Source organism: Crassostrea angulata, chromosome 6, assembly GCF_025612915.1.
Source record: "Crassostrea angulata isolate pt1a10 chromosome 6, ASM2561291v2, whole genome shotgun sequence".
NCBI lineage: Eukaryota > Metazoa > Mollusca > Bivalvia > Ostreida > Ostreidae > Magallana > Magallana angulata.
The window spans coordinates 50,257,686-50,379,581 of NC_069116.1; the positions used below are offsets into that span (position 1 = coordinate 50,257,686).

Consider the following 121,896-nt stretch of genomic DNA (forward strand, 5'->3'; position numbering starts at 1 on the left):
TCCAGGACATTGCAAAACATCTTTTCAGAGCTGGTTATCAAGAAAATAGTCACATCTTTAATATTTAAAATTTGAGGTTTTATTCAACACACACCATATTTCCGTTGAAACATCTGTGCTTATGATTGACTTGATTTGTAAGTGACTTACAAAGGACACCTGAATCTGATCTTATCTAGATGAAAAGTATATGATGAGGATGAGATTGGCCATTGGATAACAGTCTTATTTGAAAGTATGACTCTATGAAATGCGTCTTATTAGTATTTCTGCTCTTGCGCATTTTTTGCCCGTTATTGCTATGGAATCTGTAAAAAAAAAAACACATTAAAACTTCTGTATCTGGTATTCAGCTTGATAACATTTACGATTGTTACGAAAGCACTGCGCTTCGAGTGTACACTTTTATTTCATGGAAGTTTCATTCTAGAGTAGGCCTAACTGAAAGTTGTCATCCATAACATCCAAGGTTGGCGGTTGTTTATAGAAGCAACTAAAAAGTATATCATTAAGGCGCTACTTAACTGTTATTACTTCCGAGTCTCTAAGATTGTGTCGATACCGGTTAAGTCTATGTATGGAAGTTATACAATTGCAAAAAGGATTATGAATGCATTTGAAAGAACATGTCAGCTCGTTGAAACATCTGTGCTTATGATTGACTTGATTTGTAAGTGACTTACAAAGGACACCTGAATCTGATTTTATCTAGATGAAAAGTATATGATGAGGATGAGCTTGGCCATTGGATAACAGTCTTATTTGAAAGTATGGCTCTATGAAATGCGTCTTATTAGTATTTCTGCTCTTGCGCATTTTTTGCCCGTTATTGCTATGGAATCTGTAAAAAAAAAACACATTAAAACTTCTGTATCTGGTTTCAGCTTGATAACAACGATTGTTTCGAAAGCACTGCGCTTCGAGTGTACACTTTTATTTCATGGAAGTTTCATTCTAGAGTAGGCCTAACTGAAAGTTGTCATGCATAGCATCCAAGGCGCTACTGTGTGGGAAATTTGTTTGCCTGTGGCATTTACATAGCGATATGGCCTCAACAAGTAAAACAGCCTGCAAGTCCTGGATTCTTCCTACTTCAGACGCCTGCAAAACAGTGAAAAAACACACTTTACAACATGGTATAAAATATTAATAAAAACGTGTCGCATTAATTTTATCCTACTGTCAGCTGACATGTTCTTTCAAATGCATTCATAATCCTTTTTGCAATTGTATAACTTCCATACATAGACTCAACCGGTATCGACACAATCTTAGAGACTCGGAAGTAATAACAGTTTGAGTTATGTATGATGACTCTCCGCTCAGGTGGAAACTATCTTATTCTCATATTTTTAACTCTAAAATGGATCGATAGAAATTAGTGTCTTCGATAGGGATACGAATTCCAGGACATTGCAAAACATCTTTTCAGAGCTGGTTATCAAGAAAATAGTCACATCTTTAATATTTAAAATTTGAGGTTTTATTCAACACACACCATATTTCCGTTGAAACATCTGTGCTTATGATTGACTTGATTTGTAAGTGACTTACAAAGGACACCTGAATCTGATCTTATCTAGATGAAAAGTATATGATGAGGATGAGATTGGCCATTGGATAACAGTCTTATTTGAAAGTATGACTCTATGAAATGCGTCTTATTAGTATTTCTGCTCTTGCGCATTTTTTGCCCGTTATTGCTATGGAATCTGTAAAAAAAAAAACACATTAAAACTTCTGTATCTGGTATTCAGCTTGATAACATTTACGATTGTTACGAAAGCACTGCGCTTCGAGTGTACACTTTTATTTCATGGAAGTTTCATTCTAGAGTAGGCCTAACTGAAAGTTGTCATCCATAACATCCAAGGTTGGCGGTTGTTTATAGAAGCAACTAAAAAGTATATCATTAAGGCGCTACTTAACTGTTATTACTTCCGAGTCTCTAAGATTGTGTCGATACCGGTTAAGTCTATGTATGGAAGTTATACAATTGCAAAAAGGATTATGAATGCATTTGAAAGAACATGTCAGCTCGTTGAAACATCTGTGCTTATGATTGACTTGATTTGTAAGTGACTTACAAAGGACACCTGAATCTGATTTTATCTAGATGAAAAGTATATGATGAGGATGAGATTGGCCATTGGATAACAGTCTTATTTGAAAGTATGGCTCTATGAAATGCGTCTTATTAGTATTTCTGCTCTTGCGCATTTTTTGCCCGTTATTGCTATGGAATCTGTAAAAAAAAAACACATTAAAACTTCTGTATCTGGTTTCAGCTTGATAACAACGATTGTTTCGAAAGCACTGCGCTTCGAGTGTACACTTTTATTTCATGGAAGTTTCATTCTAGAGTAGGCCTAACTGAAAGTTGTCATGCATAGCATCCAAGGCGCTACTGTGTGGGAAATTTGTTTGCCTGTGGCATTTACATAGCGATATGGCCTCAACAAGTAAAACAGCCTGCAAGTCCTGGATTCTTCCTACTTCAGACGCCTGCAAAACAGTGAAAAAACACACTTTACAACATGGTATAAAATATTGTTAAAAACGTGTCGCATTAATTTTATCCTACTGTCAGCTGACATGTTCTTTCAAATGCATTCATAATCCTTTTTGCAATTGTATAACTTCCATACATAGACTCAACCGGTATCGACACAATCTTAGAGACTCGGAAGTAATAACAGTTTGAGTTATGTATGATGACTCTCCGCTCAGGTGGAAACTATCTTATTCTCATATTTTTAACTCTAAAATGGATCGATAGAAATTAGTGTCTTCGATAGGGATACGAATTCCAGGACATTGCAAAACATCTTTTCAGAGCTGGTTATCAAGAAAATAGTCACATCTTTAATATTTAAAATTTGAGGTTTTATTCAACACACACCATATTTCCGTTGAAACATCTGTGCTTATGATTGACTTGATTTGTAAGTGACTTACAAAGGACACCTGAATCTGATCTTATCTAGATGAAAAGTATATGATGAGGATGAGATTGGCCATTGGATAACAGTCTTATTTGAAAGTATGACTCTATGAAATGCGTCTTATTAGTATTTCTGCTCTTGCGCATTTTTTGCCCGTTATTGCTATGGAATCTGTAAAAAAAAAAACACATTAAAACTTCTGTATCTGGTATTCAGCTTGATAACATTTACGATTGTTACGAAAGCACTGCGCTTCGAGTGTACACTTTTATTTCATGGAAGTTTCATTCTAGAGTAGGCCTAACTGAAAGTTGTCATCCATAACATCCAAGGTTGGCGGTTGTTTATAGAAGCAACTAAAAAGTATATCATTAAGGCGCTACTTAACTGTTATTACTTCCGAGTCTCTAAGATTGTGTCGATACCGGTTAAGTCTATGTATGGAAGTTATACAATTGCAAAAAGGATTATGAATGCATTTGAAAGAACATGTCAGCTCGTTGAAACATCTGTGCTTATGATTGACTTGATTTGTAAGTGACTTACAAAGGACACCTGAATCTGATTTTATCTAGATGAAAAGTATATGATGAGGATGAGCTTGGCCATTGGATAACAGTCTTATTTGAAAGTATGGCTCTATGAAATGCGTCTTATTAGTATTTCTGCTCTTGCGCATTTTTTGCCCGTTATTGCTATGGAATCTGTAAAAAAAAAACACATTAAAACTTCTGTATCTGGTTTCAGCTTGATAACAACGATTGTTTCGAAAGCACTGCGCTTCGAGTGTACACTTTTATTTCATGGAAGTTTCATTCTAGAGTAGGCCTAACTGAAAGTTGTCATGCATAGCATCCAAGGCGCTACTGTGTGGGAAATTTGTTTGCCTGTGGCATTTACATAGCGATATGGCCTCAACAAGTAAAACAGCCTGCAAGTCCTGGATTCTTCCTACTTCAGACGCCTGCAAAACAGTGAAAAAACACACTTTACAACATGGTATAAAATATTGTTAAAAACGTGTCGCATTAATTTTATCCTACTGTCAGCTGACATGTTCTTTCAAATGCATTCATAATCCTTTTTGCAATTGTATAACTTCCATACATAGACTCAACCGGTATCGACACAATCTTAGAGACTCGGAAGTAATAACAGTTTGAGTTATGTATGATGACTCTCCGCTCAGGTGGAAACTATCTTATTCTCATATTTTTAACTCTAAAATGGATCGATAGAAATTAGTGTCTTCGATAGGGATACGAATTCCAGGACATTGCAAAACATCTTTTCAGAGCTGGTTATCAAGAAAATAGTCACATCTTTAATATTTAAAATTTGAGGTTTTATTCAACACACACCATATTTCCGTTGAAACATCTGTGCTTATGATTGACTTGATTTGTAAGTGACTTACAAAGGACACCTGAATCTGATCTTATCTAGATGAAAAGTATATGATGAGGATGAGATTGGCCATTGGATAACAGTCTTATTTGAAAGTATGACTCTATGAAATGCGTCTTATTAGTATTTCTGCTCTTGCGCATTTTTTGCCCGTTATTGCTATGGAATCTGTAAAAAAAAAAACACATTAAAACTTCTGTATCTGGTATTCAGCTTGATAACATTTACGATTGTTACGAAAGCACTGCGCTTCGAGTGTACACTTTTATTTCATGGAAGTTTCATTCTAGAGTAGGCCTAACTGAAAGTTGTCATCCATAACATCCAAGGTTGGCGGTTGTTTATAGAAGCAACTAAAAAGTATATCATTAAGGCGCTACTTAACTGTTATTACTTCCGAGTCTCTAAGATTGTGTCGATACCGGTTAAGTCTATGTATGGAAGTTATACAATTGCAAAAAGGATTATGAATGCATTTGAAAGAACATGTCAGCTCGTTGAAACATCTGTGCTTATGATTGACTTGATTTGTAAGTGACTTACAAAGGACACCTGAATCTGATTTTATCTAGATGAAAAGTATATGATGAGGATGAGCTTGGCCATTGGATAACAGTCTTATTTGAAAGTATGGCTCTATGAAATGCGTCTTATTAGTATTTCTGCTCTTGCGCATTTTTTGCCCGTTATTGCTATGGAATCTGTAAAAAAAAAACACATTAAAACTTCTGTATCTGGTTTCAGCTTGATAACAACGATTGTTTCGAAAGCACTGCGCTTCGAGTGTACACTTTTATTTCATGGAAGTTTCATTCTAGAGTAGGCCTAACTGAAAGTTGTCATGCATAGCATCCAAGGCGCTACTGTGTGGGAAATTTGTTTGCCTGTGGCATTTACATAGCGATATGGCCTCAACAAGTAAAACAGCCTGCAAGTCCTGGATTCTTCCTACTTCAGACGCCTGCAAAACAGTGAAAAAACACACTTTACAACATGGTATAAAATATTAATAAAAACGTGTCGCATTAATTTTATCCTACTGTCAGCTGACATGTTCTTTCAAATGCATTCATAATCCTTTTTGCAATTGTATAACTTCCATACATAGACTCAACCGGTATCGACACAATCTTAGAGACTCGGAAGTAATAACAGTTTGAGTTATGTATGATGACTCTCCGCTCAGGTGGAAACTATCTTATTCTCATATTTTTAACTCTAAAATGGATCGATAGAAATTAGTGTCTTCGATAGGGATACGAATTCCAGGACATTGCAAAACATCTTTTCAGAGCTGGTTATCAAGAAAATAGTCACATCTTTAATATTTAAAATTTGAGGTTTTATTCAACACACACCATATTTCCGTTGAAACATCTGTGCTTATGATTGACTTGATTTGTAAGTGACTTACAAAGGACACCTGAATCTGATCTTATCTAGATGAAAAGTATATGATGAGGATGAGATTGGCCATTGGATAACAGTCTTATTTGAAAGTATGACTCTATGAAATGCGTCTTATTAGTATTTCTGCTCTTGCGCATTTTTTGCCCGTTATTGCTATGGAATCTGTAAAAAAAAAAACACATTAAAACTTCTGTATCTGGTATTCAGCTTGATAACATTTACGATTGTTACGAAAGCACTGCGCTTCGAGTGTACACTTTTATTTCATGGAAGTTTCATTCTAGAGTAGGCCTAACTGAAAGTTGTCATCCATAACATCCAAGGTTGGCGGTTGTTTATAGAAGCAACTAAAAAGTATATCATTAAGGCGCTACTTAACTGTTATTACTTCCGAGTCTCTAAGATTGTGTCGATACCGGTTAAGTCTATGTATGGAAGTTATACAATTGCAAAAAGGATTATGAATGCATTTGAAAGAACATGTCAGCTCGTTGAAACATCTGTGCTTATGATTGACTTGATTTGTAAGTGACTTACAAAGGACACCTGAATCTGATTTTATCTAGATGAAAAGTATATGATGAGGATGAGCTTGGCCATTGGATAACAGTCTTATTTGAAAGTATGGCTCTATGAAATGCGTCTTATTAGTATTTCTGCTCTTGCGCATTTTTTGCCCGTTATTGCTATGGAATCTGTAAAAAAAAAACACATTAAAACTTCTGTATCTGGTTTCAGCTTGATAACAACGATTGTTTCGAAAGCACTGCGCTTCGAGTGTACACTTTTATTTCATGGAAGTTTCATTCTAGAGTAGGCCTAACTGAAAGTTGTCATGCATAGCATCCAAGGCGCTACTGTGTGGGAAATTTGTTTGCCTGTGGCATTTACATAGCGATATGGCCTCAACAAGTAAAACAGCCTGCAAGTCCTGGATTCTTCCTACTTCAGACGCCTGCAAAACAGTGAAAAAACACACTTTACAACATGGTATAAAATATTAATAAAAACGTGTCGCATTAATTTTATCCTACTGTCAGCTGACATGTTCTTTCAAATGCATTCATAATCCTTTTTGCAATTGTATAACTTCCATACATAGACTCAACCGGTATCGACACAATCTTAGAGACTCGGAAGTAATAACAGTTTGAGTTATGTATGATGACTCTCCGCTCAGGTGGAAACTATCTTATTCTCATATTTTTAACTCTAAAATGGATCGATAGAAATTAGTGTCTTCGATAGGGATACGAATTCCAGGACATTGCAAAACATCTTTTCAGAGCTGGTTATCAAGAAAATAGTCACATCTTTAATATTTAAAATTTGAGGTTTTATTCAACACACACCATATTTCCGTTGAAACATCTGTGCTTATGATTGACTTGATTTGTAAGTGACTTACAAAGGACACCTGAATCTGATCTTATCTAGATGAAAAGTATATGATGAGGATGAGATTGGCCATTGGATAACAGTCTTATTTGAAAGTATGACTCTATGAAATGCGTCTTATTAGTATTTCTGCTCTTGCGCATTTTTTGCCCGTTATTGCTATGGAATCTGTAAAAAAAAAAACACATTAAAACTTCTGTATCTGGTATTCAGCTTGATAACATTTACGATTGTTACGAAAGCACTGCGCTTCGAGTGTACACTTTTATTTCATGGAAGTTTCATTCTAGAGTAGGCCTAACTGAAAGTTGTCATCCATAACATCCAAGGTTGGCGGTTGTTTATAGAAGCAACTAAAAAGTATATCATTAAGGCGCTACTTAACTGTTATTACTTCCGAGTCTCTAAGATTGTGTCGATACCGGTTAAGTCTATGTATGGAAGTTATACAATTGCAAAAAGGATTATGAATGCATTTGAAAGAACATGTCAGCTCGTTGAAACATCTGTGCTTATGATTGACTTGATTTGTAAGTGACTTACAAAGGACACCTGAATCTGATTTTATCTAGATGAAAAGTATATGATGAGGATGAGCTTGGCCATTGGATAACAGTCTTATTTGAAAGTATGGCTCTATGAAATGCGTCTTATTAGTATTTCTGCTCTTGCGCATTTTTTGCCCGTTATTGCTATGGAATCTGTAAAAAAAACACATTAAAACTTCTGTATCTGGTTTCAGCTTGATAACAACGATTGTTTCGAAAGCACTGCGCTTCGAGTGTACACTTTTATTTCATGGAAGTTTCATTCTAGAGTAGGCCTAACTGAAAGTTGTCATGCATAGCATCCAAGGCGCTACTGTGTGGGAAATTTGTTTGCCTGTGGCATTTACATAGCGATATGGCCTCAACAAGTAAAACAGCCTGCAAGTCCTGGATTCTTCCTACTTCAGACGCCTGCAAAACAGTGAAAAAACACACTTTACAACATGGTATAAAATATTAATAAAAACGTGTCGCATTAATTTTATCCTACTGTCAGCTGACATGTTCTTTCAAATGCATTCATAATCCTTTTTGCAATTGTATAACTTCCATACATAGACTCAACCGGTATCGACACAATCTTAGAGACTCGGAAGTAATAACAGTTTGAGTTATGTATGATGACTCTCCGCTCAGGTGGAAACTATCTTATTCTCATATTTTTAACTCTAAAATGGATCGATAGAAATTAGTGTCTTCGATAGGGATACGAATTCCAGGACATTGCAAAACATCTTTTCAGAGCTGGTTATCAAGAAAATAGTCACATCTTTAATATTTAAAATTTGAGGTTTTATTCAACACACACCATATTTCCGTTGAAACATCTGTGCTTATGATTGACTTGATTTGTAAGTGACTTACAAAGGACACCTGAATCTGATCTTATCTAGATGAAAAGTATATGATGAGGATGAGATTGGCCATTGGATAACAGTCTTATTTGAAAGTATGACTCTATGAAATGCGTCTTATTAGTATTTCTGCTCTTGCGCATTTTTTGCCCGTTATTGCTATGGAATCTGTAAAAAAAAAAACACATTAAAACTTCTAAATCTGGATTCAGCTTGATAACAACGATTGTTACGAAAGCACTGCGCTTCGAGTGTACACTTTTATTTCATGGAAGTTTCATTCTAGAGTAGGCCTAACTGAAAGTTGTCATCCATAACATCCAAGGTTGGCGGTTGTTTATAGAAGCAACTAAAAAGTATATCATTAAGGCGCTACTTAACTGTTATTACTTCCGAGTCTCTAAGATTGTGTCGATACCGGTTGAGTCTATGTATGGAAGTTATATATACAATTGCAAAAAGGATTATGAATGCATTTGAAAGAACATGTCAGCTCGTTGAAACATCTGTGCTTATGATTGACTTGATTTGTAAGTGACTTACAAAGGACACCTGAATCTGATTTTATCTAGATGAAAAGTATATGATGAGGATGAGCTTGGCCATTGGATAACAGTCTTATTTGAAAGTATGGCTCTATGAAATGCGTCTTATTAGTATTTCTGCTCTTGCGCATTTTTTGCCCGTTATTGCAATGGAATCTGTAAAAAAAAAACACATTAAAACTTCTGTATCTGGTTTCAGCTTGATAACAACGATTGTTTCGAAAGCACTGCGCTTCGAGTGTACACTTTTATTTCATGGAAGTTTCATTCTAGAGTAGGCCTAACTGAAAGTTGTCATGCATAGCATCCAAGGCGCTACTGTGTGGGAAATTTGTTTGCCTGTGGCATTTACATAGCGATATGGCCTCAACAAGTAAAACAGCCTGCAAGTCCTGGATTCTTCCTACTTCAGACGCCTGCAAAACAGTGAAAAAACACACTTTACAACATGGTATAAAATATTGTTAAAAACGTGTCGCATTAATTTTATCCTACTGTCAGCTGACATGTTCTTTCAAATGCATTCATAATCCTTTTTGCAATTGTATAACTTCCATACATAGACTCAACCGGTATCGACACAATCTTAGAGACTCGGAAGTAATAACAGTTTGAGTTATGTATGATGACTCTCCGCTCAGGTGGAAACTATCTTATTCTCATATTTTTAACTCTAAAATGGATCGATAGAAATTAGTGTCTTCGATAGGGATACGAATTCCAGGACATTGCAAAACATCTTTTCAGAGCTGGTTATCAAGAAAATAGTCACATCTTTAATATTTAAAATTTGAGGTTTTATTCAACACACACCATATTTCCGTTGAAACATCTGTGCTTATGATTGACTTGATTTGTAAGTGACTTACAAAGGACACCTGAATCTGATCTTATCTAGATGAAAAGTATATGATGAGGATGAGATTGGCCATTGGATAACAGTCTTATTTGAAAGTATGACTCTATGAAATGCGTCTTATTAGTATTTCTGCTCTTGCGCATTTTTTGCCCGTTATTGCTATGGAATCTGTAAAAAAAAAACACATTAAAACTTCTGTATCTGGATTCAGCTTGATAACAACGATTGTTACGAAAGCACTGCGCTTCGAGTGTACACTTTTATTTCATGGAAGTTTCATTCTAGAGTAGGCCTAACTGAAAGTTGTCATCCATAACATCCAAGGTTGGCGGTTGTTTATAGAAGCAACTAAAAAGTATATCATTAAGGCGCTACTTAACTGTTATTACTTCCGAGTCTCTAAGATTGTGTCGATACCGGTTGAGTCTATGTATGGAAGTTATACAATTGCAAAAAGGATTATGAATGCATTTGAAAGAACATGTCAGCTCGTTGAAACATCTGTGCTTATGATTGACTTGATTTGTAAGTGACTTACAAAGGACACCTGAATCTGATCTTATCTAGATGAAAAGTATATGATGAGGATGAGAATGGCCATTGGATAAGAGTCTTATTTGAAAGTATGACTCTATGAAATGCGTCTTATTAGTATTTCTGCTCTTGCGCATTTTTTGCCCGTTATTGCTATGGAATCTGTAAAAAAAAAAAACACATTAAAACTTCTGTATCTGGTATTCAGCTTGATAACATTTACGATTGTTACGAAAGCACTGCGCTTCGAGTGTACACTTTTATTTCATGGAAGTTTCATTCTAGAGTAGGCCTAACTGAAAGTTGTCATCCATAACATCCAAGGTTGGCGGTTGTTTATAGAAGCAACTAAAAAGTATATCATTAAGGCGCTACTTAACTGTTATTACTTCCGAGTCTCTAAGATTGTGTCGATACCGGTTAAGTCTATGTATGGAAGTTATACAATTGCAAAAAGGATTATGAATGCATTTGAAAGAACATGTCAGCTCGTTGAAACATCTGTGCTTATGATTGACTTGATTTGTAAGTGACTTACAAAGGACACCTGAATCTGATTTTATCTAGATGAAAAGTATATGATGAGGATGAGATTGGCCATTGGATAACAGTCTTATTTGAAAGTATGGCTCTATGAAATGCGTCTTATTAGTATTTCTGCTCTTGCGCATTTTTTGCCCGTTATTGCTATGGAATCTGTAAAAAAAAACACATTAAAACTTCTGTATCTGGTTTCAGCTTGATAACAACGATTGTTTCGAAAGCACTGCGCTTCGAGTGTACACTTTTATTTCATGGAAGTTTCATTCTAGAGTAGGCCTAACTGAAAGTTGTCATGCATAGCATCCAAGGCGCTACTGTGTGGGAAATTTGTTTGCCTGTGGCATTTACATAGCGATATGGCCTCAACAAGTAAAACAGCCTGCAAGTCCTGGATTCTTCCTACTTCAGACGCCTGCAAAACAGTGAAAAAACACACTTTACAACATGGTATAAAATATTGTTAAAAACGTGTCGCATTAATTTTATCCTACTGTCAGCTGACATGTTCTTTCAAATGCATTCATAATCCTTTTTGCAATTGTATAACTTCCATACATAGACTCAACCGGTATCGACACAATCTTAGAGACTCGGAAGTAATAACAGTTTGAGTTATGTATGATGACTCTCCGCTCAGGTGGAAACTATCTTATTCTCATATTTTTAACTCTAAAATGGATCGATAGAAATTAGTGTCTTCGATAGGGATACGAATTCCAGGACATTGCAAAACATCTTTTCAGAGCTGGTTATCAAGAAAATAGTCACATCTTTAATATTTAAAATTTGAGGTTTTATTCAACACACACCATATTTCCGTTGAAACATCTGTGCTTATGATTGACTTGATTTGTAAGTGACTTACAAAGGACACCTGAATCTGATCTTATCTAGATGAAAAGTATATGATGAGGATGAGATTGGCCATTGGATAACAGTCTTATTTGAAAGTATGACTCTATGAAATGCGTCTTATTAGTATTTCTGCTCTTGCGCATTTTTTGCCCGTTATTGCTATGGAATCTGTAAAAAACAAAAACACATTAAAACTTCTGTATCTGGATTCAGCTTGATAACAACGATTGTTACGAAAGCACTGCGCTTCGAGTGTAAACTTTTATTTCATGGAAGTTTCATTCTATAATAGGCCTAACTGAAAGTTGTCATCCATAACATCCAAGGTTGGCGGTTGTTTATAGAAGCAACTAAAAAGTATATCATTAAGGCGCTAATTAAGTGTTATTACTTCCGAGTCTCTAAGATTGTGTCGATACCGGTTGAGTCTATGTATGGAAGTTATATATACAATTGCAAAAAGGATTATGAATGCATTTGAAAGAACATGTCAGCTCGTTGAAACATCTGTGCTTATGATTGACTTGATTTGTAAGTGACTTACAAAGGACACCTGAATCTGATTTTATCTAGATGAAAAGTATATGATGAGGATGAGCTTGGCCATTGGATAACAGTCTTATTTGAAAGTATGGCTCTATGAAATGCGTCTTATTAGTATTTCTGCTCTTGCGCATTTTTTGCCCGTTATTGCTATGGAATCTGTAAAAAAAAACACATTAAAACTTCTGTATCTGGTTTCAGCTTGATAACAACGATTGTTTCGAAAGCACTGCGCTTCGAGTGTACACTTTTATTTCATGGAAGTTTCATTCTAGAGTAGGCCTAACTGAAAGTTGTCATGCATAGCATCCAAGGCGCTACTGTGTGGGAAATTTGTTTGCCTGTGGCATTTACATAGCGATATGGCCTCAACAAGTAAAACAGCCTGCAAGTCCTGGATTCTTCCTACTTCAGACGCCTGCAAAACAGTGAAAAAACACACTTTACAACATGGTATAAAATATTAATAAAAACGTGTCGCATTAATTTTATCCTACTGTCAGCTGACATGTTCTTTCAAATGCATTCATAATCCTTTTTGCAATTGTATAACTTCCATACATAGACTCAACCGGTATCTACACAATCTTAGAGACTCGGAAGTAATAACAGTTTGAGTTATGTATGATGACTCTCCGCTCAGGTGGAAACTATCTTATTCTCATATTTTTAACTCTAAAATGGATCGATAGAAATTAGTGTCTTCGATAGGGATACGAATTCCAGGACATTGCAAAACATCTTTTCAGAGCTGGTTATCAAGAAAATGGTCACATCTTTAATATTTAAAATTTGAGGTTTTATTCAACACACACCATATTTCCGTTGAAACATCTGTGCTTATGATTGACTTGATTTGTAAGTGACTTACAAAGGACACCTGAATCTGATCTTATCTAGATGAAAAGTATATGATGAGGATGAGATTGGCCATTGGATAAGAGTCTTATTTGAAAGTATGACTCTATGAAATGCGTCTTATTAGTATTTCTGCTCTTTCGCATTTTTTGCCCGTTATTGCTATGGAATCTGTAAAAAAAAAAAACACATTAAAACTTCTGTATCTGGATTCAGCTTGATAACAACGATTGTTACGAAAGCACTGCGCTTCGAGTGTACACTTTTATTTCATGAAAGTTTCATTCTAGAGTAGGCCTAACTGAAAGTTGTCATCCATAACATCCAAGGTTGGCGGTTGTTTATAGAAGCAACTAAAAAGTATATCATTAAGGCGCTACTTAACTGTTATTACTTCCGAGTCTCTAAGATTGTGTCGATACCGGTTGAGTCTATGTATGGAAGTTATATATACAATTGCAAAAAGGATTATGAATGCATTTGAAAGAACATGTCAGCTCGTTGAAACATCTGTGCTTATGATTGACTTGATTTGTAAGTGACTTACAAAGGACACCTGAATCTGATTTTATCTAGATGAAAAGTATATGATGAGGATGAGCTTGGCCATTGGATAACAGTCTTATTTGAAAGTATGGCTCTATGAAATGCGTCTTATTAGTATTTCTGCTCTTGCGCATTTTTTGCCCGTTATTGCTATGGAATCTGTAAAAAAAAAACACATTAAAACTTCTGTATCTGGTTTCAGCTTGATAACAACGATTGTTTCGAAAGCACTGCGCTTCGAGTGTACACTTTTATTTCATGGAAGTTTCATTCTAGAGTAGGCCTAACTGAAAGTTGTCATGCATAGCATCCAAGGCGCTACTGTGTGGGAAATTTGTTTGCCTGTGGCATTTACATAGCGATATGGCCTCAACAAGTAAAACAGCCTGCAAGTCCTGGATTCTTCCTACTTCAGACGCCTGCAAAACAGTGAAAAAACACACTTTACAACATGGTATAAAATATTGTTAAAAACGTGTCGCATTAATTTTATCCTACTGTCAGCTGACATGTTCTTTCAAATGCATTCATAATCCTTTTTGCAATTGTATAACTTCCATACATAGACTCAACCGGTATCGACACAATCTTAGAGACTCGGAAGTAATAACAGTTTGAGTTATGTATGATGACTCTCCGCTCAGGTGGAAACTATCTTATTCTCATATTTTTAACTCTAAAATGGATCGATAGAAATTAGTGTCTTCGATAGGGATACGAATTCCAGGACATTGCAAAACATCTTTTCAGAGCTGGTTATCAAGAAAATAGTCACATTTTTAATATTTAAAATTTGAGGTTTTATTCAACACACACCATATTTCCGTTGAAACATCTGTGCTTATGATTGACTTGATTTGTAAGTGACTTACAAAGGACACCTGAATCTGATCTTATCTAGATGAAAAGTATATGATGAGGATGAGATTGGCCATTGGATAACAGTCTTATTTGAAAGTATGGCTCTATGAAATGCGTCTTATTAGTATTTCTGCTCTTGCGCATTTTTTGCCCGTTATTGCTATGGAATCTGTAAAAAAAAAACACATTAAAACTTCTGTATCTGGATTCAGCTTGATAACAACGATTGTTACGAAAGCACTGCGCTTCGAGTGTACACTTTTATTTCATGGAAGTTTCATTCTAGAGTAGGCCTAACTGAAAGTTGTCATCCATAACATCCAAGGTTGGCGGTTGTTTATAGAAGCAACTAAAAAGTATATCATTAAGGCGCTACTCAACTGTTATTACTTCCGAGTCTCTAAGATTGTGTCGATACCGGTTGAGTCTATGTATGGAAGTTATATATACAATTGCAAAAAGGATTATGAATGCATTTGAAAGAACATGTCAGCTCGTTGAAACATCTGTGCTTATGATTGACTTGATTTGTAAGTGACTTACAAAGGACACCTGAATCTGATTTTATCTAGATGAAAAGTATATGATGAGGATGAGATTGGCCATTGGATAACAGTCTTATTTGAAAGTATGGCTCTATGAAATGCGTCTTATTAGTATTTCTGCTCTTGCGCATTTTTTGCCCGTTATTGCTATGGAATCTGTAAAAAAAAAACACATTAAAACTTCTGTATCTGGTTTCAGCTTGATAACAACGATTGTTTCGAAAGCACTGCGCTTCGAGTGTACACTTTTATTTCATGGAAGTTTCATTCTAGAGTAGGCCTAACTGAAAGTTGTCATGCATAGCATCCAAGGCGCTACTGTGTGGGAAATTTGTTTGCCTGTGGCATTTACATAGCGATATGGCCTCAACAAGTAAAACAGCCTGCAAGTCCTGGATTCTTCCTACTTCAGACGCCTGCAAAACAGTGAAAAAACACACTTTACAACATGGTATAAAATATTGTTAAAAACGTGTCGCATTAATTTTATCCTACTGTCAGCTGACATGTTCTTTCAAATGCATTCATAATCCTTTTTGCAATTGTATAACTTCCATACATAGACTCAACCGGTATCGACACAATCTTAGAGACTCGGAAGTAATAACAGTTTGAGTTATGTATGATGACTCTCCGCTCAGGTGGAAACTATCTTATTCTCATATTTTTAACTCTAAAATGGATCGATAGAAATTAGTGTCTTCGATAGGGATACGAATTCCAGGACATTGCAAAACATCTTTTCAGAGCTGGTTATCAAGAAAATAGTCTCATCTTTAATATTTAAAATTTGAGGTTTTATTCAACACACACCATATTTCCGTTGAAACATCAGTGCTTATGATTGACTTGATTTGTAAGTGACTTACAAAGGACACCTGAATCTGATCTTATCTAGATGAAAAGTATATGATGAGGATGAGATTGGCCATTGGATAACAGTCTTATTTGAAAGTATGACTCTATGAAATGCGTCTTATTAGTATTTCTGCTCTTGCGCATTTTTTGCCCGTTATTGCTATGGAATCTGTAAAAAAAAAAACACATTAAAACTTCTGTATCTGGATTCAGCTTGATAACAACGATTGTTACGAAAGCACTGCGCTTCGAGTGTACACTTTTATTTCATGGAAGTTTCATTCTAGAGTAGGCCTAACTGAAAGTTGTCATCCATAACATCCAAGGTTGGCGGTTGTTTATAGAAGCAACTAAAAAGTATATCATTAAGGCGCTACTTAACTGTTATTACTTCCGAGTCTCTAAGATTGTGTCGATACCGGTTGAGTCTATGTATGGAAGTTATATATACAATTGCAAAAAGGATTATGAATGCATTTGAAAGAACATGTCAGCTCGTTGAAACATCTGTGCTTATGATTGACTTGATTTGTAAGTGACTTACAAAGGACACCTGAATCTGATTTTATCTAGATGAAAAGTATATGATGAGGATGAGCTTGGCCATTGGATAACAGTCTTATTTGAAAGTATGGCTCTATGAAATGCGTCTTATTAGTATTTCTGCTCTTGCGCATTTTTTGCCCGTTATTGCTATGGAATCTGTAAAAAAAAAACACATTAAAACTTCTGTATCTGGTTTCAGCTTGATAACAACGATTGTTTCGAAAGCACTGCGCTTCGAGTGTACACTTTTATTTCATGGAAGTTTCATTCTAGAGTAGGCCTAACTGAAAGTTGTCATGCATAGCATCCAAGGCGCTACTGTGTGGGAAATTTGTTTGCCTGTGGCATTTACATAGCGATATGGCCTCAACAAGTAAAACAGCCTGCAAGTCCTGGATTCTTCCTACTTCAGACGCCTGCAAAACAGTGAAAAAACACACTTTACAACATGGTATAAAATATTGTTAAAAACGTGTCGCATTAATTTTATCCTACTGTCAGCTGACATGTTCTTTCAAATGCATTCATAATCCTTTTTGCAATTGTATAACTTCCATACATAGACTCAACCGGTATCGACACAATTTTAGAGACTCGGAAGTAATAACAGTTTGAGTTATGTATGATGACTCTCCGCTCAGGTGGAAACTATCTTATTCTCATATTTTTAACTCTAAAATGGATCGATAGAAATTAGTGTCTTCGATAGGGATACGAATTCCAGGACATTGCAAAACATCTTTTCAGAGCTGGTTATCAAGAAAATAGTCACCATTTCTATAACAATTGTTGTTATCTAGCCTTATATTTTTGTGTAGGATTAAACTATTATTTCTCCCGTATTGCATCAAATCTAGGCTATTGTTTATGGAACCAACATAAAGTATATCATAAGAGCGCTACCCCGTTGGAAATTTTTTTGCATGTGGCATTTTATAGCGATTTGGCCTCAACGAGGAAAACAGCCTGCAAGACCGGGATTGTACATACTTCAGACGCCTGCAAGACGGTGAATAAACATACTTTACAACATGATATGAAATATTGCTAAAAACATGTTGCAATAAGGGTAACCTACTGTCAGCTGACGTGTTTGTTAAACTTTGTTCGTAATTCGTGGTTCGATTGTATAATATCCACAAATAGACTCAACCAGTATCAAAAACATCTCTGATCTAGTTTCAGCTAGATAACAACAATTGTTATAAAAATGCTGAAACTCGATTGTACACCGTTATTCCGAATTACTTATATTCTAGTATAGGATTAAACTTATACTTGTCCCGTATTGCATCAAATCTGGGCTATTGTTGATTGAACCAACATAAAGTATATCATAAGAGCGCTAGTGCGGTGGAAATTTGTTTGCATGTGGCATTTTATAGCGATTTGGCCTCAACGAGAAAAACAGCCTGCAAGACCGGGATTGTACATACTACAGACGCCTGCAAGAAGGTGAATAAACACACTTTATAATATGATATGAAATATTGTTAAAAACATATTGCATTAATTTTATCCTACTGTCAGCTGACATGTTTGTTAAACTATGTTCATAAGTTGTGGGTCAATTGTATAATATCCATAAGTAGACTCAACCAGTATCAAAATAAATCATCTCTGAACTGGTGTCATCTAGATAACAACAATTGTTACAAACATGCTTAACCTCGATTGTACACCGTTATTCCGAATTACGTATATGGGTATATCCCTCTAACTATTTTTAGAATCGGTAGGACAACAAAATAGTGCCTTTAAGCAAAATAGTCCCTATACTTGCAGAGTGTATATACATTTACTGGGACATTTTAAATCAGAATGCTTGACACATGTCTGAAAAGAGGATTTGCAATTTTAAAAATAAGTGTCAAAATTGAATTATCATTTGAAGAAAAGAAATGAAATTGTTTGATGTACACCCTCTCCAAAACTGAGAAATTCCCTACTTTTACTTTCATTTTCAGAGTTTTTCAATACAGACGCATTTTGCCGGAAAACGAATCTGACCTCAAACCACGAAATTTTAACAGGAAAGAGACAATTTGATGAGCTTTCATTCAAGAGGTCCCTCGTTGCTGAACGAAAATTAAGCCCGGTGCTATGAACCATAACGTTAACATTACCGCCTATGGAAAATGCATTAGTGGACTATACCCATATATAGTGTAGGATTAAACTAATAATTGTCCCGTATTGCATCAAATCTGGGCTATTGTTTATGGAACCAACATAAAGTATACCATAAGAGCGCTATTGTGTTGGAAATTTGTTTGCATGTGGCATTTAATAGCGATTTGGCCTCAAGGAGAAAAACAGCCTGTAAGTCCGGGATTGTACATACTACAGACGCCTGCAAGACGGTGAATAAACACACTTTACAACATGATAAAGCGATTTTAACTGCGATTTGGCCTCAACGAAGAAAACAGCCTGCAAGTCCGGGATTGTACATACTACAGACCCCTGCATGACGGTGAATAAACACACTTTACAACATGATAAAGCAATTTTTTTAGCGATTTGACCTCAACGAGGAAAACAGCCTGCAAGTCCGGGATTGTACATACTACAGACGCCTGCAAGACGGCGAATAAACACACTTTACAACATGATATGAAATATTGTTAAAAACATGTTGTATTAAGTTTATTCTACTGTCAGCGAACGTGTTTGTTAAACTATGTTCATAAGTGGTGGTTCAATTGTATAATATCCACATATAGACTCAACCAGTATCAAAAACATTTTTGATCTGGTGTCAGCTAGATAACAACAATTGTTATAGAAATGCTGAACCTCGATTGTACACCGTTATTCCGAATTTCTTATATTTTTGTGTAGGATTAAACTATTATTTCTCCCGTATTGCATCAAATCTAGGCTATTGTTTATAGAACCAACATAAAGTATATCATAAGAGCGCTACCCCGTTGGAAATTTTTTTGCATGTGACATTTTATAGCGATTTGGCCTCAACGAGGAAAACAGCCTGCAAGACCGGGATTGTACATACTTCAGACGCCTGCAAGACGGTGAATAAACATACTTTACAACATGATATGAAATATTGCTAAAAACATGTTGCAATAATGTTATCCTACTGTCAGCTGACGTGTTTGTTAAACTTTGTTCGTAATTCGTGGTTCGATTGTATAATATCCACAAATAGACTCAACCAGTATCAAAAACATCTCTGATCTAGTTTCAGCTAGATAACAACAATTGTTATAAAAATGCTGAAACTCGATTGTACACCGTTATTCCGAATTACTTATATTCTAGTATAGGATTAAACTTATACTTGTCCCGTATTGCATCAAATCTGGGCTATTGTTGATTGAACCAACATAAAGTATATCATAAGAGCGCTAGTGCGGTGGAAATTTGTTTGCATGTGGCATTTTATAGCGATTTGGCCTCAACGAGAAAAACAGCCTGCAAGACCGGGATTGTACATACTTCAGACGCCTGCAAGACGGTGAATAAACATACTTGACATCATGATATGAAATATTGTTAAAAACATGTTGTATTAATTTTATCCTACTGTCAGCTGACGTGTTTGTTAAACTATGTTCATATTTGGTGGAACAATTGTATAATATCCACATATAGACTCAACCAGTATCAAACACTTTGAGTTATGATGACTCTCCACTCGCTCAGGTTTAAACTATTTTATTTTTTTAAATTTGGAATTATTAAAATGATTGATAAAAATTAGTGCCTCCTTTACAGTTGGGAAGTTAAAAAAAGGCTTTTAAAAGCAAGTCAACGGTTACATCATCAAATATTTAAAATTTGAGGTTGTATTCAACAAACAACATACGTCCGCTGAATATTAATGTGTTAACGTAATTGACATGATTTGTAAGTGACTTAAAAAGGACACATGAATTTGACTGTACTAAGATTAGAAAATATTGTAAGGATGCGCTTGGCCATTGGATAACAGTATTAGTTGAAGGAAGACACTTAATGAAATGCTTCTAATAAGTGTTTTTGCTTTTGTGCATGTTTTGCCCTTTAATGCATGAAATCTGTAAACAGAACACATTGAAAGTTCTGATCTGGCTTCAGCTAGATAACAACAATTATTACAAAAACGCTGAACCTCGATTGTACTCCGTTGTTCCGAATTCCTTATATATTTGTGTAGGATTAAACTAATACATGTACTTGTCCTCTATTGCATCAAATCTGGGCTATTGTTTATGGAACCAATATAAAGTATGCCATAAGAGCGCTACTGCGTTGGAAATTTGTTTGCATGTGGCATTTTATAGCGATTTGGCCAAAACGAGAAAAACAGCTTGCAAGACCGGGATTGTACATACTTCAGACGCCTGCAAGACGGTGAATAAACATACTTTACAACATGATATGAAATATTGCTAAAAACATGTTGCAATAATTTTATCCTACTGTCAGCTGACGTGTTTGTTAAACTTTGTTCGTAATTCGTGGTTCGATTGTATAATATCCACATATAGACTCAACCAGTATTGGAAACATCTCTGATCTGGTGTCAGCTAGAAACAACAATTGTTTTAAAAATGCTGAAACTCGATTGTACACCGTTATTCCGAATTACTTATATTTTAGTGTAGGATTAAAGTAATAATTGTCCTGTATTGCATCAAATCTGGGCCATTGTTTATGGAACCAACATAAAGTATATCATAAGAGCGCTACTGCGTTGGAAATTTGTTTGCATGTGGCATTTTATAGCGATTTGGCCTCAACGAGAAAAACAGCCTGCAGGACCGGGATTGTACATACTACAGACGCCTGCAAGAAGGTGAATAAACACACTTTATAATATGATATGAAATATTGTTAAAAACATATTGCATTAATTTTATCCTACTGTCAGCTGACATGTTTGTTAAACTATGTTCATAAGTTGTGGGTCAATTGTATAATATCCATAAGTAGACTCAACCAGTATCAAAATAAATCATCTCTGAACTGGTGTCATCTAGATAACAACAATTGTTACAAACATGCTTAACCTCGATTGTACACCGTTATTCCGAATTACGTATATGGGTATATCCCTCTAACTATTTTTAGAATCGGTAGGACAACGAAGTAGTGCCTTTAAGCAAAATAGTCCCTGTACTTGCAGAGTGTATATACATTTACTGGGACATTTTAAATCAGAATGCTTGACACATGTCTGAAAAGAGGATTTGCAATTTTAAAAATAAGTGTCAAAATTGAATTATCATTTGAAGAAAAGAAATGAAATTGTTTGATGTACACCCTCTCCAAAACTGAGAAATTCCCTACTTTTACTTTCATTTTCAGAGTTTTTCAATACAGACGCATTTTGCCGGAAAACGAATCTGACCTCAAACCACGAAATTTTAACAGGAAAGAGACAATTTGATGAGCTTTCATTCAAGAGGTCCCTCGTTGCTGAACGAAAATTAAGCCCGGTGCTATGAACCATAACGTTAACATTACCGCCTATGGAAAATGCATTAGTGGACTATACCCATATATAGTGTAGGATTAAACTAATAATTGTCCCGTATTGCATCAAATCTGGGCTATTGTTTATGGAACCAACATAAAGTATACCATAAGAGCGCTATTGTGTTGGAAATTTGTTTGCATGTGGCATTTAATAGCGATTTGGCCTCAAGGAGAAAAACAGCCTGTAAGTCCGGGATTGTACATACTACAGACGCCTGCAAGACGGTGAATAAACACACTTTACAACATGATAAAGCGATTTTAACTGCGATTTGGCCTCAACGAAGAAAACAGCCTGCAAGTCCGGGATTGTACATACTACAGACCCCTGCATGACGGTGAATAAACACACTTTACAACATGATAAAGCAATTTTTTTAGCGATTTGACCTCAACGAGGAAAACAGCCTGCAAGTCCGGGATTGTACATACTACAGACGCCTGCAAGACGGCGAATAAACACACTTTACAACATGATATGAAATATTGTTAAAAACATGTTGTATTAAGTTTATTCTACTGTCAGCGAACGTGTTTGTTAAACTATGTTCATAAGTGGTGGTTCAATTGTATAATATCCACATATAGACTCAACCAGTATCAAAAACATTTTTGATCTGGTGTCAGCTAGATAACAACAATTGTTATAGAAATGCTGAACCTCGATTGTACACCGTTATTCCGAATTTCTTATATTTTTGTGTAGGATTAAACTATTATTTCTCCCGTATTGCATCAAATCTAGGCTATTGTTTATAGAACCAACATAAAGTATATCATAAGAGCGCTACCCCGTTGGAAATTTTTTTGCATGTGACATTTTATAGCGATTTGGCCTCAACGAGGAAAACAGCCTGCAAGACCGGGATTGTACATACTTCAGACGCCTGCAAGACGGTGAATAAACATACTTTACAACATGATATGAAATATTGCTAAAAACATGTTGCAATAATGTTATCCTACTGTCAGCTGACGTGTTTGTTAAACTTTGTTCGTAATTCGTGGTTCGATTGTATAATATCCACAAATAGACTCAACCAGTATCAAAAACATCTCTGATCTAGTTTCAGCTAGATAACAACAATTGTTATAAAAATGCTGAAACTCGATTGTACACCGTTATTCCGAATTACTTATATTCTAGTATAGGATTAAACTTATACTTGTCCCGTATTGCATCAAATCTGGGCTATTGTTGATTGAACCAACATAAAGTATATCATAAGAGCGCTAGTGCGGTGGAAATTTGTTTGCATGTGGCATTTTATAGCGATTTGGCCTCAACGAGAAAAACAGCCTGCAAGACCGGGATTGTACATACTTCAGACGCCTGCAAGACGGTGAATAAACATACTTGACATCATGATATGAAATATTGTTAAAAACATGTTGTATTAATTTCATCCTACTGTCAGCTGACGTGTTTGTTAAACTATGTTCATATTTGGTGGAACAATTGTATAATATCCACATATAGACTCAACCAGTATCAAACACTTTGAGTTATGATGACTCTCCACTCGCTCAGGTTTAAACTATTTTATTTTTTTAAATTTGGAATTATTAAAATGATTGATAAAAATTAGTGCCTCCTTTACAGTTGGGAAGTTAAAAAAAGGCTTTTAAAAGCAAGTCAACGGTTACATCATCAAATATTTAAAATTTGAGGTTGTATTCAACAAACAACATACGTCCGCTGAATATTAATGTGTTAACGTAATTGACATGATTTGTAAGTGACTTAAAAAGGACACATGAATTTGACTGTACTAAGATTAGAAAATATTGTAAGGATGCGCTTGGCCATTGGATAACAGTATTAGTTGAAGGAAGGCACTTAATGAAATGCTTCTAATAAGTGTTTTTGCTTTTGTGCATGTTTTGCCCTTTAATGCATGAAATCTGTAAACAGAACACATTGAAAGTTCTGATCTGGCTTCAGCTAGATAACAACAATTATTACAAAAACGCTGAACCTCGATTGTACTCCGTTGTTCCGAATTCCTTATATATTTGTGTAGGATTAAACTAATACATGTACTTGTCCTCTATTGCATCAAATCTGGGCTATTGTTTATGGAACCAATATAAAGTATGCCATAAGAGCGCTACTGCGTTGGAAATTTGTTTGCATGTGGCATTTTATAGCGATTTGGCCAAAACGAGAAAAACAGCTTGCAAGACCGGGATTGTACATACTTCAGACGCCTGCAAGACGGTGAATAAACATACTTTACAACATGATATGAAATATTGCTAAAAACATGTTGCAATAATTTTATCCTACTGTCAGCTGACGTGTTTGTTAAACTTTGTTCGTAATTCGTGGTTCGATTGTATAATATCCACATATAGACTCAACCAGTATTGGAAACATCTCTGATCTGGTGTCAGCTAGAAACAACAATTGTTTTAAAAATGCTGAAACTCGATTGTACACCGTTATTCCGAATTACTTATATTTTAGTGTAGGATTAAAGTAATAATTGTCCTGTATTGCATCAAATCTGGGCCATTGTTTATGGAACCAACATAAAGTATATCATAAGAGCGCTACTGCGTTGGAAATTTGTTTGCATGTGGCATTTTATAGCGATTTGGCCTCAACGAGAAAAACAGCCTGCAAGACCGGGATTGTACATACTACAGACGCCTGCAAGAAGGTGAATAAACACACTTTATAATATGATATGATATATTGTTAAAAACATATTGCATTAATTTTATCCTACTGTCAGCTGACATGTTTGTTAAACTATGTTCATAAGTTGTGGGTCAATTGTATAATATCCATAAGTAGACTCAACCAGTATCAAAATAAATCATCTCTGAACTGGTGTCATCTAGATAACAACAATTGTTACAAACATGCTTAACCTCGATTGTACACCGTTATTCCGAATTACGTATATGGGTATATCCCTCTAACTATTTTTAGAATCGGTAGGACAACAAAGTAGTGCCTTTAAGCAAAATAGTCCCTGTACTTGCAGAGTGTATATACATTTACTGGGACATTTTAAATCAGAATGCTTGACACATGTCTGAAAAGAGGATTTGCAATTTTAAAAATAAGTGTCAAAATTGAATTATCATTTGAAGAAAAGAAATGAAATTGTTTGATGTACACCCTCTCCAAAACTGAGAAATTCCCTACTTTTACTTTCATTTTCAGAGTTTTTCAATACAGACGCATTTTGCCGGAAAACGAATCTGACCTCAAACCACGAAATTTTAACAGGAAAGAGACAATTTGATGAGCTTTCATTCAAGAGGTCCCTCGTTGCTGAACGAAAATTAAGCCCGGTGCTATGAACCATAACGTTAACATTACCGCCTATGGAAAATGCATTAGTGGACTATACCCATATATAGTGTAGGATTAAACTAATAATTGTCCCGTATTGCATCAAATCTGGGCTATTGTTTATGGAACCAACATAAAGTATACCATAAGAGCGCTATTGTGTTGGAAATTTGTTTGCATGTGGCATTTAATAGCGATTTGGCCTCAAGGAGAAAAACAGCCTGTAAGTCCGGGATTGTACATACTACAGACGCCTGCAAGACGGTGAATAAACACACTTTACAACATGATAAAGCGATTTTAACTGCGATTTGGCCTCAACGAAGAAAACAGCCTGCAAGTCCGGGATTGTACATACTACAGACCCCTGCATGACGGTGAATAAACACACTTTACAACATGATAAAGCAATTTTTTTAGCGATTTGACCTCAACGAGGAAAACAGCCTGCAAGTCCGGGATTGTACATACTACAGACGCCTGCAAGACGGCGAATAAACACACTTTACAACATGATATGAAATATTGTTAAAAACATGTTGTATTAAGTTTATTCTACTGTCAGCGAACGTGTTTGTTAAACTATGTTCATAAGTGGTGGTTCAATTGTATAATATCCACATATAGACTCAACCAGTATCAAAAACATTTTTGATCTGGTGTCAGCTAGATAACAACAATTGTTATAGAAATGCTGAACCTCGATTGTACACCGTTATTCCGAATTTCTTATATTTTTGTGTAGGATTAAACTATTATTTCTCCCGTATTGCATCAAATCTAGGCTATTGTTTATAGAACCAACATAAAGTATATCATAAGAGCGCTACCCCGTTGGAAATTTTTTTGCATGTGACATTTTATAGCGATTTGGCCTCAACGAGGAAAACAGCCTGCAAGACCGGGATTGTACATACTTCAGACGCCTGCAAGACGGTGAATAAACATACTTTACAACATGATATGAAATATTGCTAAAAACATGTTGCAATAATGTTATCCTACTGTCAGCTGACGTGTTTGTTAAACTTTGTTCGTAATTCGTGGTTCGATTGTATAATATCCACAAATAGACTCAACCAGTATCAAAAACATCTCTGATCTAGTTTCAGCTAGATAACAACAATTGTTATAAAAATGCTGAAACTCGATTGTACACCGTTATTCCGAATTACTTATATTCTAGTATAGGATTAAACTTATACTTGTCCCGTATTGCATCAAATCTGGGCTATTGTTGATTGAACCAACATAAAGTATATCATAAGAGCGCTAGTGCGGTGGAAATTTGTTTGCATGTGGCATTTTATAGCGATTTGGCCTCAACGAGAAAAACAGCCTGCAAGACCGGGATTGTACATACTTCAGACGCCTGCAAGACGGTGAATAAACATACTTGACATCATGATATGAAATATTGTTAAAAACATGTTGTATTAATTTCATCCTACTGTCAGCTGACGTGTTTGTTAAACTATGTTCATATTTGGTGGAACAATTGTATAATATCCACATATAGACTCAACCAGTATCAAACACTTTGAGTTATGATGACTCTCCACTCGCTCAGGTTTAAACTATTTTATTTTTTTAAATTTGGAATTATTAAAATGATTGATAAAAATTAGTGCCTCCTTTACAGTTGGGAAGTTAAAAAAAGGCTTTTAAAAGCAAGTCAACGGTTACATCATCAAATATTTAAAATTTGAGGTTGTATTCAACAAACAACATACGTCCGCTGAATATTAATGTGTTAACGTAATTGACATGATTTGTAAGTGACTTAAAAAGGACACATGAATTTGACTGTACTAAGATTAGAAAATATTGTAAGGATGCGCTTGGCCATTGGATAACAGTATTAGTTGAAGGAAGACACTTAATGAAATGCTTCTAATAAGTGTTTTTGCTTTTGTGCATGTTTTGCCCTTTAATGCATGAAATCTGTAAACAGAACACATTGAAAGTTCTGATCTGGCTTCAGCTAGATAACAACAATTATTACAAAAACGCTGAACCTCGATTGTACTCCGTTGTTCCGAATTCCTTATATATTTGTGTAGGATTAAACTAATACATGTACTTGTCCTCTATTGCATCAAATCTGGGCTAATGTTTTATGGAACCAATATAAAGTATGCCATAAGAGCGCTACTGCGTTGGAAATTTGTTTGCATGTGGCATTTTATAGCGATTTGGCCAAAACGAGAAAAACAGCTTGCAAGACCGGGATTGTACATACTTCAGACGCCTGCAAGACGGTGAATAAACATACTTTACAACATGATATGAAATATTGCTAAAAACATGTTGCAATAATTTTATCCTACTGTCAGCTGACGTGTTTGTTAAACTTTGTTCGTAATTCGTGGTTCGATTGTATAATATCCACATATAGACTCAACCAGTATTGGAAACATCTCTGATCTGGTGTCAGCTAGAAACAACAATTGTTTTAAAAATGCTGAAACTCGATTGTACACCGTTATTCCGAATTACTTATATTTTAGTGTAGGATTAAAGTAATAATTGTCCTGTATTGCATCAAATCTGGGCCATTGTTTATGGAACCAACATAAAGTATATCATAAGAGCGCTACTGCGTTGGAAATTTGTTTGCATGTGGCATTTTATAGCGATTTGGCCTCAACGAGAAAAACAGCCTGCAAGACCGGGATTGTACATACTACAGACGCCTGCAAGAAGGTGAATAAACACACTTTATAATATGATATGATATATTGTTAAAAACATATTGCATTAATTTTATCCTACTGTCAGCTGACATGTTTGTTAAACTATGTTCATAAGTTGTGGGTCAATTGTATAATATCCATAAGTAGACTCAACCAGTATCAAAATAAATCATCTCTGAACTGGTGTCATCTAGATAACAACAATTGTTACAAACATGCTTAACCTCGATTGTACACCGTTATTCCGAATTACGTATATGGGTATATCCCTCTAACTATTTTTAGAATCGGTAGGACAACAAAGTAGTGCCTTTAAGCAAAATAGTCCCTGTACTTGCAGAGTGTATATACATTTACTGGGACATTTTAAATCAGAATGCTTGACACATGTCTGAAAAGAGGATTTGCAATTTTAAAAATAAGTGTCAAAATTGAATTATCATTTGAAGAAAAGAAATGAAATTGTTTGATGTACACCCTCTCCAAAACTGAGAAATTCCCTACTTTTACTTTCATTTTCAGAGTTTTTCAATACAGACGCATTTTGCCGGAAAACGAATCTGACCTCAAACCACGAAATTTTAACAGGAAAGAGACAATTTGATGAGCTTTCATTCAAGAGGTCCCTCGTTGCTGAACGAAAATTAAGCCCGGTGCTATGAACCATAACGTTAACATTACCGCCTATGGAAAATGCATTAGTGGACTATACCCATATATAGTGTAGGATTAAACTAATAATTGTCCCGTATTGCATCAAATCTGGGCTATTGTTTATGGAACCAACATAAAGTATACCATAAGAGCGCTATTGTGTTGGAAATTTGTTTGCATGTGGCATTTAATAGCGATTTGGCCTCAAGGAGAAAAACAGCCTGTAAGTCCGGGATTGTACATACTACAGACGCCTGCAAGACGGTGAATAAACACACTTTACAACATGATAAAGCGATTTTAACTGCGATTTGGCCTCAACGAAGAAAACAGCCTGCAAGTCCGGGATTGTACATACTACAGACCCCTGCATGACGGTGAATAAACACACTTTACAACATGATAAAGCAATTTTTTTTTTAGCGATTTGACCTCAACGAGGAAAATAGCCTGCAAGTCCGGGATTGTACATACTACAGACGCCTGCAAGACGGCGAATAAACACACTTTACAACATGATATGAAATATTGTTAAAAACATGTTGTATTAAGTTTATTCTACTGTCAGCGAACGTGTTTGTTAAACTATGTTCATAAGTGGTGGTTCAATTGTATAATATCCACATATAGACTCAACCAGTATCAAAAACATTTTTGATCTGGTGTCAGCTAGATAACAACAATTGTTATAGAAATGCTGAACCTCGATTGTACACCGTTATTCCGAATTCCTTATATTTTTGTGTAGGATTAAACTATTATTTCTCCCGTATTGCATCAAATCTAGGCTATTGTTTATAGAACCAACATAAAGTATATCATAAGAGCGCTACCCCGTTGGAAATTTGTTTGCATGTGACATTTTATAGCGATTTGGCCTCAACGAGGAAAACAGCCTGCAAGACCGGGATTGTACATACTTCAGACGCCTGCAAGACGGTGAATAAACATACTTTACAACATGATATGAAATATTGCTAAAAACATGTTGCAATAATGTTATGCTACTGTCAGCTGACGTGTTTGTTAAACTTTGTTCGTAATTCGTGGTTCGATTGTATAATATCTACAAATAGACTCAACCAGTATCAAAAACATCTCTGATCTAGTTTCAGCTAGATAACAACAATTGTTATAAAAATGCTGAAACTCGATTGTACACCGTTATTCCGAATTACTTATATTCTAGTATAGGATTAAACTTATACTTGTCCCGTATTGCATCAAATCTGGGCTATTGTTGATTGAACCAACATAAAGTATATCATAAGAGCGCTAGTGCGGTGGAAATTTGTTTGCATGTGGCATTTTATAGCGATTTGGCCTCAACGAGAAAAACAGCCTGCAAGACCGGGATTGTACATACTACAGACGCCTGCAAGAAGGTGAATAAACACACTTTATAATATGATATGAAATATTGTTAAAAACATATTGCATTAATTTTATCCTACTGTCAGCTGACATGTTTGTTAAACTATGTTCATAAGTTGTGGGTCAATTGTATAATATCCATAAGTAGACTCAACCAGTATCAAAATAAATCATCTCTGAACTGGTGTCATCTAGATAACAACAATTGTTACAAACATGCTTAACCTCGATTGTACACCGTTATTCCGAATTACGTATATGGGTATATCCCTCTAACTATTTTTAGAATCGGTAGGACAACAAAGTAGTGCCTTTAAGCAAAATAGTCCCTGTACTTGCAGAGTGTATATACATTTACTGGGACATTTTAAATCAGAATGCTTGACACATGTCTGAAAAGAGGATTATAAGTGTCAAAATTGAATTATCATTTGAAGAAAAGAAATGAAATTGTTTGATGTACACCCTCTCCAAAACTGAGAAATTCCCTACTTTTACTTTCATTTTCAGAGTTTTTCAATACAGACGCATTTTGCCGGAAAACGAATCTGACCTCGAACCACGAAATTTTAACAGGAAAGAGACAATTTGATGAGCTTTCATTCAAGAGGTCCCTCGTTGCTGAACGAAAATTAAGACCGGTGCTATGAACCATAACGTTAACATTACCGCCTATGGAAAATGCATTAGTGGACTATACCCATATATAGTGTAGGATTAAACTAATAATTGTCCCGTATTGCATCAAATCTGGGCTATTGTTTATGGAACCAACATAAAGTATACCATAAGAGCGCTATTGTGTTGGAAATTTGTTTGCATGTGGCATTTAATAGCGATTTGGCCTCAAGGAGAAAAACAGCCTGTAAGTCCGGGATTGTACATACTACAGACGCCTGCAAGACGGTGAATAAACACACTTTACAACATGATAAAGCGATTTTAACTGCGATTTGGCCTCAACGAAGAAAACAGCCTGTAAGTCCGGGATTGTACATACTACAGACCCCTGCATGACGGTGAATAAACACACTTTACAACATGATAAAGCAATTTTTTTTAGCGATTTGACCTCAACGAGGAAAACAGCCTGCAAGTCCGGGATTGTACATACTACAGACGCCTGCAAGACGGCGAATAAACACACTTTACAACATGATATGAAATATTGTTAAAAACATGTTGTATTTAGTTTATTCTACTGTCAGCGAACGTGTTTGTTAAACTATGTTCATAAGTGGTGGTTCAATTGTATAATATCCACATATAGACTCAACCAGTATCACAAAAACATTTTTGATCTGGTGTCAGCTGATAACAACAATTGTTATAGAAATGCTGAACCTCGATTGTACACCGTTATTCCGAATTTCTTACATTTTTGTGTAGGATTAAACTATTAATTCTCCCGTATTGCATCAAATCTAGGCTATTGTTTATGGAACCAACATAAAGTATATCATAAGAGCGCTACCGCGTTGGAAATTTTTTTGCATGTGGCATTTTATAGCGATTTGGCCTCAACGAGGAAAACAGCCTGCAATTCCGGGATTGTACATACTTCAGACGCCTGCAAGACGGTGAATAAACATACTTTACAACATAATATGAAATATTGCTAAAAACATGTTGCAATAATGTTATCCTACTGTCAGCTGACGTGTTTGTTAAACTTTGTTCGTAATTCGTGGTTCGATTGTATAATATCCACAAATAGACTCAACCAGTATCAAAAACATCTCTGATCTAGTTTCAGCTAGAAAACAACAATTGTTATAAAAATGCTGAAACTCGATTGTACACTGTTATTTCGAATTACTTATATTCTAGTGTAGGATTAAACTTATACTTGTCCCGTATTGCATCAAATCTGGGCTATTGTTGATTGAACCAACATAAAGTATATCATAAGAGCGCTAGTGCGGTGGAAATTTGTTTGCATGTGGCATTTTATAGCGATTTGGCCTCAACGAGAAAAACAGCCTGCAAGATCGGGATTGTACATACTACAGACGCCCGCAAGACGGTGAATAAACATAATGTACAACATGATATGAAATATTGTTAAAAACATATTGCATTAATTTTATCCTACTGTCAGCTGACGTGTTTGTTAAACTATGTTTATAATTGGTGGTTCAATTGTATACTATCCATAAATAGACTCAACCAGTATCAAAATCATCTCTGATCTTGTGTCAGCTAGATAACAATAATTGTTACAAACACGCTGAACGTCGATTGTACACCGTTATTTCGAATTACGTCTATATAGTGTAGGATTAAACTAATAATTGTCCCTTATTGCATCAAATCTGGGCGATTGTTTATGGAACCAACATAAAGTATACCATAAGAGCGCTACTGTGTTGGAAATTTGTTTGCATGTGGCATTTTATAGCGATTTGGCATCAACGAGAAAAACAGCTTGGAAGTCCGGGATTGTACATACTACAGGCGCCTGCAAGACGGTGAATAAACATACTTTACAACATGATATGTAATATTGCTAAAAACATGTTGTACTGATTTTTTCCTACTGTCAGCTGACGTGTTTGTTAAACTTTGTTCGTAATTCGTGGTTCGATTGTGTAATATCCACATATAGACCCAACCAGTATCAAAATTATCTCTGATCTGGTTTCGGTTAGATAACAACAATTGTTATAAAAATGCTGAACCTTGATTGTACACCGTTATTCCGAATTATTTATATTCTAGTGTAGGATTAAAGTAATTATTGTCCCGTATTGCATCAAATCTGGGCGATTGTTTATGGAACCAACATAAAGTATATCATAAGAGCGCTACTGCGTTGGAAATTTGTTTGCATGTGGCATTTTATAGCGATTTGGCCTCAACGAGAAAAACAGCCTGGAAGTCCGGGATTGTTCATACTACAGACGCCTGCAAGGCGGTGAATAAACACACTTTAGAACATGATATGAAATATTGCTCAAAACATGTTTCATTAATATATCCTACTGTCAGCTGACGTGTTTGTTAAACTATGTTCATAATTGGTGGTTCGATTGTATAATATCCACATATTAGACTCAACCAGAATCAAAAACATCTTAGAGACTCGGAAGCGTTAAAAGTTTGAGTTATGATGACTCCGCTCGTGCAGGTTCAAACTGTTCTATTTTTTTAGTTGGAAGTATAAAAATGATTGATAAAAATTAGTGCTTCGTTTTCGGTTGGGAAGTTAAAAGGTTTTTGAAAACAAGTAAACGGTCACATCATCAAATATTTAAAATTTGAGGTTGTATTCAACATACAGCATACGTCCGTTGAATATCAATGTGTTCACATAATTGACATGATTTGTTAGTGACTTAAAAAGGGCACATGGATTTGACTTTACTAAGATTGGAAAATATTGTAAGAATGGGTTTGGTCATTGGATAACAGTATTTGTTGAAGGTAAGATACTTAATGAAATGCTTTTAATAAGTGTTCCTGTTATTGTGCATGTTTTGCCCTTTTATGCACGGAATCTGTGAAGGGAATACATTAAAATTTCTGATCTGGTTTCAGCTAGAAAAATATCAATTGTTACAATAATGCAAAACCTCGATTGTACACTGTTATTCCGAATCACTTACATTTTAGTTTAGGATTAAAGTAAAAATTGTCCTGTGTTGCATCAAATCTGGGTTATTGTTTATGGAACCAATATAAAGTATACCATAAGAGCGCTACTGTGTTGGTAATTTGTTTGCATGTGGCATTTTATAGCGATTTGGCCTCAAGGAGAAAAACAGCCTGTAAGTCCGGGATTGTACATACTACAGACGCCTGCAAGACGGTGAATAAACACACTTTACAACATGATATGAAATATTGCTAAAACATATTGCATTAATTTTTTCCTACTGTCAGCTGACGTGTTTGTTAAACTATGTTCATAAATGTTGGTTTAATTGTATAATATCCACATATAGACTCAACCAGTATCAAAAACATCTCTGATCTGGTTTCAGCTAGATAACAACAATTGTTACAAAAACGCTTAACCTCGATTGTACACCGTTATTCCGAATTCCTTAATTTTATCCTACTTTTAGCTGACGAGTGTTTTTTTTTAACTATGTTTATAATCCGTGGTTTAATTGAATAATATCCACATATAGTCGCAAAAAGAATCATAAAACTCTTAGAGTTTCGGAAGAATTATCAGTTTGATCTATGGTGACTCTGCGCCCATGCAGGTTTAAACTATCTTATTATCTTAGGTGAAACTATAAAAATGATTTTTAGAAATTAGTGTCTCCTTTACTGTGAGGAAGTGAAAGACTTTTGAAAACCTATTTGAAGAGCTTGTTATCAAAACAACGGTCACATCATTAAATATTTAAAGTTGAGGTTGTATTCAACATACAGCATACGTTTTTTGAATTTTACATGTGTCCTTATGATTGACATGATTTGTGTGTGACTTTAAAAGGGCACATGAATTTTACATAGACCGAAAAATATCGTGACGATGCGCTTGGCCATTGCATAACAGTTTTTTTGATGGTGAGACACTCAATGAAATGCGTCTAATAAATGTTCCTCCTCTTGTGCAATTTTTCCCCATGAACGCATGGAATCTGTAAAGGGAACACATTAAAAGTTCTGATCTGATTTCAGCTAGATAACAACAATTGTTACGAAAGCACTGCGCTTCCATCGACACCGTAATTTCGAATTACTTATTTTTTAGTGTATGCTTATACTGAAAATTGTCCTGTATTACATCAAATCTTGGCTATTGTTTAAAGAACCAACATGAAGTATTCCATAAGAGCGCTACCATGTTGGAAATTTGAGTTTGAGTTATGATGATCTCCGCTTATGCAGGTTCAAACTATCTTATTTTCTTGGTTGAAGGTATAAAAATGATTAATTGAAATTAGTGTCTCTTTTACAGTTGGAAAGTGAAAGACTTTTGAAAACATATTTGTAGAGCTTGTTATGAAGACAACAGTCAGATCATAAAATATTTAAATTTGTTGGTTGTATTCAACATACAATATATACATTTACTTTCTTTCCCCCTTTCAAATTGCATTTATTTATTTGAGTGATGTTTACGCATAACACAGAAGACCCAATCACCAAATCTGGTGCGTATGCTTTAGAATTTCACGAAAAACAATACTGACTCTCCACGAGACTTCACGCCAGATCACGACCCGGTATTAACCTACGCTGAATACTATTTCATTGATGTAAATACATTTTATTAGTAAGACGAATTCAATTGATTAATTTCTTAGTAAACCAAAAGTATATTCATCAAACTACAGAATGTAAAATAAAATTCTTTTATGTGTTATCAAATCGCTGTGCACTTTTTTTGTCAGCATGATTCGGCTGTTCCAATTGCTCTTCCGTTAATTGCACATCACTCGTTGAATAAAGCAGATTTAAAAAAATGAATTATATTTTCGGAAAGATAATGTTAAAAAACGTAATCCGTGGTTTAATTGTATAATTTCCACATAGAGACTCAACCAATATCAACAAAAGTTTAGAGACTCAGACGTCATAACAGTTTGAGTTATTATGCCTCTACAGTCAGGTTCAAACTATCTTGTTTTCTTAGTTCGAACTATAAAGATGATGTTTAGAAAATAATGTCTCGTATACGGATACGAAGTCAAAGACTTTTGAAAACATTTGTAGAGCTTGTTATCAAGTCAACGGTCACATTAACAAATATATTAAATTTGAGGTTGTATTCAACATACAACATACTTCCGTTGAGTGTTACATATGTCCTTATTATTGACTTCATTTTTGAGTGACTTTAAAAGGGCACCTGAATCTGACTTAACCTGGATGGAAAAATATCATGGAGATGCGCTTGGCCATTGGATAACAGTTATATTTGAAAGTAAGTCTCTCTATGAAATGCTTGTAATAAGTGTTCCTGCTATCGTGCTTTTTTGTCTATTAATGCGATGAAATATGTCAAGGAAACACATTAAAATTCTGATCTGGGGTCAGCCAGGTAACACCAACTGTTACAAAAGCGCTGCCTTTCTACTGTACACCCTTATTCCCAATTACTTTTATTTTAGTGTAGGCTTAAACCGATAATTGTCATTTATTGCATCAAATCTGGGCTATTGATTATAGAAGCTACATAAAGTATATCATTAGGTCTATACTGTGCCTTTGCCATTTTCATAGACATGCAGCCTCAACAAGTAAAACAGCTTGCAAGTCTAGGATTCTACATACTACAGAAACCAGCAAGACTGTGAAAAAAAACTTTACAACATAGATAAAACATGTTGAATTAATTTTATCCTAATGTCAGCTGACATGCTTTTTAACTATGTTTATAATCCGTAGTTCAATGGTATAATTTTCACAAACAAACTCAACCAGTATCAACAAAATCTCAAAGACTCGGAAGAGTTAACAGTTTGAGTTATGATGACTATCCACTCAGTTTCAAACTATCTAATTGTCGTAGTTGAAGCTATAAAAATGATCGATAGAAATTAGTGTCTTATAGGCGATACTGTATGGGGAATTTGTGTGCCTGCATGAAATGACTGTACCATAGACGCCTTCAAGATAGTAAAAAAACCCTACATTTTACAACACTGTATAAAGTACTGTTATAAAATTGCACTGATTTTGGAAAACTTTCATCTGACCATCTTTGCTAGCCAAAGGGTTTCTGTTTACTTTGCTCCCCCTAAACCCTTGGCGGATTTCATTACGGAAACTCTGTGATGTTGATGTGCTCTCTAGCGAGCATCTTGCATATATACATTTTAATCGAAATAAACAACGGGTTATATACACATCATGGCATTAATACAACTTGAAAACATGTTGATTACCGAATATCGGAAAATAATTAACGATGCTATTAACAGTGATTAAATACAAATTGAGTTATAACCCAAGGAAAGTACGAGGTGTTTTCTTTATAGTGTTTTGTAAGGACCTGTACCGGGAGTGAAAAGTAGCCGATTTATATGAAAAGCTTTTATGCCATAAAACCAGGTATCGTTATCGTGAATAAAACACAGCTCACTGAACCTTTAAAAGCAATTACCATAAGCCATGATAAGCAGGAACGTATATACTAACGGGATAGGCAACTTCTACATTCGCCATGTTTACTTCCCATGCTATCACGCGAGCCTTGACAAGTTTGTGGAACTATGCTCTATCACCAGTAAAATATATAGGTTTTTAAAGCGATCTGGTTAGACCATCGTTGTGGAGGCACTGTACCCGAGTTTTCGAAATGAATTCCACTTTGCTCCCCATAAACCCTTGGTTAGCGAAGATGTCAGCTGACATGTTATTTTAAATACGTTCATTATGATAATAATAGTGTAGGATTCTACCTACTTCGGACGCCTGTAAGACAGTAAAAATATTTTACATCATGGTATAAAATATTCTTTAAAAAGTGTTAAAATGCTGAATGTATTTGAATGCGCTTGGTCCTTGGTTAGCAGTCTTTTTCAAAAGTAAGACTCTTATAAATGCGTCTAATTTGTATTCTGAATCTCGCGCCCTTGGCAGGAGGAATGTTAATACAAGTTATCGAAAAATTATATCATTTATGGGAACAATGAGTACTAATTGCGCCCCATCATTGACGGGCCTATATTTGTATTACTTAACGAGGCCGAGTACAGAACGAGTACGCACGCTTTCGCGCAGCGTTTCATTTGTATTGTGACGTCATCTTTTTGCTTGGTTGACGCCATGGCGTGATAGTTTCAACTGCAGATATTCAGCGAAAATTGTTGAAAATATCTCGTTTGATGCGTAAAAATAATGTTATATTGTGGAATAAACATAAATGTCTCGAAGTATAAGCTATATTTGGGCTCGGGTCGAAAACGTGAAGAGGATTCAGCAAGCCTTGCCCTCTGTCACGTTTTCTTAACCCGCCTAAATATAGCTTAATTCATATATTTCAGGAAAATAACCATGTATTTTATATTAATGACCCTTAATATGTGATGTTATACATTTTTTTATTACTTAAATATGTCTGAATGTTTTAATAATACTATATAGATCATCTTTTCCGCCTTTGTCAAATAAAAAATAGCCATTATCTGACTAATCCGGGAAATTGGGCATACAAAAATCAACTTTGATAAGACCCCTGGAACAAACCCGGAGGTAAAAGGTTTTTTTTATTTGACCATTTGATGCCTTTTAGCAATAACTTTAATATGTAGAACACAAAAAGAAATCCCTAGAGCAGAAGTTTTGAAAAAATGTAAAAAAAATATGCAAAATTGATACATTTCAAGCAAAATCCCATAGGGTCCTATGTTAAAGATTAACAAACTTTGAGATGACCCCCTAAACAAACGGTGTGGTAAATGTCTTATTTTTTAATCGTAAAATAATAATTATATCAGTAGAAATTCATGTAAAGAGTTTCATCCGAAAATCTAGGGCAGAACAAATTAGACCCGGCATCGTTAAATCTTTCTATAGTCAACTGTCCTTACTTATGTAGCAGTATATCTTCATCACATGTGTATTATAGAGTTTTAGTCTCTCGATCAATTTGATATGCAAGGGCATGCTTTACGTATAAACATTTTTAAGGCGAGGTAAGTTAAAGACACTTAAGTTCATAAAATTTTTATAGTCGATGCTACGAACCTGTCCGCAAATACAATCCTCCACTGGGTCGCATGCTGATCGACTCTTTTTTTTACTTATTGTTAGACCATAATTAAGCATTTAATTATGTACGTTTTCTTTCAGTTTTCCGATGATTACAAAGAACACACGGTTGGTGTGACCTGTCACAAGAGGATACTTGAACATACATGGTAGCTGATCCCTCCTCTAATTTTGTTTGCTCCGCTCCTATTTTGTAATCTTTTTTTTAAATTTTGGTTTTGATTACAGTTTGTATTCTCCACGTCATTTTTATGCCTTTATTGTGTATGATTTTTGTGTGTGCCTATGGCCTGATAATAGCAAAACGCCTCAACAAATAAAACAGTCTGCAAGTCAAGGAAGTTGAATACTTCGGATGACTGCAGAACAGTGAAAAAAACATAGGTTACAACTTAGTATAGAACATTGTTAAAAACTTATCGCATTAACTTTATCGTTTTGTTAGCTAACATTTTTTTTTCCCAATGACCATGTTATTTTCTCAAAAGACTGAATAAATAAGTTGAAAAACAATGTGTAACTGTTTTGATCCTCTAAGTGAAAAGTATAATTTGTAAAATATACTTATGTTCAACTGTTGTGATCTCATCAGTAATCTTTAAAAATGGCTAAGGGTTCCATAGTATATGAGTTGTGATTTTGCCAATGTTCATCATTGTTCGCTAATCTGTAACTTTTGAGATTCTCTTAGATGACTGTTTCAATGGAACAGCGTACATGTAATAAAGTGTCACTGCTGTGATTACTTAAGAGGAATCTGTACCCTAATAATACAAAACAATGTGATCCTATGTAGAGGCCTTATCAGTGCATAAGATTTAAATGTTAAGATTCTCTCATTGAAAAATATATATGAGTACTATTGTTGTTGTTAACTTCTCAGTTGGTTGAATCAATAGCTTAGGGTACCAATGAATAACTGTTGTAATCCTCCAAGTAGACTATCAAAAGGCCGATGATTTAAAGGTTCCAAAGTACAAGTGTTGTAATCAGCTATGTTGATTGTATCAAAAGTGTAGTTATTTCTTCAGTGTAGTGTATCAGTAGCCTCGTATACTTAAGTGTTTGATCCTCATAGTAAACTGTGTCAAAAGAGCCAGGTACTAATTTGTTACTGCTGTTATCTTCTTAGTGGACTGTAGTGATGATACATCAATGCATAAGTGCTTTGACCCTTTCCTGTACTTTATCATTAGATTATGATATGTATGTGTACAGTCAATTCAAGCATATCTTTTACAAAATACCCCATAGCATAGCATAACATTGAAATCGCATAGCATAACATTAGAAACTCATACCGTAGCATTAAAATCATAACATAGCATGCAATCTCATACATTCTCATTCGTCATATCATACCATAGCATACTATAGCATAGTAAACAACATGCTTTAAACTCGATTTCAAATGCTTTTATAAAAAAGAATTACTGTTCACATTGCAGATTAGTGGTAAACTTTGGCTTCTAATCATTTAACATAGATATGTTTAGAGCTCCCCTGTATATGGAGGCGTTTTTGTTTAAATCTCCTAGCATACCATAGCATAGCCTAGCATACCATATCATTAACCATTCATTTCAATTCCTCATAGAATAGCATAAAATCTCCTAGCATTACATTTAAATTTATATCATTTATATCAAATTTATATCAGTATTATATAATAAGGCAAAATTATGCGTTATCCAGAATGGGATCTTCTCAGAATTTTTTGAAATTGGAAGGGGTTGTCGACAGGGTGACCCTGTCTCTCCATATCTTTTTAACCTGTGTGTCGAAATCATGGGACACATGATACGACAAAATATAAATATTAAAGGTATTAAAATAGGAAAAGAAAAAATTTGTTTACAACAGTATGCTGATGACACAGTTCTGTTTTTAGATGGATCAGAAAAATCTCTCAAGTCTGCTCTCGACCTACTCTTCCAGTTTTCAAAATTTTCAGGGCTTAAGCCTAATATTAACAAAACTAAAGCAATCTGGATAGGATCCATGATTAACAGTCAAGTTTTGCATTGTCAAGATACTGGGCTCCAGTGGACATATGAACCTTTTACAGTTTTAGGTGTAACTTATACAGCTAATCTGGAAAACATGGAACATCTGAACTTTAATGAGAAATTTAATCTGGTACAAAAAGAAATAACACAATGGTCAAAGAGAAACATCTCTCCTATTGGCAGAATTACAGTTGTGAAAAGCTTATTCTTATCCAAGTTTACCCATTTATTTACAGTGTTACCTAAACCAAACTCTCAGTGGATTAAAAAATTAGAGCAAGTTTTCTATAAATATATCTGGGGTAATAAAATTGATAAAGTATCTAGGAAAACTTTACAGTTGGACTATGATAAAGGGGGATGTAGAATGGTTCATATTGATACATACATAAAATCTCTTAAACTTACTTGGATAAGAAGGCTTCTTCACTCTAATTCGGAATGGTCCATGTTTTTCAATGAAGTAATTAATTGTAACACTGCTCATCTCATACAATTTGGATCAAAGTATTCTAAACAAAAAGCTAATTCAACAACAAATCTATTTTGGAAAGAAACTCTATCTTACTTTGCTGATTTTCTGGATTCTATAGAGCCAAAATGTGAACATGATATATTATTAGAACCTTTGTGGTTTAATGAGAAGATCAGTGTGCAAAATAACTATATTTTTTATAAGTCTTTATATGAAAAGGGTTTTTATATTTTATATGATCTGCTGGATAAGCAGGGGAATTTTATTAGTTATGAACAAATAACCAATGATTACCTAGTTAAGCTACCATTTACTAAATATGAAGGCTTAAAAAAGGCTATATTAAGCTCCTGGCCCAGTATCAGGCAATTTTCACATGAATTAGTAGTAAAACCGTACCAGTTAGAATCTATAAAAATTCTGTGTAAAGATAGAAAAGGCTCAAGAACATTATATGACTTTTTTATCTCAAAACTACAGCATAGGCCAATATGTGAATCTAAGTGGGAAGTTGACTTAAATCTCGAACCAGACTTTAATTGGAACCACATATATTGCAACTCTAAGTTAATCACAAAAGATACAGAACTGGTATGGTTTAATTACAGAATAATTCATAGAATTTTAGGTATAAATAAATTTTTGTATCTTTCTAAGATAAAAAACAATAACTTATGTGCAATATGTATGTTGGAACCTGAAACTTTTAAGCACTTATTCTACCAATGCCCACTAATTTTGAATCTCTGGACAAAACTGTCAGACTATATTTTTAATAGATCTGGCAAGAGAATAACATTTGATATCCAGAGTGTACTATTAGGTGATCCAGATATGGATCATGTAGTTAATTTGATTATTATATTGGTAAAAAAATTTATTTTTCAAAGGTCGAGAAAAGATATAAAGATATGTTTTGAAATGTTAATGTCCTATTTACAAACCTATTACAATACTGAAAGGAAACTATTTACTACTGTAGACTTTATTAAGAGATGGTCACCATGGAGTTGTCTCTTTCCAGTATAAATATTTAATTAACACATCAATGATGATGTAGATATTAATCTTCTTCTTTTTCTTTAGATAATTTGTACTGTATGTATCTTTAAATATATATAGGTGTATACAAATTCACTGTACCAACTTGCTGTGTGTGAGAGTCTGTGAGAAAGGGGTGTTCTGTCTGTCTGTCTATATACTATAAAAATTTGAAAAAAAAATAAAAATAAAAAAAAAAAACATTTAAATCTCATAGCATATCATTTGAATTGCATATCATAGCAAAGCTAAGGTTGTAAAAGATATAAATGTACATGAAATGACTGTAACAGTTGTAGTTTTCTTAGCAATCTGTATTAATAGCATATATATTGAACCAATGTGTATGATTTGTGATCCTGTCAACGTACTTTTTCATTGTACTGGGGCACTTACCTCTAACTGTTGTTAGTAGATAACATTAACTTTCTTACTACATTTATCAAATAACTACGCACTGATGTAATTAATATTGTATAAGTACAAACTGAGACGTATCTGCAATAATATGGTCTTTGTTGTTTAACATGTAGGGAGAGGGCGAATTAAGTTTTTATAACTTGTGCCTAATCCCATTGCAATATATAATGCAATAAAATATGTTCAAATCAACTGTTGTTATTCCCTAAGTAACACGGTATTGATAGCATATGATAGTATTTAGATATCCTCTGATCCTCTAAATGAACTCTAACAATTGCATAACTTCGTAATGTATAATTGTTTTAGCCCTCTTAGTGGATTAATATTGTTACAATGACACAGAGAACCAATATATAGCTGTTGGCATCCTTTCAGTAGACTCTGTCAATTGTCATTAGTAACAATGTGTAGCTGTTGTGATCACTGATGCATAACTGTTGTAATATTCTCAGTAGATTTTTTCAATGGCCTAGAGTATTAATGCATAAGGTTTGTGAATCGTGCAGTCAAATCAATGAATAGCCTAAGATACAAATGTGTGAATATGTTGTCCCTCTAAGTATACGGTATTGGAAGCATACGGTACTTATATAAAACTTAATGAAAAGTATCAATAGCTTTGGTTTTTCTCTCAGTTGATTAAATCAATGGCAAAGGGTATCCATGTTGAATAATTGTGATTCTCTAAATACACACTAACAATATCTAGGGTTTTTTTTTTAAATGTGAAAGTGTTGTAAACCTCACAGTTCACTTTATCAATATGCAAATAGCATTCAGTACTTCCTTAACTGCTGTAATCCCCTCAGTGGACTGTATCAGATGCCTTAGGTCCTGAATTGTAAGTGCTTGACCCTCCTTGTGAACCGTATCAAACACTTTGGGAAATAGTTTATAACTGTTGTGATACTCTTTGTGGACAGTATTAAAGCTTCAAGTTCAAGTGTAACTGTTGCTATCTTCTTAGTAGACTGTATCAATAGCTTACGGCACAATTGTGTTTTGTGAAGCTCTCAGCGAACAGTATCATAGGTTTCAGATACTTATTCGTACTATAGTTATTTTTTTTTTCAAGTATATGTATCAAAAGCTTATGGCATTGCGACAGTGTTTGTGTTGTGATCCTGTCAGTAGACTGTATCATTATTTCAAAGTACGAATGTACTAATTTAGAAATGATGTGATTTTTTAGTGTGTTGGCAATGTTAATAAAACTAAATAAAAGCGGCTGTGATTTTTTTATTTGACTGCGCATATATCAATAAATTACGGTACATGAATATTTGTTGAGATCACCTTGGGTGACTCTATCATTAGACTTAGATACTCATGTGTAACTAGTGTGATTTTCTCAGTAGTATGTATCAACAGCTTAGGGCACCAATGTGTATATGTTGTAATCCTCTCAATGGACGTTATCATTATTCAAGGGTACTAGTATTTGTAAGTGTAACTAATGTGATCCTCTCTTTGGAATGTACTGAATGCATAGAGTCCTAATTAAAATGTTGTGCATTTCCCAGTGGATTCTATCAATATCTAAGGGTACTTACCCGATGTGATCCTTCCTGGCTGTGATCATTATTCTAAAAAAAACTAAGCTGTAACTGTTGTGATTTTCTTAGTGGGTTGTGCCAATAGCTAAAGTTGTTTTGTAAAAACTCTTATGATCCTATATCAAAAGTCAAGGATACTAATATATTACTATAATTGTGATCCCCAGGTAAATGATTCCGTGTCAAAGAGTCAATGCTTCAACTGTTTGGAAACTGGACATCGGAAACAGCAGTGTAAAAATGAAAGGGTCTACAGGGTCTGTAGAAAACCGGGACACGCTCCTGGGTCACCCGAATGTAAGCATTACGTGGATCCTCCGACAACCGGGAAAGTGGTAGTGTTTCAGGGCATGTCCAATCCACTATCCAACTTTTATCCGTGTTCTATCAATGTGTTTGTTGAGAAGCATAACTCCGCAGAACATGCTTATCAGCTGACTAAAGCAATTCGCGAAGGCGACCTAGATGCAGCAAAAAAAGTGTGAGAAGCGGAAAAGGCTTTGGACGCCAAAAGGATTGGACATACCATCAGGGACCCGCAGGACTGGCAGAGTGAAAAAGAGGCAGTGATGGAAGAAATAGTCAACGCCAATGTTGACCAAATCCCCGAGATCAAGACAAAATTGGAAACGTTTAACAACGACACCATCTATGCTGAAGGTACGTTTGACATGGAGTGGGGTACAGGGCTGGACGTCGATGCCACCTTACATACCTATGCGAAAAGTGGCCCGGTGAAAACAAACTAGGGAAAATCTATCAAAAGATTACTCATAAATTCGGCAGAAAACTCCGCAGTGCTTCCATCCCGCGTACGAAGGAAGCGACAAATAAGAGACAGCCCAACATTGAGGAACTGCTGAAAGATGTCCGGAATGACAAGAAAGGCAAGGAAAAACGACAAGTGCGGTGCCCGTAAGTAAGTAACACGCCCACCAATTCTTACCAACACATGGACAATTCCTCTATAAAACTTTACTCTCTAAATGTTAGAGGTTTTAATACTTACAAAAAGAGAACAACACTTTTTGATTGGTTAAAAGATGTTAAATGTGATATTATTTTTCTACAAGAAACTCATTTTGTAAAACAGCAAAAATCTTTTTTTTAACTCACGATGGTTTGGGAAAATAGTGCATTGTTTTTCAGAATCTGTACATAGTAGGGGTGTATCAGTTTTGTCTAAAAAGAATAGTAAAATAGAGACTATAAACCATTATAAATCTGTAGACGGCAGACAATTTCTAATTAATATAAAGTATAATGATCAAAAATTGACTCTAGTAAATGTTTATGCGCCTAATGATGAGAAAGATAGAATTGATTTTTTTAAAAGAGTAAATACATGGATTAATCAAAATGCGATAAATTTAGATAATGTGATACTTTGTGGAGACTTTAACTGTCAAATATAGATACAAATAATAAAGATAAAAGCGTTAGTGCACTAAAGAAAATCTTGAAAACATTTTGTTTTAAAGATTGCTGGTTATCAGGTGGGAAAACTTACGAACGAGGCTTACCATGGTGTAATGGAGATAATGTCCCTCAAAGTAGGATCGATTATGTATTTACTTCAGAACAGTTATCATTTCCAATGAATAATATTTTTCTAAGAAAGGCGCCAAACATAGACAATAACAGGTTTACAGATCACTTGGGTATATTTCTTGAACTCTATACTTGTGAAAATCCCCGAGGGGCTGGATATTGGAAGCTAAACAACTCACTCCTCTTTGTAGACTGTTACAATAACCCGGAGTAGGAATGTGCAACTGTTGTGATCATTTCAGTAGACTCTATGTATGGTTTAGGTAACAATGCATAGCTTATGTGACCTCTTAGTGGACTGTGTCAACATCTTAGGGAGCTAGTATTATATGTTATGCCCCTGTCACAAAATTGCAAAGAGTACTTATGAAAATGTTATGATTCTTTCAGAAGACTACACAAATAGCCTATGTACTAAATTGAAGGTTTTGTGATTATCTCAGTGGAATGTATCAATACCCAAGTGAACTTAATAAATAACTGTAAGGAACTAATGTGTAACGTTTGTGATCCTTAAAGTAAAATCTAAGAACATTTTTGGTACTTACATGTAACTGTTATACTCCTCTTAAGTGACTCTATCAGTAGTCTAGGTCACTTAGATGTAACAGTTATCTGGCTCTTACTATGCAATATCAGTTTGTGATCCCTTAAGTAGGCTGGATACTTAAGTTTAAATCTTATCTTGGAGAACAATATGAATAGCATAGTTTATATGTATAGCTTTTTAGGGAACTAATGAATAACTGTTGTGATCCTCTCAGTTGACGGTACCCTTAGTGTAAGAAAATAATGTTTAAGTGTTGTGATCTTCTCTGTAGTCTGTATCACTAGTCTAGGTCATGTTGTGATCTTGTCAATGGACTGTTCGATTATCCTAGGGTACTTTTCTTTAACCATTGTGTCCTCTGAGTGGATTGTATCAATAGTATAGGATACTGATGCATAGTTATAACATGGTACAATTTCAGTTGATTGTATCAAAAACGTAGGATACTATTGTATAAGTATTTTAATCGTCTCATTGGAGTTTGTTAATAGCTTTAATTATATACTATGGTTTCATTAATATTTAAGGGTATCAATTTTCGTGGATAAAGTGAAAATCACAGTTTCAAGAATACTTTAATTCGTGGCCAATAACCCTATCAATACACCATATTAGTGGAAATTGCAGTTTAATGAATATTTAATTTCAAGAATAAACTTAGCAACAAAAATAAAAAAAATTGGTATTCAACGAATATTGATGAAACCACAGTATTGAATATACTTAGAGGATATCAACAGTAATTAACATTACACAGTTTGAACAGTGTTCAACCAGAGCTATCACCACATGTCATCTTTACTACCCTAGGTTTGTGATAAAATCAACTGAGAGGATCAGAACAGGTATACTTAAGTACCATTAGGTTTTAATTCAGTCCACTGAAAGGATCACATTATTTATCATAATGTACCCTTGGCTATTGGTAAAATCTACTGAAAGGATCACCAGTGTTACTAAGTTGAACACAAGGCTATATAAACGCAAAGAGCTAAATATAACAGAATACACACTCTTTCTTTGTTTTACACGATTGATAATAGAAGAAATAGTAAAAAGTATCTCCTAAAAAAAAACAAACAACAAAACAAACAAAAACAAAACAAACAAACATCGATCATCTCCAAAAGAATGAAATCAACGGGCTATTATTGGGGTTGCCAAATTTTTCTGTATGTGCTCAAAATGGATTGATAATGGACTAACATCGATGTACTATTGTATATACATTTTTTCAGATTGTATTGATACAAGTTTATACGGTAATTCTTGTCATTTGTATATTTATATCTGCTTTCAGTGTCTACGTACATGTCCTCATTCATAGTAATTAACAACTTTGGTTTGAGATCTATATACAAAATATATTCATGCATGCTCTCGTATATTTGGATTAGAACACTTTTTATACCGCTTATAAACAGAAAGTCATGTATAAATTTTAGAACCAGGTACATATTGTGCATACACTGGCAGGATAACAAAATTGTATATGTTTATATGAAAGCTATAATTAAGAAATAAACTTAATGTCTACTCAAGTTATACGAGGATAACCTTGGTTGGGGCAGTTTACACTTTTAAATCTGCGAAGCGAGTTATAAAAATGCGTAAATTGCTTCAACTTAAGTAATACGAGCATATCGAAGGTAGATATTGAGTTCATTCCTTATAATTTATTTTTCTGGAATTTCCTATACAAATTAGGTGCCTTTAACTTTTTAAAATCTAATTAAACTGTTCAAAATTTAAACAGATTAGTACGTTTTTGACGTTGATGCATTGTGACGTGTCTGGAGACATGCAAACAAGGTTTTACGTGTGTTTTCTCTTCAAACTCTTCTGTCGACGCTTAAAAAAACACATCTTATCAGGCTGTCAAGTTTAAGTTATTATAAGGAAAAATGTTTTGATAAATTATATAATGATCACCAAAATAATAATAATACGGGTTATATGTTCAAAGCGTTAAATCAAAATTGCCATAGAAAATTAGACAAATTTGTACACACAACCTTTAATCACAGAAAATTAAAACGACTTATATAATTTAATGCTAAAGTGACCTATAGGTCAAATGGGCCGGGTGCAGTTTAGTTTATTTCGTTTACAGTATACATTACAGTGTTTATAAAGCAGAATGTCACTTTATTAAACGATTTACTTATATTTTCTATTGTAAAAATGGATAAACACACGTTCTTAAACTAAAACATTCATTCATTGTTAAATACAATGGTATAAGATTAACTTACTGATTAACCGTTTTGACTCCGTAAGAATAGGTAGATGGTTAGTCAAAACATTGTAAATGAAACAAACTGTCTTTATATATGAAAGAATAGATGTATTTATTTATTTTTTTAATTGATAAACTTAAGGGATTAAATTCTAAATCAGTTATATTATTTGTGATATTTTTTCATAATGAAATTTGATGTGTTTTTATAAATAATAAATCTGATTGTAAAAGAAATAGTAAATGAATTACATTGGGTTTTTTTTAATCTTAAATGAAAGAGATAGACTAAAAGATATTTCTTTTAAAAGTATTTTGTTAACATTAACCGATCAGATCTATTAATTTTTTTATTTATATATGATATTTCTTTTCTTTGGGTGGATAATGTGTGTAAAATGCCTACACATGGATAAAAAAGAAGGCTGAACCCTGTAACAGTTTGCAATGTAGATACTGGTAATATACTAATTGTTATTATAGTTATTAGTAATTATTAATTTTAATGAATTAATTAGATTTATTCATTTAGAAATTCGTAATTTTTTAAAGTTCACATTTATGAACAGTAAAAAAATACCGAACCAATTCGGAAATTGTTTTAAGCGTTTTGTTTATATAAGATGCATAGTACTGTCTCCTTAAACATTGCTTTTTTTAGTTTAAAAAATGATTGATAACTCCATTTTTTGTTATGCTTAAAAACCCATAATTAAAATAGAAACTTTCATTCATTTCTAATGAACTCACAATATTTTCTCTGAATATAGTAATCAAGGCAAACACAGGTAAATTCTACTTGTATCCTTTAAGAGGATCCCATAATTGCCTAGTTTAACATGTATAATAAGGTGTTTGTTTTGGCAAAAATTCGTTTGGGGAATAAACTAACATGCGCTTGAGGGTAACATTTCACATAAAGCAATTTTTCAAAACGAGAAAATATCTTTATAATTGTACCAATAAACTGCATACGAAACAAACAATCAAAAACCGAAAATAATTTGTATTGTTTTTAATCAGCTGCAGGAGTTTAGACTTCTTTCCTGTCCACTTCTCAATATATTCAGCCAGTTTTACTCAGTGGTTTTACTTTTTAAGACACAAGGGCAGGTTAAGAATAACAATAAAAAAGTGAACACAATATCTGCAACAAAATGTGAACAAAAAGAATAAGTTGGCAGGGTATTCACAAACCATAATGTTCGGGTATTTAAAACATTTTATCGCAAGCGTAAATAACTTATTTACTTTGAAAAATAAAAGCTCCTAAAATCATTTAGAAAAAAAATCTAAATACAATTTTATTTCAAAACAGATTATTTATCTTTCAACGATATATTAGCTACTTTGAACACCGCAAAAAATTGTAAGAAATTAAAACATTTTTTTACCTATAAAAATCATTTGTATTTTTAACAAAATATTTTAACAAACAAATAGAAATAACCTATTTTCTAATCTTAAAAATATTGAAGACTAAAAAAATTGACGAGAATTTTTGTTGTAAAAATGGTAGAATAAAAAATGATAAATCAATAAATCAATTCCAAAACCAATTATTCATCAAAGTTTTAAATAAATCAATTAATAACTTATCAAATTAAAAACCATTAATCAACAGATTAATTTATAAGACAATTGGAAAAGTTTATAACAATACCAAGTTCAACTGTTTAAAAAGAATAACACTTAAGAAATGTGCTTAGATGTCCTCTATGCATTAAAGCACACTCGATCCGCTCCCGACGCAGCGTTTTAGATCTGACCCACATTCGAGTCGGATATGACGTGTTTTGTTTTGAAGTATATTTAGCAAACAACAATGAGCACAAATATATCGAATAAGTCTTAGAGTGGGATAAAATGATGCATTTTTTTTTTACAGAAAATTAATAAGAATGATTAGAATACATGACATATTAACATAATAATTATCACATTTTCCTATGTATTCTGTTAATGATTTTTCGATGTTGTTAATTGCAAGAGTCACAATTAAATAACTCATAATAAGAATTTATGTTTATGTTGAGCGTTCGGCGTAGGTGTGAAATTAAACACTTAATTAAATAATGTCAATGTGTTTATTCAACACACAGTTAAAAAGGCCCACAGTGGTTACTAGTTGACCACACATATTATGATTTTAATAATTCATTGCTGGTGATAATAAACATTTAGGGATTAAATGAAAATTTATCGTTTAGAAAATAGTTTAATGTTTTCATAGTGAAAATGTGTACTCAAAATAGAATTATCCTAACACCCCCCCCCCCCCCCCCAACATGTTAATAAAAAAATAATAAATGGTCAGTCAAGAATAAGGCCGGAGTGGTTTTCTCCCTTCGTTTGCACCTATGTGATAGTTAAACTTAGGTGCAAAAATTCAGTAATAACTTCTAAGGACTTAGGTGCAAAGAAAATTGTATAAGCTAAATCATTTTTTTGTTAATTTTCTTTTTGTCCGAAATTCAGATGTTTTTTTCTTAAAATCTTCTTTTCTCCCGATGTCATCATGAATAATCTCTTAAAAGATACATTTTCCCTATGAAAACAACCATTGGCACCTATGTGACAACTCAGACGGTTTACACCTAAGTGACAAGATTCGGTTATATATATATATATATATATATATATATATATATATATATATATATATATATATATATATATATATATATATGTACTGAGCACAGCGCTTATTAACGCTTTGCACGATTTCGTGGATGATGATGCTCTTGCAAAGTTTATTATACATTCAAACGATATGAACACAAAATAAACACGACCCTTAACTCCATACAGTTTTAAACTTATAGTCATTTCAATAGAGTCAGTCGTTGACCATTGTTGTAAAAATGGTTGGGAAACTGGTTAAGAAGATTTAATAAATCAGAGCTTATATAAAAATTCTGACAAACTTCGGTCGTTTGGAAGTGCAGGAATTTTCGGATTTAGGGGATTAATGTGTCTGATGAGGTATCTTGTGAGACTGTTCGTGGGTGGAGACAGATATTTCTGACCGAGAAAGAGTCCGTCAAAGAGGCAGCAAAATCTGACCGACTTGTGACTGACAGGGGCAATTAAATGCAAATTTCTCAAAGTCATGCAAATAAATTAGATTGGTATCAGATGAACGATTAGTGATAAAACCAATGCTGTTGGCGTATGGCTTTCACTGAATCATTTGATTTTGAAGTGTATTTTTAAAGTACAAAAAAACTTCTGCCATATCGATAATCAAATATTTCTTTTCCACGGATGACCATTTAAACACGGGTACGAGTACAAACTGTTTATTGTTAAAATATTTCCCAAGTTCAATCAAAGAAAATTTGCAAATACTTTACTGGTGACAAAACAGAGCCTCTCTATTTCTAGCCAGTAAGAAACAATTAGAAACAAAACACGGCTCACTAAAGACGGTAGAAGACATACAGTACCGATCAGACCCAACCTAACACCAAAGTAAACCCCAACTAAACCCGGGTTTACTTTCTGGGTTTACTTTGGATTTACTTTTTGAAAATTTGGGTCCACTCGGGGTTTACTTTCGGTTTACTCGGGGTCTACTTTCGGTTTACTCGGGGTTTACTTTCGGTTTACTCGGGGTTTACTTTCGGTTTACTCGAGAATTGCTTTTGGAGTCAGCTATACGCACTGAAGTGTGAAGCAGACCTGTATTTTATCTTATCATCCTACTGCCTGTAATTCCTGCCCCTTGTATATTGCGACTTCACATGTAGCGTCTGCTTTCAGGGTATTCTTCTGATCGGGGTTTACTCTCTGTGTCCACTCTGGGTTTACTTGGGGTTTACACTGGGTTTACTCTGGGTCCACTCTAGTAAACCCAGAAAGTAAACCCAGGGTTTAGTTGGGGTTTACTTTCTGTTAGGTTGGGTCTGATCGGTACTGTATTGTTGCCAAAACAACCATTAACACAAAGACGTTTCTTTATTGCATATTCTTTTAATATGATGGTTTAGCCGTAGAAATTTCGGTGCCGAAGGACAAAAGTGTTGCAGATCGGTATTACCGAAATTAATTTATAAAATATTTTAAAAAACTCAAGAAATATTATCATAAACGACACCCTGTGTCAGTATTTAGACTTGTTCGTCTACTTCATGATAATGCGACATTACATACATCTGAGCTTGTGAAGTAATTTTTGAAGTCGAAGAAGGTTACCGTCTTGCCACACCCACTATTTTATCCAGATCTAGCCTCATGCGACTTTTTCCTTTTTCCCCAAACTTACAAAGTTTTATTTGTTCCCGAAAAGCCATTAACTCAGCCATCAGTCAGTGCCCAAGGGGTTTACCTAAATCAGCGTACCATGACACATTTCATAAAAGTATTTGCTGTTTGTTATATATTTCAAACCGTGGCCAATATTTTGAAGGAGTGTAACGTTCATTTCACTATTTTTGAGTTGGATGCTTTTAAGATACTATACAATACATAATTATCGAACAACCCTCGTATACGTGTATTTAGAGAAGGGCCTTAAACGACAAGGCTGAAAAAACCCCATAATGATACCGGCATGTCAACGGTCAGATTTTTCCACTTTTATATATAGATGATGTAAACTTTTGCACTGCCTCATTGAGATAAAACATATTCCAAAATTTTTTTTATCTCTTTGAAAAATGGTTTGATACAGGTCTTGTTCTATGGGTTTATTAAAAAAAAATAATTGTTGCGAAAAGAGTACAAACCAAGATAAGTTTGTTTTCTATCGCATTATAATTATAGTAGTTAAGCTTTGAAAAATTTCCTTTAACATCAAACTAAACCAATCAGTTCGATTTAATAACGAACAATTGTTAATTCCAACATTTAAATATTGTTCTCTTGATAGTTATACAAGTATATACATTTTGTACTTGCTGTAAAATGCCAACCCTAATCGATACTAGTCCTTATCTGAATATACGTTACGTTAAAGTCATACGAGCTGTTATCAATAATAAATGAAAGAAAAAACATTGCACAGACATATAAAATGTCAGCAGCAGTGCATTAAATTAAACAGTCCGTAGCCTGAAATTACGTTACTTCTGAAACTCTTTTCAATATCTTTGCCGATTTTGGGAATGGCGGTATCGTCTATAGCACGTGAATCGCCTCGTGGATTGAATAATTTTCGATAGGATTTTTTATAAAATTTGTTAGAAGGGTATCTTGACTGCAGTGATTATTAGAAAAAAACCCAGAAACATCAACAGAAAAAGCGTGTTCTTAAAGCTCCATGAAAAACAAAAATAAAATCTAAACTAATCACAACACGGCAAAAGATAGAAACAATGCGATTACATTGTATATCTATGTTGAATTTTACTTGTCATGTATGTTCTATGTATTGATAGAAAAAAAACTTCTCTTCTCGTTAAATGATTCTTTCTTCATGATTCCAAACTCCATTTTTTTTTACACTAAATATGGTTAAAAAGCATCGTATTTTTTGCAAATATATTTTTATATTTTCAAAACGACATTGATCCCAGGAAAAAAAACTTCGTACCATCGTAACCTAAGTAGACGTAACCCGAGGAGAAGAAACCACCTTAAATTAACGTCATCGACAGAGTTGGTGCCCTATAAGTGTAAGCTGACAAAAAACAAGCGTGTCTTCATCGTGCAAAACTGGTCGAATCTGTTTGTCATTTTCCTTTACAGCACATATATCATTAACTAATTATAAACTAATTTCTAACAAAAGGCCAGTTTACAATCGCATATAGTTGCTGACCATGAAACCAAACTCTACATAACAAAAAATACCTGTACTTTTCTCATCATTTTTTTTTACCTACGAACTGGATGGCTATGGAACAGTTTTGTTTTGTATTGTTTTGTTTCTCTGTCTGCTTGTTTTATTTTTCGTGCATAGTATCATAAATGAATTCTTAAACAACCATTTTGAATAGACCAGCTTCATGCTTTGATCATATCTAATATTAGAAAGTTCATGAAGGTCTTCTTGTTGTCACCTTTGACATAACTGCATTATGTTTAATGGCATAAGGTAAGAGTTTGAGTCTTGGTCAAAGTACCCGTTTCTCAAACATCCTCCTCTCTCTCTCTGTCTCTGTCTGTCTCTCTGTCTGTCTCTCTGTCTCTGTCTGTCTGTCTGTCTGTCTGTCTGTCTGTCTCTCCTCTCTCTCTCTCTCTCTCTCTCTCTCTCTCTCTCTCTCTCTCTCTCTCTCTCTCTCTATCTCTCAGTTTTAAGAATGATTTTATTACATGTATTTATAGTAAATAATATTTTTACTTATAAAAATCAAATTTTTGAAGTCTGTGGTAATCCGCCTACTTGAGAGCTGCAAGAAATATGTGATGACAAGAACTCCAACCTGACAAACTGGTGATTTTTGGCTGGTTCTCACATGAGTGAGGTGTGCAATACTACACATAGATCATAAAATATAAATTCTAGTGTCATTTTAATTCAGAAAGAGAACAATTTACCAAACAAAAATTATGAGACTTTGCCAAACAATAAACTTTCTCTTTTGGAGAATCTCTAAAGAATTTCCTTTGACATCAAATTAAACGAAGTTCGATTTTACATTTTTAAAAATACGTTAAATAGTAAATAATTATACTTACATATACAATTTTATCTTTCTTGGATTTACAAGACCAAACTCTTCGAGGATTTGCTGCATTCTAAACATTTACATAGAACATAACAAAGAATACAATTATCAAAAAGAACTCAAATGTTGTCATTACAATCAACATCATTTTGTCAATAACAGACGACAATAGCGTCCAATCAGTATCCCTTACGTTGAGTCCTCTGTTGCATCCTTGTAGAGATTTCTTCTTGAAAAGCAGTATCAGACGCATTTCATATCGCGAAATAGGAGGTGTTTTTCTCGATTACAGATTAGTACCTGCATGTTTACAATGACGATAAGCAAGACTCCGAGAGTTAGCTGAATCACCATATATAAGCAAACCAGACAAACCGAGTCCGAATTTTCAGGCAAAGATGAGGTGAGCAAGTTCAGAAATACCCCATACGATAGGAAAAGGGTCACCGCAAATGAAACCTTCTCTCCACATTCAGCAGGAACAAGGAACGCAAAGATCTTTAAAAATCCCAACAGAATTATAGGAATAATTAAATTCCAAAGATAAAACCAACTCTTCCTTTTCAAGGTAAATGAAATATTGAGCTGGCTGTATTCCCCAACTTCGTCCAGCTCTAAATAACTTTTGTTTTCTGCAATACTGTGGTTTCATTAATATTCAAGGGTATCAATTTTCGTGGATAAAGGGAAAATCACAGTTTTAAGGATACGTAAATTCGTGGCCAATGACCCTATCAATACAAAATGTTAATAAAATTGCATTTCAATGAACATTTAATTTCATGGATCAACTTAACAACGAAATCCACGAAAATTGGTATTCAACGAATATTGATGAAACCACAGTAGACCATATTCCGTTTTCAAAGAAATGGTATGTACCCACGTATTTTTCCGTTTTTGCAATGTTCACTTTCTTATACTTATGGTTCCAAATAGAAAACATCAGTCGGCAGGTTTGAGTATCAAACGGGAAAAATGCGACATCAACTTGGCAGTGAGCATTAAAGACCGAGAACGGCCACCACATAACGTCGCCCGTATAACTGACGGGTAAATAATAGAAACCTCCACCTAAACCAGTTGCTTCTTTTACCCCATTCCTGAGAAATAAGTCAGGTATCCAAATGCTATCTTGGGGTATGGTAAACGAAGACACGTTGTTGTATAGCTTAGGCTCCCAAACAAGAAACTCATCTCTCCAACGTACCAAAAGAAAACCTGTTACGGAAAAAACCCCGGTTTTCTCATTCAGGTAATTTATCCCTAAAACAAACAAAGAAACACTGACATCAATTGATCGGGACTCGTTTCTCACAGGGCGTATTCGTTTGTCGTATTTCTGTGTTTCGAATATTTCGTTTAGAATATTTTTTAAATTTCCTGTTTCCTGACACTCAATAAGATTTAAGCAATAGAAAAAGACGAAACCACAAAACAATATTCTCACACGGGTCACTGTCATAATAATGATTCTAAACATACCATCGCATTCATTTTTAAAAATGCAATACAAGTATTTTTATAAAACTAGCGGAACATCCATACCTTGCGTAAACTGTGTTTACCTCTAATCGATACCTAGTCCTAATCTAAAAACACGTTATATTTAAGTCATACGAGCTGTTATCAATAATGAATGAAAGAAAAACATTGCACATAAATCTAAAACACCAAGAGCAGTGCATTAAGTTATATACTGTAGTCTGTTACCTGTAATTACGTTACTTCTGAAACCCTTATCAATATCTTTGCCGATTTTGGGAATGGTGGTATCGTCTATAGCAAGTGAATCGCCTCGTGGATCGAATAACTTGGTGGAAGTTTTAGAAAATTTGTTAGAAGGGTATCTTGACTGCAGTGAATTTTATAACAAAAACGGAAACATTAACAGAAAAGGAGTATTCTAAAAGTATCGTGAAAAACCAAAAAAGGAGGCCAATATGCCTTAATAAACTGTCAACTGAGTCCCATGCACAAAATTGTGGAGGAGTCTCATAAATGCATTCAGTTGAGTTTCATTATGGATTAAAAAATTATGATATTGTAATGACATTCACCTCCCTGCCTGGAATCTTTTGGAAAAAATCTTATATATCCTATAGTTTAGCACACTTGTAGCAGAGTGTATGACCTACTACTGAAAAGTTGCACAGCTATCATACATAGTATTTGTCCCAGGTCTCTTAGAAGCGAGACCGACCGTGGGTATCCGGCGATGATCTGGGAGTAGAGAAAAAGATTTTCTAAGATTAAATACATTTTCACTATATGCCCAAAGTTTGTCCACCCACAGTCTGACCCCTGATCTAAGGGCCATGAATTTCACAATTTTGGTAAAAGGCTTCATGGACATTATAACTATGCATTCAGTTTTTTCTTCACATGTATGGGAGTAGAAAAGAAGATGTTAAAAAATCGGCTTTTTTGCATATTTGGCCCAACCTGAACCTCCACATCCTCCTAGGGGGAGGCAGAGCCATGAATTTCACAATTTAGATTCCTCTTACCATGGAGATGCTCCACACCAACAATGGTAACAATTGAATGACTCAGGTGACCTAACAAAATCTAAACTATTCATAACACGGCGAAGATAGGAACATTGCGTATACAATGTATATGTATGTTGAATTTTATTTCACAAACTTGAAAAGGCTAATATACACCCGTACGTTGTGACTTGTCAAGTACCGGTATGTTCTTTGTATTGATAGAAAAAAATCTTCTCATCTGGTTAAATGATTTTTCTTTATGATTCATGCTTCATAAGTCCATTTTTTTTTTACATAAAATGTGGTTTTAAATGTATCGTTTTTTGGCAAATAGATTTATATTTTCAAAATAGTCTTGGTCTTAGGTACAAAAAAACTTACTACCATCGTAAGCTAAATAAACGTAATCCGAGGAGAAGAAACTACCTTAATTAACATCATCGAGAGAGTTGGCGGCCTCTTAGTGTAGGCTGACAAATAAACAAACGTGTCTTCGAATCTGTTCGTCATATTCCTTTACAACAAATATATTATTAACTTATTTTTATCTTTTTCTAACCAAGGGTCAGTTTACATATGGTCGCCGACCATGAAACCAAACTCTATATAACAAACAATACGTGTACTTTTCTCATCATTTGTCTTTATTTATTAACTTGATGGCTATGGAAAAGTTTTGTTTTGCATTGTTTTGTTTCTTTGTCTGCTTAAACAACCATTTTAAATAGACTATCTATTTGCTATGAAAATCATATCTAATATTAGAATGTTTATGAAGTTCTCCTTTTTGTTACCTTCGACCTAACTGCATTCTGTCTAATGGCAAAATGGAAGAGTTTGAGCCTTGGTCCAAACCACCTGTTTCCCAAACCCTTATGTTAGCGCTCTCTCTCTCTCTCTCTCTCTCTCTCTCTCTCTCTCTCTCATTCCGTTTTCTTTCCTACAATAAACTAGCAAAGCTTGGCAGCTTTCTCTCTTTCAGAGAATCTCTAAAATATTTCCTTTGACATCAAAATAAACGAACCAAACAGTTTGATTTCAGATGGGTTATCTGTTATTCTACACTTTTAAAAATACGTTCTCGCAATAATATTTACGAAACTCTTCGAGGGTTTGTCGCATCTTAACCATTTAGATAGAACAAAACAAAGAATACAATTATCAAAAAGAACTCAAATGTTGTCATCAAAATTATCATCAGTTTGTCAATAGCACACGACAATACCGTCCAATCAGTATCCTTTTCATTGTGTCTTCTGTTGCATTCTTCTAGAGATGTCTTCTTGAAAAGCCGAAACGGGCGCATTTCATATGGCGAAAACAGTAGGTATTTCTCTCGATTACAAATGTGTACCTGCATGCTCACAGTAAAGACGAGCATGACTCCGAGAGTTAGCTGAATTACCATGTAAGCGCAAATCAAGCAAACCGAGTCCGAATTCTCAGGCAAAGATGAGGTGAGCAAGTTCAGGAATATCCCGTACGACAGAAAAAGGGTCACTGCAGATGAAACCTAAAATCTCTCCACTTTGAGCAGGAATTACGAACGCAAAGATTTTTAAAAATCCCAACAGAATTATGGGAATAATTAAATTCCAAAGATAAAACTGGTATTTCCTTTTCAAGGTAAATGAAATAGTTAGCTCGCTATATTCCCAAACTTCGTCAAATTCTAAAAAAACTTTTGTTTCCCGCAATCAACCATATTCCGTTTTCAAAGAAATGGTACGTACCCACGTATCTGTTAGTTTTTACAATGTTCACGGTTTTCTTATCATGGTTCCAAATAGAAAAAACCAGTCGGCAGGTATGAGTATCAAACGGGAAAAATGCGACATCAACTTGGCAGTGAGCATTAAAAACCGAGAACGGCCACCATATTAGGTCGCCCGTATAACTGACGGGTAAATAATAGAAATCTCCACCTAAACCAGTTGCTTCTTTTACCCCATTCCTGAGAAATAAGTCAGGTATCCAAATGCTATCTTGGGGAATGGTAAACGAAGACACATTGTTATACAGCTTGGGTTCCCAAACAAGAAACTCATCTCTCCAAGTTACCCAGAGAAACCCTGTCACGGAAAATACCCCAGTTTTCTCATCCAGGTAATTTATCCCTGAAATAAACAGAGATACGCTAACACCAATTGATCGGGACTCATTTCTCACAGGGCGTATTCGTTTGTCGTATTTCTGTATTTCAAATATTTGGTGTAGAATGTTTCGTACATTTCCTGTTTCCGGACCCCCAATGAGACTTAAGCAATAGAAAAAGACGAAACCACAAAAGAATGTTCTCACACCAGCCATTTTTAGAAGCAGGGATGCTTATAAAATGTGCTTTAAGAAGTAGACGTGTGACAAAAAGTAAATGTAATTTTTTTAATTTTTTTTTCACACAAAACTTCATTGGGATATTTGGCAAAATTATTGATAGTTCAATCGATGATGTAAGAGCCTGAATGGATATAAAACACAATTATCTTTGATCGTCGTAGAGGGTTATCTAATCGGGTCCATTAACTTAATGCATAAGGGGAAACAGTCCGTTTCAATTGAATGGCTACTGTTAATAAGCATCACATTCGACAATACATTTACACGAGGCATTTGGGAAAAATTCAACAAAGATCTTTTGACAGGTATTTGATTTTAATTAGTAAATAGTATTCGGCTTACCAAATAAATTCATCTCCATCAAACGTAGAAAGATCATTTGTGCAACGATGGCGAACCTACTAATGTAATGATAATTGAAAAGGTTCAGGGGTTTAAAAATGTAGGGTATATGATAAGTAGAAGTGAGATATAAATAAAATGTTACTGATAAAAGTCAGATTGATAGGAGAAAATACAAGCGGTCGATATAGCAATTCTATTTACGCTTAAAATGTTTTCATTACAAAAGATTTACAACAGGAACTGCCAATAATTTTTTATGGTAATATTCTTTACGACACAGCTGCTACAACAAATATGAGCGACCTGGGTTTTACTGATACACTGTGCTGTTTAAAACTTTGTGTTCCCTGTTGCAAAAGGCGTTGACCAACAATCAAACCTCGTTTACTATTTACTGTGGAGAAAGGGTGGAAAATTAAAGAAAATAGAGATTTAATGAGTTCAAGAAATCGGTATTAGACTTTTTGGTTATAATATCTGGACAAAAAATTGCACCACTAACAAAGAGAAATTCTGTTTCGACAGTTTTAATTTTTTTTTTTTTTTATCAAAGAATCGTACGTTACGTTAAAGTCATACGGGATGTGATAAAAAATAAATAAAAGACTAACATTGCAAAAAAAGCTAAAACACAAACAGCAGTGCATTATGTTTTACAGTATGTTATATGAAATAAGGTTACTTTTGAAACATTTTACAATATTATTGACGATTTTTGGAATCAAGGCATCGTCTGTAGCACGTGAATCGCTTCGTAGGTCGATTAACTGACAATGGAATCTTTGAAAAATCTTTTGGAATGGTATCTTGACTGCAGTGATTATTAGAATAAAAAGTAAAACAATTAAATCAATGGCGACATAAACAGGAAAATCGTATTCTCAGAGTTCCATGAAAGTTAATTAAAATCTAAACTATTAACAACACGGCAAAAGATAGACGCAATGCAATTGCAATGTACATCTTTGTTGAATTTTGTTTCACAAACTTCAAATGGCAACAGTGAGTATATACATTGCAACTAGCAATTGATAGGAAAAATACTTTCCCATCTCGCGAAATGATGCAAGTCTGGTTCAAAATGTCGTTTTTGGCAAATATATTTTCATATTTTCATAGTCTTAGTCCAAGGTAAAAACATCCGTCGTACCACAGTTAACTAACGTAACCCGAGATGAGGAAACTACCTCTACCTTTAATAATCGTCATCAAGCGAATCAGTCCCCTTAAACGGCAGGCCGAATGACATAATGGAAGAGTATGAGCCTTGGTCCAAACTACCCGTTTCCAGAACCCTAACAGTAACGCAGTATGTCGCACGATATTTCACCTCATATCTCTCACTTTGTATTTTCTTTCTTTGCAACATGTTTTTGCGAATCTTTTACTCTTAGTAAAATGGTTGATAAAGGCATTGTACGGTAGATTTTTTAAAATAAAATAATAAAAAGGCACATTAACGAATCCATGTACATTATAAGTTCTCCTTCAGCACTTAGTCACGTGAGCCATGCAGTCATACACACAGATCATAAAATATCAATTCTAGTGTCATTTAAGTCAGGAAGAGAAGAATTGACCAAGCACAAATTATGAGACTTTTTGAACCAATAGACAGCCAAGCTGTTTAGGAGATTCTTCCTTCTTCCCTTTAATAAAGTAGCAGAGCTTGGCACCTTTTTCTTTCGGAAAACTCTGAAACATTTCCTTTGACATTAAATTAAAAGAACCAAACTGTTGCATTTCAGAAGGGATATTTGTTATTTTAAACTTTAAAAAATATCTTAAAATTAATACTAACATATAAAATTTTATCTTTCTTGGATAAACGAGACCAAACTCTTCGAGGCTTTCTTGCATTCTAAACATTGACATAGAACATAACAAAGAATACAATTATAAAAAAAACTCAAATGTTGTCATCAAAATCAACATCAGATTGTCAATAACAGACGACAATACCGTCCAATCAGTATTCTTTTCATTGTGTCTTCTGTTGCATTCTTCTAGAGATGTCTTCTTGAAAAGCCGAATCAGGCGCATTTTATTTCGCGAAAACAGGAGGGATTTCTCTCGATTACAAATGTATACCTGCATGCTCACAGTACAGACGAGCATGACTCCGAGATTTAGCTGAATCACCATGTAAGCACAAATCAGACAAACCGATTCCGAATTCTCAGGCAAAGATGGGGTGAGCAAGTTGAGGAATACCCCGTACGACAGGAAAAGGGTAACCGCAAATGAAACCTTCTCATCACTTTGAGCAGGAATGAGGAACGCAAAGATCTTTAAAAATCCCAACAGAATTACAGGAGCGACTACATTCCACAGATAAAACTGGTACTTCCTTTTCAGAGTAAATGAAACTTTAAGCTGTTTAAATACGACAATCTCTTCTAGTTCTAAATAACTTTTGTTTTCTGCAATAGACCATATTCCGTTTTCAAAGAAATGATATAAACCAACATATTCATCAGCTTTTATAATGTTCACTGTTTTATTATCATGGTTCCAAATAGAAAAAACCAGTCGACAGATTTGGGTATCAAATGGGAAGTAGGCGACGTCAACTTTGCAACGAGCCTCGAAGACCGAGTACGGCCACCAGGTGACCTCACCTGTATATTTGACAGGTAAATAGTAGAAATCTCCACCTAAACCTGTTGGTTCTTTGACTCCATTCCTGAGAAATAAGTCGGGCATTCAAATGCTATATTGAGGAATGGTTATGGAAGACACATTGTTATACAGCTTGGGTTCCCAAACAAGAAACTCATCTCTCCAAGTTACCAAGAGAAACCCTGTTACGGAAAATACACCATTTTTTCTCGTGCAAGTAATTTATTCCTGAAATAAACAGAGAAACACTGACACCAATTGATCGGGACTCATTCCTCACCGGTCGTATTCGTTTGTCGTGTTTTTGTGTTTCGAATATTTCGTTTAGAATTTTTCGTACATTTCCTGTCTCCTTGCACCCAATCTGATACAAGCAAATGGCAAATGAAATAAACGAAAAAATAAAAGGATTGGTAATACATCTGTCATTGTCAGAGGCAAGAACGCTTATTAAATTTGCCTAATACATTATACCTTAATGAAGAAAAGTTGGACAAATGTAAATGGATCTGTCATACAAAGTTTAATTGAGGTAATTTACAAAATTGTTGTAGATAAATCGAACTTGATTCGATTTCAAATCACAATAACAAAGGCGGTATGATTGACCTTTGTTATCTTACTAGATGGTTATTTAAACGTGGTCCATTAATTGGAAAACAATGTTTGACTGATAAAATTACTTAATCTCTAATGCACATTAATAATTTTCATTTGCATAACGATGTAAAATAAAATTAATAAATGATAATTAAGGTACCTCACTACACCTTGAAATAATTTCTCAGATCAACAAAAAAATTACTTGATTATGATAGGTATCATGATGGATAAGAAGAATATATGTCAAATAGGCGACGAAATGTGCATTTTAAATAAAAAATGAGATTTTCAAAAATTTTATTCAGTAAACATTAACAAAAGCCCCGGGTGAATTTGAACTCATGATCTGCGGTTCACAAGCCTGTTACTTTAACCAATGAGCTATGACAATATACATCTGAATCGATTGAAATAAACAGCTACTTTAACAAAACATTTAAATCGCCATCTTGTGACGTAGTGTCTTAAAAAGTGTAAGTCTCGGTGTAGTGTTAGTACCTTAAAAAGATTCAGTGTTTGAAAAAGAAATAGGGAAATAACAGCAAGAGGTTGCCCAAATGACTCCAGTGATCTAAAAAAAAATACATGTTCACTATATCGCTAATTTATTACCCCCTTTCCAAATAAAAAGCCCGAACAACTGCCCCATGGACAGTGAATTTCACAATAATTATTTTTACAAAAAAACCCATAATGAATAATGAGTACTCGCTTACACCGATGATCGACTAAAATTCTATTAGTCGATTACTCGTAATGAAGTGAATAAAATTCAAAAATATTATTTATTTTTTCTTAACGTGGCACTGTTTGTTTTACGAATGTTGATAACAGTATTTCTTTTATCGACATATTTGATCCGTAGGTCATGCTCTTTTCCATCGATGTCCCTTGTGTATTTTTGAAGCGGCTAATATTTAATCTCTTTTGATTTCTTAGACATATACCGTTACTTCAGAACAATTTGTGTTTCTTTTAAGTAAGTTATTGAATTAGAGGTTTGTATGATCAAAACTTTTCAATAATTATCTTAAGGCGTTTGTTTTTAAATCATTAAAACTTTGATTGTTGATTTGGCAAGGACAATGACTTAGCACCGTGGAACAGGTCTCATTTGATTTGCGTAAGATGATACGGAGCTCAATTATATGTAAGAGGTCACAAGAAAAAAAAAAGAAAAGCCAGAACATTTTTTTAACAGATATTCAGATAAAATACTTTCCAAATTATTTTAAATCAATTACATTTAGTATATGTTATCATAAGTTTTAAATGTTCTTTAATTTGAGATAAGATCAATGTGGTAGCAACAATATTGAATTTAAAAAAGACTCACAGTTTCATATACGCTTAAATCGTCGAGTACCCGACTATCGCTAGACTAAAACCTCCGATCTATCGACTTAACCAACCGAGTAAAAATGGATTTCGTTTAACTGTGAAAGTACGAAGAAAATGTTATAAAATTTTATACATTTTCACAATGTGGCCCTTCAAAAAGGCCTGAACCTCTGACTCGGAAGCCATGAATTTCACAATTTATAAAGAGAGCTTCAAGGACATCATGACCATGCATTTAGTTTTCAACTTATGTGTGGGAGTAGGGAACAAGGTTTTTTAAAGATTTTTTTTTGCATATGAGGCCATGGGTTCGAGAGATATAACATATTGTACTGAATCAAATGAAACCTGGTTGCCGCTGTTGCAAAAGGCATCGACTTTAACAAACCAAACACTGTGATCGAGTGATGAAAATCAAAGTAAGATAAAGTTTCTATGGTTTTAACAATCGATCATTTGGAAGTTTGTTATCATCTCCAACAGATTTCCATTATCAAGAAAAGTTGTTGCAATAAATACTATACTACATAACTTATTTCGGTTGAACTCGGTGAATTAGAATAAAATTATTTTTGGGAGTTGATTTTAATCAACTCTCCTATGCAGTTACTCAGACAAACCGAAAGTGAAACAGTGTTTGGACCTCAGCACAAATCATTGCTGCTGACAAGACTTAGTTCTTGAAAAAAATTGATTAAATCGATGTAATGTATGCTAAAGCATTGTTTTTCAAGGAAACTTATTTATAAATACCTTAAAAATAGTCAGATTTTAAATGGTACGAACAATTTAAATATTTTTTGTAGTCGTATGTATTCCTACGCCAGAGTTCAATATAGTCTCGTTCAACTCGACGCTCGACTGTCTTCGTAAATCCTTGTCAGAGATTTACGGTGTCAGTCGAGCGTTTGGTTGAACGAGACTAGAGTTCAATATTGCTTGGATCCATACAATTTTCGAGAAATATTTCTATTACTGATACATAAATTGATTGAATTAATTTTATCTTTAAATATTATTCAACATGATTCGTATGGGGGTTTCTCGACATTCTTGTCGAAAAAGTCCAAAAATTCGTATTATAAAAATGTGCGTAATTCAAATTAGAAACTACATGTACTTGTCATGCAAAATAACATATCACTGAGTTTAAGATAAATAAACATCGACAAAATCAACTCGCATCAGTTCTTCAGTACTTTGATTTTTGTGTGGAAACGCCAATAAGAGTTAGAGGCGGGGATTAAAGTTTTGTAGGTAAGTCGTGTTCGATATGTATTCATTCTGGCGTTCTTTGCACGGGAAGGTTTAAAGTGTATGGTTGTGGTAATCAGTACTTGATAAGGTTCTTATTGCGTATACCGGTATTATGGTAATGTGCTCTTGAGCATACATGAGAAGCTGCTTGTCAAATGAAAACTTCAGAAGTTTTCAGATATGATTGATGTTGAATATTGCAAAATATTGATGTTGAATATTGCAGATTGTGTGGAAGTGACTTTCTGTAATGCAAGAACGCAAATGCAATCAAAGTACTGTCGGGAGTTGATTTTATTGATTATTATCAATTTTAAAATCAACGATATGTTATGCAAATTTTTATGATATGAATTCTCGATTTTTCCGACAAGAATTTCGAGAAAACCCCATATGAATCATGTTGTATAATATTTAAAGATAGAATTAATTCCATCAAACTGTATCAGCAATCGAAATGTTTCTAAAAATTGTACACGTCTGGATCCAAGCAATATTGAACTCTAGTCTCGTTCAACCAGACACTTGGCTGTCTCCGTTAATCTCCGACTACCAAGAGAGACTCTCTGCTTGTCGGAGATTTACGGAGACAGCCGAGCGTCTGGTTGAACGAGACTATATTGAACTCTAGCGTAGGAATACTTGCAACTTCAAAAAAAAAACCAATTGAATTGTTCGTACTATATAAAATCTGACTATTTTCAAGGTATTTATAGATACTTTTCTTTTGAAAAACAATGATACTGCATACAGTACACTGAATCTATCTATTGTTTTCAAGATCTACGTCTTGTCAGCGGTGATGATTTGTGCTTAGGTCCAGACCCTGTTTCACTTTCGGTTTGCCAGGGTAACTGCATAGGAGAGTTGATTAAAATCAACTCCCAAAAAATAAATATTGTATTTTTGTTTTTGGTGTCTATTGTTCTTCTTAAGTGCAAGTACTAAAGAAGGTATACGATGCCCAAATCAATTCTACAGTTGTATATTTCCCGCGCTTACTGTGTTTTGGATCTTTGAAACTGGCTCCTAAATTTTAATTTCGAGTAATATACCATGCATATCTTTAAATCAATTTCTAAAACGTTTAATAAAAGAGCTTGATAGGTTATTTAGTGAGTATGAACATCACTCAATATATTGGATTAAAAAAATCAATAACTTTTTACATGTTATTAATAGCTAAAAATCAGCAAGATAAAACATTGATAAAAGATCAAACTGTATTGGTACTGATTGTGATTCTTCACAAAAACTTGTTTAAATTAAATTGATTTTCTTTGAATATATTGTATTGCTTGTGCGGATCCAAGTTTTTTCAGAGAAGTGGGAAGTCAGAGGAATATTTGTTTGCGGAAAATCGGGGTTGGGTCCAAAGCCTATTTTTGGTCATTTTACCAGACTCCCTCTCCCTCACTGGATCTGCATGCAGTGATATCAATAGGTTTTTTTTAGAGTGTACACATTTTTTTACACAGTCTGACCAAAGCCAGCACCTACAAATTCACATTACAAACTATACAAGGGCGAGTCTATAAAACTAATATATATAAGCAATTTTATGATCAGTTAAATCAATAAATGATAATTTTGGATATATATTTACTCTAAAAGACAGTTTCTTCTAAAAACTTTAATTGATATTATTAGTAAACAATAAGGATAAATCAAAATTAATTGAATTTAAAAAAATGCATGTACTAAATGAATGATACATGTCATAAAATCAAAAACAAACATAAGCTGAGAGGCAAAATTTCAAAATTTAATTATTGCACTGTCAATTAATTCTGCAAATAAAACATGGTTTCATGATGTTCTACTTCTACAATGATAAAGACATATCCATCCTCAAAAACTAATCTACAGACATGAATGCATCAAAAACCAAAATCATGGTTTCATAATCCTTGTGTATTGTAACTATTAAGCCGTTTTCTTTAATATTATAGAAATTAATAATATCATATTGAGTAAGATAGCAAAGTGTACTGTTCTGTCTGATTTAACATTTAATAGGTTGAAGTTTAGAAAGGAGCTTATGCATTTGTATATACATATACAATGTACTTGTATCTGTTGAAGAATGTTTCAAATAACATGAGCTTAGATGTAAAAATAACCTTCAACAAAAAAAATATATATATTGTTCTTTTACATGATTGTGTTTATTTTATTAAATAAGTTTAACGTGCAATTAACAATCACGCCATTAGGAATGCAAATTCTGAAAATGAATACACGTACATTGTAGCTTAAGGCCGAGATCCAGTGAATGAAAGGACCTATATTTCTGGAATCTGAGATAAATTTTTTTTCAATTATGCTTCATAACAAAACCATGGTTTCCTAAGGTGTAACAGGGCTTAATTTTAAGATAAACATGGTTAAAAGATAGAAAGGTATGGACAGAACTTCTCTTGCGGCATCAAGAGAGTTGATTCCCGAAACTCTAAGCTGATACCTTAATCGAGCATGTCCCCTTAATGCAAATCTGGTCGAATCCGCGTTTGTTACATACTAGTATTTCTCAACAACGAATTATCATCAATTAATTATTACCTTTTTAATAGTGTCAAAGGTCAGTTTACAATCACATGTGGTTCCCGACTATACAACCAACCTCCACATTCCAAGGATTACATTTCTCATCATGTGTGTATATACATCAACTTGATGGCTATGGGGAAGCTTGTTTGTTTTAGGGGTTTTTTTTATCGTGCATAGTATTACATCATGCGACTGAATTAATATATTAACCATTTCAAATAGATTAGCGTCTTGTTTTGATTATCAAATTCAATATTAAAAAGTTTTACGGAGGTCTCTGTTGCATGTTGTTACCTTTAACCTGATTGCATTCTGTCTAATGGTATCAAGGAAGAGTTCGAGCCTTAGACCAAAACACCCGTTTCCCAAACCTTAACGGTCACAGTACCGTATACATCCGGGGGGTTTTTTTCGCGTGACACAAAAAGTTCTAAAATTAGGGAAATGTGTACCTTCTTGTTTTCGCCGAAAAGAAAATCATCACAAAAATAACCGGATATACGGTTTTTCGCGCGAAATTTTTACATGAAAGCTATAATTTTTTTTTATTTTTTTGTTCTGAAGAAAAAATACACAGTTGTAAGTTCACCTTCAACACCAAATTAAATACGCGTGCATCACGTAAGATATGCAATCCTACTCCTAGATCATAAAATTGCAATTTTAATGTCATTTTAAGTCAGAAAGATACCAATTTATCAAACAGTTATGAAAACCCCCCTTCCAATAAACACCCAAGCGATTAGGAAGATTTTCGTTCTCTCTTGTAACAATGTAACAAAGCTAAATAAGCAGCTTAGGAGAATCTCGCTTCCTTTGACCCCAAATTGAACAAATCAAACCATTCGATTTCAGAACGGTTATTTGTTATTTTACACTTTTAAAAATATATTTTTAGCATTATATCTTCATACAGTTGTTCCATACACAATGTGTGCTTCCATGGATATACCAGATCAAACTTTTACTGGGTTTTGTGCATTCTAAGCATCTACATAGAACATAACAGAGAATACTATTATCAAGAAGAACTCAAATGCTGTCATCAAAATCAACATCAGTTTGTCAATAGCAGACGACAATACCGTCCAATCAGTATCCTTTCCATCGTGTCTTCTGTTGAATTCTTCTAGAGAGTTCTTCTTGAGAAGCCGAATCAAACGCATTTCATATCGCGAAATCAGGAGGTTTTTCTCTCGATTACAGATGTGTACCTGCATGCTCACAATGAAGACGAGCAAGACTCCGAGAGTAAGCTGAATCACCATGTAAGCACAAATCAGACAAACCGAGTCCGAATTCTCAGGCAAAGATGAGGTGAGCAAGTTCAGGAATACCCCATACGACAGGAAAAGGGTCACTGCAAATGATACCTTCTCTCCACTTTGAGCAGGAATGAGGAACGCAAAGATCTTTAAAAATCCCAACAAAATTATGGGAAAGATTAAATTCCACAGATAAAACTGATGCTTCCTCTTTAGAGTAAATGAAACTTTAAGCTGGTTAAATAATGCTCCCTCGTCTAGTTCTAAATAACTTTTGTTTTCTGCAATAGACCATATTCCGTTTTCAAAGAAATGGTATAAACGAACATATCTATCAGTTTTTATAATGTTCACTGTTTTATTATCATGGTTCCAAATAGAAAAAACCAGTCGACAGATTTGGGTATCAAATGGGAAGTAGGCGACGTCAACTTTACAACGAGCTTCGAAGACCGAGTACGGCCACCAGGCGACCTTACCTGTATATTTGACAGGTAAATAGTAGAAATCTCCACCTAAACCTGTTGGTTCTTTTACTCCATTCCTAAGAAATAAGTCAGGCATCCAAATGCTATCTTGAGGAATGGTAAACGAAGACACATTGTTGTACAGCTTAGGCTCCCAAACAAGAAACTCATCTCTCCAAGTTACCCAGAGAAACCCTGTCACGGAAAATACCCCAGTTTTCTCGTCCAGGTAATTTATTCCTGAAGTAAACAGAGAAACACTGACACCAATTGATCGGGACTCATTCGTCACCGGACGTACTCGTTTGTCGTATTTTTGTGTTTCAAATATTTCGTTCAGAATGTTTCGTACATTTCCTGTTTCCTGGCATCCAATGTGATAGAAGCAACAGAAATAAACGAAAAAATAAAAAATTGGTAACACATCTGTCATTGTCAGAGGTAGGAACGCTTATAAAATTTGCCTAATACATTATACCTATATGACGAAAAGTTTGACAAATGTTTACGGATCTTTCATACAAATTTTAGTTGAGGTTATTTACAAAATTATTGGTAGATAAATCGAATTTGATTCTAGTTCAAATCACAATAACAAAGGCGGTATGATTGACCTTTGTTATCTTACTAGATGGTTGTTTAAACATGGTCCATTAACTGGATTTGCAAGGGGAAACAATGTATTCTTCATACGACAATTTGAATATGCATCCCCATCACCTTTACAGTTAGGCAACCCAAACACGCAATAATTTTATTTAGTAAGATTTGATACTAGCATACTGTAATTTTTTGCTTATTAGAAAACAATGTGTGACTGATAGAATTACTTAATCTCTAATGGAAGTATATAATTATCATTTGCATAACGATATAAAATAAAATCAATAAATGATAATTAAAATGAATCGGTGTTTGAAAAAGAAATAGGACAAAGGGCCTTTAAATAGTGGAGAGTGGAGTAAGATTTTACTTAAATCAGGCTGCATATATAGTTGAAACATATTAGAGTGGTCGATAAAACAATTCTGTTTACGCTCTGAATGTTTCCGTCGAAAAGATTTGCTAATTGCCTATTTTTATTGGTACATTTTACCAGAGGCTCATCGGCATTGAATGTCACCTGAGTCGATAAACCAACAGCGAGAAGTTACCCTTATGACTCAAGTGATCTAAAAAAAAAATACATGTTTATTTTATTGCTTATTTATTACCCCGTTCCCAAATAAAACGCTCTAACACCTGCCCCATGGATAGTGAATTTTACAATATTTTCACAATAATCATTTTTTTTAATAACATAGTGAATATAAAAAAATGCATTTCGTTTAACTGTGAAAGTACGAAGGAAATATCATAAAATGTTTAATATTTTCACAATGTGGCCCTTCGAAAGGGCCTGAACCTCTGACTCAGGATAATCATGCATTTAGTTTTCAACGCATGTTTGGGAGTAGGGAACAAGGTTTTTTTAAATGATGTCTTTTTTTGGCATATGAGGTCATGGGTTCGACATATGAGGTCATGGGTTCGACATATGAGGTCATGGGTTCGACATATGAGGTCATGAGTTCGACATATGAGGTCATGAGTTCGACATATAAAGCATATTGTGCTGATTGATGCTGACCTGGTTGCTGCTGTTGCAAAAGGCATCGACCTTAACAAACCAAACACTGTTTACTGATCGAATGACGAAAATCATAGTAAAAAAAGTTTTATGGTTTCAACGTCAATCGATCGTATGGAAGTTTCTTTTAATATCCGACAGATTTCCATTATCATGCAAGAGAAGTTGTTGTAATAATTACAATAGTATACGATGCCAAATCAATTCTGCAGTTGTATATTTTCCGCGCTTACTGTGTTTTTGATCTTTGAAATTGCCCCCTAAATTTTATTTTCGAGTGATATACAATGCATATTTTTAAATCAATTTCTTAATTTCTTATAACAAGAGCTTGATAGGTTATTTAGTGAGTTTGAAAAAAAAATCTTTTCATCACTCAATACATTGGATTAAAAAGATCAATGTACCTTGTACATGTTATTTATAGCTAAAAATCAAGCAAGATAGAATATTGACAAAAGATCAAACCGTGTTTGTACTGATTGTGATACTTTACAAAAACTTGTTTAAATTAATTTTTTAGGAATATATTGTATTGCATGTGCGGATCCAAATGGGAAGTCAGAGGGATATCTGATTGCGGGATATCAATAGTTTTTTGTTTACAGTATACATATTTTTAACACAATCTGAACAAAGCCAGCACCTACCAATTCACATTACAAACTATACATTAGGGCGAGTCTATAAAATGAATATATAAGCAATTTTATGATCAGTTAAATCAATAAATGATAAATTTATAATATAAATTTCCTCTAGAAGAGATTTTCTTCTAAAACTTTTTAAAAATATTATCAGAAAACAATTAGAATAAATTAAAATTCATTGAATCTTATAAAAAAAAAACATGAACTAAATAAATGAGACATATCAACAAACATAAGATTGAGAGGCATTTTAAAATATAATTTATTGCACTGTCAATTAATTCTGCAAAGTAAACATGGTTTCATGATGTTCTACTTCTACAATGATAAGGATACATATCCATCCTGAAAAACCAATCTACAGAGAAGAATGCGTCAAAGAACAAAATTATGGTTCAATAATCCTGGTGTATTCCGACTATTGAGCCGTTTACTTTGATGCTTTAAAAAAAGTAAAAATAATTAATGTCAGACTGAAAAAGATAGTAATGTGTGCAAGGTTACGTGCAAAACCAAAGTGAATTATTGATGTCATGTTCTTTCTGAGTTAACATTTAATAGGTTGAAGTTTAATAAAAAGGAACATACATACACGTGTATATAATGTACTAGTATTTGTTAAAGAATGTTTCAAATGACATGAGCTGAGATGTTAAATGACCTTCACATATCATACATGTACAACTTAACAGAAATATTTTGTTCTTTTATATGTGTTTATTTTAATAAATAAGTTAATCATGCATGCAATTAACAATCACGCTATAAGGAATGCAAATTCTGAAAATAAATACACGCACATTGTAGCTTAAGGTCGAGATCTAGTGAATGAAAGGGCCTATATTTCTGGAATCTGAGATAATTGTTCTTTCAATTACGCTTTATAACAAAAGCTTGGTTTCCTTAGGTGTACAAGGGCTTAATTTTAAGACAAACATGGTGAAAAAATGTGCTTTAAACTTTCGTTTTCACTAAAACATCAATGAAACCAGTCTGAGTGTATCAAGGAATTATAACCAGTATCATGGTTGTTTCCGTTTTTGACGAATAAAATATATTCAGAATGCCAACAGTCTCTCTCTTACAAAATTGCCCATGACTTTGACGAAAGGTATGGGCAGAACTTCTCTTGCAGCATCAAGAGAGTTCATTCCCAAAACTCTAAGCTGACACCTAAATCAAGCATGCCCCCTTGAGGTAGTCCAGTCATAACTGAGGTGAATTTAAGGATCCGATCCATATCAGGACCTAATTTTTTCAACCTTGATTATACATCATGCATTGAATACTTTGATATTAATTAATTTAAAGAATTTTGGAGAAAAAAAAAGATTTAGCGAGAAATTTTTTTCAAAAACTCATTTAACCAAGCAGTAATTAATTAATGAAGATTGCATTTTGGTCAATGGGGACAACCACATCTTTTTAAATAAAAAAGTAAATACTAGGAATACCAATAAATGATTTGTTGGAAAGGTGTATTTTATCATTAGAATACAAAAATTATTGAAAATAAATTTTTTAACGAACAGATTTTTTTATAAAATAAAAGCAAAGGGGGGGGGGACAACTCTTCAAGAAAAGGAAAAGGTAATTAATTAGGACACATTCCACTCTTACATATCGATACTTAAAAATGACATCTATGTCCAAATATACTGAGAATTTACCCCATACATATCTGTTATGCACCCATATTCATTAAATCTTGGGCTATTATGGATTGGATACCTTAACAATTTTGATTGATATCAACTGCATTGAATATTTATTTTATAATTCATGATGAGGCCGACATTAACCAAATCGCAGTTGATTAAATGAACTTTTTGCACTTGGAACTTTTTTAAAGAGTTGTCTGCCCCTTGCAAACATTTTAAAAATTCAATTATTAAAAATGTGTACGGTAAATAATGATTTTTTTAGCATTGTGAAAGAAAAGGAAAACTTCTGCAACTTTTTACCAAAACTTTTGTGAGAAAATTTTTTGTACAATGAAGATATATTCAAAAATGCATTTTTTCCCATAGACTTCAATGTTAACTTCAAGATGGGATAAATTTGTTAATATTTAAAAAATTTTAAAAATTTTAAGGATGAATTTTTATTATGAAATAAACCCCTTAAAATGACACTAAGATTTTAGTAATCAAACTTGCAATCTATTAGATATAAAAATATGATTGTTATGGATGGATTACCTTAATGTAAATCTGGTCGAATCCGCGTTTGTCACATACTAGTATTTCTCAACAACGAATTTATCATTAATTAATTATTGTCTTTTAAATGGTGTCAAAAGGCCTGTTTACAATCACATATGGTTCCCGACTATACAACCAACCTCCACATTACAAAGATTACTTTTCTCACCACGTGTGTATACACATTAACTTGATGGCTATGGGAAAGCTTGTTTGTTTTAGAATTTTTTTTTTATCGTACAAAGTATTACATCGTGCGGCTTAATTAATTTATTGTATAACCATTTCAAATAGACTAGCGTCTTGTTTTGATAATCAAATTCAATATTAAAAAGTTTTACAAAGGTTTCCAAAACCTTAACGGTCACATAGTACAGCAAATCCGGGATTTTTTTCCGCTAAAATTGGGGAAATGTGTACCTTCTTATTTTCGCCAGTCATATTTTGCGATTTAAAAAGTTCCTTATAGCAAACAATACTAAACATACTTTCTGCGTATTGTATATATATTTTGCGATGATAAAAGTTATCGCGAAAAAAAAGCGAAAATAAAATCATCACAAAAATAACCGGATACACGGTATGTCGCACGAAATTTTCGCTTGAAAGCTATATTATTTTTTTTTCATTTTATGTAAATAAGGAAAATCTTTTACTCTTGGTAAATGGTTTGATATAGCGATTTTGCAAAGTGGGTTTTTTTTTTAATATATATATATATATATATATATATATATATATATATATATATATATATATATATATATATATATATATATATATATATATAATAAAAATACACAGTTGTAAGTTCACCTTCAACACCAAATTAAATTACGCGTGCATCACGTAAGATATGCAATTCTGCTCTTAGATCATAAAACTGCAATTTTAATATGTCATTTTTAATCAGAAAAATACCAATTTTTCAAACAGTTATGAAAACCCCCCTTCCAATTAACAGCCAAGCGATTAGGAAGAGTTTCGTTCTCTCTTGTAACAATGTAGCAAAGCTAACTAAGCAGCTTAGGAGAATCTCTGCAACGCTTCCTTTGACCCCAAATTGAACAAATCAAACCATTCGATTCCATAACGGTTATTTGTTATTTTACACTTTTAAAAATATTTTTTTAGCATTTTATTTTCATACAGTTGTTCTATACACAATTTGTGCTTCCATGGATATACCAGATCAAACTCTTTCTGAGTTTGTCGCATTCTAAGCATTAACGTAGAACATAACAGAGAATACTATTATCAAGAAGAACTCAAATGCTGTCATCAAAATCAACATCAGTTTGTCAATAGCAGACGACAATACCGTCCAATCAGTATCCGTTTCATCGTGTCTTCTGTTGAATTCTTCTAGAGAGTTCTTCTTGAGAAGCCGAATCAGGCGCATTTCATATCGCGAAAACAGGAGGTTTTTCTCTCGATTACAGATGTGTACCTGCATGCTCACAATGAAGACGAGCAAGACTCCGAGAGTAAGCTGAATCACAATGTAAGCACAAATCAGACAAACCGAGTCCGAATTCTCAGGCAAAGATGAGGTGAGCAAGTTCAGGAATACCCCGTACGACAGGAAAACGGTCACTGCAAATGAAACCTTCTCTCCACTTTGAGCAGGAATGAGGAACGCAAAGATCTTTAAAAATCCCAACAAAATTACGGGAAAGATTAAATTCCACAGATGAAACTGATGCTTCCTTTTAAGAGTAAATGAAACTTTAAGCTGGTTAAATAAAGCTCCCTCGTCTAGTTCTAAATAACTTTTGTTTTCTGCAATAGACCATATTCCGTTTTCAAAGAAATGGTATAAATCAACATATCTATCAGTTTTTATAATGTTCACTGTTTTATTATCATGGTTCCAAATAGAAAAAACCAGTCGACAGATTTGGGTATCAAATGGGAAGTAGGCGACGTCGACTTTGCAGCGAGCCTCGAAGACCGAGTACGGCCACCAGGTGACCTCACCTGTATATTTGACAGGTAAATAGTAGAAATCTCCACCTAAACCTGTTGGTTCTTTGACTCCATTCCTGAGAAATAAGTCAGGCATCCAAATGCTATCTTGAGGAATGGTAAACGAAGACACATTGTTGTACAGCTTAGGCTCCCAAACAAGAAACTCATCTCTCCAAGTTACCCAGAGAAACCCTGTTACGGAAAATACCCCCGTTTTCTCATCCAGGTAATTCATCCCTGAAATAAACAGAGAAACACTGACACTAATTGACCGGGACTCATTTCTCACCGGACGTATTCGTTTGTCGTATTTCTGTGTTTCAAATATTTCATTCAGAATGTTTCGTACATTTCCTGTTTCCTGGCACCCAACGTGATTTAAGCAAACGAAAGACACGAAAAAACAAAATATTGGTTTCGCACCTTTCATTGTTAGAGACGGAAACGCTTATCAAATGTGTCTTGTGCATGAGATGTTTGACGACATGGTTTACAAAGGTTAATGGATTTTTCAAACAAGCTTAATTGGTGAAATTTACAAAATCATTGATAGATAAATCGGTGATATAAGACTTTATATCCCAAGTCCGTATAATTGATCTTTGTTGTCGTAGATGGTTATTTAAGCATGGTCCATTAATTGGATTCGCAGGAGGAAACAATGTATCATAGCTTCTGTGAATTTGCATGTCCATGGGGAAAAAAACCCAAAAATGGTTTCCAATCTTTTAAATTATAAATGTAGAGAATCGGTGGTTGGTGAAGATGTAAGGGCATGTTAAATAAATAGTTTTAGAATAAAGGAGCGTGAAAATTATACAATGAATGATTAAAACCAGGCTGGTAGGAGAAAGCACTAATGGTCGATATAAAAATTCTAATTGTGCTTTAAAGGTTTCCATCATAAAAGATTACCTTACCTAGTTGTCAATATTTTTCATCAAGAATAAAACGTTCATGAGGCAGAGCTCTGTTACCAATTAAAACATTATTGATTGGTTCGACAAATCCATGTTAATGTTACAACGAATTGCAATTGAATATTAAAATTGATCACAATTAACAATAACATTTATTCAACGACGATAACAATAAGGTGTTCGTAGGAGAAGGAGAGTGTTTCATTTTTTATAGCAATTCCTTAATTGTTGCTGTTTACAAACATAATTCGCAAGCGATGTAATTTAGGCACTGATATAAAATACCGTTAATGACTAACTGCAGGTGTGTAGCTCCCAGTCTGAAAAAAAAAATCGGATGGAAGACCTGGTCCATCTGAATTTTTTCAGACTGGGAGCTAAATACCTGCATTTACGTTAATGACCACGTCATAATAAAAAAAATTACTAATAATCACAACGTGCAAAATAAAAGGGCTATCATAAACAAAGCAAACAGATTATATAAATACTGTAAAATCATTTAAAATCGTGGGGTCAATTTTCGTGGATTGTGGTTTTTTTTTGCTTAAAGAAATGGAGATATAATTTCATGGATGCGTCGGATTTCAATTTCAGTAAGAAAGATAATTCTTTTTAAGAATAAAAATTTGTGGGGGCTTTCCACGAATACCACGAAAATTGAGCCATCATGAATTTCAGTGATGGGGTAGTCCTGTTTCTTTGACCCGTCTAGATCTGCGGATGCAATAATAACAATACATTGTATTATAATTTGTCTACAGTGTGTGCAACCTTTTGTATGTAATCTGAACAAAGCCAGTGCCTATCAATTCACACTGCCAACTACACAAGGGCAAGTCAATAAAACTGAATATAATCAATTTTATGATCAATAAATGATAATATCAGGTACATGTATATATTTACTCATAAAACAGAGGGCCTAAATTTTCTAGAATTTTGAAGTTGGTATGGGACACTTCAATATTGTGACACATTTCTGATCCATATATACTATTAAATAATGTATAATTTCATTAAACTTTTCTTCTGTAAAATTATTAATTTACAGTATAGTGCAATGGGTTGGTGTTGACTACAAATCTGTTAGTCATGAGTTCAAATTCCATTGGGGCTTTTATAAATTTTACCTTTTCAAAACTTTTTAAGGCAGATTTTTGGTCAAATATTGTGAAATTTAAAAATTCTAAAATGGTGACAGTTTTTCTGATTATTGTGTACTTTTATCCATGTTAATACATGGTATCAAGGTGTCCAATACCTTAAATACTGTTTATTAAAAACAATAAGGCTAATTAATAAAAATATTCGAATCTTCAAAATATAATATATATATGTACATGTACTAATGAAACATGTCATACAATGAAAAACAAAGTTAACATAATATTGACAGGCATAACAAAACTTTATTTATTGCACTTTTAATTAACTCTGCAAATAAATCATGACTTCATACTCTACTTCTACACTGAATTGGACAGACATCTCTCCCAAAAACCAATCTATAGATAAGAATTCATCAAAGACAAAATCATGATTTCATGACCCTTGTGTAGTCTGACTATTAAGCCGTTTACTTTGATCATTCAAAAATTATTAATATCAGACTGTAAATGATAGCGTAGCTGGTGACCATGATTATGTTCAATACATAAGTGTAATGATAATTTCAAATGATGCATTTTACATCTGGTCTGTGTTCACATTTAATAGAAGTTTAAAAAAACGGAACTTACATATGCAATGTATCCGTTGAAGAATATTTCGAATGACTTGAACTTGGATGTTAAATAACCTTCATATATAATACAAGTTCACAGGTTTGTTCTTTTATATGCTTTTAAATTAATAAATAAATTATGCATGCAATCACATCATTAGGAATACAGTTTTTGAAAATAAATACACATAGTTTAATGAATCTACATACTTTTGTAGAAGGATTGGTTATTAAAAATACATGAAATCACAATTAGAATTCTATTTACAGGGTAAATCATTGTTAAAGAGCTCAAATTTACAACAGAGAATATATATTTCCTAGGAGTTCATTCAGTATGCTATAAAACATACATGTTACAAAAACATTAAAAATTTGATTTAACAAAATGAGTCCCAAAACACACATGTGCAAGATCAGAAAATGTATAAATAATTTATGCAGTGCACATGAGTATCAACATGATCCATCTATCACCTTACAACTGTAACATAAATAACATAAAGAGAATTGATAGTTTGCAGAGTAAAATATATTGGTATGTCATCAGCACAACCCTCCTTCCTCAAGGTCATCATCTGTTAGCTGTGCACATTGATCCTGATTTTCATTGGTTGAGGAACTGCTAACCACACCCACTTTACCACCCCCTCCAGCAGGAATGACCAGACTTCTGGCTATCTTTGCAAACTGGTGAATTATAAAACAAATATTAAATATCATAATTTTTCTCATTAAAACTCTTCTGATTCAATGTACATCAAAGTCACAAAATACACACAAAAAGCACATAAAAAGCATGAGCAAATACATGTAATTTGCATTTTCTGGTTTGGACTATTAAATGAACTTTCATATATGTATATATACAAGTAAATCTAAAGTTAAAGTGAATGCATGGATTTTATTCTGTTTAATATTTGTAGCAAATAAAGAATACAGCTTTTCCTTACACAATTGTCCATAAATTTGACAAAGGGTCTGGACAGAACTTCTCTAGCAGCATCCTCATCTCCATCATTAAAAGCCTGGATTAATTCATCTGCCCCCTGAATAAACTCATCCTCTCCTGTTCCTCGGCTGCAAATTATATCAAGGATACAGTCTCATAACTAGTCAAAACAGATGTGATGGAACGTGGAAAGTTTAACTTCATACAAGCACTCACAAGAGGAACAAACCATTGAGCCTAATTGATACTGTGCTGATGGAAAACACTGAGCATATTTAAATCACAAAAAAATTGCAATGGTTCACAAAGTATTGTTAAATGTATGAGATAAGCAAGAAAACTTGGAAATTTGTTCATAATGACTAAAAAAAATTGTAATGATGAAGATAGAAATAAGATGGAAGTTTACTTTGATGCTGATGTGAAAAAGTTTTCGGCAGCCACTGGGTCTCCATTGTCTAGGTACACCAGAACAATTCCAAGTATGACTCGGTTTATCATAGGGAAGTTTTCTGTTTGGTGGTGAAATTCTATTTCTCTTTTAAGGGCTTCAGCTGCCAAATCATATCTACAAAGGGAAAATTTGACAGGTTATAAGGTAAGTTTCCTAAGCACATTACCATGCTTACTTTACACATCTACATTTGAAATATTATAAAAAAATAACTTTAAACTATGTTGTCGGTAACTGATTTGTAATTCTTAGACTTTCTGAAGGATTTATTCTTTAAAAACTATACAGGTGCATTGTAGAAAACAAGAAACTTGTATGGGATTGCATTGCAAACATGTTCTTTTGAAACTCAAAGGACTCCAGCTAGCTTTCTTACTTTCCAGCTTTGACAAACAACCGTCCTGCTTTCCCAGCAAACTCTGCACATTGTCTAGACTTATCCTCCAACTGAAAGGGAAAGGAAATGTCAAACTTAGCAGTCCATGTCAATTAAAAATGCATAGTTAATGAACCAACTTAAGTTACGTATTTATCCCATAGTTGAAAGCAATATAAAAAATCTTTGGTAATTTCTGAATGCAAAAATGAATCCTACAGGACTTTAAAAATAGAACAATTGCATTACTTTTTCATAACACATAAAAAACATAGAATGAAACATAAAGCTCAGATTTACCTCTGATATGCTACAAGCTTTGTCATATAGTTCTGCTGCTTTATTAGGATAATTCATCTCAATGGACCTGTCAAAGTTTAACCAATTTTGCATAAGAGATAGTTATCAAATAATTTGCCATGTCTGTCTTGAATGAAATATTTGACATGTGAGTCTTATATTGTATTCCAAAACTGGTAAGCTACTGCATCAGCTTAATATCATATACAACACTTATCAATGAGAGAATAAGAACTAGAATATGTTATCCGAGAACGATGCATACTTTGGATCAAATTTTGCTATATTGGAATTTCGCAAAAGAGAGAGAGAGAGAGAGAGAGAGAGAGAGAGAGATGTGTACTTGGCAGCACGGTCCAGTGTCAGGGCTGCTGTATCGGCAGTACCGTTCTGATGAAACAGGTCAGCTGCTCGCTCTAACAAATTAACACAGCCCTCTACATCACTGAATTCCTTACACAACAGGCCAGCCTGCTCCATCATCCTGTATCATACATACCGGTAATAATATAAAATTTATAGACTTCCTTTATTAAATATTTACCGTAATTTTGATTATCTTTAAAAAATAAACAATTTTGACTTACTTTGCTGCATGGAATATACTGAATTCATTAAGGATTTTTTAAAAATTAACATAACATGAACCCAGTCTGACTACAGCCAGCCCCTACTACTGTATTTCAAGTGAAATTGTACGTGTTGTAGGAGCTGGCTTTAGTCAGGCTAAACATGAACCCTGTCTTTAAAATGATTAATTTGAAAGAAGCATTGTACATACATTATATACTGGTATATTATATTGGCACTTCTATGATATCAATCACAATCAAAACATAGGCCCATTGATGAAATTATAAATATTAATTATAGCAGATTTTTTTACTGAAAAAAAAAAAGTGTCTTAAAAAATATCTACAATTACCATTTTTTAAAATCCTTTTTTTTTCATCAACTTATTAATACCCGATCCTCAGCTAAATTTGATAACTCTTAAATTTCCAGAGACACCTGTTCATGTCTGAGGATGACAAGTTCAATCCTCTAATGGGAAGTTTAACACAAATCTCCTGACCACTTTCCATAAATTTTTCATGTGCAATATTGTATAATTTAGTACACCACTGTCTGCATACCATAATCAAATTTCTTTTGATATCAATTTATATTAAGCAGAACTTAAAAATATAAATAACAAACAGTCAATATCTATCAGATGGTAATAAGGAACTAAAGACTGATCGTGAAGAACCTTAAAAAGTGGTGCTTATATTATTTGAGTCAGTAACATTGGTACAGTAAGGATACGAATTCTGCTGTTTGTGTACATCTGCAGCCTTAAGGAAAGCATCCTTGGCCTCTGGAAATGCCTTTGCATTTCTAAAACACGTAGCTGAATAAAGAAAAAAAAATAGAACCAATGAACCTATTAGTAAATAATTTATGTATGGTACTCACAGTTTATAGTTTAATATTAAAACTTTCAGCAAATCAAAGTAATATTGTATCATAATTTAGTAATCAACATTATCACGTAAGAAAATTAAGAAGGTATGCGACACCTGTAAATGTTATTATGGATAAAAGTATATTATAAACAAAATACTTTCAGCGCTTTAAAATTTTCAAATTTTATAATATTTGTCCCAAAAATGTTTTAAAATGTTTTGGAAAGGAAAAAATTATAAACATGATAAAAGCCTCAGCAGATTCGAACTTATGACTTACAGATTCATAGTTGACACTCTTAACCATCATGCTGTTAGGTGTCAATTTAGGAAAAGAAAAAAATTATACCAATATCTTGATTTTTATTTATTTTGATAAGATGTACATGTACATCATAACATGGAGGTGTCCCATGCCACCTTAATTTAGCATGAATGATCATGTGAAAAGACACGCTGTAATTAAAGACACGCTGTAATTAAAGATGTTAAATGACATTTGACTACTGAATCTACTACTTCTTAAGCGATTTTTACATGTAGTTGATTTGATTATTCTCAATTCAATTTTATTACTGGTAGATAACTGTGATGATTGAAGATTCTCATACTTATTTTCAATAACAAGATCAATTAATTTTCCTCCAGGATAGTTTCCACTAAACATAATAATACACATGTATACTGTTCTCCCTTTCACCTGCTTTTGTATACTCTGAAGCAGCACTATCTAAATCTGGCTTCCATTTAAAGAAAGAAATCTTCATGCTGGAAAAGATGAATACACAGTAAGATGTGGTACTATGGGAGTGGAAAATCATAACACATTACCATATCAAAACAAATAACATGGAAAGGAATACATACAAGACGAGATTGTTGATTGCATGCAGGTATTGTTGACTAATAATATAATTTAAAAAATTATTATCAAAGGATTAAATCAAACTACATGGTTTTTACTTTAATGTAAAGTATATAAATAATGTATCCACAACCCCTACACTGTATTTCTTAAGAAATACAAACACAAATAATACAACAATATGGTGATGTTTGATAAGTTGCAGCTAAAAAATGTTCATGTAATAATAAATAAAGTTGATTTTTCATTAACATTTCACATGACCATGAATAACTTTGACATCATCTGATCACAACAATATTGAGCGTGGATGATGGATCTACAAATATCAATTAATTTAACAAAAACATATGTAAACATACTACTTCTCAGCAGCTTGTACATGTGCTTTGCCCTCTGTCATTCTCTTCTGCTGAATATCTCCAGACATCGTATCAAAATAAAGTGAAATACAACCCCCTAAATTATTATCAAAATTTTTCGTCTTCTGTATACATGTATTTCGAACCCGATGAGAAACTCTTTAGAGAAAAAGTTACATTTAGTATATGAATGGTTGACGGGGAGAAGGCATGGCATCGGGGTTAGAAGAAACGCTTAGTAGGCTTTTACTGCCGGACAATAACACTATTAAACAGGTAAAATTGTGAGATTACGTGAGATGTTTATTTATAAAGCGTTTTGTATTGACTTAATCTAAGAGTTTCTTAAAATGATTTTCCACCACATCTGGAGATAACTCATCAATAAAAACGCGGGAAATTTCAGCTATGTAAGGAATGTAATGCACACAAGTTGTCGAGCAGTTCTGTAGTGTTGTTCATTATTTTTTCCCTTTCAGGCTACTCTTCAGTTGAAGGAACTGTTCAAAGATCCTAACATCGTACCAGGATTATGTCAAATTCTGGCTTCCTCCCAATCTGCTCAAGTATGAATGAATTTTCATTGAAAAATGATTGAAACATAATTTGTTGTTACTTCTTGCCCAAATTTTAATTCAGTAATTTGTTACAAGACTTAGATAGAGTAACAGTAACATGAAACTGCGGACTATTATAGTCTGTTACAGATATTTTTGCTGCATTCCCATATTTTCTTAAATTATTTGATATTTATAAATACCTCTTGGTTCAACAATGTTCATTCAAAAGTATGAAAAAATTCCAAGATTTCCCCTTTGAAATGCCCCAAGAAGGTTTCAATACACAGCTAAAAAAAAAAAGGTTTGCAGGGATTTTTTTTATTGCTAAAGAGATGAAGCATGCGTATGTTAATGTGAAAAAATTGTGCGAGGTAATCTGAGTGTCTTCAGAATGGAGAAAAGATGTCAACATTCCCCATTATAAATTCTGCAGGAAATTTGTTTTCGTTCCTGTGAATTTTTATAAGGAAAAAATGATTATGTGTGAATGGAAGTTATCTTGGAAATTTTCCCTATTCATCAATTTCAGTTGCACTTCTATCACAGGTATGTGTATTTTCATAAAAATGGTCCAAACGTGCAGCATAAATATCCTGGGACAAACTATAATTTTCATTTTGAAGTTGTCACCAACTTTCCTGAAGTCAGTACTCAGCCTGAGTATTGACCACAAATTTATGCACTTTTCTTGAAAGGAATTTAGTTTAGGAATGAGTTTAGTGATTTGAAAATTTTGGTAATGGTGGAGACTGCTATTTCTTAAATATATATAGTCATGTTAAGGAAAAATTATTATATTGATACTGTAAATAACGACTGTCCTGACGGGGATTCAAAACCCATGCCATCTGAATCTCTAGTCAGCTTAAGCCCTCTGAATCTTTAGTCAGGTGCTCCACCAGCTAAGCAATCTTATGCAGATGATTGAACTAATTTGACCACAATAAATGTGATAAAAAGGTTTTGTATTAGCCTTTAGTGGTACTATAATTAATGTTCACACTAGTAAGCATGAATTTTATCATCATAATGGATGCTCATGTATGTTGAGTTATATGATGCAAAAAACTGAGTGTGTTTTAAAGGTTATGAAATTATGGTTTGATTTAGGTGAGGCAATTAGCAGCAGTTCTTTTAAGAAGGAAAGTGCAGAAAGGTCGCCACTGGAGAGCACTGCCTGAAACTGTTTGTCAAAAGTAAGTTCAGTGTGTGTTTGATTCATGTTATAGAGGACATGATAGGAAAAACAGTCATTTTAAAAATTTTTTGAAAAGTTATTAATTTGACTTTACATTCATTTTCAGCATCAGAGAAAACATTCTTCAGTTGCTGTTGCAAGAACCAGAGTATGTGATCGTTTTATTGGTGTAATTTTGTTATTTACTTCCTCTTGGATAGGGATTCAAAATCAATTGAGAACAAGAACTTACATGGAAAGCTATAAAGATTTATGGTTTGGATGAATGTGATTTTTTTTAAATTAGGTTTATGATAAAATTATATTACTTAAATCAAATTTAGATTGAATCGATTTCTATTTTTTATTTATAGAAAATTTGTCCGGAATTCCATTGCTCAGGTGGTAGCAACTGTCGCCAAGCATGATTTACCCAAAAACCAGTGGCCACAGCTTTTCCAGTTTATTCTTCTATACACCAAAAGTCAGAACAGTGCAGAGAGAGAGGTGAGTGATCATTGGTTCGCGGTGTACTGTGGGGGTGACAAGTTCCACTGAAAATTTGAGCTTTGTAATAAAAATGAATAAATTAGCTAGACATAGATTATTGTAGATATCTCTGGGCTCATTCTCTGTGTTAATTATATGTGATACTGTAGCTAAGGCAAAGAAAACTTATTCTAAGACTTTCAAAATTGACTTGAAACTTGTCCATCATATGCTATTGAATTGTTCAAGATTTCTGAGTATTTCTGATCTGTGTTAAAAGTAGAAAACAACTGATTTTCTTAATGCAATTTTACTTTTTATGCATTGTTCATTCATCATTTATGTCAGAAAACAAATTTAACGGATCAGTTGTTCAGACAAATGGTGTCCTGTTCTGTTATTAGGTGGGTACCTTTGTCCTGTACTCGGTGGCCGCTGCAGCTGCTGAACAGTTGAAGCCCCACCTGGTGTCCATGTTACAGCTTCTGAATGAGGTCGTCCATGACTCAGAGAACCGCCAAGTCCCTTACTACGCCATCAGGTAAGTTATTATGCCATTAAGTTGCCCACTATGCCTTTAGATAGCTTACTATTCCATCGGGTAACTCAGTATGCCATTAAGTAGCTTACTATGCCATTAAGTAGCTTAATATACCATTAGGTAGCTTACTTTGTCACCAGTAAGCTACGTTTACATGTAGCTATTCTACTAGATAGCTGATTTTGCTCTCGGATAACTTTTTGATCAGGAAGCTTATTTTGCCATAAAGTTGCTATGCAGTCAAGAAGTTTATCCTGCCATCAGAAAGCTTACTATGCATATAAGGTTGCATAATATATCATCAGGTAGCTTACTATGTCATCAGGTAGTTTACAGTATCATTATGTTACTTGCTTTGTCATCAGGTAGGTTACTACATGTATGTTGTCTTGTAACTTGCTATGTCATCAGGTAGATTACTGTGTCATCATGTAACTTGCTATGTCATCAGGTAGTTGACTATGTCATCATGTAACTTGCTATGTCATCAATTAGTTTACATCTTCAGATAACTTGTCATGCCATTAGGTAGTCTTTTTTGCCATTTGGTAATGTAAATATTGTCACAATATGTTTCTTTAATGTAATGAAAATTATATTTTTGTCTTGGATACTCGATTGGACCTGTCAATGGAATGTTATTTCATGAAATATTTCTGTAATGTAACAGATGCTAGAAGTTGCCATGATCAAGGTTTTGTTGGGATGAGATTTCATGGAAAGCCAATTATCTTTTATGTACTAATATTTAAGTATTAAATGCAGTGAGTTTTGGAAAAGAGTTGCAAATATCCCTACAAGTTATGGCTTAATAGCATGGAATTTTTACTTATATGAATATTTTGAAGAATCAGTAGAAGATTGTGTTTATTGGACTTTAAGAAATTAAATGCAATGTAGAAATTAAGATGGTTCAAATGTTTGAACTTTTAATTTTGATTTTTCAGGACGATTACAGAAGTGATATTCTTCATTGGAGATGATGAAGTGGTAAGTATATTTTGATAGATCTACAATCTTTGGTACATTTTATGTGTCACAGGAATTTCATGTCAATTTTGTTGGTGTGAAAAAAGCACCTACTTCAATATTGGATGAGAATTGATTGCAAATAAAATGCATATGGTATGGTTGTTCTCAAGTACACTTTTTTCATGCAAATCACAATTGTAAGAGGAGAAAATTAGTAGATGATGTGAACAGTGAAGTTTTCAGAAAATAAGAATTATTTTGAATGACTGCAGTCATTGCACTACATTGTAAAGAAGTAAGGGAACAATTAATCAAGTATCAAAGTAAATTCCGAATTGATATTTTTGCAATTTTAAACAGCATCCCCCTCTTCATCCCTTTTATTGTGCCAATTATTATTATCCTATTTTTAACTACATTATATTTTGATATTGTTGAATAGGTTAGAGCCAACACCTTGGTATAGATAAAATCAAAAACAATCAATTCTGTCAACTTTTAAATCAAACTCTATTTTCTTGTGTATTTCTGATTTTGGTTTTTGTTGATCCTTGAATTTGATCATCCTCTAAATACATACCTATACATGTTTACGATTACCTGTTTTTGTTCGTGTTGCAGTTCACTTTTGTTTCCACTGTCTCTTAAATTTGATTGTTGACTGGTTTCATCATTTATCATTGAGCACCAATATTTGTGGATTTTATTTGTGTCAATCCAATCCACTATATCAGTTATTCAGTAAGTGTCATAATGATTATCTCAATCCATGGTCCAGTGTCATAATGATTATCTCAATCCATGGTCCAGTGTCATAATGATTACCTCAATCCATGGTCCAGTGTCATAATGATTATCTCAATCCATGGTCCAGTGTCATAATGATTATCTCAATCCATGGTCCAGTGTCATAATGATTATCTCAATCCATGGTCCAGCATCTACATTGCTCTCTCTTTTCACAAAGTGTAATTATAATGAACTTTCGTATGTGTTATTTGACAGTTTTTTCAGCTGTTTGAGTTCTAAATGCAATGCAATGCATAAACAATGAACATCAACAGTATGTTCCGTGAAAAAATCCATTGAATATTCAATAATGGCATCAATGACCTATCTCAGACTATGCTTTACTCACATTACACGTTAAAACACAGTGCAAGTATGGCCAGATAGGAGAGGGTTTTTTTTAAATGGATTTTGGCTATGGCTTGAAATAATGGTAGAACATTTGTCACAGTCTATGAATAACTTATTCTTAAAACTAGATTTTACTAAAGCTTGGAAAGTTGATGAAAGAAACCAAAATATAAGATTGAAAAACCTACATGTAGAATATGTTGTGGTCATATTTCTTCTTTTTATGGTATCTTCTGGGCAACAGCAAGAATTTGATTTTACATATACAGTGTATAAGCTTTTATTTGAAATAATTTTCTTTCAGAAATTCATTCAAAATGTGATTCCACGCATGTTACAAGTTGTTCAAGAACTTATTCCTGTAGATGAGGTAATTATGTTGTTCTTCGCACATAATGTATTGAATCTGGGTTTTTTTACTCATCATAAGATATTGGCTACAATTTCAAATAGGATATTTTTTATTTCATTAATTTCAAAATGTCAGTATGTGAATTATTGTCCGCTTTTCTTGTTATCAAAAGAAATCTTCATTATCTGTAAACTTATCCTTTGTAGGACCAAGCATGTGAGCTATTGGAGGTTTTCGACGAAATGTTGGAATGTGAAGTCTCCATTATTGTTCCTCACATTAAAACCACACTGGATTTCTGCCTTCAGGTTTGTTATCAGTAAGAACAGTCCATAAATGGCCTATATATGAAATTTACTGTCATTTAAGGGAAAGCTACATGTACTTATATAAGTAATGTATGTTTCAGAGCTAATTCAAGCCTTTGTTCTCCACATAGGTTGCTAGTCGTACTGATCTGGGTGATGGAATCAGAGTTAAAGCCATGTCTTTCGTCGCCTCTCTGATCAGATTAAAAAAGAAGGTAATATTTTTGTTTTTTTATGACTTGAATAGTTTTTTAATCTGATTTGGATTTAGAACCAGGGGAAAAAAAGCTTCCCTGGATTCCTGTTATAAAGTGTATTACAAATTTGATTGCATTAATAATTGAATTATGGATTCATTTTGCCTGAATTGCCAGAGGAAAGTATGAAACCCAAGACACATTTGAAATTTGATTGATTATGAAATGGAATCTGTCATAAATGTGACTTATCGTCATATGAATGCTGTAGAAGCAGAAATATTCGTTGATTTAATTTTGTTATTTTTGATGGCAGTATTAATCAACAAAATTTAATCCCAGACGATTTTTTAACCTCGGTGTTCATAAATACAGAGTTCATATGTGATACATTTTAGAGATTACGATTTGACAAATTAAATCTTGATGGAATTTTTTTTTTGGTTTTTAAAACAACGAAATTTTATCCCAACAAATATAAGTGCTCTTCAGTGTTGTTTTTGTTACTACACAGGTGTTCCTGATACACCAGATGGTGGAGCCTGTGCTGTCTGTGCTGTTCCCCATCATGTGTGCAGGGAGCGAGGATGATGAAGACGAGGAGGAGATAGATGACGCAGAGTGTAGGATGCCCTCCATGTATGCACCACAGGTCAGTAGTCAGAGATTAACATTTGATCAGGGTAACAGTGTTATGAGGACTTCATATTAAATATGTATATGTAATCAGTGTATCAAATTTTACTGAAGTAAATGTGTTTCATTTTTATTTGCAAATGTTTGAATTTCATTGTCTTTGCAATTTAATCAGTGCAATGTGAAGAAGATACCACATAGGTATATATAATGTGGTTCACAAACTTTCATTTTAATGTTTAGGTGATAGATACTATGGCCATCCATTTGCCCCCAGACAAGGTCATCCCTTATGTTGTAAGTATACTAATAGATTTGTCTGTTGCTGCTATTGACTCTTTGTAGACTGGTAAAAAAAAACAATTTAGTAAGAGACACACCTATGAGAGTTACTCATTGTTTATGTTTGCAGATTAAGTTGGTTGAGCCCAATATCACCAGTGAGTCGCCGTCTCACCGACGGGCCAGCTTCCTGTCCCTAGCGGTCGTTGTAGAGGGATGTGCAGATTACATCAAAAATAGGTCAGAGCCTAGCTCGAGATTTTTGAAAAAAAATATTTAAACTAAGGGAAGCTTGATATATAATTTTGTTAGAAGAAATTTTATGCTATGTAACAGTCTGTTGTTATTTTGGCAATTTAGTTTGAGAAGCCAAAATTAGCACTCCGCTGTAATAACTTACTATACAGTAATAGGTACATGTCAGTATGTTTTGAACAAGAAGTAATTTATGATAAATAGGCCGTCCAGTTTGTGTCAGGTTGATATATGATATTCAGGCTCCTATTAGCTAGTTTTTGTCTTTCAGACACTTACATGCTCTTCTACAATGTGTTGTTAAGGGTCTGAATGACCCAGATCCCACTGTCCGGAATGCTGCCCTCTTTGCACTGGGACAGTTCTGTGAACACCTACAGGTACATTGTAAATAAATCATCAAGCATAAAATCCCAGGTTACAAATTATGTCTATAAAGATTATATCTGTTACAAATGATTTTTTCATGCATTTAGGTTACATACTGTATACATGTATAATGTTTTAAAGATTGCTGTAAACGTACTTCATTTGGATATGTGTACTGTTTAGTGATTTTGACTTAAAGCAGCTTCTGTTTATTTAAGTAATTTGTTAAATGTCCTGAAACAACAAATAGAAGCATACAGAAATGCACTGTTATATCTTTAATGATTTGTGAAAATTCTTTTTCACTAAGTGTTGCACATGCTAAATATGTAAAAAAAAATTTGCAGCCAGAGATAACAACCTTTGCTTCAGAGTTGCTTCCCTTGTTATTCCAATATCTAAGTAAAGCATCACAAGAAGCAGAGAAAAATCCCAGAGGACTTACAAAGAGTTATTATGCTCTGGAGACATTCTGTGAAAACCTAGGTACAAATATATATCCAGAGTGTGCAAATTCATGTAAAGTTCTTAAATATTGTAAATCTGATATGTGAATGTACACAGAAGATCATGAATATTTTTCAGTAGACTAGTATAAAGTATAAATAAAGTATGAGGTAATTTTTGTTAACTATTTTTGCAGACAAAGACATTTTACCATATTTGCCCACATTGATGGAACATATGCTAACCACCCTGAAGTCAGCTAACAGTACCCGGGCCAAGGAGCTGGCTATCAGTGCTATAGGGGCCACTGGTTGGTGTCTAATTCATATCATCTACACCATACTTTGTTTAAGATAAGTTCTATAGGACCCTCTCATGGTTTTATCCAAAATCTTACTTAACAATATAGCCAATGGAAATACCATTAGTTCTGTAGGAAGAACTGGATGACTTGAATATTTTGATTAATACGTATTTGTTCACATATTTTTGTAAATGATCAGTAAATTGACTTCAATGTTTGCAGCAAACTCTGCCAAGAGTTTATTGAAGCCGTATTTTGCGGACATCATAGAGCAGTTTAAGCCATACCTGGCTCCCCATTCAGAGGCCGGAGGACTGTCAGAGGAGGACATGCGCAAGTTACAGATACAGACACTAGGTACAGACAAGGATACATCTACTTGTACATGTACATCAAATTATATACAAAAAGGCTAGAGAACGAAGTTAACATACAGACAGTGGTTGCACATTTTGTGTATTTATTACATTGTATTTTTAGACACTTTAAGTGTGATAGCCAGAAGTATTGGAGAGGAAACCTTTGCCCCTATTGCTAAAGAGTGTGCTGACTTTGGAATGGGTCTGCTTAACTCTGTGGATGACCCTGATCTTCGGAGATGTGTGTAAGTAAATATGAATGAATGTTAACCAAGAGAGTATCCATGTACATGTTTCTCAATTTTGATGAGTGTAGATATTGGTGTTTATACAAAGTAAAACATACTTAAAGCAAAATGCCAGGTATAAAGTATTTTGATTCATTATGTCTCCCCTTTCAAAGGGGAGACATATTGTTTTTGTCGACTTTCTTATTCTTCTTATTCTTCTTCTTCTTCTTATTCTTCTTCATCCAAATTTGTCCAAGCCGTAACTTAAATACCCTTTGACATTAAGACTTCAAACTTGGAACATAGGTAGATGGTATTGAGAAGGAGTGCACGGCACCAAAAGTTTTGACCTTGACCTATTTTGTTCTTTAAGGTCAAGCTTTTTATGAAAAATATTGTCTGGACCATAACGCAAGACTCCTTTAACATACAGACTTTAAACTTGTATCATAGATAGATGGTATATAACCTAGTTGTACCTTACCAAAAGTTTTGACCTTGACCTAGAATTTTTATTTCAAGGTCATATTAGAAAAAACTTCATTGTTCAACTCCTGAATATACTTTGACAGAAGGACTTCAAACTTTAAACAGAGAACAATAATAATACACTTAGTTGTACTATTGAATAATAATTGACCTTGACCTTGTTTTACTCAAGGTCAAATTAAGAAAAAAAATAATAAAATTTTGTCTGGGTCATAACTTTAATACCCTTTGACATTAAGACTTCATACTTAGAACATAGGTAGATGGTATTGAGAAGGAGTGCACGTACATGTAACCAAAAGTTTTGACCTTGATCTATTTTGTTCTTCAAGGTCAAGCTTTTCATAAAAAATATTGTCCGGACCATAACACAAGACTCCTTTAACACACAGACTTTAAACTTGTATCATAGATAGATGGTATATAACCTAGTTGAACCTTACCAAAATTTTTGACCTTGACCTAGAATTTTTATTTCAAGGTCATATTAGAAAAACCTTCATTGCTCAACTCCTGAATATACTTTGACAGAAGGAGTTCAAACTTTAAACAGAGAACAATAATAATACACTTAGTTGTACTATTTGATAATATTTGACCTTGACCTTGTTTTACTCAAGGTCAAATTAAGAAAAAAGAAAAAAATAATAAAATTTTGTCTGGGTCATAACTTTAATACCATTTGACATTAAGACTTCAAACTTGGAACATAGGTAGATGGTATTGAGAATGAGTGCACGCCACCAAAAGTTTTGACCTTGACCTATTTTGTTCTTCAAGGTCAAGCTTTTCATAAAAAACATTGTCCTGACCATAACACAAGACTCCTTTAACATACAGACTTTTAACTTGTATCATGGATAGATGGTATATAACTAGTTGAACCTTACCAAAAAATTTGACCTTGACCTTAAAATTTTTATTTCATTACTTCATTGTTCAACTCCTGAATATACTTTGACAGAAGGAGTTCAATCTTTAAACAAAGAACAATAATAATACACTTAGGTGTACTATTGATTTATATATGACCTTGACCATGTTTTACTCAAGGTCAAATTAAGAAAAAGATGGGTCTGGGTAACATATAGCTGACATTATTCTTTACAATCGTTAAATTTGCCCCATATTACAATCCTTGGGGAGAAGGGGAGACATGTGTTTTTTTGTAAAAAAAAAAAACAATACCCACTAGTTATGATTGTTTTCCATTTTATCAAATAAGTTTATATTTTGTTTTAGTATGAAAGGAGAATGATACTGACTTTGCTCTATGCATAAATTTATTATAAACATTTTCATTGTAACTATGTTTGATTACCTGGTACACTTGTAGTGTGTATAGCCTCTTCTTGTGTTTGTTGTAACTGTTTTATTTGTAGCTGATAGTTACCATAGTATAGACTATTTTCTTCTGGCTAGGTATGGCCTCTTTTGATGTAGGCTGTAACTGTTCTACTATTTTCTCCTCACTAGGTATGGCCTCTTTGCTGCTCTGTCTGTCATCATGAAGAATGAGATTTCTCCTTACCTGGAGGTTCTGGTCACCTTTATGATGGGCTCCCTCAAGTCAACGGAAGGAGTTCAGGTGAGAAAACTCTCTAGCCATATTTGTTTATCTGGTCAGTATATACACTTATATTTATATTGATTTTGACCTACAGTGGGTTCTGTGAACATTTGCTTAACTTTTTTACGAAATTAGACACATTACAAAGAAGATGAGGACCAAGTTGCTATCTTCAATGAAGAAGACCTATGTGATGAGGAGGACATTTCAGCAGAAGATGGAGATGATGATGAGGATGATGAAGACCAGAAAATCCAAGGGTAAGAAAAGGCTGGTTCTTTGTACTGTTTGCCCAGTAGAATTGGGTTTTCTTTAGGATGAAGTACATTCTTTATGCTCACTGTGTCTTTTAGATGTATAGCAGCAAACCCTCTCAATGAGTTGTGACTGTTAACTTCTATCTACTGTTTAGGATTGTCTTTTTCCCTGTTACCTGAAGTAGTTTAGAGTAGGATGAATTCACCTGCAGTACTTTATTAAATACGGTAAATGTAAAGAAAAAAAAAGGATTAATCTTATACATTACAGAATTAGTGTCAAGAATGAATTCTTGGATGAAAAAGAAGATGCTTGTACATCACTTGGAGAACTGGCTGGGAACACTGGGTAAATTATGAGAATCAAAATATTTACTAAACATTAACTGATTACTAACTTTTTATTCACTGAACAATTGTAAAGCCCCTGCATAGATTTTCAGTATGGTGTATCATATTTTCCCCCTTTTGTACAGAGCTGCATTCTTTCCATACTTGGAGCAGTCTTTTAAAGAGGTCTTGGAGATGATAGAATACCCAGCCCCTGGGGTGAAGAAATCGGCCATTGCAGCTGTGGGCCAGATGTGTATTTGTGTTCACAAGGCCAATCAGGAGCTGCAGTCTGCCGAGACTCAGACGGCGCTAACCAACATGCTGTCTGCTGTCGTTCTAAAGCTCCTGGCTGTAATGGGGGAAGACATTGATAGTCTGGTAGTAATGTCCGCCATTGATACCTTGTATGAAATGCTGGACAAAATCGGGCATCCTGTCATTCAGGTTCAAGGAATTTCTGATGCCATATTGACTCGAATGAAGGAGGTCTTCACACACCAGGTAAATTATTAACAATTTTTAATTGTAAACATACTACTTTTGGCTGCTTATTAATCATTTTTAGCAAATATTCAATTTCCACTAAATCAAGTTCAAAACCAAAATCATGCACATAAACATGTATATGTATGCATACATAGATTCAGAAATGAGAAAAATCAAATCTGATTTGTTGAAAAATCAATTTCTGTCCAATATTGCACATAATCAATAGTGTATTTGTAACATGTTTAAAGAAGTAAAATAAGTAAATAGTATTTCACATGACCCATAAGCTTGTTTTTTTCTGTGCCTGTTTAGCTGGCCTGTCAGGATCAGGACACAGAGGAGGATGATGAGGAGGCAGAGTTTGACGGAATGTTGATCGAGTCGGCCGGGGACGTACTACCAGCCATGGCAAAGCTCCTTGGAGGTCCAACGTTTATGCCGTTCTTTACCAGTTTCCTCACAGATCTACAGAAACGGCTGGTAATCATCAAAGTTTTAATTTCCCTGTGGGGCTAGTGACATACTGTATCAGGGATGTTATTTTTCAGCAGATCTGCTGATTTTTGTTGATTTAGAAATCAAAATGTTCACTTTAGAGATCTGTACAAAACCATTATTGAATGATTTCAACCTTTTTATCCTACGATTCACATTCCTGCTTGTGCAGACCAATTAGATTTAATTTTTCCAGATTCCCAGATGAACAAGTAGAGGATTAAAGTACAGCAAGTCTTTATTCTGTTGCAGAAAGAAACCAGCTCTGTGTCAGAGAGGTCCTTTTCAATAGGAACTATCGCTGAAATAATCCAAGCTTCAGGGAATGCTGTGGTGCCTTTTCTACAGAAGTTGTACCCTCTGTTCATGAAGTTGGTGAAGGATGCTGATGATGAAGTTTGCAGCAACGCTGTGTTTGGTTTGGGATGTCTCTGCACAAGTTGTGGAGACCATTTAACAAGGTGAATACAGTGGAGCCTCAGTTATCCGGACGTCCGGATAGGTGAAGCGTCCGGATATCTGAAATGTGTCTATTGTTGTCACGAATGATAATGTATTTGTATACAATGGCTCCCAGTGTTGATACTAGTTTTTTTGCCTTTCATACCATATAGCAACACATGCTAGAGTTAATGTTTTTAAGAGATAAAGAACTCTGTACACTGTTGTTCGCAATTTTCCAATTTTTGAAAGTGATTTGGGAAGTCAGTGTATTTATACAAGCTACTCATGAGGGTCTAGCACGTAAAAAAGGTGTGAAACTTAATTGACAGGGGTAATCTTTTGTACTGAGTAGGGTATCATCAAATTTTACCGTCCGGTTAAATGAAGCAAGATTAGTAGTAAATTAGTGTTTTGTGGTAAAAACAGACCGTCCGGATCCGGAACGCGAAATTCCGGATAAATGAGACAAAATAACGTATAAAAAATCTGTTCCCAAATAAAATCGTCCGTAAACTGAAGCGTCCGGTTATCTGGCGTCCGGATATCTGAGGCCCCACTGTACACTGTACACGTACCAATGAAATACCTGCTCATGTATATGTATTAATCCAAGATTATATTATGAAGGTTGGCTAGTATTTGATTAACATTATTGAACTTTGAACAAGTAAGAAAATTTATTATTTCCTACAAGTAGCATTTCATTGTCGTTGTAATTTATGAGTTTTTGAGTTTGTATAAATAGTTAATTTTCCTTGTAATTTAAAACATTTTACTTTTGTGTAACTGTAACCTGTGGTTCTGTATCTAGTCATTATCCTGAAATACTGAAAACATTGCATGAAGTGATGACCAAAACGTCCAATGAGCGAGTCCACGACAACGTGTGTGCAGCAACCTGTCGCATGATAATGGCCAGTAAAACATCCTTACCCCTCAACCAGGTAAGTGAAACAGTTCCTATGGTAAGTCTTGGATCCATGTATTTTCCAAATCTTGTCATTAAGTCTAGAGCATTAATTAACTTAATACATGTTTAACAGAATTGTGGATATTGTATTAATAGTAAACCTTTATGTGTTTTTGTGTACATATTAGCATTGTACATTTGGATTTTGGATTTCAGGTCTTACCATCTGTTCTACAGTGTTTGCCTCTGAAGGAAGATTTTGAGGAGAATAAGACAGTGTTTGATTGTTTATGTCAGCTGTATCTAACTGGAGAACAAGAGGTAAAATAGTCATTGAATCCAAACCTTTCTTTACAAGAACTGGGTACTGGTTTTGTTACATGATTAAGACAATATCTGGAGTGGGTTGGCTTCCTACATTTGATAAAAATTTCTGTTTGTAAATCTACATGCAAACTGTACATGTACAGTACATGTAGAAATATGCGAATGTAAATATGCCTTGATTTCTTTCAGATATTGCAACATATTCCAAGATTACTGACAGTGGTGGCTCAGGTTGTCGGCACAGATCAAGTCAAGCAAGGTTTGTAGTATCTGAACGGTACAACGTAATAACAGGGTGATGATGCACATTTGTTATTCTCTAGCAAAGGGAAAAAATATTTTAAAAGGGTTTTAGAAGTTGTAAAATCAAATTTTTAAAGAGAGGAAAACTACTTCATGGTGTTAGCAACATGCTGTCAAACCGTCTTTGGGCCTGAGAAATATTATCATGGCTGAAATACAAAAAGAAATAGTTGTGTGGACTTTAAACATAATGCAAGATTTCCATGATATTTCAAGATACTGATGTTAGAGATTTTGAAATTGAATTCTGTTGTTTCTTCTTCCCGAATAAGGGCAGGTTGGTGAAGGATGAATACATATAATGCACTGAAGACTACTACGAAGTGACAAATATGATAAATGTACATGTTAAAAACTCACAAAAGCTAAATATATATATATAGAATACATACACAGGTACATGTACATTATTTCACATGTATCTTATCAGTTCATACACGTACTACCACTGACCAAAAAATGCAAGAAAGACAAATCATAAATCTTTACATTCACATGTAATGAACTTCAACAAGTACAATTTATACAAGATCATTAAGTCTGAAATATTTTGATATTATATACAGGTATGTTTTACTCAAACAGTTGGTAGCTTGAAAATAATGAAATTTTTTAAAATTTGGTCATAAGTTTTAAGCTCTTTTGTAAAAACACATCCCTGACAAGGCAAATACATTTATGCATTTCTAAATTAACAGATACCCAGACCCTCTTGATCAACTTTGTCAAAGACCTCCATGCCAAGTTCCCGGCAGAGTTCCAGACAGTGCAAGCATCCCTCAGTCCAGACCAGACTGCCAGACTCCAGACTTGTCTGGAGTATACCAACGGTGCCTCCTGATTCTCCTCGGCAGTAGCATAGCAACAATTACTGTGCACATTGTTCACTATCTTCGTAGTGACGTTTTATTTATAAATCTTAGAATTTTGAATTTTTGGTTTGGTTGTGCATTGGAATGTTATTTCATGTTTTTAAACATAAGTGCTGAGCCATACAAACTAGTATATGTATAGATAATGCTTGTGATTTTACGGATATAGAATTTATTATGTCACTTTTACTGAACATAGAGAAAAAATACCAAATTGAAAATTACAAATGTTGTTGTACACGTACATCCATTATTATTCATTGTTTACAATAATATTGTTAACAATTAACAAAGAAATTGGCTGTGTATTTATTGTATGTAATTCTGTAACGACTCATTTAGTGCAATACCAATTATGATAATGATGTATTGGGTGTAATATTATGCATGTTTTTATAAACATTATACTAGTATGTTAGTTCATACAGTAGTCCAAGGACAGTAGTCATTTAAGATTAATCTGGATTATGATATGGGTGTATATTCAAGGGAATGGGGGATGAAAAAAATCTTAAATATTTCACAACGGAATAGTTAGATGAATATTCCTTTCCGGGACAATGATCTTTTTAAAACGTATGTACATGTATTTCCAGATGCATATACATGTATTTTATCAAAATACAAAAGCAGAACTAGATGCTTTAGCTTTAGGATGGTTCATAGAGATAGGATAAACTGTGCAGAGATTATAAGATTACTTCTAAATCATTTGCTAGTCATGGGTTGCCAACTTCAATGTGGCAGTGCTGGGATTGTTGTTTGTTTAATGTTGCTTGTTATACAGTTAAGAGTACATATAGTCAATAATTCTTTTAGAATTATGGAATAATTCATGTTACATTTAATTTACAATTCTGACGAAATGAATAGGTTTTTCAGAAAAGATCAGACATTTAAATTTGCTACAATCTGTCATTTATTAAAATATGTCAATGAAAAAGTCAAGTTTAAAGACTATCAATACAGTACCTGTACTAGGAAAATCTGTATACATGATTATTATTTTGTTTGAATGAAATCCTTTGAAGCATATTCCTACATGTTAATTGCATTTTTCAGACATGATTTTCTTATTTATATGAATATCAAATATGCATCCAAATGTCAATGTAATAAAAGCAAGCTTTGGGTACTGTGTTGCACTTTTAGTACAAAGCAATAAGATTAATCACATATTACTGGTACATGCTGCACTGAGTATTGAAGATCAACTTTTTTTACAGTATTAAACTGCTAGCATTATATGAAATTGGGTAGACATAAAGGAGCTTATAGTCAACATTGTTTCCTGTCAATGCTTCAGCATTAACATTTATGATTAAAAAAAAAAAGAAGATGTGTCTTGTTGTCTTGTTTTTATGGTTTCTTCATTTAGTGACACAAAATATAGGCATGCATATTTGCAGGAATTTTCAATTTCATCATTCTTTTGTGAACTATGTGCTGAGAATTTATACTAGTAATTTAACTGATTAATGTATACACTGAAACTTGCTGAATTATTAGACGGTATTACACACGTAATATGTGATGCCTCCAATATAGGGCAGTAGCAAACATCAGGCATTTTCAATCCTACAATATTTAGTTAAAATATATTCAAAGAAACGCAAATTACACAATTACCATGTTGAAAGTCTTTATTGTCTTTCACGACATTAAAATTTTCAGGTTTTGTTAATGGGGATATAATGGAAAATAGTTAGCCTGCAACAAAAATTATTATATGAATCCCTTTAAACAAAGAAATCCGACTTAAATTATGTTCTACAGGAATTAACACCGAATTCGAATTAAGCTTGGGTTAATGCTGTCTTCGTGCTGTTAACTGTCGCACTTCCCCGAAGCTGAGCACATATTTATATTCCAGCGGAGTAATTTTAATCCATAGTACAATGCAGGCTTGGGGTAATGCTGAATGTAATGGTAATGCATTGCAATGCATTACATGTTTTCAAAGTAATGCTAGTAATGTGTAATGCCTCAAAATTAGCATTACAAGTAATGCTAATGTAATGCATTACTTTCCAAAATCTAGTGTAATGCTGGCATTACATGGCATTACTTTGCATTACTATGCATATTTATGCATGTTCACTTTAAAAAATGTGATGAATAAATGAATAGTTGAAATTGAATTTGATTAAATTTATTTTTAAAGAAGAAAGAAATAATTCTAATTAAGAAAAAAATGTTTTAATTGTACATGTTTTATTAAAAAAGGTTTTTTAAAATTCATTTGTTTATATTACCAAAGATAACAGCACAATTTCATAACATTTATAACCCCAGGATAATCTAAGTATCAAAACAATCTATTGTTATAAGAAGTGCTAAACACCCCAATCCCCTTCCCTTCGCTATGTCACAATAGAATAGGAGACAGACATGCACCTTTAAAAGCAAAATGAATGCACTGTCCATCCACGATGAAAATCAATATCACTTCCAATATTATAACCCATTTGAAAATAATCTTACTTATTTTCTCTCTCTTTCTCTGTCTCTTTGTCTCTCCCTTGTATATTAATTACACTGTACATTAGTTTGGACTGATAGAAAATACAAGATTTATGTATTTAATCTATTGTTGCACTTAATATATCCCAAGATAAAGATCGTCAAACAGTATTTTCCAGCCCAAGCTTTGACTGCTCCTGCAAAACATTTATTTATAATTAGTATAGCCCGGAAGATGGATGCATTTAAAAGATGATCGACCCTTTGAAACGTCGATCATAAGTGCAACAGCAATCTTTTGTCTTAAAGTGTCCCCCGTAAAAAGAAATACGATTAAAATATATTAAGAAATATAACTGGGAAAAATCATCTGTTTATAAATTAATAAAATTAGGTGTCCAAAATTATAAAGATTTGTGTAATCTGGGGATATATCTATATATAGCTTTTAAAAACCGCAACATTATTTCATAAATTGTTTTTTGTTACACATGTTATCTTGTGTCTCTATTTCATATCTGATATTGCATCATGCCAAATGTCTATAAATATCATGTTACTTATGTAATATGTTGTTTATATTGCCACAATATGATTATATATTGCGCAAATAAAGAATGACTCTTGTTTATTCATTGAATTTGAACCTGATACTGAGCATGAAGCTGTAGATATGTTAAAGAGTGTTGTATATTTGAAACATTTGCAAAAACTCTTTATTAGCTTTACTTTAAAAAAAAAAGTAATGGTAATGTTAATGCATTACTTTACTCATGTAATGGTAATGTAATGCATTACTTCAAGAAAATCAAGTAATGGTAATGGTAATTTAATGCCCAAATTCATGAAGTAATGGTAATGTAATGCATTACTTTACAAAATAATTCGCCCCAAGCCTGGTACAATGTACTAGATTTGATACCCCAATCATGATATTGTAATTGTACTTACAAAAAATTGTCTATATTAGATACACTATTTTCTTTTATCTACATGCATAAATTAAAATATATTTGAACAAAAACGTTAAAGAAACTGAAAAAAACACCAAAATATACATCAACATATACCAAAGAATCAAGAAAATATTTCTAAAAAATAAGTGGAAGTTATGTACATGTGGAAACCACGACATACATTAAGGTGTACGTGGGGATTCGTTTTGGGGGTTAGAATTTTTTTCCTCCAATTTTAAATGAGTATACCCTGTCCCAAGCAAACTGTTCTAAAAAAAAAAATCAGTACCGCTTCTTTTCATTTTGATACGCATTGATGCACTGATCAGTTGATTGTAATGAAATGAATATTTGTTACTTCGTACTATATAGATCTAAATTTTGATCTTTCGACTCAGTGTATGTATATTTTGGAAAAAGTATTACTTTAATTATATAGTACGTGATTCTTCAGGAAAAGTTCGTCGGATACACATCAAGTTGTCAGGGTTTGCAATATGAAGAAATAACAAACTGAATGCTTTTGAAAAAGTTGAGATTCAGTAAAGAATTTGCAAGTGCGTGCTTACAATGTTTCAATGTAGCTACGCTACTGAAATATTTCAATATGGACATTTGTAATGCAATCATGTTAAATAGGCAGCCTAGTGGTAACGCGTAGGGCTCTTTAATTTTGTGGTCGCTGGATCGATTCCACCGGGAAGTAAACATTTTTTTCTTTTCCACTTACAGCATGATGAGAAATCAAATAATTGCTGAGGTTTTTTTTTAAATTCAATTGTTTAATTCTGAGTAAATGCACATCCAATATAAACATATTTCTTTACTAACACTATTTTATAATTTACACTCACACTCATTGCACTTCGCTGGAAGTTATCATGGTTCAGACTGATATCAACTGAGTTTATACACAGAGTTCTATACGTGTATATATACTATCGGAAAAAAGAAACTGCATTAATAAATATATGAAAAGAACATTTAAAAATTACAATGAACCAGGCTTGGGGCAAATTACATTGTAAAGTAATGCATTACATTACCATTACTTCATGAATTTGGGCATTAAATTACCATTACCATTTCTTGATTTTCTTGAAGTAATGCATTACATTACCATTACAGTAAAGTAATGCATTACCATTACCATTACTTTGTTTTAAAAAGTAAAGCTAATAAAGAGTTTTTGCAAATGTTTCAAATATAAAACACTCTTTAACATATCTACAGCTTCATGCTCAGTATCAGGTTCAAATTCAATGACTATACAAGAGTCATTCTTTATTTGCTCAATATATAATCATCTTGTGGCATTATGAACAACATATTACATAAGTAAAATGATATTTATAGACATTTGGCATGATACAATGTAGGATACGAAATAGAGACACAGAATTACATGCATAACAAAAAACAATTTATGGAATAATGTTGTGCATGGTTATCAAAAGCTAAATAGAGATATTTCCCAGATAACACAAATCTTTATATAATTTTGGACACTTAATTGTATAAATTCATAAACAGATGGTTTTCCCCAGTTATATTTCTTAAGATACGGTATTTTAATCCTATTTCTTTCTTCTGAGGACACTTTAAGACAAAAGATTGCTGTTGCACTTTATGATCGTAGTTTTAAAGGGTTCATCTTTTAACTGCATCCTGTTAGTTTGAAAATCTTCCCAGCTATACTAAATATATATAAAATGTTTTACAGGAGCAGTCGAAGCTTGGACTTAAAAGTACTGTTTGACGATCTTTATCTTAGGATATATTAAGTGCAATAATAGAAAAAATACATGAATCTTGTATTTTCTATTAGTCCAAACTAATGTACAATGTACTTAATATAAGAGAGAGAGAGAGAGAGAGAGAGAGAGAGAGAGAGAGAGAGAGAGAGAGAGAGAGAGTAAAAATATTTTCAAATGGGTTATAATACTGGAAGTGATATTGATTTTCATCATGGATGGACAGTGCATTCATTTTGCTTTTAAAGGTGCATGTCTGTCTCCTAATCTATTGGGACATAGTGAAGGGAAGGGATTGGGGTGTCATGCACTTCTTATAACAATCGATTGTTTTGATACTTAGATTATCCTGGGGGGCATAGTGTGTTGTTGACACATTTCTTATTGAAGTGCAGACTAATTGGAGTAAATTGTTTAAATGATTAAAATCTTAATAACAACACTCTTTAAAATGTTATGAAATTGTGCTGTTATATTTAGTAATATCAACAATTCAAAAATGAATCTTTAAAATCTTTTTAATAATACAATTAAAACATTTTTATCTCAATCATTATTTCTTTCTTCTTTAAAAATAAATTTAATCAAATTCTATTTCAACTATTCATTTATTCATCACATTTTTTAAAATGAACATGCATAAATAAGCATAATAATGCAAAGTAATGCCAGCTTTACACTAGATTTTGGAAAGTAATGAATTACATTACCATTACTTGTAATGCTAATTTCGTGGCATTACACATTACTAGCATTACTTTGAAAACATGTAATGCATTGCAATGCATTACCATTACATTTAGCATTACCCCAAGCCTGAACAAATTTTATTTTTTGTAATGCTGTTAACACATGTATTCGTAACAACATATCATATAACACATTAATGTCAACGTCGAATAACGTCAATTTCAGCACACTCGAAAGTCACTGTTATTTGAAATTGAATTAACAAAATTAATAACGCGTGTGACCATCATTTGCGTTCACGCATGCTTGACAGCGACGCCTCAATAATGCCACTAAAGTGTTCAGAAATGCTTGAGGGATGTTGTTCCAGATGTTGGTTAAAGCCTGCATGGCCTAAATCAGCCAATGTCACTGGCTGATTTGGTAAACGGCGTAAACGTCTTTCCATTTCATCCCAGACGTGCTCGATCGGCGACAAATAGGGGGAAACAGCTGGCCAAGGCAAGACATCGACATTCTGTTGAACAAACAAGTCCCTGACTACACGTGCAATGTGTGGTGGCCTTGCGTTAATTGTCTTGCTGCAGAGTGATGTGATTTTGATGTCTCTGTATGAAGGGTATCACATGACGCTGAATAATTTCATCTCGATAGCGTACGCCAGTGAGATTTCCCTTGACAATTTGTAGAGGGGTCTTTCCACGTGCTGATATTTCACCCCACACCGTAACACTACATGTACCTCCACCAAATTGTCGACGTTGCACAACACAAGCGTCCTGGTAACGCTCCCCAATGCGACGATACACCCTACAACGGCTGTCACTGCTAATCCAAATGAAATCTGGATTCATCAGTGAACAGAATTTTGGCCCAGTCCTGTATTCTGAATCGCAGATGTCGTGTGCACCACGCTAATCTGGCGATACGATGACGTTGAAGCAGTACTGGACGCACCGCTGGACGTCTTGGTCTGATGTTTTGCTTGCGCAGACGATTACGCACAGTTCTTGGACTAATTGGTCGAAGCCCTGGAATGCTACGGGCAGTCAAACTTGCTGTCTGGAAACGATTTCTCAGATGCACAAGTCTAATGTGGTTGTCCTGCTGACGTGACGTCACACGAGGTTGCCCAGAGCGCGATCGATCCTGAGTGTTGCCAGATTGTTGAAAACGTCTCCATAATGACTGGGTGGTGTTCCGATGAACTCCAAAGTGTCTTGCTACAGTATTTTATGCCATTCCAGCTTGCAGCATCCCAACAGCACGATTACGTTGGTTTTTGTTGAGTCGTGGAATGACATAGGGGTAAATTTTGTTGACACTAAAGTGATTTCCTTAACAAAAAAAGTTTAAACAAATCCTTTACAGTTCTTATTCCAAACAATATTGGCCCGTAAAACTCGTGCGTACAAATTCTTCATTAAACAAAACAGGTGCTCACTAACCATGAAAAAGTCCTTGCACCCGGACGATACCATCCGATATTGTCTAAAACATTACCATTATCGATTGTTTAAATTTTATAAATACAAACAATAGATATAAAAAAGTTATACTAAATTTTATAATGCACAGTTTCTTTTTTCCGCTAGTATATTCTTTTTTTCGATGTTTATTTCCCAAATTTATACCAAATCAGAGATTACAGACACTTATTATTATAATCCGTGTTTAACAAAAAAAAAAACCCTGTTATTCTTAGTAACAGATACTTTCCGTTCAAACACTGGTTTATAATGCTAAATCATGGAAATAGGCGCTATACCTCTTTTCTGCTTTGAAAGTAATTCATTTTAACAGTTTTTGACTTCTTACACTTCCAAGAATATGTCTTTTTTTTCATGCATTAAAAAGATAACATGTGAATGTTATTTTACATGTACATGTATGCAGCACGGATCGGATATCAGAAACCGTTCACACAGGAAGATGAATAAACTTACGAACCACTTAACAATATTTTTTCATCATGGCGGCCTCCATGAGTAACAACATCATGTAAACAGAGTTTTGAATTTTGGGGAGTAATTTTAGATATCATTATGTATATTCCAGCTGATAAGAAAAAATCGAAGTCTTTCGAAGGATATACACTAATAGTGGTAAGATATTCTCTTTTAGATATTAAGATATCCAACAAACATTGGTAAATGATAAGTTTAGAATTCCCTCAGTACTCGTCAAGTTCGTGGTGAGTTGCAAAGTAAGACATCACTAAACTGCTGTCAACGCCACTTTTTAACTTAAATATACATATAATCAGAGACATAAATGTTATTTATGTCTCTGATACATGTATAATTGCGGTTTTGATAACAAGTTGATGATAGTGTTATGATTCGTCAGATTCGATATACCTTCTGTTATGAATTGGGTTAAAATTACTTCTTCTTATTTCTTTTTTTTATAGTTAAACCTCATTATCTCGAATTCTGTTATAGTCTGTCTCAAGTTATTGCTTCCATCACTTTTTGATGATTTTTAATAAAAATACACATACCTGTGAAAGAAATACAATTGAAATCGATGAAAGGGAATATATCCAAGATATCTTCATTGAACAATTATCCCTTTTCACTCATAAATTTCACAGGAATGAAAACAATTTTCTTACGGAGATTTGTAATGGGAAATGTTTATATCTTTTCTCAATTCGGAATACACTCGGAATACATCGCGCAATTTTTTAACATTATCATCCGGGCTTATTAATGGCTGATGCAATGCAAAATCTCCGTAGACTTTTTTTTGGGATGTGTATTGAAACCTGAAGCGGTAGAGGGGGCGTTTCAAAACGGATAATCTGGATATTTTTCATATTAGTGGATGAACGTAGTTTGAGCACAAAGGTATTTACTATTATTGAAATATCAAGCAAAAAGTGGTGGAAGCAAAAACTCAGGACAGAGTATAGAAAAGATATAAGATGCTTAAACATAAATCAAAATACAGAAAGGAAGGCACTATAAGTCATATTTAATCTTCTGCAATTTATTCATAGTTAATCCCAGTGAGATTCGTCGAGACTGAAAATTTTTGACGGACGTCCCTGCGGAAAAGACGTAAGTCAAAAATTTGCAGTCTCAACAAATACCGTATTCATAGTGTTTGAGATATCAATGGTGCAGATAACCAAAATTTAGCTATTAGATTTCAGGTTGAATTTTTTTTAGTATTCTTATGACCTATTCTTGAATTATATAAAAGTCATGAAAATAGGATTACGGTAAAACTTTGTAGCCTGCAGTTTCTGTTGGAAATGTGGGCCAGCTCGCTTCAGACTTGTTGATTTCCACCATGTGGTTGGAGCGATGTGGATTTATTTACCATGATAGCATCCTGCCTCTGGTAGGAAACGATCCCTATGCTCACCCTGAGGCAGATGTCTGCAAACTTGTGACAGCGTGTGAAGGTGTGTATTCAAGCATAAAGAACATCAAAGTATTAATGCAATAAATGAGGGGTCTCCTTATAAAGAATAAAAGCTTTATTGTGCTAAGGGACACTTTCATGTTGCAACATACTTCCAAACAAAATAAACAATAGAGTTAAGTATAATTCAAAATATTTTTTCTTTCCCAAATTTGTTACTAAACGATGTAGCGCAATTGGTAAGAAAGTTAACTACAAACCTACATGTTAAATGTTAGGAGTTCAGATCCCGCTGGCCTGGGGCTTTTATAATTTTTACCTTTCAAAAAGTTTTTTTAACGTATTTTTTTGGTGAAAGATTGTAAAATTAGAAAATTCTGAAACGTTGCAAGTATTTTGATTGCAACATACTTTGATTCACCTTTAAAAATTGAAATATCTTTTAAGTGTTGAAAATGAGGATTTTATAATGTGCTTTTGTACCGTACATGTCAATTTTTTTTTTATTTTGATAGTCTATGAGAGCAAACTACATCAGCTTGTCATTATTCAACAGAGAGCTCCCTTTGTGAAGGTAAGTCACCATTTTTTAGATGCCTAATATAGGATTCATTTCATCTAATTTATTACAAATTTTGTGTGATTCTATCGTACAAGAGATGTTATATTTTTTAAGGGTAAAATGTCTAGTTTCCGGCGCTGGCTGACTGGCTGGGTAAAGGAGAATAAATTTGAAAAACTGGTTATACTGAGCAGTATGCATGCACATGAAAGGCTCGATATTCAATTACAAGGGTAAGCTATACCTGTATTACTTTACCAAAATTTATCACAAAAGTTACAGATCCTTAATATATAAAAGGATACAAAAACAAGTCATTTTTACATAGTACTAGTATCTTTAATTTCATGATAGTCCTACAAAGCATAAGATCTGAAATGATTTGCATATTTTATACAAACAGTAATTTCTCTTTAGGCCCCAGTTTAGATACATTTCTACCCCAGACTTGGAGGCCGAGAACAAAGAAAGATTCACACATGACGTTTTAAAGTGGATTCCACTGGAAGGAAGACCGTCATTGGAGGACCCAGAGGGATCGCTGTATCTTCCAGGAGGAGGCATAGCCAAGAGCTTATTTGAAGACTGGTAAGTGAATACGCTATTATTTAAAACTTGGAATAACCCAATTAAGGAATTTTCTTGTATCTTTACAGACAAATATCATCAGCTCTGGCTGCACTATGCAAATAAGTGAAAATTTACATTTCTGATAGAATTTAGATGGTATTTCTCATATAACAATTTTCATTAGGGTTGCTATTAACTTTAAAATAATAAATACATGTACAAGTTTGATTTTATGAGACTTGAAAAATCATCAATTTTTTATATGCCAATAACATTTCTGTTGCAGTTCTAAGGAGAATATACCTGCCATTGTTGTACTTGTGTTTTGTGCTGAAGGAGACAATGCCCAAGATGCAGTGAAGCTGGCCTACAATCTGAATTTGTGGATGGATTTGATCGATTTTAAGGTATTACACTCGAAGATCTACAAGCTTAAGCTTACCTATCTTTGGTGCTCTTTATCGAGCGACTTTCTAGTGTGTTTCTTGTTAGAATCAACAACAGTTGTTAAATACTGTGGAATCATTAGAATTTGTGGTGGCTCAATTTGTGTGATATTCCTTGGTAGCCTTGCTCCACAAATTTACATCTTTGTCAAAAACAAATTTTGAAAGAGTAAGTTATCTTACAGAAACTGAAAACCGACACATCCGTGAAACTACATCCCAACAAATGAGCAAATAACACATAATCTACAAAAATTGGCCCCTATGAGTTCAAATGATTCCACAGTACTTGGTTATTGCACTTGGTTAGCATCTGCTATTTGCCAAAGTTTACTGGTAAATTAGAGGCAGAGGCAAACTTCTTGCATAAACAATCTGTACAAACACAAGAACTTCAACTAACTGGTTTTGTTTTCTTGTAGCCTAAGTATGACTTAGATGGAAAAACCATCATCAAGCCAGCCTCCACCTGGAGAGTTCCATCGTCATGGCGACTGTTGTTTGGGACAGCTGTGGATCAGACTTTGTTTCATTGAATCTTCAAATTACAATAAGTGTAAACTGACCTCTTCCCTGTAAACTGACCACTCCCCAATCCTGCCACCACCTTGTGTTTCAATGATTACATTCATATTTCCTTGGGTTTTTCAAGCATCATTTAGAAAAAATATATGTGCCCATGAACCAAGCGATTCAATTGTCAGTTTTTGGTATTTGTACATAAGTCGCAATATTAAAACTGCAATTCCGCAGCAAATTGAAATCGGACCCGACTGACACCCCCACCCCAATTGTTTTTAATACCTTTACATACAAAACATTATGAAGTGAGATTTATAGCACAATTTCAAGTAATCATGTATGCTCAATTACAGTACTGTCTTACAACTTTGTATTGAAATGTTTGTGAATTAAAGTTATTCATGTATTTGTACTTGTCATTCATTTTCATCCTTTGAAGGCGTTTAAGGGCATTGGGAAGGCACCATTGGAGAATTTAACAAATGTACAAAGAATGTTTTATGTTATAAAATGTAAAACCACTTGTCTATTCACCAGTCTTCTTGACTTTTTAAAATGCTGGTTTTGAAATCTTGTACCTAACAAGCAGTGGAGCCATGGGTTGGTAATACATGTACATGGCAACTTGTATAAACATGTATTTTATTTATATGTTGAGCAATTGGAAATACAGTTTAAAAATTACTTATGAGTCAAAGAAAACATACCATATCAATGACATTGCATCATTTATTTAACACATTTACATTTACTGTTCATCAATTGTCATATTAGATGCTGTGACAAATACAGTGAAAATGACAATTTTATCATTTAAATGGCAAATTGTCTATGTCACTATTATTTTAAGAGCTATCAAAATCTTGACCACAAAAAATTATGGTGTGTAATTAGCAACCATGTCGACATGGACTGAAACCTAATACTGATATCAAGATTCCAGAAAAACCACTGTTACAGTTATTATTAACTTTGTTTTCATTATTTGACAATTATTCTTCATGATTGTTACAAATAAATTCATTTGTTTTTCAAGCACATATATCAAGTTTGTGTGAGCACATTTCGAAGGATATCCATCCATGGCCGCCTTCTCATCTCAGCGATTGCTTCCCTCTGTTTACTTTGCTTTCTCTTCCTCCTTGGTGGACTCGCTTTCCTTTGCTTTCTCCTCCTCCTTGCTGGTTTTGGTTTCCTCTGCCTTTTTTTTCTCCTCCGTTTTTATTTCCTCCTCGGTTTTGTTCCAGTCTCTGAGGCCCTCGGGTAATGCAGTGTCTTCCTCCATGGAGCCTGTTATAAGAAATACAATCAATACTGATACATGTACATGTACTGGGCACATGTCTATTTCAGATGCAATGGGAACAACATGCCTTGTGTGTATTCTTTTAATAAACTACATGTAGGAAAAATCAGGGACTGCACAAAATTATCTTGATGTCAGACTTAAAAAATCTCATAGAAGACAATTTAGCTGCTCCTTTTATCTAGCATAATCAAAAATTTATTTAATTTTACATTATTTTTATGATCAGTTCATTAATTTGTTGAAAGAACGATGTGAATATAAACAATAAAATGTATTCTTTGATGATTGGGTTGCCAAGGTAATGATCACTGCAGAAAATATTTATATAACCCGACTAAAACGAGTATGTACATAATATAATATCACTTCCTTTATATTCCATATGAATCATCCAAGAAAGCATTTTGATGTTTAAATGACTGCACAACAACATACCAGTCCCTTCTACAAATTCCTCATATGTCGTCTTCTCTGCAAACGGTCTCTTTCCAAGAAGCTCTTCTAGATCTGCTTTCTCTATTTTCTCTCTCTCCAAAAGTCTATTTGCTACCTAAGTACAGTAAATAAAAGGTGTAAAGTTCAAATTGTACAGAGTTTACAATGTATAAGATTGATCTTCAAGTACAAGTACCAAATACAATGAAAATGTTAGATACCTTTTCCACCTCTGCCCTCTTTGACTTGAGGAGCTCATGGGTCCTCTTGGAGCACATGTTGACCATGATCCTCACCTCCTCATCAATGAGGCGGGCAGTCTCCTCACTGTAGGGCTTGGTGAACCCCTGATCCTGCTTGGATGGGTCGTGGTAAGACACTTGTCCTACTTTTTCATTCATTCCATAGGTAACTATCTGAAAATTTTAAAGCAAAATTGCCTCAAAATTATTATTTAAAACTCTAAATACCAAGATCATACACAAAGGAGCTACCAGTATTAGAGAACCAGTTTGATGTGTGGTCCAACATCAATACACTGTATTACCTGTGCGTAGGCCATAGATGTCACTTTCTGGAGGTCATCCATTGCTCCTGAAGTATATTCACCAAAGAATAGCTTCTCTGACTCTCTTCCTCCTAATGCTAAGCACATCTGATCTTGGATCTACAATACATTACTCTTTATGTAAAACATTTTACTGTAGATTCCTTATTTCATGCATGTTCTGTTTCGTATTAAATTGTGAAAATACGCAGATGTTAGTGCCATGCTTTTGTTGAAATTCAATATGGTAAACAACTGTCAGAAAAATGAAAGTAAAATTCATTAAGAGGCCCATGAACCTAATTGCTCGCCTGAGCAGCAATAGCAATAATAAAATCGTTATGGAGTCCTGTACAAAATTTGTGGTGAATATATTAGAATATACCCTGCATAAAAAAAATTTCAATTTTTTTTCCAGATCATCTTACGTTAAACATTGAGCCCTTTTCATTAACGTTATGATTTCATAGTCATAGCACATATTGAGCATAGCATTAATTCCTCCAATTTAATAAGATATTTGCGAGTCAATGCTTACTTGTGATACCCTCACTCTGATTTGAATAAACATGTTCAAATATGCAAAGTCGCTATTTATCAGGAAATTGTTCAAGTAAAATTTCAACCATCTGCCATGAATAGTTGCTGAGAAATCTTTGACAAAAATTTGGTTGAAAGTTTCGGCTAAAAAATAAGACAGACTTCATTAAACATGAAGTTGACATATGATTGGTACAAAAATGAATCCCACCATATGGCATACCTAAACAAAGGTGTTAAAATTTCAAGCATTTACTACTACATGTAATACATGTATGTAGTTGTTAAGAAAAATTCTACAAAAATTTGTTAAGGATAGACAGACACACAAGGGTAAAAAAATATACCCCCATCTCCTTCAGAGAGAGGTATAATACTATTAGGATTTTCATGATAAATTCTACAAGAACAAGCAATTTTCATAAACACAACACTCTAAAATGATACTGCGAATGTGTTGGGACTCACCTCTTGCTGTGTATACAATTGCCTGTCCACTGGAACATACATGGCATAACCTAATGCTTTCCCTCTTGGTATAATTGAAACCTATTAAGGAAAGATAAAACTCTCTCATTAAATAAACAAAATCACCAATTCTCAACAAAAAACACCACAGCCTTGTATGACTACTGAGTTATTGAGTATTTACAGCTACTATAATGTATTGCAGCTTCCATAATACCAGTACATTGTTTATTTCAATCTGTTGGAAATTTACTGTACCTGCACTAGTTCATTACTACACACATTTATTAATCAAAACATCTGTATTGATGATACTTTATTAACACAGGTAATTGTTACCTTTAGTAATGGAGCACAGTGTTCTAAGAACCAGCCTGAGACTGCATGGCCTGCCTCATGGAAGGCAATCTTCTTTTTCTCATGGGGCAAGAAAATTTTTGTCTTTTTTTCCAAACCTTACCAAAATAACATGTATTTCATTATGTATTGTATGTAATAAAATTTACTGTGGAAGTACAGTAAAGTATACAAATCTCTCTTTTAATTGTATATGGAGTTATGAAATAAACATTTACAAAATATAATTTGTATACAGAGTACCTTTCAGTTTCAATAGCAAGAGGCCAATGAATGAATTTAAATCAAAGTGTCTTGGTTATCTACCTGCAATCACACGATCAATGGCATTATCGAAATGTTTTAGTGACACAGATGCAGCGCTCTCTCTTGCAGCAATCAAAGCCGCTTCATTACAGATGTTTGCAATGTCAGCACCTGTAGAAGATAATCTAGACTGTTAATAGATTTCACATATGTAAATATTCACTATCAGTTACTTCATTATGTGTGCATATTCTTGAAATCATTGAGGCTGCTTCGTTTCAAATGTTAGCAATGCCACCAACAATTGAAAATTTGTTAACCTAGGTTGATTATGATTTTAAAAAATACATTTTTACCAGATACATGAACATAATCATGTTTTTCAGAAAAAGTGTTTATAGCACAGAAGAATAATATGTGCATATGTGTATCATTACAAAATAAGTGTGCCCACCTGAAAATCCAGAAGTCAAGGAAGCCATTTTTTTAGCTAGAGCCTCCTTGTCCATTTCTGTTTTAATTCTTTCTAAATGAACTTTAAATATAGAAGCCCTGAAAAAAAATCATAATAAATCATGTCATATTCATACATGTACATGAAACACAGTCATGTTGATTTTTAAATTAAACAAGAATAGAATTCCTGGGTCCCCCGCCGGTCAAGCAGTATCCTAGTATCGACCAATGCTGATTTTCGAACTTGACCAAAGTATTAGTGGTTTAAACATTTGGTATGAATTAAATGAAAATCCGTCAAAATTTGTAGGCATGAGAGCGCTTACAAGGTCAATTTTTTGATAAAACGGAGTCATTATTGTGGTCAAAGTCCTATACCTCCAACAAAAAGTATCGACCAATGCTGATTTTCGAACTTGACCAAGGTAATAGTAGTATAAACATTTGGTATAAATTTAATGAAAATCCGTCAAAATTTGTAGGCATGAGAGCGCAAAATCCGTCAAAATTTGTAGGCATGAGGGCGCTTACAAAAAAGTGTGACGGACAGACGCATGGACACACGGACCCACGGACGGACGCCCAGCATTTCTATGTCCCCGCTCAGCGTTGCGGCGGGGGACAAAAAGGTACAGAGCAAGTACTATCTTATTCAGAGTAAAAAAAACTGCAAAGCTTTTGTATTGCAAAGCTCTTTGACATGAAATATGCAGAACTCCACTGACCTTCCTTTGATATCTGGCGTGGGTACATAAATCTGACGATCAAATCGACCCGGTCTCAGCAAGGCTTCATCCAGCACATCCATTCTATTGGTAGCGGCTAAAATGACCACTCCTTCCTGGGTATTGAAACCTAAAATACAGCCACATAAATCAGTGATGTCAAGTCATAAAACACAGAATATATCGTATTACATGCATAAATAATTAAGGAAAAAAGAATTCTATTGCTTTGAAATATCAATAAATTACCGTCCATCTCGACTAGAAGCTGATTTAAAGTGTTTTCTTGTTCATTGTGACCTCCAAACGACCTTCCTGACCTCTTTCTCCCCACAGCATCAATTTCGTCCACAAATAATATGCATGGAGCATTTGCTCTAGCTTGTGCAAACATTTCACGGATCTAAAAGAATTTTTTTCATATTCATTATACCGGTAATATATATTTGAAATTTTGCAATTTACAATATTTAAACTCAACTACACATATTAAGAAATAATTCAAGGAAGGAGTCTTTTTATTATCAAACATACTTCTTATAATAAGAAAAGCATGAAATTTTGACACAGTCAAACGGATCATATTACTTAATGATTCTATCAGTTTAATTAAATTTGACCTTTTTGTTTTCGGATAAATGTCAGGTCAAGGTCACTACCTTTTTCCTCAACGTAAAGAGTGATACAAATAAGTGTAGCTTTTTATAGTTCTGTAGACATTTGTTTAAGATTTGAAGATTCAAATCTTCAATGAAATCATAGACCATGAGAGTGTCTATCAGCTTATGCTACTAAATTGGAATAAATATTCATACTAAACTTGATATTGCTTAGCCCGCATTTCCTCTAATTTTCTTAAATTTTGAAGAAATTTTGATTAATTTTGTATGCTTCCAATAATAAAATATTTCTAATTTTTATGTATTATGAAGACTTTATATAAAGATATAAATTGACAGAAAAGCTAATATATTGACCGTTTCATAAGAGAGAAAAACTGATTTTAGTGATTTTTTCACAAAAATCAATGTATAGAATGGGCGCTTTAAAAAGCTTATAAAAATGTTATTTGATAGGCAAATCATATTTTAAAAACATATTCTGAAACCCAAGTATCATATTATTAGTTCACATTAGTAAAAAAAAATCCAACATTATTGTTATTGTTTTTAAAATGCTAAAACAGACTTATGTATATATAATCTGCAGCAATTCTGAATTGCGCAACATGTGAAATTTTCCTACGCCAATATTACGCCAAAAATATAGTCCTTGTTCCATTCAAAACATTGATTACATTTTTCTATGCCAAGTTGTATGATAGTAAAAAAAAAGAAAAATATACTATTTTAATTTCCTTTCATCTTGATTTAATGAACAATTAATCAAATTTACGTTTGACAAGTCGAAAACCAGAAAAGACTCCTTCCTTAAACCAAAATTTGCTGATCTAAGTATTCATACTCTGACTTTCCATAATTTTTAATGAATATTATATACCCTTTTAGGACCAACTCCAACAAACATTTCTAAGAATTCAGATCCAGATGCACTAAGGAAGGGGACGTTTGCTTCCCCTGCAGTAGCTTTAGCCAGTAAAGTTTTTCCTGTACCAGGGGGCCCCGTCAGAAGAGCCCCTTTAGGGATTTTGGCCCCTAATTCCTTGTACCTCTGAGGGTGTTTCAGAAAGTTAACAAATTCCATAATTTCTATTTTGGCCTCCTCACAACCTGCAACATCTCTGGAAATAAAAGTCAACAATGTGGTTAAGATTACCTGATAATTATTAATTAATCTATATTGAAGTACATGTATATATCAACCATGATTCTTGAATAAAAGTCTCTGCTAAAAATGCGACATTTGGATCTTTATATATTACGTATCTGATACCTACTTGAATTTGACACCTGTGTCCTTGGTGACCTTTTTAGCCTGATATTTTCCCATTCCAAATAGGTCCCCAATACCCCCTCCTCCTGACCCCTTCCCGACTTGTCCACGTTTTAGAAAACTCCGCTACAAAGAACATGTACATGTATTTAGGCAATATTTCCTACAGCATGATATTGATGTTCAAACATGATTTTCCACAGAAATATTACTTGTTACATGTAATAATGCAGTTTTGAGTTTAATCTTCCACTTACCAAAAGCAGAAGTAACATAGCTCCAGTTAATAATAATGAAAAATTAAATCCATCAGTGGCAGATTGAAGTCTACAAATTAAAACACAATATAAAAATAACAAATATATAGCATGAGACTGAATTCTAAGCATGCATGCACTTTACATTTGACAAGTATAACATTAATTTCCTTGCTTTTTTTTCTGAGATCAACAAAACAGATTAGAATTAAGTCTACCCCATTATCAAAGAACTATCAGTAGGTACTGGTTTTTTTAAGAACCTCTTTATCATGTTTATAATAAATATTTGTAACAATGTCTAATTTTAAGCTTACTTATATTTAATTTCCACATTATCTTCATCTCCAGTTTCTTGAAGAATATCCTCTACCATGTCTTCAAATTTAGAAATACTTCCAATTTGAAGAATATGTCCGGACTGTCAATATATAAAAAGCAATAGTTTTTCAATGAAATTAAAACTCTTCATCTAAATTCAGTTTGAACATTAAATGACATCATACATCACAATTCTGGAAAAGAGGTACATTTTTATTTGCAGTCTTTAAAAATAATTCCATTAAATAAAATAAATCAACGACACACAAATAACCAGGTGTTAGCTACATATTTTCTATTTGTTACCAGTATGTACAATTAGTCTACCGAAAGCTTTCGCTTATACAATTAAAATAGCCATAAATTTTAGAAATTGAAAAGACAAAGAGAATGTTTTTTTTATAAATGAGGTACAGAAACATTACTAACCACCACGCCACGATACTCAGGCTTCAGTCGAATGTATACCACCTTAGTTTTGGGATCTATTGTTAGACCATCAACCTGAAAGAAAACAGAATGTATTTGAATTACCTGGTATGGTGCGTTTCATTCCAACACAGATGCATCAATTTTAATAGCATTTAGCATACCAAAATATATCATAACTCTAAAATCTCATAATAAATTTACATTCACTGTAAAACACAATATTAGATAATAAACACATTCATTTAACTGAATAATTTTTCTCACCTTCTTATCTCGTAAAAGGTTTTCAAACTGTTTATACGTCAACAAAACATATCTGTTAGCATCTGCGACGACTTTCAGCAACCACAGAGCAAACAGGACCGCCACGAGTCCTAGGACGAATTCGTTACCTGGACCATTCCCCCAATTTCCACCACTTTGCCCCTCCTTCTTTCCTTTTTGCTCGTTCACCTGACTTGAAACATTCCTGGAAAAAAAATATCCCATAGTTTAGGTCTATATCCTAACTTAAATCAAAAAGCAAGAAAACAAGATTCAATTGATTTTGTTCTTTAAAGATTTTCTACTTGTACAATGTAATTTTTAATTGTTTTATAAAAATAATAGCTGCTCTAAAAATGTAAAAACTTTGACATTTTATGATAATACAATATTCCAGAGCTAACAAATGTTTATTAAGGTTCGTTTTTTAGATTAATCTTTTAAAATACAGATATCACAATGCTTATAGATAAAGCAGGTTGTAAGACAAGATTAGAGACAAATTCCTACTCAAAAAATTCCTTCAAAGATTTTCCTAGGTCCATATCAAAGTCGTCTTTCTTATCTTTGGATTCTTTTGCTAAAATATCAAAATTTATTATTGTAGACTGCTAAACAATTACAGAACAACAGAGTTTTATAAATCCTTAATGAGTTAATTCCATTACTTGTACCTGATGAATTAAACAATTGAAATGAGATGCAGTAAATATTATGTCTTTTTCCTCTGTTATAATCATTTTCTGTTCAATAATAAGCAAATAGATCATAATCTACATGTATAAAAGCCAACCTTTAATCAACATGCAAATAAGCAGCATTAAAAGGCAATTTTATATTACAGTCCCTAATGTTGATAATGATGTAATTAAACTCCCTACCTGTACCACTGTCTTTTTTTGAAGGATCGCTAGTGTCCTGCTTGGGAGCATCAGTCTTTTGAGATGTGCCCTCATTTCCTTGACTTTTAGTTTTATCCTCTGAGGTTTTCCCTTCTTTTTCAAATCGCCCAAAACCCTCTGGAAGTTTAAGTTTGAAGATGTATTCTTCTAAGATTTTATTTAATTTTCCCGATGATGTGAGGGTTCTGGCAAGATGTAGACTGCTGCTGATCTATAACAGTCAGAAATAATAATATGTTACCTTTTTCAACAAATAATTTAACCTATGTGGCTTCCACTGTTTACTACAACTTTTTGCAGCATGTAAAATTTTTCATGACAAAATGGCATATCAAACAAATTGAATGCATAGTTATAAGAACAAGTATAGATAAAGGCTTATAATAAATCTGCCAATATTTGGTCAAATGGTTCTATATTCAGATTGTATTTGACAAATATTACAATAACAATTGGTTTCTAAATGTTGACACCCTTGTTTATTTACCATTTCTCTCCATGCGCACAAGAAGTAGTATTGAACATGTAATCATAAACGATGTCTCATTTCTATTTGTACAGAGATTAATAAAGCTAAAAACATTATTCTGTAAGCATTGAAAAACAGAGTTTACATGCAATATTAAAAGGGAGACATGAAATAGAACATGATGATGAAATATTTTTCACAATGGAAGACTTTATAACTATCCAATATCCATATTGATAATATTAATCAACTTCAAAATAAGTAAGGTATGAATATACAAATGTATTCATTCATTGAAAATGAAATAAATAAGTCTGAAAAGTCAACACTATTTGCTTATGCAATCTTTTAACTCTGTTTTGTAATCACATCAACACTGATTAGGTAATTAAGGTTTTGAAACTTTCATGATATAACTTCACCCACAGGTCACAGTAACTTACTTTATTTTGTACTCATTCATGTTTGTAGAAATAACCATCCTTTGAGTTTATTAATGTTGTTTAAGGACACGCCAGAGGAAATTCGAACAAATCACAACTTTTTGATGTGACATAAACCGGCGCAAGTTTTCTTGCATTTAATTAAACAATATCCTTTCTAGTCAACACAAATGATTCTTACAATAACTCTGAATGATTTAATATACTTCTGTATTAAATTAGAACACCAAATACCTCTTTCTGATGCAAACGAAAACCATGCTGTTTTGCAAGGCATCGAAACAAAACTCTTTCACTTTTCTTTGCAGCCTTCAGAAACCTTGCAGACATTTTCAGGTCTTCATCTAAATCTCCACTGATTTGTTTCTGTTGTGAAATGTGCGTTCAAACAACGTTTAGGTAAATAACATCTTTACATAACCAAACTTTTGTCGTCGAAAACTCCAGATCCGGTACAAAGAAACCCCGAGCCCGATGAAAAAACAGAAATTTATATTCGCACACAATAAGAAAGCATGATATATGCAAAAGAAATGGATTTGTTTCGCTTTTCGTGTCATCTTGGGGGGATAAGCACGTGTTTTTGTTTACTGGAGTTATAACAGAGTTATACAGAATGTAAACAGGCATACAACCACATGCATTTATTTTTATTAAGACCGCCGTATCTAGAGAGAAATTTTTATTAAGCCTTAAGCTTAAACCAGGGACGTACATGTATATACTAATGTTACGTTATATATATCTCTGCTTAATCATTGAATCCAAGAACCTTTGGGAAGAAACTGCAGAAACTAGGACCGAAACGAATTGTAATTAACTTTTCACTGGAATATGTAAATAATGACGGAAATATTATTTACTATGAAAATAAAATTTTACAGAATTGAGAGTCTGCTTTAAAAAAAATTGTGTACAAATCCAGATGGAAATT

At 33.7% G+C, this 121,896-nt stretch overlaps 6 protein-coding genes and 3 pseudogenes across 6 annotated transcripts; 2 read left to right on the plus strand and 7 right to left on the minus strand.

The window, feature by feature from the left end:
* Positions 1 to 55,309: 55,309 nt before the first annotated feature.
* LOC128187590 (neuronal acetylcholine receptor subunit beta-2-like) lies at positions 55,310 to 57,796 on the minus strand (annotated as a pseudogene).
* A 1,050-nt stretch (positions 57,797 to 58,846) lies between these two features.
* On the minus strand, positions 58,847 to 60,118 carry LOC128190404 (neuronal acetylcholine receptor subunit non-alpha-2-like; annotated as a pseudogene).
* Positions 60,119 to 62,351: 2,233 nt separating this feature from the next.
* LOC128187591 (neuronal acetylcholine receptor subunit alpha-3-like) lies at positions 62,352 to 63,628 on the minus strand (annotated as a pseudogene).
* A 6,049-nt stretch (positions 63,629 to 69,677) lies between these two features.
* Positions 69,678 to 71,054, minus strand: LOC128189054 (acetylcholine receptor subunit delta-like). The gene has a single exon (XM_052860479.1). It carries the CDS (start codon positions 71,026 to 71,028, stop codon positions 69,847 to 69,849), a length of 1,182 nt encoding a protein of 393 aa, XP_052716439.1. The 5' UTR covers positions 71,029 to 71,054; the 3' UTR covers positions 69,678 to 69,846.
* A 4,866-nt stretch (positions 71,055 to 75,920) lies between these two features.
* On the minus strand, positions 75,921 to 77,751 carry LOC128190111 (neuronal acetylcholine receptor subunit non-alpha-2-like). Its single transcript, XM_052862021.1, has one exon. It carries the CDS (start codon positions 77,478 to 77,480, stop codon positions 76,299 to 76,301), a length of 1,182 nt encoding a protein of 393 aa, XP_052717981.1. The 5' UTR covers positions 77,481 to 77,751; the 3' UTR covers positions 75,921 to 76,298.
* Positions 77,752 to 79,362: 1,611 nt separating this feature from the next.
* Positions 79,363 to 84,603, minus strand: LOC128188211 (gamma-soluble NSF attachment protein-like). Its single transcript, XM_052859125.1, has 10 exons — positions 84,454 to 84,603; positions 83,927 to 83,994; positions 83,087 to 83,171; positions 82,366 to 82,383; positions 82,122 to 82,262; positions 81,779 to 81,845; positions 81,479 to 81,549; positions 81,058 to 81,216; positions 80,650 to 80,776; positions 79,363 to 80,386 (listed from the first exon to the last, which is right to left on the minus strand). The coding sequence occupies exons 1-10, from the start codon at positions 84,519 to 84,521 to the stop codon at positions 80,243 to 80,245; spliced, it is 948 nt and encodes a 315-aa protein (XP_052715085.1). The 5' UTR covers positions 84,522 to 84,603; the 3' UTR covers positions 79,363 to 80,242.
* Positions 84,604 to 84,606: 3 nt separating this feature from the next.
* Positions 84,607 to 100,693, plus strand: LOC128188212 (importin-4-like). The gene is made up of 28 exons (XM_052859126.1): positions 84,607 to 84,729; positions 84,933 to 85,019; positions 86,124 to 86,209; positions 86,318 to 86,359; positions 86,565 to 86,697; positions 87,084 to 87,220; positions 88,168 to 88,210; positions 89,637 to 89,702; positions 89,891 to 89,992; positions 90,124 to 90,207; positions 90,704 to 90,841; positions 91,069 to 91,122; positions 91,238 to 91,347; positions 91,634 to 91,742; positions 92,079 to 92,217; positions 92,375 to 92,488; positions 92,705 to 92,839; positions 92,963 to 93,086; positions 95,037 to 95,148; positions 95,266 to 95,390; positions 95,659 to 95,736; positions 95,864 to 96,221; positions 96,522 to 96,689; positions 96,957 to 97,165; positions 97,960 to 98,092; positions 98,275 to 98,379; positions 98,575 to 98,644; positions 99,387 to 100,693. Exons 1-28 carry the CDS (start codon positions 84,664 to 84,666, stop codon positions 99,527 to 99,529), a joined length of 3,270 nt encoding a protein of 1,089 aa, XP_052715086.1. The 5' UTR covers positions 84,607 to 84,663; the 3' UTR covers positions 99,530 to 100,693.
* A 6,679-nt stretch (positions 100,694 to 107,372) lies between these two features.
* LOC128189025 (proteasome assembly chaperone 2-like) lies at positions 107,373 to 111,304 on the plus strand. The gene is made up of 7 exons (XM_052860409.1): positions 107,373 to 107,528; positions 108,667 to 108,838; positions 109,314 to 109,372; positions 109,475 to 109,593; positions 109,778 to 109,948; positions 110,217 to 110,337; positions 110,799 to 111,304. The coding sequence occupies exons 1-7, from the start codon at positions 107,469 to 107,471 to the stop codon at positions 110,910 to 110,912; spliced, it is 816 nt and encodes a 271-aa protein (XP_052716369.1). The 5' UTR covers positions 107,373 to 107,468; the 3' UTR covers positions 110,913 to 111,304.
* Positions 111,305 to 111,613: 309 nt separating this feature from the next.
* LOC128189024 (AFG3-like protein 2) lies at positions 111,614 to 121,424 on the minus strand. The gene is made up of 19 exons (XM_052860408.1): positions 121,197 to 121,424; positions 120,030 to 120,261; positions 119,659 to 119,728; positions 119,149 to 119,353; positions 118,882 to 118,956; positions 118,449 to 118,552; positions 118,132 to 118,201; positions 117,879 to 118,000; positions 117,482 to 117,722; positions 116,231 to 116,384; positions 115,982 to 116,111; positions 115,255 to 115,352; positions 114,861 to 114,971; positions 114,537 to 114,652; positions 114,198 to 114,278; positions 113,190 to 113,309; positions 112,864 to 113,058; positions 112,643 to 112,757; positions 111,614 to 112,188 (listed from the first exon to the last, which is right to left on the minus strand). Exons 1-19 carry the CDS (start codon positions 121,290 to 121,292, stop codon positions 112,019 to 112,021), a joined length of 2,505 nt encoding a protein of 834 aa, XP_052716368.1. The 5' UTR covers positions 121,293 to 121,424; the 3' UTR covers positions 111,614 to 112,018.
* Between the last annotated feature and the right edge of the window lie 472 nt (positions 121,425 to 121,896).

Coding starts and splice junctions, on each gene's coding strand:
- LOC128189025 (XM_052860409.1), top strand. CDS start 107,469: ATGTATATTCCAGCTGATAAGAAAAAATCGAAGTCTTTCGAAGGATAT. Junction 107,529..108,666: donor AAGGATATACACTAATAGTG/GTAAGATATTCT, acceptor AAAACTTTGTAG/CCTGCAGTTTCTGTTGGAAA. Junction 109,949..110,216: donor AAGAGCTTATTTGAAGACTG/GTAAGTGAATAC, acceptor TTTCTGTTGCAG/TTCTAAGGAGAATATACCTG.
- LOC128188211 (XM_052859125.1), bottom strand. CDS start 84,521: ATGTCTGGAGATATTCAGCAGAAGAGAATGACAGAGGGCAAAGCACAT. Junction 83,995..84,453: donor GTACAAGCTGCTGAGAAGTA/GTATGTTTACAT, acceptor CATCTTTTCCAG/CATGAAGATTTCTTTCTTTA. Junction 81,217..81,478: donor TTGTTTGTCAAAGCTGGAAA/GTAAGAAAGCTA, acceptor TTCCCTTTGTAG/ATATGATTTGGCAGCTGAAG.
- LOC128188212 (XM_052859126.1), top strand. CDS start 84,664: ATGGCATCGGGGTTAGAAGAAACGCTTAGTAGGCTTTTACTGCCGGAC. Junction 95,149..95,265: donor AGTCAACGGAAGGAGTTCAG/GTGAGAAAACTC, acceptor TTACGAAATTAG/ACACATTACAAAGAAGATGA. Junction 96,690..96,956: donor CAGATCTACAGAAACGGCTG/GTAATCATCAAA, acceptor ATTCTGTTGCAG/AAAGAAACCAGCTCTGTGTC.
- LOC128190111 (XM_052862021.1), bottom strand. CDS start 77,480: ATGAAAGGTGCGAAACCAATATTTTGTTTTTTCGTGTCTTTCGTTTGC.
- LOC128189054 (XM_052860479.1), bottom strand. CDS start 71,028: ATGACAGATGTGTTACCAATTTTTTATTTTTTCGTTTATTTCTGTTGC.
- LOC128189024 (XM_052860408.1), bottom strand. CDS start 121,292: ATGTCTGCAAGGTTTCTGAAGGCTGCAAAGAAAAGTGAAAGAGTTTTG. Junction 116,112..116,230: donor GCTTCTAGTCGAGATGGACG/GTAATTTATTGA, acceptor GCTGTATTTTAG/GTTTCAATACCCAGGAAGGA. Junction 114,972..115,254: donor CTTGACTTCTGGATTTTCAG/GTGGGCACACTT, acceptor TATCTTCTACAG/GTGCTGACATTGCAAACATC.